Source organism: Paroedura picta, chromosome 3 (genome assembly GCF_049243985.1).
Source record: "Paroedura picta isolate Pp20150507F chromosome 3, Ppicta_v3.0, whole genome shotgun sequence".
NCBI lineage: Eukaryota > Metazoa > Chordata > Lepidosauria > Squamata > Gekkonidae > Paroedura > Paroedura picta.
The window spans coordinates 14,132,947-14,272,831 of NC_135371.1; the positions used below are offsets into that span (position 1 = coordinate 14,132,947).

Sequence of the window (139,885 nt, forward strand, 5' to 3'; positions counted from 1 at the left end):
AATGTACTACAACTTTCTATGCTGACAAAAAGACATAGCAGTTAAATTGAACAATGTAAAACACAAAGACATTTTGAACATGTAAATAAAACAGGAAAGTGGTTGGTGTATAACAGGGGTGGCCAAACTATCTCTCCAGATGTCCATGAACTACAATTCCCATGAGCCCCTGCAAGCACTATGACACAGTTTGGCCATTCCTGGTATACACATTTTTAAAAGAGAGAGAAATGATACTGAATATTCGAGAAGTTAATTAAACAATTACTGATAATGAAGCTGTTCAAAAAGTCTTTCATAGATACTATTCCAATTTGTATAAAGGACATGAAGTATCATATTCCAAAATGGCTACTCCACACTTTTTATTTTATGCTAAGGCAAGTTACCAAAGACAGTCCAAAGTAGCTGGGAAGCAGAGTCAGAAGCCAAGATGAAACCAGGAACAAACTCAAGCCAAGCTGAAGTCAGGAGCCAGGAACTAAGTCAAGACAAGTCAAGGTCAGGAACCAGAAATGAAGTCAAGAGCCAAAGTCAGAAACCAGGAATCAGCCAAGCCGGGCTTTGCCATAGTGAACTGGAACACCAAAAATCTATGCAGACAGACAGGGAACACAAACATTGCACCCACGCCAAGGCTGGATGGAGTAGCCTTCAGTTGGAGGGCTTGCCGTTGAGCCTAGTCCTCCTCTGACGAAGGAGCTTCAGCTGGGTCCCATCAGGACTGACAGCGGGATGACAGCCGAACTTATCTTTTGACTGCTGTCATATTTGCATGCTGTTGCGGCTGCCCTGGTGAGTCCTCTGGGCGAGATGGGACCTTTCCTCCAAATCTCGAGAGGTCATGGCATTAGGGCAGTTGAGAACCTCTGATCTAGAAAATCTTCAATGGCTGGATCTACAGACAGCATTGGGGGGGAGGGTGCTTGGCCCGGACAGTGAACCTGGGTCACCTATGGCAGCGGTCCCCAACCTTTTTATCACCAGGGATAAACCTTTTTATCACCAGCAGCAGCTGCTTAGTGCCATACCAAGGGGGAGCCCCAGCCATGCCGGCCGCCAGAGAGCACCAAAGGTGAGCCAGCGGCAGAGTGGCAGGGCAGCCTCCAAGGCAGCAGCCGGGGAGGAGGACGAGGAGGAGCCACGGCCCAGTACCGACTGATCCATGGTCCGGTGCCGGTCTCCGGACCAGGGCTTGGGGACAGCTGAGCTATGGGCTCTGAAGTGCCCTTTGGTGGCTCACCAGGAGGTATAGCAAGTTGCAGGCATAACACAAGGTATACTTTACCTAACTTTCACTATTACAGAGATATTCATGTTTCTTCTTTATATTGAGTTTCCTGTAGCCAGAATGAAGATGTTTTTCAGTCAATTTTACTTTGTTTTATTTTATACTATGAGCTTATTTTATCCTATTATATTTTTACCCTGCTTGGCTGTACTTGCCTCTTATTGTTTTATGCCAATAAAGGTTTATTATTATCATTATTGCTGTTGTTGTTTCCTGTAGACATAAGATGTCAGACTTTTGCTTTTTAAGCTGCTTAAAGATTTTGGTGTTTTTTGAAGGAGAATTTAATCCATTGATATTTATATTGAAACTGTTTTAGGTTTATCCATTTTTACCCAATGTTGATGCCTCAACCAGTTCTTCTTCTGAACTCTTAGGTGGGCTTTGCTTTATGTTGCTAGTTTTGTGTTGCTTGAAGATTCTCCTCCCGTTCCTCTATGTGAGTTTTCATCCTGCAGCTCTTCAATCAATGATTTAGTCCGTTCCTCTATTTTCATTACTACCATTACATTTTTTTCCTTTTCATAGGATCATAGAGTTGGAAGGGGGCTCCAGGATCCTCTAGTCCAACCCCCCACTCAATGCAGGAACTCATAACTATCTGCCCACCCACAGTGACCCCATTTTCATGACCAAGTGATCCCCCCATCAAAGATCTCCAGAATCCAGCCTGCCCCGGAGGAAATTCCCTATCATCCCACAGTGGATCAGCAATTTCCTGGGTATGTGTAACAGTATACAAGGAAGGACCACAAGAGACCGATTATGCATGAGGTGGGTATTCCGGGGTGGCAGCAGCAGGGATAATCCCTGATTATGCATTGTGCTGCTGTCCTCCCAGCCATGGCCCAGCACAGCACCCCAGATAGCCCGCAGTATGTGAATGTGGGAACTCCCACATTCCCTGCGATACAGCGGGTGCCAACTGCAGCCCTCTGGCACCAGCCCCATACATAATTGGACTCCCAACCTATGGTGTCCCTACAGGGACACCACACGCCCCTGTCACCTCCACGGAGTTGTGGAGCTGGATGGGGCATTTCCCCACACCCACCTTGGCAGGAGAGCGGCGTGCCACTCCCCCACCATTGTGCAGTGGGGGCCCCCTGCCCCCCACTCCCCCGTCCCACAGTGCACCAGGTTATTCCAGCCCCGATGTTGTGCCCGGTACTTCGGAGCAGTCTACATACACTGGGGGAGTCCCTCCCCCGTGCATACACGGGAAGTGGCAGGGCATTCCACCCCACCGCAAGGACCTGGCAGCATCCCAGTGTGGCTGCCGCCGTGCATAATCGGTCAAGAGACAAACACTGGTACATCCCTTCTGGCCCTCCCACTCGCTCATAAATGTATTTTTGGTAAAAGTACTCCTATTTCAATAAACATGAGAAGGGAGAGAAAACTGAAATAAATACCAGTGGTCATTTAAATGAAAGGGCAGGTCTTGCAATTAATGTGGTAGAGATTGGCATCAGGAAGACATTTCTTAAGAAGCTTACCGGGTGACCTTCATCACACACCGTACAAGGCTATTGTGAAGACGCAATGAGGTGCGCTGTTCTGAGATTCTTGGAGGAAGTGTGCTATAGAAACATCCTGATTGGTTGACTGGAACGGTAGCAACTTCGTGTAAAGATGAACCAATGCAACCAGCTGAGTCAATTGTTGGGGAAAATTCTATTTCTTTGCACAATAATTAATTGTAATGGGAGGACAAGGAAGAATAGGAGAGCAGATGTTTCCATGATTTACCTTCCTCTTTTGTACGGCTATAAAAGCATCTGGAGAGCACCGCTTTTCAAAGAACTCACCACTGCCAACCTCCACCACCCAGCATCCTGAGGGTGAAGACACATGGGTATCTTCTGTAAGTATCATTGTTCCAAAGAAAATACCATTTGGATTGCTGATTATTTTTCACCTTAAACACATATTTCCAGTACTCTATTTCACAGATTGCTGCATTCTAATTTTGTTGTTTTTCATATTTGCTTTCTGTTTGTTGTTTGTTGTTGCAAATGACCACTAAAATGTTCCCATTTTAGAATGGAAGCCATAGGACTAGATCTATATTTCTGTGCTCTGTCATATGTGCTATTTAAAGTGTCGTTGTTGCTGTTGTCGTTTCCAGGGAAGTGACTCTCAGCTAGGATTTAATTCCAGAGAGGCAGTCATGTTAGTCTGTGTCAGGAAAAAATGCTGCAGGATTCTTGGAGCGCCTAAAAAGACTAACAAAATGTATTTCAGCATAAGCTTTGATAAGCTTGTAGCCCACTTCATCAGATACCTGTTTTGTAGCCTCAAAGGTCTCTAAAATACAGGAAAGGAAAGGCGAGATGCAACTATTTGAAATTCAGAGGGTGTCGGGGAAAGCTGAATCCCCAAGTATCATTCCCCAGCAGAAACCATTCCCAAGAAGCCTGATTTGTAATATTTATACTTTGGCTAAACGAGTTCACCCTTGAAGAGGTCCAAGTCTTTGCTCAGCTCTGGAAGGAGGGGGAAGGAAACTGCTGAATTAAAAGTCGGCACTGGAAGTCCTTTGATTTTCTCTTTCATTGGTAAAGGGCATCAATGGATGTCAGTTTTATTTGTTATTCTCATCAATTATTGGAAGCCAATTTTAATCAATGGGATGGAGAATCACTCATATTGATTGAGGTCATTTGTCATGGGGGCATTAACTGGTAATGATAAAGACACTATTAAAATTCTTCTGAAACTGAGGGATAGCACTGGATTCTGAAATGGTCGAATTCCCTTTAATAGGAAGATGGTTGTTTTTTAAACAAGCATAAATATTTTATTGATGGACAGTCCTAGTCTCGACATAATTCTCTTAATCTGAGCATCTTCATTCCACTTTTATTAGCATTCCCTGCTGTAGGTGTTGTTGGATTTAGCGGCATGAAGAAGGGGTAAAACTGGTTTAACGTCTTAAAATAAATCAGCATAATCTAAGATGTAAGCGGGAATCTTGTGGCACTCCGAAGATTTACAAGTTTGTATTCCAGCATAATATTTTGTGGGCCAGAGCCCTACTTTGACAGATGTACATAGTAGAAAAAGCTTTAAACAGCCGTGTTAAAGGGACACGAAATAAAGGAAGCACAAGGCGTGGTGCAATTATGTACATTCCAAATGCAAACAAGAATAGGATAACTGGTGATTCTGCAATTGTTCTTCCTTTGTAAAGGTAAAGGTATCCCCTGTGCAAGCACCGAGTCATGTCTGACCCTTGGGGTGACGCCCTCTAGTGTTTTCATGGCAGACTCAATACGGGGTGGTTTGCCAGTGCCTTCCCCAGTCATTACCGTTTCCCCCCCAGCAAGCTGGGTACTCATTTTACCGACCTCGGAAGGATGGAAGGCTGAGTCAACCTTGAGCCGGCTGCTGGGATTGAACTCCCAGCCTCATGGGCAGAGCTTTCAGACTGCATGTCTGCTGCCTTACCAGTCTGCGCCAATAGAGGCTCCTTGCTTTTTATGCTTCTTAAATTCTGCAGCCACCTCTGATCAGAGCAGCATCCTCTAATCTGGAGAGCAGGGTTTAATTCCCCACTCCTCCACCCGCAGCCAGCTGGGTGACCTTGGGCTACTCACAGTCCTGTTAGAGCTGTTCTCACCGAGCTAATGAGCTCTCTCAGCTCCACCTAAAGGGTGTCTGTTGTGGGAAGAGGAAGGGAAGGTGAATGTAAGCTTCGCTGAGACTCCGGGTACCAAAACGCAGGTTATAAAAACCAACTCTTCTTCAATATCTAAGAAGCTCCAGATCATGTAAAATTCTCACCAATTATATGAAATTAGCATTTACCTGAGTGCCATTCAAGCCACAATCAACTTTCATTGGCCTAGCAAGGGGCTTTCAAGGCAAGTGAGAACCAGAGGTAGTTCACCATTTCCGAGTCTTCCTTGGTGATCTCTCATCCAAGTAACCACCCCGGTTAGCCTCTGAGATCTGACAAGCTTGGGCTTCTAAGCCATCTTCCTTCCCTGTATCAAATTACTTACTTCCATGCTGGAAGTCTCAGCCTCTGAAGTTCTTTTGTTGGAGAAAGGTGAATGATAGAGACGGGAACATTCGCTCACCAGTTTCTGAATATCGCCACTTTTAACGCCAGCAGGGATTTTAAAAACAACATGAGGACCAAAGTAGTGGGACTAGGACCCCTACCATTTTAAAACAGCTAACTGCTCCTAATAATAACTGAAGAAACTTCAGGAAAGCAGATGAATCTACTACCTACGACCCGTTCTGATTGTCCAAGTGATTGATGAAAGCAAGAAATAAATATTTCAAACTCATTTGGTTGGGAACCATGTAATATATAGCCTTCAGTTTTCCTGTGGGTATGGCTTTTGTTACTTGGAAACTTGTGTCTTATGGGATATCTGCACATGTCCCCCTTTTCTGCCCTTACATGGGCTTCCAAAGCAGCTAACAAATCAAAACATATGTAATAAAATCACATTTGATAATAATTACAGACAACTACAAGATTACTTTTTAACAACCACTATGCAATAGAGACTCATATGATATTGCAATGTGGTCTGATTCTAGCAAAGGAATGACCAATTGCTGCAAGATTGTTCCTTTCCAGGAAGGGTGCAGCTGAAGATGCATCCCAGGCTGGTAAGGCATGTTCTTGGCCACCAGCCACACCCAAGCATCAAGGAACTAAAGAACAGAGTGGGGGAAACATGTCAACTGGTAATGATTTATGATGATGTTAAAGGTTCAGTCCCACGTTACAACAACTTGATCAAGCAACTTGCTTAAGGCCTTTGTCATGATTTCATCATCTTTAGTCAGTTCTCATGACATCTGCGTCTGTAAATGCCCAGTGAGCTTTGCAATCCAGATCTTTCCCGAAGAGAAGCTGCTGTACTTAAATTGGGGGCCTTTTCGCACGGGGATCTTTGTTGCAAATTGTTTGCGGAATGAAAAATCGCCATTTAAAATAGTGGAATTCGTCGTTATGCATACCTGCCTTTGTAGTGGAATCAGTTGCGTTTTTTAGTGTTTCCCACAGGCTTCCGGTCTCGGCAGAAATCGCTAGAAAGGAAGCGCTATTGCCAAGCTCGTCCCGCCCCTGGCCGTCAAGCAGCCAATGGGCAGCCGTTAGCATGCTCCCAAACAGCCCCTTTCCCTTTAAGAAAGGTTTTTTTTTAAAAAAAAAAACAGACCCATAGCAACGAATCTAGGTAGATTCGTTGCAACGGAGAGACCCATCCAGCTGCCTAATGTGAGCTGTCGTTTGATTGTATGATCGTTGGCACGCTGCCTCGAGTGATAAAAAAAAATCCCCCCCCCTCTCACGGGCCCGATTTTCGGCTGAATTAATGTGTAAAAAATAAAGGGACTTTATTTCAGCAAACGGGCTTTTATGTGGTTTGTGCTTAGTGACTAAAGGTGAAGGACTGAAGCCAGGGAAGCCTCTAAACAGAAAGAGGCTCGCTGGTGCGTTTATCCCCGCTCGCTCGGAGAAAAAAAAATGGCGATCACTTCGCCGGAAGTTTGGAGGACAGGCTCAGGAGGAGGGACTTTGAAGAACCCGCAACAATGGTAACGCACAGGTCTTTAGCGCTATTGTTGCAGATTGGTTGCAGGAGTGTATCGCTATCCGGAGGATGAATCCACTTTTCTGGATTCCCCTGAAAGCGCTACAACGAAGCGCTTTTTGCGGGTCGGTTTCAGGATTGTTGCAGATTGTCTACGACGTCGTGGGTTATGGCAAATTAGTAGCGTTTCCAATTAGCAACCATTGTGCTATTTTGAAGCCGTGCGAAATGGCCCTGGGTCTGCATCCCTTAGATGGGTAGCATGAGGGATCAATACACACAATGCAGTTTGGAGGTCAAGGACAACCACCTGCTGGTCTTCTGTAGACATCTTGAAGATGCTGTCTCACTGTTATGAGGCCGGCGTTTGCACTGGTCGCCACTACGGCTCTGCAGTGCTTGCTTACACATCCATTCATTGCTGTTGAAGAATTTCCTGTTGTTGAACGCTGATTTGCTCTGATCAGCCTTGACTGTTACAGAAGAGTCAAAACAGGGGCAATGCCCAGCCCACTCCTTCTGATGCCAGAGTATAGTGACATCTAAGTCCATATGTAGAGCCTCTTGTGGCGCAGAGTGGTAAAGCAGCAGACATGCTGTTGGAAGCTGTCTGCCCATGAGGCTGGGAGTTCGATCCCAGCAGCCGGCTCAAGGTTGACTCAGCCTTCCATCCTTCCGAGGTCGGTAAAATGAGTACCCAGCTTGCTGGGGGGTAAACGGTAATGACTGGGGAAGGCACTGGCAAACCACTCCATATTGAGTCTGCCATGAAAACGCTGGAGGGCATCACCCCAAGGGTCAGACATGACTCGGTGCTTGCACAGGAGATACCTTTACCTTTAAATCCGCCTAGTGCCCTATGACCCCCGCAGGGCTCTGCGCTCTGCGAGTGAGAATCTTCTGGTCGTTCCTGGCCCTAGGGAAGCACGCCTAGCCTCGACCAGGGCCAGGGCCTTTTCGGTCCTGGCCCCCACCTGGTGGAATGAGCTCCCGGGTGAGCTGCGGGCCCTGTGGGACCCTTTAACGTTCCGCAGGGCCTGCAAGACGGAGCTCTTCCGCCAGGTCTATGGTTGAGGCTGGGGCTGCCGGGGTACATCGACTGCTCTCCCCCGGGCTTCTTGAACATCGTTGATCTCCTTCTCCTCCACCCCCCCTTCTTTAGGAATGGGGGTAGGAAGGGGATCTTATTATTGTGCTGCCATGTTGTGACATTTTAAAGTCTTTTAATGGGTGTTTTAATGGGTTTTTTAAGACATTGTAACCCGCCGCGAGCCATTTGGGAGTGGCGGGAAATAAATCGAAATCGAATCGAAATCGAATATACAAGACCGCAAATTCTTGTAGGCCGTTTTTACACAAAAACCTACTGTGACCCGGGAGAGCAGGAGCCCGTCAGCCAGAACTGGTGGAGAGCCATCTGCTAACATCAGTCCTGCGCTGCTTTTCCTAGATAGGCAATAGTGTTGCCAACTTCCAGGGATGCAGAAGGTCCTTGGTTCAATTCCCAACATCTCCAGTTAAAAGGATCAATTAGTAAAGGATGTGAAAGACCTCTGACCCTGGAGAACCTCTTCCAGAAAGACCTCTGACCTCTGGAGAACCTCTTCCAGTCTCAGTAGGCAGCGCCATCCTTGATGGACCAGTGATCTGATCAGTATAAGGCAGCTCCATGCATTTACATGGTTCGTGTGTTTATATTGTACACTGCTGAGTTCCCTCTTCTCTCGAAACCTCCCCAAGCCCTCTCCATGCTCCACCCACCAAATCTTCAACCCAGAACTGCCAGCCTGGCAGACAAATGGTTATGGGGAGAGTAGGAGGAATAGGAGCCAAGGCTGCTCCCCCCCCCCACAACTGCTTCCTCTTTTCTGGGAGGGGAAAGTCAAGGTAGGAGGGCAAGAGGAACAAGATTGGCCACTGCTTACCCCCCTTAACTCTCTTACATGCAGTTAACAATAAATGCTGTGTTTGGTTTTAGCCATAAAGTTGATTTATTGGAAGATGGACATGTTGCCAATGCCCATGAATATGATTAATCCCATTTTTAAAAGCTATGCTAATGGTCATCCCACAGCAAATCCTATCATTTATATATTTCACCAGGAGGTTTTGCTGTTTGTTTGTTAGTTTTTAATGCAGAACTAAGCATGGATAGCAAGGAATCCTCAGGAAGTGGGCAAAGAGGAAAAACAGAACTACAACATATTTCTTTGTGTTTTAATTATTGTATTTATTTATTTGGCACAGGGGTCTCCTCACTGTGGTTCTTAGCCACACTCCTAAGTTGCAGTGGCCAAGAAAGCCCACTGGCAAAATGCTTCACAGATCCAGATTATGAAGAGTTCTTAGAGGTAGCCAAGAATGGACTGGAGAAACCAGCACACCCAAAGCATGTGCTGGTCGTGGGTGCAGGGATGGCGGGACTGAGTGCAGCCCATGTACTTGCAGAGGCGGGACATAAGGTAACACCCTGACTCAACGTTTGGCCACTTTTCTGCAGGAAAAATAACAACAGCCAGAGGAATTATGGCATGCTACTTGGGCATCCTAAATTCATGCTGTCATGAGTTGATCAAGCCAGGAAAAAATGAAGAGGGCAGGATCAACAGAGTTAACAGTCCCTGTTGCTGAACAAGCAACTTGAAAAGATGGCGGGAAATCCATGAATGAACCTCTGAGCCATTTCTAATGGGAAATATTTGTTCATTTGCTTTATTTATACCCCATCGGATACTACTCTTTAAGCTTTTGTACTCTGCTTCAGTAAGGAGACTGAAGCAGATAAATATGATATATATTTGTAAATAATATTTCCTAGAGTAGTTACAATAGCAACCTCTACAGCTAGTTTGCAAGCCAGGCTTCATGCCCATACATCAGGAGACAGAAGAAGTTAGTTCTTATAAGTTGCTTTTCTCTACCAGGAGTCTCAAAGCGGCTTACAATTGCCTTCCCTTTCCTCTCCCCACAACAGACACCCTGTGAGGTGGGTGAGGCTGAGAGAGCCCTGAGATTACTGCTCGGTTAGAACAACTTTGTCAGTGCTGTGGCGAGCCCAGAGTCACCCATCTGGCTGCATGTGGGGGAGCGGAGAATCAAACCCAGCTCACCAGATTGAAAGTTGGCACTCCTAACCACTACACCAAGCTGGCAAATAAGGCTGAGCCTAATGGAGGCTGCTTTCCTCCTGAAAAGCACATAGAGTTTCTCTTCCTGAAGAAGCGGGAAGTGGCCCGGAGCCCAGCCTAGATAAAGAGGACATCTGCTCAGGGGTTTTCCAATGCAACCTCACCAGTGACCACTGGATGTCACTAGAGAGCCCACAAGTACAGAGTAGCAACTTAACAAAAGCCCTTTACCCAATTACTTGCTGATTGCAATTCCAACAAGATGTGCCAGAAGTGAGAGCTGTCAAGGAAGTAAATGCTTTCTTCTTTTGCTTTAGGTAACAGTTCTTGAAGCCAGCGGGCGCGTGGGAGGACGAGCGGAGACCTACAGAAATGAGGAAGAAGGCTGGTATGCAAATCTGGGACCCATGCGTTTTCTCAAGGAGCAGAGGTAAGTCATGAGGTAACCACGCACCTTATCTGATCAACTGCCAATCATAAGCCCTCCTTTGCTCCTCTTCTACGGCTCTTTCTTTTTATTGCTTGCCAAGTTTCTGCAGAAGAGACCTATTCTCTTGGTAGGGACTGGGACTATGCACTAGGATGGGGCCCAATATTACAAGTAACCTCCAGACTACAAAGAGCAATTCCCTTGGAGAACATGGCGGCTATGGAAGGTGGACTCTATGATGTCATACCTGCGAAGACCTTCCCCTTCCCAAATCCCACTCTAGGATCCAATTTATCTCTAGTTGTTATGTCCTTCACATACTTGCAAAGCAATTAGCACTTTCCCTCAGCCGAGCCCTGTACTTTCTCCTGCTGCCGGCCAGACTGACTGAGGGGGTAGGGCTCTTGCAGCTAGTATCAGGTGAGCAACTTTACAAACTGCTCATACTCTGTGACCTTTTCCTTCCTACGCCCTAAATGCTACACTTTAATAGAAATAAAATGCTAAAATAAAAATGACATGGGTTACATATGACCTCCAAAAGAAGGACTAAAATGGCATGTGCCAAGGAGAAACACACCAAAAGTAATTACTAGCCATGCTGCTTGTTTTTATTTAGATGATTACGCCCACTTTTCTCCCAAGTGCCTTAAAATATCTTTCCCCACTCAATTTTTTCCCTCAAAACAACAAACCTGTAAAGTAGACTAGGTTACAAGGCAGAATAGCCAAATCTAATTCCTGAAAATTTAAGGGTAAAGCCTGGGAAGGGTACTGAGTCTGGATGTGATTTTACCACCCTTCAAACTTGCTAATCCCTCCAGGAGAACTGATATCCATAGTTTGAGGAAACGAGTAGCGACTCACAAAAGCTCCTACCCTGCCAGAAATGTTTAGTCTTTATGGTGCTACTAGAATCATAGAATCATAGAATAATAGAGCTGGAAGGAACCTCATGGGTCATCTAGTCCAACCCCCTGCACTATGCAGGACACTCACGTCCCAATCGCTCATCTACTGTAACCTGCCACCCCCTTGAGCCTTCACAGAATCAGCCTCTCGGTCAGATGGCTCTCCAGCCTCTGTTTAAAACTTTCCAAAGATGGAGAACCCACCACCTCCCGAGGAAGCCTGTTCCACTGAGAAACCACTCTAGACTCTCGCTGTTTTCTACTGCCACAAACAGATTAACAGAGCTACTGTCTTGATGTATCTCTGTAGTTTGAACAGTTTTCTTCCCAGAAGAAATCTAGCCCTACCTAGAGGTTGACAAGCCTATGAGTGACTAGCAACTAAAACTATTAGCCTGGTGAAACATTTTAAAACCAGGCCAGGCAATCGAAACCTGTTTGATTCATTTATTCCAAGTCTTCCTGTGTTCTTCACAGAGTAGATTCACCTATTCCCAATCTATGCACTGCACAAAATAGTCATACCAATCAGCCTGTCAAACAGTACTTACCACCCAGGTATGCTTAGCAATTAGATTTTCTTCCCTTCTTACAGCTTCGTATCACTCTACTCTTTTGCCATTGGTCCATGGTTTCCTCCTTTCTCCTCTCAGGATTATCCATGAATATATAAAGAAATTTGGCCTGCAGCTGTCTGAATTCATTCAGTCTGACCCAAATACATGGTATTTGGTAAACAATATCAGAAAGAGAGCCTGGGAAGTCAGAAAGAAGCCCAGCATCTTAGGATATCAGCTGAGGCCTGAAGAAGAAAACAAGGCTGCTGGGGAGATATTCCGTGATGCTGTCAAAAAGGTCTGGATCTCTTTTTTCATTTTATTAAAAAGAACTACCAGTAATAGTTAAATAATAGACCTTTCTTACAAATATTAATGTGTATACCATATCCATAACATTATGAATCCCTAGGAGTTTAGAACATTACATCAAAGTATATATAGCCATTGTATTCATAGTAGAGAATATAGCAATGTAGAATTGTTTGCCGGAAATAATCTCAAAACAAGCCCTTAAATATATTATTAAAGACATTCGGATCTCCTTTGCTATTATGTTCATGAGAAAGAGAGAGAAAGAAAACGTAAAACTCATTTCAGACCTCCAAAGGAGAATCCATTTCTTCACAATAACAAAGACTGTAAATCCAGCTCCGTCAAGCCAACCTGGTGAAGATGTGCTCCATCATTCATGGTCACCTCTGCATGCCACCCTTGCTCCAAGGCACTCAGCCTAGCATGGAAACTTCCCACAGGCAAAACTGGTTCATTTTCACTGAACCCATGGTCCCTTCTCTCCAAGATCTAGGAAGTAATTCTTACAGGGAGAATGTTGCAACTTTATCTGCATCTGTGAAATGCTAGTAGCTATGTTGTTCTTCAGAAACCCAAAGCTTACAGATGTCTGGCAGGCCACCATGTGTGGATGTGTTCAGCTTCACATGTGAGGGCCAGAGATATCACCTTTGTCCGATACTGTAGAAACTGATCTGTTGGTTAGTTCCCTAGACTAACTGCAATCGAAAAATCAAGGATTGGGTTCTGGGGGAAAGGGAAGTGTTAGATCCATGTTATTGAGGTAACTTTATTTTCAATTCTGCCTTTGCTCATACTCTTTCACTCCTTACATTACCTTTTCTTGTGAGTCTGACCTTCTGTTGATGTTCCTCCCAGGTTATAGAAGAGGTGCAAAGAACAAACTGCAGCCACTTGATTAAAAAATATGATTCCTATTCAACCAAGGTAAAGGAATTTCCCCTAAAGCAACAGTTCTAATTTTTGAAGTGTAAAGAACTAGCCAGGGAGCATGTGGCAGCTGTGGAGAATACTTATGCATTCCTTCTCCAGTCATGTCCAAAATAGTCTATTCGTTATTCTGTTCTGGAACAGGAAAAGTGGGAGGTTTGATTGGATAAGTCAACAGCTTTTGAACACTTTGATATAGGCATATGCTTCTCACTTTGAGAATAAGACTAGAGTTCAAAATAATAAACTTATGTCCAGGGAGAAGGTTCCACCACATATTCTGGGGAGAGAGCATGGCTCAATGCCATGGGTTCAGGAATACATTTGAATTTGAAAGTGCATCATAAAAACACTGCATTGTGAAACACAAAGTAACAAAAAACCCAGGAGGGTTGAAATTTGAATTCCACTAATATGTGTGGTTTGATATAAAAGGTGGGGGTGTTTACTGTGACTGGCAATACAACCTTTAAACTTGGCAATATAAAGGCACAGGAACTCCAGTTACAGAACCTCTGTTGGGAATGGCCTTTCTCCATCTGAGACCCTCAAGAACAGGGGTAGTCAAACTGCGGCCCTCCAGCTGTCCATGGACTACAATTCCCAGAAGCCCCTGCCAGCATTCGCTGGCAGGGGCTCCTGGGAATTGTAGTCCATGGACATCTGGAGGGCCGCAGTTTGACTACCCCTGCTCAAGAACCACAGCCAATCAGAATACACAGTCCTGATGCTGATGGTCCTTTGAGCCTGTGACCATAGAATCATAGAATCATAGAGTTGGAAGGGGCCACACAGGCCATCTAGTCCAACCCCCTGCTCAACGCAGGATCAGCCCAAAGCATCCTAAAGCATCCAAGAAAAGTGTGCATCCAACCTTTGCTTGAAGACTGCCAGTGAAGGGGAGCTCACCACCTCCTTAGGCAGCCTATTCCACTGCTGAACTACTGAACTACTCTGACTGTGTATGCACATGTTTCTGTGTGAATGTGTAGTCTACACCCACTTCTGACTAGGTCCATGTAAGGAAGAGCAGGGCATCCATAAACAAGACAGAGATTTCTGCATACTTAGGGTTCTCTCCATATATACAGAAAAATATTACTTTGGAAATGTACTAATGTGGGGTGGGAAGAATAGCTTCATGGTTTGAGTAACAGCCTTTTCCCCCTTGGCATTCCCTTGACAGCCCTCCTTTCCTCCCCACTGTTTTATCTCTTGTTTTTATCTTTTGTACTTACGTTTAGCTCTGATTTTAACTGGTTCTCATTATGTATTAGTGTGTTCGTTTCAGCGGCTTTTAAGATGAGATTTTATGTGTATATTTTAATTTGTCAGCCACCTCGGCAATCCCATAAGGACATTCATTATTGTTAATAATAATAATGTTAAAAGCAAATTTTATTTTTATAATCATTTTGAAAACCATTGAGAGCCAGTTAGAGGAAAGCAATGGAAAGGATATCGGGAACTTGGAGCTTCTGGAACTATAAAAAGGGAGATTTTGGTAGGTGGGGAATTTCCAGTTAGCTCCCATCTCCTACAGTTCCCTCTTAGGCTCCTTGTTGTTACATATTAAATTTGGGGCTTTCCTGGAAAACGCAGTGTAATTTAATATCTGCAGTTCTGCGTACACGATGATACTGCTGAATTCAACTTCATGTGAAAAATGGCTCTGCATTTTTTCCCTTAACAGCAATATTTAATCGAGGTGGCAAACATGAGCCGTGGGGCTGTCCAGCTTATTGGGGACTTGTTAAACCATGATGGTGGTTATTACCAGGCCTTCATTGAGAGTTTGAAAGGGGAAATCTTCTCTTTCTCAAAGGGGTAAGCTGATACACTTTGTTGGGAAACTTGGAAGGGTTATTCCTAGCTTACAGAAAACCTAGTCATTTGGACACTGGACAGTGTTGCAATTATATGACATATGTAAAAAAACACTTATGACTGGGGAAGGCACTGGCAAACCACCCTGTATTGAGTCTGCCATGAAAACGCTAGAGGGCGTCACCCCAAGGGTCAGACATGACTCGGTGCTTGCACAGGGGATACCTTTACCTTAAAAAAAAACTTAACGGAGCCAATACAAATCAATTCACAAATCAATTCACAAATCAATAAGATATATTTACCATAGAGATTAATTTGCATTTTTTTAGGCCACCCTTTCTACACTCCAAAATGTTACCCACAATTCCTTGAACTTCTGGTTCCAAATTGAAAGTTTTCACATGTCAAGGGTTATCATGATATAACCAAGAACAAACAGCAACACCATACCAGAAATATGCAGTGGGGGAAAACAGATATTTAGAAGAAGAGAAACTGAGGTTGTATTTTTGTCGGGGACCCGCTTGCTAACTGAAAAAACAGGGTGCCCTTTTGAAGAAAACGTCACGCCAGGCCTGGTGAACGATACAACAGGAACAAGCTTTATTTCAGCAACGTGGAGTCCGCTGGTATGGAGTAAGAGCTTCCACTGAACTCCAGGTGGAAGCTCCCTTTTATACAAAACCCACCTCCTTAGGCTGTATTGCCCCACCCAGTACTTGCGGAGGGAACATGCTGATACAATCATGACTCATGCACATATGCGAGGTTTTCCGGGGTTCCTGATGGCCCATTTTCCTGGAACAAAGGGCCATCTCCGGGCCCTTGTCAAAAGGTGGAGGGGGACATTGAGGTTCTTTAGCGGCCATTGCCACCTCAACGATCGGGTGGGGCGCCCAGCTGCCGGCTTGCCTATGATCACCATGCCCTACCTCCGTGATCGCGGGCGCCTCTGATGGCGGGGTTCGGTCCGGTTCCCAAGCCACCAAGGACCGAACCACGACATTCTGCCCCCCCAAAGGTCCATTCTCCAACCCCCCGGGACGGCCAGGATACCGCTTGTGGAAACGTTCAGTGAGTCGGGGCGCAAGGACGTCCGCTGCCCAGACCCATTCCCGGTCCCCCAAAGCGAAGTCCTTCCATTCCACGAGGTACTGCAACTTCCCCCTGTGGAGTCTAGAGTCCAGGATATCCGCCACCTCGTGGTGCTCCCCCCCCGGCAGGACCTCGGGCGCTGGCGGGGAAACCACGGGGTGCCAAACGTCACCGTCCGGAGTTTTTTTTAGAAGGCTCACGTGAAAGACGGGATGGATGTGCCGGAGGTTCTTGGGGAGCTTGAGCTTGACCGAAACTTCGTTGATCGGGGCCAAGACCTCGAAAGGCCCCAAAAACCGAGGGCCTAGCTTCTTGCTGGGCAAATTCAACCGTAGGTTCCGGGTGGAAAGGTAAACTCGATCCCCCGGTCGGATCTCTTCAGCTGGTCGTCTCTTCCGGTCGGCGTCCTCTTTCTGCGCTGCCTTGACTTTGTGGAGCTGCTCCTGCAGCGACTTCCAGCAGCTCCCGGCACGCTTCCCCCACTCGCGAAGGTCGGCCGATTCCCGGGCGGGGACCTCTCCAAGCTCCGGGAAGTGTCTCAGGTCTGTCCCGTAGACGACGGCAAAAGGCGACATCTCCGTGCTGCTGTGGTCTGCGTTGTTGTACGCGAACTCGGCCAGGGGGAGCAGGGGCACCCAGGTGTCTTGATGATAGGAACCGAAACACCGCAAGTACTGCTCCAGTACTTGATTAACCCGCTCGGTCTGCCCGTCCGTCTGGGGGTGGTAAGCGGAGCTCAGCCCTTGCTCGATGTCTAACAGGCGCAGGAAAGCTTGCCAAAACCGGGACACGAATTGTGAGCCCCGATCGGAAATCACCTTGTCCGGCAGCCCGTGCAGTCGGAACACGTGATCCAGGAACATCCGAGCCAACTGTGAAGCACTGGGGACACTGGCGCAAGGAATGAAATGGGCCTGTTTGGAAAATAGATCTACCACCACCCAGATCACCGTTTTCCCCTTGCTGGGAGGCAAGTCTGTTATAAAGTCCATGGAGATCACTGACCACGGCCGGGTCGGGACCTCGAGCGGGTGCAGCAGACCTTTCGGCTTGCCAACCCCCGGCTTGCAGGTCAGGCAGACAGGACAACCACTGACGTAAGCTTTTGTGTCCCGCCGCAGACTGGGCCACCAAAACCGCCGCCGGGCCAACTTCCAGGATTTTACGAAACCGAAGTGCCCGGCGGTCTTAGCATCGTGGCAGAGGCTGAGGGCTTCCCGTCGTAGCCCTTCCGGGACGTAGACAGCCTCCCCCCTCCGCCAGAGACCGGAGTCCAAAATCAAAGAGTCCCGGAGCTCAGCCAGCTCCTCGTCTGTCCCGTAGGCTGCCACTAGGCGGTCTCGGAGCGGGGCGGTCGCCGGGTCGGGCTCCCATTCCTCCCTGGCCCGACGCCTAGTGACGACCCCCCGTCCCAGCTGCTCCTCACCAAACACGGACCTGGTGCAGGGAGCGTACCCCTCCCCATAATGCGGCAGACGGGAGAGGGCGTCCGCGAGGAAATTCTCTTTGCCGGGGATGTGACCAAGCTTGAAATTGTACCGCGAAAAGAACTCCGCCCACCTCATCTGCTTGGCGTTCAGGGATCGCGGTTGCCGGAGCGCCTCCAGATTCTTGTGATCTGTCCAGACCTCGAACGGCTCCTCTGTTTCCTCCAGCCAATGCCGCCATTCGGTGAGGGCGAACTTAATCGCAAACGCCTCCTTCTCCCAGGTAGACCAGTTCCGCTCCGTTTCGGCGAATTTTCGTGAGAGGTAGGCCGCCGGCCTCAGCTGTCCCGCCTTGTCTCGCTGCAGGAGAACCGCCCCGGCTGCTGCGTCGCTGGCGTCGACTTGTACCACCATCGGCTGGGTTGGGTCGACGTGCAGTAGTGTGGGCTCAGACGCGAAAGCTTGCTTGAGGGCCAGGAACGCTGCCTCCGATTTCTCATTCCAGCCGAGCGCTGCGCTGGGCCGCGTGGCGCGAGGACCTCTCCCCTTGGTACCTAGCAAGTCCGTGAGGGGAGCCACTACGGAGGAGTATCTGGGGATGAAGCCTCTAAAAAAGTTAGCAAACCCCAGGAAGCTTTGTAGCTGTTTCCGGGTGCGGGGCCTTTCCCAGGCCAGCACCGCCTGCACCTTCTCGGGGTCCATAGCTATGCCCTGGGCTGAGATGCGGTAGCCCAAATAGTCCAGGGAGGGACGGTGGAATTCGCACTTAGCCAGCTTCACGTATAGGTGGTTTGCCAGCAGGCGCTTTAACACCTCCCTCACCAGGGTCACGTGCTCTTGGGGATCTTGGCTGTAGATCAGGACGTCATCCAAATAAACAACCACCCCCTGAAACAGAAGGTCCTGCAACACCTCATTAATTAGACTCATGAAAACCCCAGGTGCCCCGCTTAAACCGAACGGCATCACTTTAAATTCGAATTGTCCCAATTGACAGTTAAACGCTGTTTTCCACTCATCCCCCTCCCGGATGCGTACCCGGTAGTACGCCTCCCTTAGGTCCAGCTTAGTGAACAGAGTCCCTTTGCCCAGCCGGGCCAGCAAATCCGGGATCAGCGGGAGGGGGTAAGCGTTCCCCGCTGCGATGGCGTTGAGGCCCCGGTAGTCCTGGCACAGCCATCGGGACCCATCCTTTTTCCGGACGAACAAGACTGGAGCTCCCATGGGACTGGAAGCGGGCCGGATGAAACCTCGGGCCAGATTTTTACCCAAAAACTCCCGGAGGTCCTTGAGCTCACCCTCACTCATCTTGTAGATGCGCCCTTTGGGTAGTACCGCCCCCTCTGGGATGTTGATAGCGCAGTCCGTGCGGCGGTGTGGGGGTAGCTCGTCCGCTTCCCGCTCGCTGAAAACGGCTGCGAGGTCTCGGTACTCTGGCGGGACCTCGGGCTCTGGTATCTCCTGCTGCGCCGCCGCCGCTCCCCTGGGACGCGCCGCCGTCCTCTTGTGGCTGGAATTCTCGTGGGGGACCCGATGCCGTGCACCCACCGTCAAGTCGAACTTCAGGGTCCCCGCCCGCCAGTCCACCACGGGGTTGTGTTCCTTCAGCCAATCCAGGCCCAACACCGCCCGATATCCCGCTACGGGGACCTGGATCAGCCACCGCAGCTCTTGGTGGTCCCCTATGTGGATGGCGATAGGACCCACCTCCTCCCCGAAAGGTCCCCCCTGAATCGGGCTGCCGTCCATCTGGACGAAAACCAGGGGAACCTTCCGAATGCGCTTCGGTAGCCCCAAAGCCCGGGCTATCTGGGGGTGGACCATGCTGTGGTCGCATCCAGAGTCCAAAAGAGCCTCCCCCACCCAACTTAGTCCGTTCTCCGGGTTCCGGAGCTCTAAAATTACCACGTTCGGAGGTCGCGCCTCATGCTGTAGGGGTTTTCCCTCGCACCGCGGGACCTGCTGCCCGGCGCCGTCTACAGCAGGTCCTGGCCGTTTCCCGTCGCCTGGGCGCTTCCCGGTTCGTTGCGGAGGTCCTCCGCCCGGCGTGCCTGCTGGGGGCGTGTCGCACCTCCCCCCTGGGAGAGCCCGCGGTCCTCCCCCCCTTGCCGTTGGCACGCTGCTGCGAAATGTCCTGACCCCCCGCATTTCAGGCACAGACCTTCCCGGCGTCTCCTTTCCCGCTCGGGGTTCGGGGGTCGTTTGGGGCGAGAGTTGTCGGGGCCCGGTCTCGGCGCCTCGGCTGACCCGCCTTTGGCCTCCCGGGGGGGTGCGGCGGCCCAACCCAGGCTGGCTTCCAGCTTGGCGACCACAAAACACCACCCCTCCAGTGTAGACAGATCTTCTTCCGTCCCCTTGATCACGGCCCATTCCCTGAGCTTCGGGTTAAGGCCCTCCCGGAAGTACTCGATTTGGGTCTCCTCGTTCCAGGAGAACACCTTGCCTGCTTCCCTCCGGAAAATGTCTATATAGTCCATAACCCCCCTAGTACCCTGTCGAAGTCCCTTGATCCGACTCTTTGCCTTGTCCTCAGCCTGGGGGTCCTGGAATCGTCGGCGGAGCGCGACCACGAAGTCCTGCAGGTCCCGAGTTGCCGGGTCGCCGCGCTCGGCCAACCCTAGGTACCACTGACCCGCCTTGCCCTGGAGACACGAGGCCACCCCCCAGACCAAGTCCTCGGAGTCCTCATACCGGTCTCCATACCTCCGGGCATGCGTCAGCGCGTGGAGGAGGAACTGCGGGAGGTCGTCCGGCGTCCCGTCGAAACGCGCCTTAAGCTCTGGGGGGGAACGTTTTGGAGAGTAGTCCGACCCCCTCCGGATCCGGGATTCTCGGCGTCCGCCGTCTCGTCCTGCTCCGCTCCACCGGCTACCAACTTGCCCAACGACGCCGTGCCGCTCCCTGCCTTGCACGTCGCTCCTGCGTTGGTCCGGCTCTCGCCGCCCCGTCGGCTCACCCGCTCCCCCGAGATCCTCTGCTGTCTCGCCTCTCCGCTGGCCGTCTCGCCTACTCGGGACTGAAAACTGCTCCGGGTCGGGGTCCGGGGCCCGCTCACCAGTGCCGGGCTCGTCCTCGTCGCTGGAGACGTCCTCACTCGACGCGATCCCCTCCGCCGTTGTATTACCAGTCCCTCCGGGCCCGGCCCGAGCTTGCTCACGGGCTTCAGCTGCCTGCAAGCGCCTGGCCAAGTCCGCCATGGCCCGCCGCAGGTCCTCTAGGGATTCCTCAGGTCCTACCGGGCGAAGCGCCTGCCTCAGCTGGGTGTCCCAGGTTGGGGCCAACCCCCCAGACCTCGGCGCGCTCCCCGCCGTGCTTGGGAACCCCATGGCCCGGCGCCTTCCCTTGGCCGCCGCTGCCGAGGGTCTCGGGGTCCCGGACAGCTGCTCCTGGCCCCCCGATTTTCGGAGGAAATCTCCCGGGGGCATTAAACTCATGTTCCCGGGGTTCGTGGGGGTCGAGACCGCCCCGTTGCTTGAAAACGCCATCTCTGGATCCGTCCCGATAAGCGCTCGGATGCGATGCCGACCCTGGAGTTCGGTGGGAAGCTCTTACGATGTCAGGGACCCGCTTGCTAACTGAAAAAACAGGGTGCCCTTTTGAAGAAAACGTCACGCCAGGCCTGGTGAACGATACAACAGGAACAAGCTTTATTTCAGCAACGTGGAGTCCGCTGGTATGGAGTAAGAGCTTCCACTGAACTCCAGGTGGAAGCTCCCTTTTATACAAAACCCACCTCCTTAGGCTGTATTGCCCCACCCAGTACTTGCGGAGGGAACATGCTGATACAATCATGACTCATGCACATATGCGAGGTTTTCCGGGGTTCCTGATGGCCCATTTTCCTGGAACAAAGGGCCATCTCCGGGCCCTTGTCAAAAGGTGGAGGGGGACATTGAGGTTCTTTAGCGGCCATTGCCACCTCAACGATCGGGTGGGGCGCCCAGCTGCCGGCTTGCCTATGATCACCATGCCCTACCTCCGTGATCGCGGGCGCCTCTGATGGCGGGGTTCGGTCCGGTTCCCAAGCCACCAAGGACCGAACCACGACAATTTTCCATAAAGTCCATAAGAAAGTGATTGTTCTACCTGGGACAGACTTGGTTGAACTAGAGGGCTGCCTGCTCTCCCACAGCAGAGGCCGGCTATTCCAATAACAGTTCCTTCTCTCAAGGCCGTGAAGAGGTCTTGATTATACTAGTGGGGGGGAATATTGTGAAGAGCCCCTCTTTCTCTTTATTTCCAACTTGTTTATTCGAGTTTGCTTTTGTCTTGCAGCTACGATGAAATAGCAGGAGGCATTGATCTACTGCCAAGAGCCATTCACAAAACCATTTCAGAAGGGGTAATCCTGAATGCCAGAGTGGTCAGGATAGAACAAAGGAACGGGGCTGTGACTGCTGTCTATAAAGTGCTGAACCAGACCTTGTCCAATGTCACGGCCGACTACGCCATTCTCACCCCTACAACAAGGGCCACCCGGCGCATCCACTTTGATCCTCCCCTCTCAGCTAATAAATGGGATGCCTTGCGGGCCGTCAGCTACAGGAGCGCCACTAAGGTCTTCCTTGGTTGCTCCAGGAAGTTCTGGGAAGCTGATGGCATTCGCGGTGGGATGTCACTCACCGATCGTCCATCCCGAATAATCAACTACATGGCTCGTAATTTCTCCAGTGGCTACGGGGTCCTCTTGGCCTCCTACCCCCACAGCGCTGAATCGGATTTTTTCTTGGCCCTCAGCAATGAAGAAATGCTTGACATCATCATGGATGACCTGTCAGTCATCCATCAGCTGCCCAAAGAAGAGCTACGAAAGACCTGTAAATCCTCCGTGATTAAAAAATGGAGCCTGGATCCATATTCCATGTCTGGCTACACTCGGTTCACTCCCTATCAGTATAAAGAGTATATTCAACCCCTTCAGGAGCCAGACGGTAGACTCTATTTTGCTGGGGAGCACACCTCTGTGCTCCATGGTTGGATCGACAGTGCGATGGTGACAGGAATGAGAGCAGCAAGAGCTATCAATTCCTTGTGTGGGAAGAAGCACTCCTGGATCTTCAGGCCAACTAAGAAAAATTAACTTCTACAACAGACCTGTAATAGAATTGTTGTCGTTGTTGTTTTTAGGTGCGAAGTCATGTCCGACCCATCACGACCCCATGGACAATGATCCTCCACGCCTTCCTGTCCTCTCCCATTCCCTGGAGTCTATTTAAGTTAGCACCTACTGCTTCAGTGGCTCCATCCAGCCACCTCATTCTCTGTCGTCCCCTTCTTCTTTTGCCCTCGATCGCTCCCAGCATTAGTGCTCTTCTCCAGGGAGTCCTTCCTTCTCATGCGGTGGCCAAAGTATTGGAGTTTCCTGTAAGAGAATAAATACCTGATAAAGAACTTCAACCCAGGATCAATCAAAATTCCCTATGGCATTTGTAGATGGCAAAGAAACTCAACGTGATCCAAAGCAAGTACCCTACTTTGATCCTACTTTACAACAGGGGGGTGGGGGGGATGCAGTTCCACTTTGAAATAATACACACAAAGAACACTCCCGTATTTCTGTAACACAGCAATAAAGTGGTCTTTGTAAAAGTTCATGTGCACATATCAATTTTTTCTCTATCTGATGTGGAAGGGTCATCATAAGCGCGATGCCCCAATCCGTGAGTGAGCAAGCTGGGAAAGGTCAGTAAAGTGCAAGTTGACCATACGAATGCAAGCACAAACCTTTCCTTGCTGACGTTTTCAGTTAATTGTGAGAGTATTGCTATTACTAACATTCTTCTCTAACAAATGGAAAGTCAGAGTTGGAACGTGCATGCGTCCAAGATATCCTGCTCACCAGAGAAGCCTAAAAGGGGCTTAAGGATATATCTTTTACTCCTCACTCATAATACACGAGACATAGGGTTGGAGCCTATCATAGTGTCTTGTGATTGCCCTTATCACATTAGTCACTACCCCATGAAGATATTGTCCACATGGCCTTGGTCCCATAAAAGTCTCAGCACTGCCTTTGGCTACCATAACCCCACCACTTCCCTCTTTCACCATTAGGATGCAACCCATGATGTACTCCTATAAGGGCACCCAGTGATCCCGCTCATGGAACGCAAAAGCGCTATTGAACCCTGACTGCCTATATACTGCACTTACTTTGTTTTTTCCGTTGTGGATCCTGCTGAATTCAGATCGATTTGAACTTGGGTCTTTCTCTATCCCCCCAATTGAAGCAGAAAAGTGTTCTGCACTAGATTGGGGAAGCTCAGTACGGGGAGGGGAGCCAAGCGTAGCAGGGGACTCTTTCTTTTCTTGAACAGGGGAAGGGGGAGAGGATTGGAGACAGCAGAGGAGAGAGAAATAACAAGAGGCAAATCTCTGCTGAGAGAAGTTAGGGCTTCTGGAGCGCAGTCACTGGAGCGTAGTCACCTTGCAACCGGGAACCAGGAAGTCTTTAAACTGATGCCCTGGCCAATCAGGGAAGACTGCTTTGCTACAAGGCCCATGGAAGGGAGTTTATTCACACAAAGCAGAAACCTGCACACAAAATTGATGGCAATTTTTCAAATAACAAGGCTTATTATCCACTTCTGGATATTGCGGGGGAAATGTAGGGTCACTCTGGATCAATCATGTATGTTGCAGAGGGGTAATTTAAAGCGTCCCAAATCAAAATAGCAATCAAATTCAGTGATTACGGGAGGGATTCACTCAAACTGGGATTGGGTAAAAAGCCCTGTGCAGACTACGCCCTGGAATGTTACTTTAGCAGCATCTCCATTCTGCTGATCATGAGCTCCTGTCCATTCTCAGTCATTTTCCAAAGTTGTCCCACATAACTTCCCTGAGCCCATTAGGGAGACACCCATGCCTCCATGTGGGCTTGAAGTTCTCACACACTGGAATAGAAAAAAAAGCAGGCATTTTCTCTTAGCCTGGTGTTTCCCCTTCAACAGCCAGTAACCATACCCCCTCTCCCCCAGCCCGATGGCCCTGATCTGAATCAATATTGGGTGTCTACTAATAGGTCCTATGGAGACATGCACTCCACATTGGACTACATTCCGATATCCCACACTCATTCTAGGAAATTTCTCTGTCAGTACAAAGACAGGAAACAAGAACAGTTAATTGCTGACAAACACACCTGTCCTGTTGATGACTCTCACAAACACCTGGAATTTAAGGCTTGGTTATGCAAATATTTCCAGTTAGCATGGAATAATCAAAGGGCTGCCCTCACTCCCTGGAAAGAATGAGGCATCCAGAAGGGGACAGAGACTTGGCTGGGGAGTGCCAACTGCTAGGTGGTATTTTCTTCCTGGGAAAGACAGAAACAGAAAGACTGACCTACAGAGGGGAGGACAAGCAGAGGAGTTCAATTTCCCAGGCTCAAGGGGAATGGGGTCCATGTAGGTTAGGCCTCTTTGCAAGATCCCTCTTGGCTGAATCCATCTTGAGGGCCTCCATTTTCCAGCAGAGATAACTAATAAAGGGGCAGGCAGCCCAGACAAAGGCTCAAGATAAGTGACAACTGATAGAAAGCTGTAACATAAACGATAAGGAGGCTACCTTAGAATAACAACACTCAGGGTATGTTTCGAGAGAATGGACACATGTTTTGGTGTATGCACCTCCACAACTTCGCCCCATTTGAACGCATTACTAAAATGGCACTAGGAAAAGGATGCAGTTGATTGAAAGACTGCTAGATTCGTGGGAGCATGAACGTTTGTTAAGTTGTCCCTGCAAAAGTCAGCTGCAGCACAAGCAGCCAATGTGGACCCTGGGCAGTGGTTCAATGTGCAATACTGCCACCTTTAGGCCAGTAGTAATGCTTCCTCTAGCAGCAGCACTACCACAATCCCTCCCCACCAGTTGCCTATTCCTTCTCCTCTCCCCCACAGAGCAGAGGAGAGAAACCCTGTGAGGGAGGTGAGGCTGAGAGAGCCCGGAGATTACTGAAGAAGAAGAAGAGTTGGTTCTTATATGCCACTTTTCTCTAACAGAAGGAGTCTCAAAGCAGCTTACAATCACCTTCCCGTCCTCTCCCCACAACAGACACCCTGTGAGGGAGGTGAGGCTGAGAGAGCCCTGAGATTACTGAAGATGAGTTGGTTCTTATGTGCCCAAGGTCACCCAGCTGGCTGCATGTGGAGGAGGAGCGGGGAATCAAACCCAGCTTGACAGATTAGAAGTCAGCACTCCTGACCACTACACCAAGCTGGCTCTTAAGCATCTTTTACAGTGATATTATTGAGCCAATGGCAGTTCACATGTGAACCTTTCTCACAAGGACTATTGGAGCAGCCCAAGGACTCAGAGAAGGCCTGACCAATGCATTTCTAGTCCATCAGATGTTTCAATAGCCCTGTAGATCCAAGATCACCCTCCATTGGGGAAAAGACATCACCACAATCTTCCAGCTGCCCACTAACAGCTTCCTGTTGTTTTGACGACATATATCTTTTTTTTCCTGACTCCAGGGCTGTCGAGAGGGAGTCGTAGTTCTATTGCAGCAGTTAGGCAAAGAAGTAGGAAAAGAAAGAGATTAGCAAGAAGAGGAAAACCCCTGAAAATAGCATGCAGTCTGTCTAAAAGTGGGTAAACAAAGAGACATCCACAAACAAGAGGAAGGAGACAGGAAACTGACCAATCAGTTTTGAGTATTGTGCTGTGTATAGGGAGATAACTGCATAGTCCTTCACTTTCAGAAATGGCTTCAATAACTGGGATTGAAGGGGATTTAAAAACTGAGGTAGAAGGATTTGGAAAGAGGCTATGGCACAGGTGCTTAACTCTTTCTGCCTGTACCATCTCCCAATAACTGATGCTCCTGGTAAAGAAAAAGGGTAGGTATTGGTAGCCATCCTTTTTCCTACCAGGACGAATAAAGGATATTTCACAATGTTTGTTTTGTCCTTAAATATAGTTTCACCAGGAAAAGTCCTTGGGAGAGTCCAACCAAACATTTATCTTAAGAAGTGACAGAATGACAGCGAGATACACCCAGTATTGAATCAGCCAGAACATACACTAATAACATACACTAATAAAAAATGGGTTATCTGAACCGTGACAAGCCATTCATCTGCTTTAGGTTATTGTCTCATCCCATCCAAAGGAATCTACGCAAAGTATTATTATTATTATTATTATTATTATTATTATTATTATTATTATTAAACTTTTATACCACCGTTCCCTTAAGCTCACGGCAGTTTACAAGATAAAAATTACCATAATTAAAACCATTAAAACCAATCCACACTATCAATGTTATCAATGCTGGCAACAGGCAAGCACTAACTAACCCCACTAACCCCTCCCCCAAACCGCCCCACATTAGCCGAGGGACCTCAGGTTGCTAATATGGGAGTGAGGCAATCAGATCATTCAGATGAATCCAGGGAGCCCAGATCTAATGTCGGGACCACCCGCCCTGGCCTCAACCATATGCCTGGCGGAAGAGCTCTGTCTTGCAGGCCCTGCGGAAAGCTGTTAACTCCGACAGGGCCCTTAGCTCTTCCGGGAGCTCATTCCATCAGGTTGGAGCCAGGGCCGAAAAAGCCCTGGCCCAGGTCGAGGCCAGGTGAACATCCCGAGGGCCCGGAACCACCAGTAGGTTTGTACCCGCAGAGCGAAGGGCCCTGCGGGGGGCATAAGCAACCAAGTTGTCCCGTAGGTAGGCAGAACCCAGACCGCATGTAGCCTTAAAGGTTAAAACCAAAACCTTGAACTTGATCCAGAAACAAATTGGCAACCAGTGCAGATGTTGGAGTACCGGCTGAATGTGGGCCCTCCAAGATGTTCTAGTGAGGACCCTAGCAGCCGCATTCTGTACCAATTGTAACTTCCGGGTCAAAGACAAGGGCAGGCCCGCGTAGACCGAGTTACAGTAGTCTAGCCTGGAGGTGACCGTGGCTAAGTGATCTGAGGACAGGTAGGGCACCCAATGTGGAGGAGTAAAGAATCAAACCTGGTACTCCAGATTAGAGCATGCCGCTCTTAAGCACTACGTCACGCTGCTTCTTCTTTTCAGTCTACCCGGTTGGTACAATTTTTATTAAAATCTAGATTCTGCACAGTAAGGTGTGAACATTTCCTGCCTTGCTCTCAGATTCCGTATAACCCAGGCAACATTAGGGGAAGGCCTTGGCTGCTATGCCCTTTTGGTTGGCCCTCCAGCTGGTTCACTGCTATGTAAGACAGGATGCTGGCCAAGATGGACCATTAATATAACCCAGCAGAGCTCTTCTTATGTTTTTATAAAGTTCCATGCAGAAAATTAATACCCCCCACCTCGCAAATGGTACACCTTTAAACCATCCGTTCAGTTCTTGGAATTACAGTCACCAGCTTTCATTCACCTGCTGCTGTCCTATGCCCCAGACCTTCGCGGTTGAAAATGCCAAGATGAGAAAATGTCTCCTGCTGTTCCCAGCATATTTCTGTTGCACCTCACCTCTGAGGAACTCAAGATAGCATAAGAGATTCTTTCTCCACGCCCACCCCTCAGTTCTAGCAGTCCTGCAAGGGAACATAAAGGGAGAGTTAGTTCTTGAGTCAGCAAGCGGTATTGCGACATTTGAATTCTGAGCACATCAATTACAGTTGCCAACTCTGGGTTGAGAAATACATGGAGTTTGTGAGGGGTGGAGCCGATGGAAGGCAGAATTTGGGAAGGGCGGGGATCTCAGCAGGATAGAATGTCATAGAATCAGCCATCTTCTCCATGACAACTGATCTATGTCACCTGGAGATCTCTTGCGGAAGTTCTCCAGGTACTGGAGACCGGTAGGGCTGAAGACCAGCAGTCCTACCCATCAACCCTTCTCACCAGTCTAACCACTACACATTCTCACCACACCCAGTACACAGTCCACACCATTATACAACCCTAGCTGGCAGCCTTGTTTGGTATTACATATAACTGGAGAGGGATAAAATCTTTATCTACATACAGCTAGGTGTTGTGGTTAAGAGTGGCAACTTCTAAAGAAGAAGAGATATTACTGAAGAAGAAGAGTTGGTTCTCATATTCCACTTTTCTCTACCTGAAGGAGTCTCAAAGTGGCTTGCATTCGCCTTCCCTTTCCTGTCCCCACAACAGGTCACCCAGCTGGCTGCATGTTGGGGAGGAGCAGGGAATCAAACCCGACTCACCAGATTAGAAGTCCTCACTCCTAACCACTACACAAGCTGGGTTTCATTTCCCACTCCTCCACATGCAGCAAGCTGGGTGACCCTGGACCAGACACAGTCCTGATAGAGCTATTCTGACCAAGCAGTAATATCAGAGCTCTTTCAGCCCCACCTCCCTTACAAGGTGTCTGTTGTGGGGAGAGGTAGAGAAGGTGATTGCAAGCCACTCTGAGACTCCTTCTGGTAGAGAAAAGCAGCATATAAAAAACAACTCTTCTTCTTATCGGCATTCTCTGAAATAATGGCCTAAAGTTTCTAGGAAAGGGTATAATCCTCCCCCATTAATTGTTAATTGGTCCCACTAGTTAATATAAAGGCATGAAAAACAAAGTCTTTAAAATGCTTGGAGATATGATCTCAAGAGAAGCTTCTCAAGAAATTAATGGGCTACGGGATTCTCTTAGGGCAGATGCTATTCTGCAAGCACACTAATTATCCCCAAAAGCAGTGGGTTCAACCTCCAAGCTTTACTGTATGCTTTTCCCAGTTCCTGGAAGCATCTTACACAATAATGTGCACTTCCTTACAATTTGCCTGTACAGGAAAACACATGAAACAGATTCAGACAGGCGCTGACACAAATGGCTTCCAGCCTGGCCATGGAATGGAAACTGAAGTCGCTCTGATGGATGACTTTGGGAGGAAGCTAGGTCAAGGCGGATCAGCACTGCTCATGATGTTAGATCTCATGGCAACGTTCAGTGTTGTAGACCAGGGGTAGTCAACCTGTGGTCCTCCAGATGTCCGTGGACTACAATTCCCATGAGCCCCTGCCAGTGTTTGCTGACAGGGGCTCATGGGGATTGTAGTCCATGAACATCTGGAGGACCACAGGTTGACTACCCCTGTTGTAGACCATGAGCTTTTAAGCTCATCACCACATTGATGCTGGGATACAGGGGACAGCACTACAGTATCCTTTCTCCAGGGTTGAGGACAGAGGTTTGTGGTTAGAGAGGACCAATCCCATTGCTGGAGGTTCTAATGTGGAGTTCCAGAGGGGGACGGGCCTTACCCTGACATTATTTAACAACCTTGTGGGCCCTCTTGGCCAGCTGGTCCAAGGGCTTGGGCATCACCAATAGGTAGACAACACCTAGCTCTACCTCCTGATGAATAGCTGGCCAAAATCCATCCAAAAACAACTTGCCAAATGTTTGGAAGCTGTGGTTGAGAGGTTAAAGCAGATTCATCTGAAGATGAACAAAAAAATTATCTTGCAAAAACTGGGGGTGAGGGCAAGCAAGATTCCATTTCTGTTCCATTTCTTGACAAATACATCAGGGGTGAATCTGCACTGGGCTTTTTATCCCCAATGACCCCGAATTAAATAAAGTCATCTACACATTATTCGATTTCCATTTTGATATTTAGTACTTTCAGTGATTAATCCGTGGTGATACTAGCTTTCCCCTGTGATATCCAGGAGTGGATATAACTCATTACATTTGAGGAAACCACTCTGAGAGCCCCAGTATTAGGTGTAGACATTCTTTGTTTTGCCAGATTAACTTCCTCCCCCATGCCTCCAATGCTGACATAGTGAAGCAATCTGTCACTGATTGGTCAGGGTGTCAGTTCAAAGACTGCCTGGTTCCTAGTTGCCATTCCCTAGCAAGACTTATTTTTGCCCTCTTTTTGGGATCTGTTTTAAAGTGACTGCGCTCCAAAAGCCCACACTTCTCTGAGCAGAGATTTGCCTCTTGGATTTACTTTTCCCTCCTCATTCTCTATGAGGCTACTGCCTCCCCTCCCCACTCCTGCAGGGAAAGATAAAGCAGCCCTCCTCTGGCTTGCTCTGGCTATAAATTCAGGAGTCAAAAGGCAGGAAATAAATCACTCTCCAGCCTTGTCCTTTAATGCAGACTGGAGCTTCACCCAATTGCCCCCCCCACACACACACACACACAATCAAGCAGGAAGGAGACTGAAAATTGGGACAATGCAAATGCAGAAGGGTAATGTGTTTAAAATCAGGAAAAAGGAAGGCTGTAGATATCTGTTTCAAATCAACCAGAATTCGGCAAGATTTACAGTGGAAAAAAATATGAGTGCAGACTAGCCCCAGGACTACCAACCAATCAATGCTCTGGACTGTACACAAATCACATGTCTCATCCAGAACAATGTTCATATTGCTCATAAGGGATAAAATAGGAATTACCTTTCAATCACTGAGTAATGTCTCTGCCCTTCTCAAGTGTACAGTTATTTAAGCACAAAAATAAGCAACCTCTTATCCTCCACCTGCTTTTCTCTGCTCCTTCTCCCAAGATCTTAAGGTAAACAAGTGACAGGGAGGAGCCGTAACTCAGCAGTACATTATGTGCTTTGCGTATAGATGGTCCAGGTAGAAGGTCGGACTCAGTATCTGTAAAAGTGTAGCAGCACATAGACTCTGCAGGAACCAGAGAGCAGCTTTTACTTAGACAATACTGAGCCAGACGGACTTCTGATACAACTCTGTAGAAATTAAGAATGTTCCACAAACATCTTCTAGGAAAACCCTGAGATATTAATTTATTCATAGAATCATAGAGTTGGAAGGGATCTCTTGGGTCATCTAGTCCAACCCCCTGCACTATGCAGGACACTCACACCCCTATCGCTCATCCAATGTAACCTGCTACCTCCTTGAACCTTCACAGAATCTGCCTCTCCATCAGATGGCTATCCAGCCTTTGTTTTAAAATTCAAAAGAAAGACACAAGGCAAAAAAAAACCCCAGTAAGGTCCCATTTTATTATATTCCTAAGAATTAGCAGATGTTTTTCTCCCAAAGTTTTTCGAGCGATGCAAGATTTTTTTGCAACTCAAATCCTCTCGTAGTTCACAGTAGATAGAAAGCTATGGGTTTTTGTGTGTTGCAAGAAGAAGTTATTCCTTTTGAAGTGAGGCATTTCTCAGCATCCTTAGGAGCAGCGTCAGGATTGCACTGTTGTGAGTTCTCTCTCTTTTTTCTTCTTCAGGCTGGCTCATCTCCCCCACCCCTCATTTCCCCTCTATAGATCTTACAGGTGCCAACCCCAAGGAGAATGGAGGGGACGTGGGTCTAATGGCGGCGACGGCCTGTCACTTTGCGGATGGTGCGGACCAACTCCACGGCATCCTTCTTGCGCATCACCCGCTTTAGGGCGTTCTGCAGTTCCTTGGAGCCGACGGTGTTACTGCGCTTGAATTTCTTGCTACGCTGGGCCTGCTCGGAAAGGTTGTTGTAGAACCTTCGGATGAAGGAGATCATCTTCCCCTTGGCCTTGGTTGATATGGGCACCTTGTCCCGGTTCAGCCGACGCAGGACTTTAGATACGAGCTCATCAAATGGACGCTTCAGATTAGGCTTTGGGGTCTGTTTCCCTTGTTTCAGCTGTGGCTTTTTTAGCTTCGGCAGGAGTTTCCTAGATTGAGTCTTCTTGCCTGAAGTTTGCTTCCTTCGCTTTGGAAGCTGGGTCTTTCTCTTTGTTCTCTGAGCACTAGCCATTGTCCATAAATGTCTCGAAGACCGTTCAGCTCTCTTTGCCACCTGAAAACACCACAGTTGTTCTGAGCAATATCATATAGTCACCGAGGGTCAGGTGAGGTATCAGCTCTTCACCCGGATGGTGGTCTCACTGCATCGAGGGCCCCCAGCTGTGATGCAAGATGGGTATCCAATCAGATTCTGACAGCTCACAATGCTCATCTCTCCTCTTTCCCTCTCTCCCGTTGGCTAACAAAGGAGACTGTGACACATCTGTCACTCATTGGTTTGGGAGTAGGCTCAAGCCCACATTTGCTCTGAAGTAGTCTTATTTTGGTGCTCAATAACTGATTATTACCGAGCAGAAGTTTTCTGATCAAAGGCTTTGGTCCACAGCTAGACTTGATTCCACTCATACCTTATAGACTAACAAGATTTTCAAATAAGTTTTCCCGTGTCACATGAACATTTGTATCCCGAAAAGATTGTTGGTCTCTAAGGTGCTACTGAACCCAATTCTAGCTATTCTACTGCAGATCAACATGACTTTCCTCTGAAATGATTCTAGTTTACTTTACTCCATTGGCATCCTTTGAATGTCTTTAGACAGTCTACTCCATTTATCTGCCATTTTTCTCAAAGGATTTTTTGTTGATTGGAGTGTGAGACTAGGAAAACCAAGAGTCAAGTTTCCATTCTGCCACGAAACCTTGCTGGGTAAACTCACCCTCCATAATTCTGCTTCAGCCTTGCCTACCTCACAGGGTTATTGTTGGGAGAACAAAATGGAAGAAGAGACTGTGGCTGTGCCCAGGCCTTAAATGGAGTAGGAGGAGAACAAAGGCTGTTAATGCAGCCATGTTAAAACTGTTAATGCAGCTATTATTAGACCGCTAGTGGGCTCCTTCCATATTTTCCCATGCCAGCATGTATCAATGACCTCCTTATCTGTTGAGACTTTTGGATTAGACTTAACCCCTAAGTTCCTCCAGAAAAAAGCTGCAGAGCATTTGCATTTATTGGCTACCTTTTGTGGATTAGACACAGATCCAGACTCACCGCACTTTGAGGTTTAAAAGTAATAATATTTACTAGAAAGATTATACTTGAATATATACCCCATTCATCTGCTTCAGTCTCCTTACTGAAGCAGTGCAACAAAGATCTAGGAAACAGTTACAAAGAATACTGATTCAGGAACTCTGGATTCACCTGTGACTTCCCGAGTGCCTCTCATGAGGGCCCAAATAGCTACCCCAGATTCCAAAGAGAATCATTATGCGTTGCTACTTGTACATGGTCTGAAGCAGTGGTCCCCAACCGTTTTATCACCGGAGACCGTTCAATGCTTGACAATTTTACTGAGGCCCGGAGGGGTAGTCTTTTGCCGAGGGAGGCCACCGCTGCCTGAGCCCTGCTCCACTTGCTTTCCCGCCAGTGCCCCTGACTTCCCACTGCCCACTGGGGGGCGCTGCCAGCAGCAGCTGCGCAGTGCCATACCAAGGGGGGGCCCCAGCCATGGTGGCCGCTGGAGAGCACCAAAGGTGAGCTGGCGGCATAGTGGCAGGGCAGCCCCCAACGCAGCAGCTGGGGAGGAGGACGAGGAGGAGCCGCAGCCCGGTATCAACTGATCCACAGACTGGTACCGGTCTCCGGCCTGGGAGGTAGGGACCACTGTCTGAGGAACCAAAAAGTGCCTGTTGTTACAGTTACATCCTTAACTGGTTACCACCCCATACATCCCTTAAAATTAGGTTCTTCCTTTTACATGGATCCACACAGGGCTACAGTGTAACTTTTACTAATTGGATAAATGCATGTGAGCATTCGTAAGCTTGCCATTTTAAAAAGGAAATCATAAAACCACTCCCTCCCAACACACATATGAATAGGAAAACCAAGACCAAAAAGTAAATGGTTCCCTCCTGTGGTTTCTCTTCAGAAATGCAGGAATGGCTTAAAAAAGATAATGAATGCTCCAAATAAGAAGACTGGTTAACACTCTACACACTGCAGCTTCAGTTGAAAGGTGGCTGGTCAGGACAGTACAGGTGTGTATGAGGACAACCCTCTGAGACAGGCAGGAAGAGTCAACACAGGCTTGAAGGAGAAGACAGCAAGATGTACCACTTATGGATAAATATATAATTGTGCATAGTGCATCATCGTTAGGGACTTAGAGTGTAGACAGAACAGCACAAAGAGGCACTTATGAGTTTAATGCACACGCACCCTGAATTTATGCACACACACTCCAAAAATTTAACTGTCTGAGAAATGCAGGGCAAAACATGGAATATACACAGAAATAACACATCTTTTGGAAACAGTTACGAGCCTCACCCCCTTTCCATCCTGCAACATGCAAGCCCGAGCCAGCTGCACCACACAGAGTGACATTCTGTACACACAGTTGAGGAGCGCCATCAGGGATAGAGCACCTCTGGAGTCACATTGAGGCATTTCAGTCAACCAGCCAGCCAGCAGAGTGGCGCAGCGGAAGCGTGCTGGGCCCATAACCCAGAGGTCGATGGATCGAAACCATCCTCTGCTAGCAGCTGGGTTTTTTGCTTTGCTGTCCTTGCTATTTTTCCTCCCCGCCTTCCCATCCTAGGCTTTCCTTAAGGCACACAGGCAGTTTAGACCACCCAATAGCTGAGTGATAGACAGCTGGGGGATATAAATTGAATAATAAATAAAAGAGAGTAGTTATAGGAAACTTGAAGGCAGTGGGTAAAGACTGATGGGCTAAGGCAAGGAAGCCTCCGTTTGAAGACCTAAGCAAGGCAGTTAATGATAGGTATAGGATTCATCTGTGTCTGTGCTGACTCAGCTTCAGTGAGGGCAAACTCTCCTGGCTCATTGCCAACACAACATGAGAACACTGCATGATCACCTCCTGATGTTTAACCTTCAAACATAAGGCAATAGGGACTTATGGCTAACATGCTTACTATGAAAATCTAACCTTCAAACATTAGACAATAGGGTCTTGTGGTTGACAATGTATCATTGACGATGTATCATCATACAGCTGCACAAAGAAGCATCCTTGTGTAACTATGAGCATGCACAGTGGTAAATGTTATGTTTCAATAAAACTGGCCTCCCAAAGAGATCGGAAGGAGGAATCGGAGTTGGCTGGACCAACCCTTTGTATGTGTGTATCATTTCAACAGATTGGCTATTTTGGAGGCCATTAATTCATAGGGTCACCCTAAGTCAGAAGTGACTTGAAAGCATTTAACACACACACACATACAATGAGTTCCAATCAGAATACAAAAGAGCTAATATAAAGTAATACAAAGGGGAAGGGGAGAGAATGGGAGAAATGCCAACTCATCCAGGACCAGTTTACCCATGTAGCACTTATAGCACATGCTACGGACCACGCACTTCCAGGGGTCCTGCACGGTGCCTTCCTCCCATGGATCAGAGTCATAGCTTCTCTCCTCCCCCCTTTTCCTTCTTTAAGGACACTTGGAGTGACACCCCTTTCCACTATGAGTGGGAGTCCCTCTACCCCCAGTCTGGCTGCTCAGGCCACAATTGCATTCTGCTAGGGCCCCGCAAATCCTTAAACCACTCCTGGGACCATCGTCACTGTATGGACCACTGGTGTGCTGGAAGGGGACAGGGAGGACACATTTATGGAACCTTTAAAGGCTAGTTATATTTCAAAATCTTTCATCAAATTATAAATATTAAAACCAAAGCACAATCTTGATGCATTTGGCTTCCTATACGGGGCAAACATCCATAGCCCGTGGTCCTCCAAATCCTGGTAAGCTAGGCAGACTTGGCTTATAGAAGAAATTATACTACTAACATGAGCCATCTCCGAGGTCCTAATTGGCAACCAAAAGAGACACATAACCTGTGTAAGAATTTCTACATTTTGTTGTTCAATGCTTTGGTCAGGCATGTTGTCATTTTAACAAAAACATGGTATGATATGTGTTGAAGCAGGCTAATAGCCGACATATAGAAAGACCCTGCAAGAAATGGAAAGCAGTTTTTAATTAGAAGCTAGATGGACCACTGAAACACCTGTGTATGAGTTCAGAATGTTCCATAAGCATCCTCTATAGCATGGGTAGTCAACCTGTGGTCCTCCAAATATCCATGGACTACAATGGGAATTATAGCCCATGAACATCTGGAGGACCACAGGTGGACTACCCCTGCTCTAGAGCAGTGGTTCTCAACCTGGGGGTTGGGAGCTTTTTGGGGATTGAATGACCTTTTCACAGGGCAAGCAGCTTGGACGGGGTAGATAAAGATAGAGCATTTGTCTGTCTGGAGCAGCGGAAAAGAGCAAGATCGGCATGGTGGGACAAGAGGCAGAACTGAACTGAGAAACTCCAGGAAAAAAACAATTTATATACAATCATGAACAATGGATCTTGGTCAGTTTTGACCAAGAACCCTTGGTCAGTTTGTGAAAGAACCCTTGCATAATGTTATGGTTGGGGGTCACCACAACATGAGGAACTGTATTAAAGGGTCGCGGCATTAGGGAGGTTGGGAACCACTGTTCTAGAGAAACACTGAGATATTAATGTATTCAAAAAGAAAGGAAGCCACAACAAAGCAAAAAAAAAATCCAGTAAGATCCCATTTTATTATATTCCTAAGAATTAGCAGATGTTTTTCTCCCAATGTTTTTCCATTGATGCAAAATGCGTCGGCAAGTAACGTTCCTTCCTGGTTCACCACAGATGGAAAGTGGAGGGTTACATGAAAAATGCATTCCTTTTCAAGTGGGACATTTCTCAGCATCCTTAGGGGCAGCATTTAGGATTGTACTTCTGCAGGAAATTGTGGCTTCTCTCTCTCTCTCTCTCTCTTCAGGCTGGCTCATTCCCCCCCCCCATTTCCCCTCTACAGATCTTACATGTGCCAACCCCAAGGAGAATGGAGGGGACGTTGGTCTAATGGCGACGACGGCCTGTCACTTTGCGGATGGTGCGGATCAGCTCTGTGGCCTCATTCTTGCGCATCACTCGTTTTAGGGCGTTCTGCAGTTCCTTGGAGCCAACGGTGCTACTGCGCTTGAATTTCTTGCTGCGTTTGGCCTGCTCAGACAGGTTGTTGTAGAACCTTCGGATGAAGGAGATTATCTTCCCTTTGGCCTTCGTTGATATGGAGACTTTGTCCCGGTTCAGCTGACGGAGGACTTTAGATACGAATTCATTGTAGGAACGCTTCAGATTTGACTTTGGGGGCTCGGGGTGCTTCCTTTGTTTTAGTTGTGGCTTCTTCGGCTTCGGAAGCAGCTTTCTACGCTGAGTCTTCTTGCTTGCAGTCTGCTTCCTCCTCTTTGGAAGCTGGGTCTTTCTCTTAACTTTGTGGGCACCAGCCATTGTCCTAAATCTCTTGAAGTCCGTTCAGCCCTCTTTGCCACCTGAAAACACCGCAGCTGGTCTGAGCAATATATAGCAGCTGAGGGTCAGATGAGGGATCAGCTCTTCACCTGACTGATGGTCTGGCTGTATCAAGAGCCCCAACTGTGAGGCAAGATGGGTATCCAATCAGACTCTGACAGCTCACAATGCTCATCTCTCCTCTTTCCCTCTCACCTGTTTGCTAACAAAGGAAGCTGTGACACATCTGTCCCTCATTGGTTTGGGAGTAGGTTCAAGTCCACATGTGGACTGATGTCATTTTATTTTGGTGCTCAATAGCTGATTATTATCAAGCAGCTGTTTTCTGATCATAAAAGGCCCTGGTTAACAGATTCCAGTCACACTGTACAGACTAGCAAGATTTCCAAATAAACTTTTGCGTGTCAAAGTTCCCTTTGTCCGGGTTCTGACGGTTGAACGCTTATACGTCAAAAACCCTTGTTGGTCTGAATTGTTACTGAACCCAGTTCTAGCTTTTCCACTGCAGACTGGTATGTCGTTAGGCTATCTGCTCAACAAAACCAACATCTTTTTCATACTGGTTAGAATGTCAGACTGGGAAACCAAGGGTCAGATTTCCACTGGCATGGAAACTTGCTGGGTGACCCACCATCATTCTGTCTCGGCCTTGCCTACCTCACAGGGTTACTGTTGGTAGGATACAATGCAGAAAGAGATAACAAAATTATAACACCTGTCAGTGTGCATAGACTTAAATGGAGCAGGATTCGGTGAGCTGTTAATTCAGTCACTGCTAGACATCTAGTGAACTCCCCCCATATTCTCCCATTCCTGTACTATGCCTTGAGAAGATAAGATCCAAGGGGCCTCCACGTTCATCTAGAAAGACTCAGAATGCTGTGTGTGAATGTGCCCAACGGTGGTTTTCAAAACTCACGTGAATGTTGTTCAGTTTGTAAATTGTGTTTTTCTTGGTTAGATTTGAATTTTCTACACTACATCTGAAGAAGTGGGCTTTATGCGGATTATTTTGGTCAAGTGGATATAAATACAGATTTTCGTCACTTGCCCTACCTATGGCTGGCAGGTCCACTCAAGCAGCCAGCAGAGGATGGGCAAGAACGTACCAAGGGCAGGAAGGATCCAGAGGGAAGGAGCCTGAAAAAAAGCAGCATTTCTGCATCACCTGGAAATGATGTGAGGACGTAGGTTTTGTTGTGGAGGGAGACGTTAGCTTCTTACCAGAGAGTTTTGCCCAAAAACTAGAACCCCCCCCCCGCATGTGACCAAGATCCCTACTGCATTACTGCGTATAAAAATGTCGCTTTTCCAGGCTTCTTTCCCATGGACCAGGAACTCCCAACCAGGAGTCTGCAGACCCCCAGAGGTCCGCCAGTACTCCAGAGGGGGTCTGTGGCCTTTCCCTGCTGCCTTAATGGACTTGGCCACAAGCTAGGGAACTGGCTGCCTCTGCCCAGGGGGCTCAGTGGGTAGGCCATGGGCGTAAAAATCAGGATTGTGGCATGGTATGTGTGGTCCAGGTTGTCTTCTCAGCACCTGCCCTTCTTTCTGACCTACAAGATGCAGAGCCACCATAGAAGTCAAGGTGGGGGGAGGGAGTGAAAGGAGGACGAAGGGTACTGGTGGTTATTATGTCACTTCCAGGGGCACGGCAGAGAGGCGTGGCCAGCTGACATCACTTCTGGGGGTCCTCAAAGTCTGAAAATTAATTTCAGGGGCTCCTCCATGGCCAAAAGGTTGAAAGAGGCTGCTCTGGTCCCTCTCCAATCCTGGTCTTTCCAGATTGTGGGGTTTTGTTTTGTTTTGTTGAGGTTTCTTGCCTGTTTATTTGGGGGGGCTTCTCCTTAAGCAGAGGGAGAGCTGCCAAACCAGGGGACCCCAGGCCCAATGTGATCATAGCAACCTGAACTGTACTAGCCTTTTCAGTTCCTAGAAAATGTACACAGCATGTGGTATACCATGAGCCTTTACAAAGGCCATTGGAGGACTACAGATTTAGGTGGTCTTCTAAAGATACCCATAAGAAATGCATGCAAATTCAAGCTTTTTAAAAATTCCATACCTATAGATTTTTTTTAACTGTTAAAAAAACCCACAAAAATAAGAAAAATACGGCCAAAAAAGTAAATGGCTCCCTCCTGTGGTTTCCCTTCAGAAAGGCAAGAACAGCTAAGAAGAAAAGAAAACTCCAAGGACGACAATCGGTTAACGCTCTACACACTGCGGCTTCAGTACAGGTGTGTATATGAGGACAAGCCTCTATGAGACAGGGAGGAAGAGTCAGTATAAGAGTAAAGGGGAAGACAGCAAGATGTACCCGTTATGGATAAACAAATATATAATTGTGCACAGTATATCACCCAGTGACAGAACAGCAAAAAGAGTTTAATGGGAAATCATTTATGCACACCCTCTGTTACCAATGCAACTATACCTCTGAATTGTAATCAGTGCTACCAGACCCTGGATTATAACCAGTGACAACCAGACCTACCTGGTACCCCCACACACACACAATTCAACATGCAGATCTCAGAAGAAACGTCTTACCTTTGGGATCCCCTTCCTGTCCACCCAACCTAATGCCAGCTTGCCAAGAGCCTTATTGCTCTCTATAGTCACCCAGATCAAGCCAGGTCCCAAATTTCCCAGATCATTTCATTTGATCCTGGACATCCTGGATCAATCAATCTTTTGGGCCTACATCAAAAGGAAGCATCTTTTTGTCCCCTTTTGTACCCTTTTGTCCCAAGCCCACTTTTGCCTAAGTGACCTTTACCACGTATCTGGCTAAGGAAAGGGTATAAAAAAACCTTCCTTGAAGTCCCCAGGGTGCTCACTCCCCTCTGGCGACTCCCGACTTGGATGCTGGTTTCATTTGTGTTGCTGACCCCCTCCCTCAGCACACCCAAACTTCTCCATCTGAGCAAGATAGGTAATCGTATGAACCTTGCTGCCCTCTTCCCCATAACTTAGCCATTTCCTATCTTATTGCTTAGTCTTATTCTGTAAATAAAGCTACAATATCTTATCTATATTTAAACAGTATCTGTTGTCTCCCATGGATTCCTGAAGGGATTAATTTACCTTGTAAAACTGTGCAAACAGATTTCGTTAATTATCCTCTTTTGCATAGCTAATTTCCCCAATTTTTGATCAAAACATTAAGGCAGTGGTCCCCAACCTGCCGCGAAGGCCAGGGCGCCGGGGCCGCGGTTCCCTCTCCCCGCCCCCCCCCCGCAGTAAAAAATTTCCCAGGCCGCAAGCTTGCGGCCCGGGAAGCTTCTTACTGCGGGAGGGGGGGAGGGAATCAGGCCCGCGTCGTGCATGCGCACATGCGCGCTGCGCAGCCAAAATTGCGCGTGCGCAGCACTTTCGTGCATGCGCACATGCGTGAAAGTGCCACGCATGCATGATTTCAGCCGCGCATGCGCGCTGCACGGGGGTGGCTATCGCCCTGCCGGTCCCCAGCCGAAAAAAGGTTGGGGACCACTGCATTAAGAGATAACTAAGCATTTCACTTAACAACACATGCACCCCAAAAATTTCACTGTTTGGAAGATGCAGGGCAAAACATGAAATATACGCAGAAAAAACACATCTTTTGGAAACATTTACAGACTTCATGCCTTTCCATCCTGCAACATCCCAGCTCTAACCGGCTGCACCACACAGAATAACATTCTGCACACACAGCTGAGGAGCACCACCAGGGACAGACCACCTCAGGAGCCACATTGAGGCATTTCAGTCAGCCAGCCAGCCTGCCAACAAGCAGAGTGGCGCAGCGGAAGCGTGCTGGGCCCATAACCCAGAGGTCGATGGATCGAAACCATCCTCTGCTAAGCAGCTGTGTTTTTGCTTTCCTAGCCGTGGAATTTTTCCTCCCTGCCTTTCCAACACGGTCTGTTAAAGTGGCAGCCTGGCATGATGCCTCTACACCACTGGGATAAGTGCTGGGGGTTTCTTCCCCTGAGATGCTTCCTTCCTGAAAATGGCATCAGGAATTACCAAGGACTATTTTCTGCATACTGAGGGAGCCCCAACACTAAGCCCATTTAAATCCCGCTGATTTTTAATGGAAGATTTTAACCCCCAAAATATTATAGCTGCATCCTGTTTTCCTGTCAGTGCACTTGTGGGAGTTTTCAGCATAAAACAATGACTTCCAATAATGATGTGAAAGGGGAGGAAGGAGATTGAAGAGGGGAAAAGGCCAGCTCAGGTACCATCTCATTCTATTGACTGGTGGAGTGACTTTTCCTTTGATCACTGGGGAAGCAGAAATATTATTTGGCAATTCATGAAAAGAGGAGGAAATGAATGGGGTGTAGGGGCATCAACCAAGGTTGCTGTTCTCACAGCTTGGGTTCATGTTCCGACTGCTGCATCTCTGCCTCCTTTTTGGCAACCACTGCAACCTCAGGAGGGGGGCTGAGAGCCACATCTGCCTTCCCAGGTTGTGGCAAAAGGGACCGACGAGGGTGGGATTCGAACCCACGCGTGCAGAGCACAATGGATTAGCAGTCCATCGCCTTAACCACTCGGCCACCTCGTCAAAGGGATAGCCGGTCCACAGACGTCCCTGGGTGGGCTCGAACCACCATCCTTCCGGTTAACAGCCGGACGCGCTGACCGATTGCGCCACAGAGACTTGCTTGCTCCAGTTGAGCTATGTTATATGTTCAGCTGGCTGAACAGCAGCTAGAGGACAAAGGGCAAAGACGGAAGCACAGGGTGCCGAAGGGGCAGTCTAACCCAAACTAAGTCATTTGACGTCCTGCTGATTTGTAACAGGAGATAGTTCAGTGTATTTTTAACTTGGTTCTATTCAGATTTAAACATTTCTGTATGCTGATTTTTTGGCCGTGTACTCGAGGCAGATTTCCATGCACAGTAATGAGGGAGACTACGACCAGGATGCTAGGGGTGTGCACACACAAAAAAGTCACACTCAGGTAGATTCAGTGAAAAAAAAAGAACTACCAACCATGATTCTTACCCTTTATGTGGAACATCTACATCAGGGGTGAGAATCATTGTCCCCTGCCCACTCCCCCCTCTCAGAGAAACACACCAAGACTCCCTCCTCCCACCCACTCCCCATTACGTTTCCTTCCTTACCTTTAGGCCTCCTGGGCACCACAGCTGGGTCAGCCTCCACGGGCAGCACCTCCACAGCTGGCCTGACCTCTGCGGGTGTCTCTGTGGCTTGGCTGGCCTGCACCACTACAGATGCCCCGGTCTCCTCAGCTGGGGCCCACACTGACACCCATTTGCCGCTGCTGCCTCCGCCAGTCTTCCAAGGCTGCTCCTGCTTTCTGGAGGGCTGGAATGGCCTTGGAAGTCTGGTGGTAGCGGCATCAGAGCAACGAGCCCCTCTCATTGCTCTGGTATCGCTGCCACTGCTGACGGTCTTCCGAGGCCACGCCTGCTCTCCAGAGGGTGAGAGCAGCTTCAGAAGACTGGCGCCAGTACGAGAGCAATGAGCAGGCCTCTGTGCTGGGCCTCGCTGCTTTGGTGCCACTGCCACGGGCAGTGCACGATTGGTTCACTCCCTAAGGTGGGGCAAGGGAATGTGGGAGAAAGCAAAGAGCACTCCGATGGCCAGCAGCAGGGCCATGGGGAGTTGTTGTGAGCCCTGGTCCTTTTAGTGAGGATTCCTCGGAGGAAAAACCTTGCCAGGAGCTCCGAGCTTCACCCAAGCCTCAGCTGGATGAAAATTTAGCCCAGCCAGATGTTCAACAGGCAGAGAGCTCTGACCAAGAGAAAAAGAATCTATCCAGTGGCTTAAGTCTCTTATATTATTTATTCACTTCGACTCTGCCAGAGTCGAAGTGAATAAATAATATAAGAGACTTAAGCCACTGGATAGATTCTTTTTCTCTTTGTCACTAATTTGGAATCGTCCATTTTTCGTGTAACAGAGAGCTCTGACCAGCAGGAGATAATGAAGCTGCAACAAAGCGATTTTGGCGCAAGTGTTGCAGGAGTGTTGCAGATTGCTCACGACGTCATGCGAAACGCAGTTTTAGTGGCAAAAATAAAATGTAAGACTAGTGCTATATTAAAGTTGTGCGGAATGGCCCCCTATATTAACTTGAGGCTAAGAATTTGGATTTTGGACACAACCTGTGACTTACTCCTTCTGCTGGACTGGCTCACTGGACTGAGTTAAGGCTTTCATTGCATTTTCTCTGTCCCTTGGCATTCTGTTTTTGATATACTGATTATCTCTGCCTCCCTTGCAGCTTGTTTGTGCTTGTTTCCAGCAGAGGGCTGAGACTAACACAGGAGGCAAAGGAAGCAGCTGGCTGCCCTCCCTTACCTGAGGGAGATGGAGAGTGAGGCTGAAAATGAAGCAACTTACCAGATGCAGGACCTTTCAGAGAGACTGGTACCTCTTCCACCTAACATGCAGCACAAAGAGGAAGAAGACAGAAGCCCCACAATTAGCCCTCATTGGAAGAGTGCTCTCTCCCTATTGGCAGCACACCCCCAGGAAGGGTCAATCAGGTAGGGAGTGCATTGTCTACATGCAATTTGAACTAATTGGCCCTCATTGGCAGATTGCAATTTGAACTGATTGGCCCTTACTGACAGAGTGCAATTTGAACTGATTGGCTTTCATTGGCAGAATGTTCTCTTCCTATTGGCTACCCACTCCCAAGGGAGGACCAATCAGGTAGTGATTGACTTGTCTGCATGCAATTTGAACTGACTGGCCCTGTTGGCAGATTGCAATTTGAACTGATGGCCCTCATTGGCACAGTGGCATCTCCCTATTGGCAGCACACCCCCAGGAATGGCCAATCAGGTAGGGAGCGAGTTGGCTGCAGGAACTTCAACTTTATAATGTTTAGTGATAGTGATGATAGTGATTATTTGTTGTAATTATTTATTACACACCCCATCAAGGTTCACCCAGTGGCGAGCTTACAAGCATTAGAACATCTGAGCAGTTAAAAATATAAATTAATACAGTCAAAAACATAAGAATCATAGAATCAGAGTTGGAAGGGACCTCATGGGTCATCAACCCCTGCACTATGCAGGACACTCACCTCCCTGCCACTCATCCCAGGAAGGCCCAGGAACTGTTACTAGTGACCTGCCAGACAAGCCAAAAAGCCTTCACTCGTGGGCAAAAGACCACAGAAGAGAGAAGAGATGAATCTCCCAGGGGAGTGAGTTCCAAACTTTTGGTGCCAAACCAAGAAGGCCCTTTCTCAAATCACTACCCATCTGGGTTCAGATGGTGAGTGCAACTAAACTAGGGTCTCAGACGATGACTGGAGGATCTGGGAATGTTCATACGGGACAAGGTGGTTCTTAAAAGTACGTTGGTCCCTGGCCATGGTCAAGACCAGCATCTTAAGCTATGCCCAAAAGCAAACTGAAAGCCAGTGAGGGTAGAAAAAGACAGGAGCAATATGGAGCCTCCAGTCAACAATGCAGCCACAGCAATCTGTCCCAGCTGTAGCCTCTAGTGAGTCTTTAAGGTCACACAGCAGGCATTACAGTAACTGAATCTGTATATTACCAGAGTATTCCTTACGTTCCGAAGCTCTTAATAAATATGCCAAAACTGTGTGGCCATAAGAAAGAGGGTGAACCAGCTGGGTCCATTTAAACCCGTCTTTAAAATATTCCGATTTGCTAAAAGAGGAAATAGTCACCAATCACAGAAAAGGAGGAGGTCTCAATTTTCCTTTCAGTTCTCCCACTAGAGGGCTCTGGTGGTGGCGGGAAGAGAAGGAGATTGCTCCCGTCTCTTTTTGCCCCTCTCTCCCCGTCTTCTATACTCCAGCCCAGGGTTGATCTTCCGGGGTTATCAGACTCTATTCTTTTCGCTTCATCGAGATCCCGGCGGTTTCTGCACGCCAAGGTGCTTTCTGCATCCACAGTAGAATCTCGCAAGTCAGGTCAAGTGGGGGCAATAAGGAGAACTCTTTCACCGTGGAGTTCCTCTGTGCGTGCGGACCAGAGTGAGAACTAGCCGCCTCCGCCGCGGCTGGTTCTTCCACCTGTCGGTAATTAACCGCAATTAACCCTTTAACTGCCGGCGGCCTGCCAAAAGAGAACGAAGAAGGAGCTTTGCGAATTACTGCCTTGCCTACCCCCTCCCGTTTGTGTGTGTGTGTGTGTGTGTGAGTGAGAGAGAGAGAGAGTCTTCTTCGTGCCAAATTACAGAGGGACTTGGAGCAGAACACCCTTCCCCCGCAACAGGCAAAGCCCCGCCTCCCTTGATTTGTATTAAGTGAATAAGAGGTGCAGATTTAAACCTCTTTGGGCAAGAGCGATTTGTACACACACACACACACACACACCCCAGTCCTTAGCACCACGCTTTTCAAGAGCTTGGGGAGTCACGCAGGGGTGGCCAGACTCATGTCCATAGACTACAATTCCCATGAGCCACAGTTTGGCCTCCCCTGAACTACAGAATGAATCTAAAGGGGGGAGCTCTCCTGTCCAACTCCTGTACCAGCCATTTGTCAGCCCCCTGCTGTTCAATTTGAAAATTACAAGTCGTGTGTAGAAGAAAGCAAGGTGGGGAGCCTTCTGAAACCTCCTTTGTTGCCTTTCTCACCTCAATAGGCTGCTGATGAATCCTCTTTGCTGAGGGCCTCTCGGAGGCAGAAGAGACTTGATGCTTGGGATCCATGGAGCCACACAGGACCTGGCCTGTGGAGTAAGGCTGTATTCCCTTTCTAGCAGCTTCTCACCTCCATGAAGTCCCCGAGCAATACCCCGCCCCTCAAGACAACAACCGGCCAACTCTCCTTCTGTGGTGAAGGCAGCTATTGGGAGCCAGATCCAGTCCCAGGACACAGCCAGGCCACAGAGCTTCCGTGCCAGGACCATTGCATCAGGAGAAACTCCCCGGGAGACACTCTCCCTGCTGAGCAGGGCAGCTAGACAGTGGCTATGTCCCCACAATCAGCAAGGAGCAGATTGTGGACCTGGTCGTCCTGGAGCAGTTCCTGTTTGTGCTTCCAACAGACATGCAGGCCTGGGTGAGAGGCAAAGAGCCAGGTGGCAGCAAGGAGGCAGCTCACCTGGCTGAGGCCTACTTGCAGGGGCAAGAACTTGCTAGGCCACCTCAGGTAAAGAGTGCAGGATGGAGGAAAAGCGGTTGTCAATTTTTGAGATTTCAAGAACTGCAGCCATAGATTGGAGTGGCTCCTTTTTCACAGAATCACAGAATCCTAGAGTTGGAAGGGGCCACACAGGCCATCTAGTCCAACCCCCTGCTCAACGCAGGATCAGCCCAAAGCATCCTAAAGCATCCAAGAGAAGTGTGTATCCAACCTTTGCTTGAAGACTGCCAGTGAGGGGGAGCTCACCACCTCCTGAGGCAGCCTATTCCACTGCTGAACTAAGTGGAATTTTTGTTTCGGTATGTTCTTGGACTGACATGCAGATGCGGATATTTAGCAGGAAATGATTCTAGAGGTGAGCTGAAAAGGTGAACCAAGGGAAGGGGTTCAGTCTGAAATACGTTTGCCAGCTCTGGGTTGGGAAATACCTGGAGAATTTGTGGGTGGAGCTGGGGGTGGGTGAGAAATGGGGCAGGAAAAGACTTCGGCGGTCTAATGCTGTGGAGTCCACCCTCCCAAGCAGCCATTTTCTGCAGGGGAGCTGTAAGGTTTAGCTGCCAGACAGTCGTCTGATCTCCTGGCTGCCCTGCACACATCAAAACAATGAGGGCACGGGTAGTCAACCTGTGGTCCTCCAGATGTCCATGGACTACCTTTCCCATGAGTCCCTGCCAGCATTTGCTCCATAGAGGTAAGCATTTGCTGGCAGGGGCTCATGGGAATGGTAGTCCATGGACATCTGGAGGACCACAGGTTGACTACCCCTGAGCTAGGGAACTAGACACGTCATGCCTGAGGTTCTCATTGGATTGCCTTTTTGGCTCTTACAGCTGCCGATTACCTTGGAAGACGTGACTGTCTCTTTCACGGAGAAAGAGTGGGCACTTCTAGAAGCCAGAGAGAAGGATCTTTACTGGGAAATCATGCAGCACAATTATGACAACGTGGCCTCTCTGGGTAAGGATTCCTCTTTTAAAAAAATTTGGCGATTGCTCTGTTGTTGTTTTTTTTAATTGCTCTGTTTAAAAAACAACAACACCCGTTAATGTTCATCAGAAGCTATATGCACTTGAAGCCCCCTGTAGGGAAGGCTTTCTGGAAGAGTTTCTCTAATTGGGTGGGAGTGAATTAATTTTTGATATATTTTTTTTTAATCGGGTGACGTGACTGTGTACAGTCATGTCAACCAACCTCTTCCCCCAAAATGGCCAATGATGGGCCTGGGGGGGTTGGGAAGGGGAGGAGCCCCAGCCATACAAATCCTTGCCTACCAAGGCTCATTATAGGCGGTAGTGACTGGAGTCCAGAGAGGTCAGCACTCTAACATAACTGTGGGGGTAGGTGATGGAGGAGCATAGGCCTGCTCCGGGCCTGTTTCTGGCATTGGGGTGGCGACTGCAAATTATGCAGTCGAGTTTCCTGCATTTGGGGAAATCGCAGGGGTCAGCACACCTGGAGTGCAATGGATGAGCCTCACCCTGGGAAAACCACGTTCTTGACCATGGTGTCTCCCCTGGGGGTGGAAACAGTGAACTGGCATAGGACAGTTCCGGCCCTTTTTCTGCAGGCTCCCTTTGGTGAAGAAGAGCAAACTGGTTGTCGGCCCAGAGTGTTCACAAATCACCTGAAAATATTTCTGTGCTGTCACTTCCTGTGCTCTCGGAAGCACTTGGTAATATCATAAGGTGACCAGATTTCAACACTGGTAAAGCGGGACACCATTGACCGGGGGGGGGGGGGGTCTTGATTTAAAATTTGGTCTGTATGGAGCAACAAAAAGTTTCATAGAACGCATAGGATGCAAAAATAGTATTGTAATATATATTTACATAAGGAAGCCCGAGCATCAAAGAATTGAGGCTTTTGAACTCTGGTGCTGGAGAAGACTCATGTGAGTCCCTTGGACTGCAAGGCGAACAAACCGGTCAGTCCTAGAGGAGATCAGCCCTGCCTGCTCCTTAGAAAGCCAGATCCTGAAGATGAAACTCAAATACTTTGGCCACCTCATGAAAAAGATCTGGAAAACAGATTAGTGAGGGTCAGTTGGTGTTAGACCTGATATCAGATCCTATTGGTCAGAAATTATTCCTGTTCGTTACCTGCAGATGCTGCTCTCTTTGTTCCCTGTTCTTTCATTCTGAGATCATGTGTTCTCCCTTTATCCCTGCAGAGAACAGCCCAAGGAAAGCAGAGAACAATCCGGTTAAAAAGAATCCAGAGAATAGCTCCAAGCCCAAAACCCCTGAGCGAGTCGAGAGACAAAGCACATCATGTAGCCTGTCAAAAGGGCTCCCCAGGAAAGCAGAAGCCAGGGACGGTCAGCAGATGACAGGGACTCTTGAGGAGAACTTCCCGCCTCAGCAAGAGGAGATGCTCTTTGACACAGGGGAGTTTTTCAAGGAGCCATTCCAGGCAGTGGCTGCTCTGAACAGTGGCCTGCAGGAGGCCTGGCACATCTGCACCGAATGCGGGAGAAGCTGGCGCACCTTCGCCGCTCTGACAAAGCATCTCCGGGCCCACGAGGAGAATAAATGCTACAAGTGCCCCGTCCGCAAAAAGAGGTTCAACCGGAGCTCTAAGCTCATCACTCACCAGAGGATCCACACAGGCCTGAAACCGTTCCAGTGTGCCGATTGCGAGGAAAGCTTCAAGAACAAGTCGACCCTCGCGAAGCACCACTCCGGGGAGAAGCCGTATGTGTGCCTCGACTGCGGCAGAGGCTTCACCCAAAGCTCCAGCCTGATAAAGCACCAGAGGATTCACACAGGGGTGAAGCCGTACGTGTGCCTCGACTGCAACCAAAGCTTCACCCAGAGTTCCCATTTCATCAACCATCAGAGGATCCACACGGGTGAGAGACCCTCCAAGTGCCCTGACTGCAGGAAGGATTTCAGCCTGCGCTGCAGCCTCACCGTCCATCACAGGATCCACACGGGAGAGAAGCCGTTCGAGTGTCCCGTCTGCGGGAAAAGCTTCGGCAGCAGGTCGACTCTTATCAGCCACAGGCGGATCCACGCGAGAAACAAACCTTTGGGAATGTGTTGACTGGGGGAGGACTTGAACTCAGAACTCCAGTCTGGTCGCACTCCAGAGAAGCAGTGCCCGGGGACCAACCCCATAAATGTTCTCACTGTGCCGAATGCTCCACTCAGTGCTCAAGGGTCGTCATCCGCCAAAGGACACCCGTGGGAGAGAGACCAGATCAGCGTTCCAACTAGGAGAAATGCTGCAGTATAAAATCACATATCTTTGGCCACAAGAACAGGCCCGGGGAGGGGGATCCTTTTTCAGGGCTCCATCTGCAACTGAGATTTCAGCACAAATTCCTGCCTTAAGCTGGATCAAAGATCTTCTTTAAGCAGAAATGGTGATCAACTTCATTCAGCTTTGGAAATCAATCAATCTATGACATCACAAGCGGGAGACGAACCCTTTGTTAGTGCCTGTCCATCAATTCTGAGTGAAATAAATCTGTGTAAGAACCCAGTGTGGAATTTCCCAGAGATCAGAGGTCTTGACCCCTTTATTGCCTTTTCGGATCCTTCCCGCGCAGGAAGCCATCCTGAACGGACAGTCTTGCACTTCATCTTCCAGATCACAGCTAATTCTTTTCACTGGTAGAGAATCTTAATTGATGGGTTAGACCAGGGGCAGTCAACCTGTGGTCCTCCAGATGTTCATGGACTACAATTCCCACGAGCCCCTGCCAGCAAACACTGGCAGGGGCTCATGGGAATTGTAGCCCATGAACATCTGGAGGACCACAGGTTGACTATCCCTGCTCTATGGCATTGTACCCTGCTCAGGTCCCTCCCCAAATCCTGCCCTCCCCAGGCTCCAACACCACCACCACCACTACCCTCAATATTTCCCCAGCCAGAGCTGGCAACCCATCACCCAGGCTGCTTGGCCCGGTCTTCCTTCTGCATCCCACCCACTTCCAGTAAATGCTGGCAGGGGCTCATGGGAATTGTAGTCCATGGACATCTGGGGGACCACAGGTTTGACTACCCCTGGGTTAGACGATACAAGAGGAAGTAACTCCTTAAGGCAGTGGTTCTCAAGCTGGGGGTCGGGACCCCTTTGGGGGTTGAATGACCTTTTCATAGGGGTCGTGGCAGGGCAAGCAGCTTGGCTGGGGGGGGCGCCATCCACACAACAGCCTTGCAAGGTAGATCAAGATAGAAGTTCATCTGTCTGGAGTAGTGGAAAAGAGTGAGATTGGCATGGTGGGACAAGAGGCAGAACTGAACTGAGAAACAATTTATATACAATCATGAACAATGGATCTTCACGCCATTGGTCAGTTTCGGTTTAATTTCTGTGAAAGAACACGCCTAATTTTATGGTTGGGGTCACCACAACACAAGGAACTGTATTAAAAGGTCACAGCATTAGGAAGGTTGAGAACCACTGGCTTAAGGAGTTACGTCCCCATCTTTCTTACTTGCTGTCCAAGATGCAGCAGTATTCAGGCCTGAACAAAGAGTGGTTTACGGGGATATTAGAGTGCCCTGTTCCTTGCTGATTTCCCAGCCCCCCAAACTGTAGGCTATTTGGACTGCCCTGAATATCAAAGGCGAATGATGCTGTCATCTGATCTAGCTACCGGATTCGATTCCTTAAATTTCTCCCACCCCATTTAGAACAGGGCTATGTGTTCTAAATAAGAGCAAATAGTATCTATTTCCACCCAGCTTGACAGGTTCCCCTCCCCAGCCTATATTCTGGAAAGGAGGACCCGAAGGTCGAAATTTTGGGAAACGACTTCAAGCTTTGGAGTCGGATTGCGGCCGCGCTGCAGAGAAGAAGAGGCGACCACCAGAGGGCTCCGGCTACCGCTTAAGGGATCCCTTCCCCTCTGGAGCGCTCCTCTTCCCACCCAGGATATCGGGAGGCGGCGCTTCCTGGGTCACCCGCGGTGTGCGGCTGGATCCCGCAGCGACAAGCTCAGCAGCCGCGGCCGCCCTCCCGCCGGCGCCTCTGCCCGATAGAGCACTGGGCGGATGGGGACGGACCAGAGTGAGAACTGCGTCTGGGTGCGCTCAGCCGCTCGGGACAGGCGGGGGCGCTGCAGCCTTTAACCCTTCCGGCGCCAGCGACTCCTGCAGGTAATTCAGGAAAGAGCCGAGCCGGGGCTGCCAGGCGAAGGGCTCAGGCGCGCGTGTTTCACAGCACGCAAGCCAGAGATCAGGAGCGCCTTAAAGACGAGTCGCTGCGCCCTTCTTCAGGCTTCTTCCCAGCAGTGACTCAGGAGAGCGCCTGCCTTGCCCCAAATGGTGTTAGTCTTGTAAGGTGCCGCTGGGCTCTTGCTCTGTTGTGCTGCCCTGGCTAGAATTTGGATGGGAGACCATGCAGAGCCAGGCATGGCTGACCACCTCTGATGTCTCTTGCCTTGAAGACCCTACAGAGTCACCATATGTCTCCTGTGACTTGATGGAAACAAAAATTACACTGATTGAATGCACAAGATGTTTGTGGGGGAGGGATTATAGCCCTAATGTTGGTGAGGAACCCAACCGGTGCAGCTGCTGTGTATTAAGGAGCCAGAATAAAGGACAGCCTGGGGGGAAATGTGCACAGGTGTTTTATTTTCCCTCCATCACTCTCCTCTCAAACTAAGTACCTGATAGATTCATCCACTCCGTAAAATAGCCATTGGTTGGGAAGGCTTCAGCCCTCTACCTGGTGTCTGGCCAATAGTTCTGTCACTTGTTTTTCCAGAGAACGGCAGCTGCTGCTGGTGGCGGCAATGGAACAATATGTGCTCCTGGACCCACGGCAGAGGGCCTTGTACCGGGATGTCATGCAAGAGAGCTATGAGACGCTGATGGCACTGGGTAGGGACCCCTTTTCTTTCTGGGATTAGAAGGCCCAAGAATCCCAAGGTGAACTTGCCTCCCCAAAAAGGTTTTGGAAGGGAAAACCCCTGAGAACTTCGCATTTCCCATTCCCAAGTGAGAGATGAATTTTTGGCCAGGGTTTTTATCCCACCCTTCCCTCTCAAGAGTTGTCCATGGTTCTCTTGTTCTCCGTTTTGCCCCTGCAACAACCCCAGCTAAGAATCAGTGACCGGGCGTAGGTTTTCCCTGCAGGCTTCATGTTGGAGGTGGATTGGATCCTGGATCTCCCCGCTCCTCCCAACACTAGAAGGATGTGCTTAAAGCCTGCCTTTTAGTGTAATTATTGCTGAAGGCCCAGAAGATAAGAACTCCTGAATTCATATGGCAACAAATGGGATTTTTTTGCTGATTGTGTGAGTCTGCAGTCTCTCCAGGGATCACTTCCCAGACCAAAGCTCTTGAGGCATAAGCAGGACTGCGGGGGACTTGGGTCAGTCCCATGACATCTAGTTAAATCTCTCTTCTTTTTTGTATGGCAACACATGGACATCTCTACAGGTAGCTGTTGCTTTTTTCCCCCTCTCCAGGCCTACGTCCGCTCTAGCATCCCCATAGGAAGGACCTGGGACTTACCTAGAGGAGACATGGCAGAACCAGAGCTGGGGCTTCTCCGTTTTCTCAGAAAATACAGACTTTTCTGAGAAAATACCTATATGTATTGTGATAATGGGACCTGGAGGGAGAAATTACCTTCCCACACACATTTGAGCTCAGGCTCTGATCCAAATCGTAACCCGAGCAGCTGTGTTTTTGAGAAAACTGAAGTTGTCAGAGACATAATCTTGGATCTGTTAGAATATGCAAGAACTGCAGTGCACGATTAAGCAGAATATAAAAAGTGTCCTGCAGGGGGCATCAGAGAAGATGTGAATTTAGCATAATTAGATCAGGAACTTCCAGATATTTTTCAAACTATCTTCTCCAGTGTCCTGATTGGCTCCAGGGGAGACTTCCTGCTTCTTTCAGAATACTTCCTCCCAGCTTGCCTCCAAAACAGCAGTTGAACAAGCAGAATGACAACAGATAGCTAGAGAGTAAGACGGTCGTACGTAGTTGTTTCTTTTCACAATAAAACATTTTTTATTCTTTAAGCACTTTGGTGCTGTGCTCCTTTGCATATTCAAACTCTGCCCAAAGGTTTTCCATGTCTTGTATAGTGAAGCCCTCAGGTTGCCTGGACAGCAGAAGACCTTTCTGGGTCCGACACTCCAGAGAGCTGCAGTCCATAAGGGTTGACCAAGCTGGTCTCGAAAGACTAGGGCTGTATCATAGTATGAGACAGCTTCAGGCATTTATTAGAAAAACCACTGGATCAGGGAACACTGTTTACAGAAGGCTTTGGAGCCTTCATTGCTTTTTGCAAACGGATGGTTGCAGATGGGTCGCTTGAGCTTCAGCATCTAAATAAAGCTGTTCTTGCTCTTCTCCATTTGTTTCACGGAGAGAAGAATTTCCACTGTCCAAGCCTGACCTGCTCTCCCAACTGGATCGAGGCAACGAAGCAACTCTGGACTTGCAGGAGCCAGGAGCCGTCCCACCAGGTGAGTCGTGCATGGGTTTAATCCGTTTGTCTGCATATTGCCACTAGAATAATGCCCAGGTTCTGCCACTAGGAAACCCAGCTGGTGCATCCAGAATAAACCCTGCATGTGAATTTTTCATCAGCATGTTAACATTCCCCCTCCCCCCCACCCCAAAAATAGGATAAATGTCTTTGTTTTTGCATGGCACAATTCCATGCACGCAAATTCTGATTTTTTGAATTCTGCAATGCTTGCTGTGGAATTTGCAACTATTACACATATTCACTTACAATAGGGCTTGGTTTCAGACCAGGTTCTCATAAATGAGGTTGTAAGCCTATTTCTGGACTTGCCGACCCATTGTGTGTGAGCGTACCGTTTCAGATTGGAGGTGGGAGCTCACACAACTGGATGTTCCTCTGTGGTTCACCGGAAGAGCATCTGCTTTGCACGCAGATGGTCCCAGGTTCAATCCCCGGCATCTCCAGGGAAGAGGAATGGGTAGCAAGTGATGCAAAAGACCCTTAACTGAGACCCTGGAGAGCCACTGCCAGTCTGGGTAGGCAGTACTGACTGAGATGGACCAAGGGTCTGACTCAGTGGAAGACAAATTCATGGGTGTGATTGCTGGTCCAACTAGGTCTGCACTGTCTGTCCTCTCCAAAATAAGGCCCAGGTCCTTCACATCCCCCATGACCGGATTCCTTTAACTAAAGACACCAGGAATTGAAAGGGAGACAGTGTGCATGCAAATCACTGAGCCCCAAAACCTTTTGGCAAACCTCATTCAAACTCACACAGAGTGTCAAGAGCATAGATGCACTGATGCCCAATTCTCTTTTGTCCCCGTGGGCCTTATGAGGGAGGAGATGCTGTTGTGAGACTCCTCTGCTGGGCTGTCTCTAAAGAGCTCAGACTCTCAGAATGATGGGAAATATTCTTTTCTTACCCGAGAACTGGGGATTCCCGTAAACCGGGGAATGTTCTCCAGTCTCGGCCTATTCCATTTGTTTCATGCCTGTTGCTTCTTCCTGTTTCTACAGCTGTCCGTAAGAACATAGGAGAGAATCGTCCTGTGCAGAAAGATCCCAAAGCGACTGAACCCCCAGGGGAAGCCTCCAAGGACCCTGAAGCTGGACAGCTGACCACCGGGGACCGGTCCGAGGACTCCTCCCTCCCCACACCTCCCTCTCCTCCGCCCCCTCCAAACCCCAACGTTTGCCAGGAGTGCGGCAAAGCCTTCAGCCACAAATCGGCTTTGGCGAAACACCAGAAGATCCACACCGGAGAGAAGCCCCACGAGTGCGAGGAGTGTGGGAAGAGCTTCATCCAGCGGTCGGACCTGACCATCCACCAGCGGACTCACACCGGGGAGAGGCCGTACCGGTGCCCCGACTGCGGGAAAAGCTTCAGCGTCAGCTCCACTCTGCTGACCCACCAGCGGACCCACGCCCCGGGAGGCGAGAAGCCGAACCACTGCCCCGAGTGCGGGAAATGCTTCAACGACCCGGCGGTGCTGGAGCGGCACCACAAAAGCCACGCCGGAGAGAAACCCCACGAGTGCCGGGACTGCGGGAAACGTTTTGCCTGGAGCTCCCACCTGGAGCGGCACCGGCGAATCCACACGGGCGAAAAGCCTTACCGGTGCTCCGAATGCGGGCGGGCCTTTGCGTGGAGCTCCCACTTGGACCGGCACATGCGCACCCACGCCGCGTCGGTGCTGCCGGAGGAGGCGCCGCCCGCCAAGTGCGCAGACTGCGGCAGGCGGGCCAACCACCTTACGCACCCGCACCGCTTCAAGCACAAGGGCACCCAGACGCCTTTGGAGCAGGAGGGTGGGGAGGGGGCCGAGGAGAAAGCGCCGGCGGAGGAGAGGCCCCATCGTTGCGCGCTGTGTGGGAAGCGCTTCAGCCAGAGCTGCAACCTGCTCAAGCACCAGCGAGTCCACACTGGGGAGAAGCCTTACCAGTGCTCGGAATGTGGGCGGCGGTTTAGCTGGTGCTCCGCCCTCCTCAAGCACCGGCGCACCCACAGCAAGGACACGCCCTCCGCCCGGCCAGAGCGCCCCCAGGGTTTCGGGGACCCTGCCTCCCTGGCCAAACACCAGCTCGGCCACACCGGCAGGGAGTCTCACCGAAGTCCTGACTGTGATAAAAGCTTGGGGTGGAGCTCCCACCTGGAGGGACACCAACGGAGCTCCGCGGGAGAAAAGCCCTATGAATGTGGGGACTGCAGCCAGGGGTTCGCCGTGGGGTCCCTCTTGGAGAGGCACCGGCAGTCCCCCGTCGGGGATGGCCCGGAGGGATGTGGGGAGCACCGCAAAATCTTTTCCTTAGGGGCCACACTGGCCACCCCTCAGGGCCCCCGTGAGGCTGAAGCCGAGCCTCACCCATGTCCCGAATGCGGGAGAGGGTTCAGTGCCGCCGCCGTCCTGGAACGCCACCGCCGGCTGCATCGTGGCGAGAAGCCCTATCAGTGCCGTGTCTGCGGCAAAGGCTTTGCCTGGAGCTCCCACTTCGAGCGCCACCAGCTCTCCCACACTGGAGAGAAGCCCTTCCCCTGCGCCTACTGCGGGAAGCGTTTTGGGCGCAGCTCCCACCGCAACCGGCACGAGCGCTCCCACGCCGCCCTCAGAGGCCAAGACCAGCCCCAGAACAACCTGGAGGATGCTTTGCCAATTGCGGCGGTGGCCAACTGGTGGGAGGGGGGAGGAGACGGGAGACCCTCCCTAGAGCAGCAGGAAGCCTGGGCTGTCGCTCTGGACCCAGAGGTCCCTTTCCAGTGGATGGGCAAGACTCCTGGAGACCCATGGAGAACAATGGGGGGAAGTGACCTTGGGCAAGGGGCGGAGGATTTGACGCTCCCTGCGGAAAGCTGGGCTCGGTCTCCTCCTCCCGTTTCCCCTCCCAGCCTCCCTTGACTCGGGCTTGTGCAAATTGTGTTCCTTTGTTGAGCTGCCTTTTCAGAAAGGCTTGTCTTCTTCATCACCCCTGTGGGATTAGCTAGCCAACCCATCTTGGGGCAAGAATGAAGGGTGAGTTCCTGGTTTCTTGGGTTTCTGGGGACCAAACAGTACTCCACACTGGGAGATAAAGAAGGAAGAGGCTCCCTGCGTAATGCTGTACTCCCCACACCTCCTTTTAAAACAAACATCACCCCCCTGCGACCATGAAGTGGGTTGTTAGTGATGCCCACTGCACAGAAGAACAGACACTGGCCAGCTGGGGAAATTCTGGCAGGACAAAACCTAAATGGAATTCGCTCGGACCTGAATGGGTAGATGCCTGTGCTATTCAAACAATACATTAAAAATCATATGAACATTTATTGTGTGCAGCTTTAAAAAAAAATTAAGGTTAAAAACATAACACCAATCCTCTAGGCCAGCAGTCTGCAACCTTTCGGCAGCCGCAGACCGCTGTGATGGGGTGGTCCCCGCCCCCCCTCTCCCTGCCCCTCCAGGCCGTGAGCAAATCAGCCGCCAAAGCGGCCGATTAGCTTGCAGCATGGCAAGCTTCTCTTCCCCCCCCCCCCATCCCGAAGCAAGAAGCTTGCTGGGCCGCAAGCTAATTGGCCGCTTTGGCGGCCAATTTGCTCGCGGCCTGGCAAGCTTCTCGCTGCGGGGGGGCGGGAAGAGGGAGCCGCGGCCTGGAAGTTGGGAACCACTGCTATAGGCCACTAGTGAAAAATTATCATATGCACCATACAATTTTAGGCCTTACTTCTGATGTGTTTTGACCCACACTGGGCCTTCAGAAGTCTAATTTATGACACATTATTTGATCAAATGCAAACTATACAAAGCAGCCAGTAAAATAAACAACATATAAGGACTTATTTTTTAGAATGACAAAATCAATTGAAATGGATCACGTGGAAAATGCCCATTTATCAGATAACAGTCCCCTTCTTTCGGGCTGCCAAAACATTCTAATGTGTGCCCATGAAGTGGGTGCAGGTACAAAAGCAGGTGAGGTACATGTGCTAATTCCATGGGCACACATCAGAATCCAACCTTTCAGGTCCTAGTTAATTCCAGTTAGTTTTGTTTTCTGTTCCACGTAATGCTCCTCCCTTCCTTGATCTTTGTTCAAGACTTTGGATTCCCTGGACATTCAGCGGCATTTTGAGGACCAGAAAGGTGCTTTTTTTTTTTTTTTTTGACGCATCATTGAAGTCAGTTTATTCAGTGTGGGTTTTCTGTGGCTTCCCATGGCCTTTCCATGCCAAGTTAACCAGAGGCAGATGCCACCTTTGGCCCTGAAATGCCCTTCTAAGAATCTCTTCACCACCTGGATCTAAAATCAGGACATACGTATGCGGGTATTTTGTTGTTGTTTGCTTTCAGTTGTCAAATGTCAGCAAGTGCTGTGCTTGCAAATATTTTGCTTGGGTGGATAATAACAAGTCCTGCATGTCTCTAGAACTGGGCTTTCTACGAAAGAATACAGTGAGAAGAACAACTCCAAATTTCTAGCCCTCTGGGTTGCAGGGAAACACTTGGAAATGCAGGATGAACAGAGGGAGGGCTCTCTGGGTGGGGGTGGGGAAGCCGTCATTCTACTCATTATAATCAAGTCTGTGTTCATTTCTCTGCATCTGCAGAATTTGACACCCCAAGTAACTCGGTTCTCATTAAGAAGAGACAAGTAGAAATGCAGCCCTCACCATGAAGAGTTAACGCTGATATGGGCACTGCAGGTAAAAACTGAAGAAAGTTTCCAAAGATCCTGGTGTTATAGTTAATGGCTGTGAAATAATACTCAGAAGAGGGATTAAATGCCTGTTTTGCATGCAGATTGCCCCTACCTTGCCCTTTGTGTAGACAAAACTGCACAAGATAAGCCAATTGTCAGAGGCATATGCATTCACATGCGTAACAAAGAACTATCCCTCTGCATTGTTACAGAATACAGCTCCTCTTGGTCCAGAAGCTTTTAGCTCTTCTTTTAATGGTAGTTTCTTTTTTAAGCCCCAACCCTGATTATAACTTCTCACTGACCCATACTTCCTTAGTGTTTAATCCCACCTTTTCTTCAGTCTGCGCTCTCCATGCCTTTTCCTCATTTAGGCAACCCTCCTGGCCAAAATGCATTGAAATCCTGGACCTCGGAAGCCAAGTAAAGCTGAATGCATGTTCACATGATGCATTTACATGTGTTTGCTTGGCTCAAAGGGGCACTGGCTGCAGGAGGCTTAAGGATATATTTGGAAGGACCAGTTTTCAGAATTGTGACATTCGTTCTCCCCAGGGGAGACTCATAGAGTCTTTTATGGGTTCTGCTGTCATCCCTTTTATGCTCACTATGAGCTTGTAAGAGAGGCTGTGCGGAGCGGGTCACCTAGTGCAGGGGTAGTCAACCTGTGGTCCTCCAGATGTTCATGGATGCTGGCAGGGGCTCATGGGAATTGTAGTCTATGAACATCTGGAGGACCACAGATTGACTACCCCTGACCTAGTGTGCTTCCAGAGCAGAGTGGAGGCCCTGGGTCCCCCAGTCCCTAGTCCAGGGGTGGCCAAACTGTGGCTCTTCAGACCCCTGTGGACTACAGTTCCCATGAGCCCCTGCCAGCTGGTATTTGTAGTCCACAGCCATCTGAAGGGCCACCATTTAGCCACCCCTGTTTTAGTCCAACACTGTATCCACTGCACCACACTGGATCCAGCAAGGTCTCCTTCTGGTTAGGAGGACCACTTAGTTGTGCCTTCCTTTCTTGCTCATTCAGCTCAGCACCCACTACTGCCTGCCCTCTTTGCCTGCAGCAGCTCCCCGCCTTGAGGAATGATCTACTAGGGCCTGTGGTGCTCCAGATGTTCATGGACTACAATTCCCATGAGCCCCTGCCAGCGTTTGCTGGCAGGGGCTCATGGGAATTGTAGTCCATGAACATCTGGAGGACCACAGGTTGACTACCCCTGTACTAGAGCAGTGGTTCTCAACCTGGGGGGTCGAACGACCCTTTCGCAGGGCAAGCAGCTTGGCCGGGGGGGGGGAGGTGCCATTTACACAACAGCCTTGCAGGGTAGATCAAGATAGAGCGTTCGTCTGTCTGGAGCAGTGGAAAAGAGCGAGATCGGCATGGTGGGACAAGAGGCAGAGCTGAACTGAGAAACCCCAGAAAAAAGCCAATTTGTATGCAATCCTGAACAATGGATCTTCACGCCATTGGTCAGTTTCGGTTTAATTTCTGTGAAAGAACACTTGTATACTTTTATGGCTGGGGGTCACCACAACAGGAGGGACTGTATTAAAGGGTCACAGCATTAGGGAGGTTGAGAACCACTGGACTAGAGAGATGAGGGGGACACCCCGTTCAGAAACGTACAGGAGGCACTGTCAGTTCTTTTATTTACAAGGGCTTCGGGTGGAATTTAAGCTGCAGGCATTTTCTATCATAGAGACAAATGTTTTGGTATGAGTTTAATTTTTTTTATCTATTAAGTCATCTTGAGCCCTATAAGGAAAGGCAGGGTATAGCTAGAATCAAGGGCATGGCCCACTTCGATCAGAAAGCATAACTAATGCCACACAGCCCTTCTGCAGTCAAAACCAAATCAACGGTACCAGATGGGAGCTGGACTAGCCCCTGCCCGAATTCCAACTTTCTCTTTTCTATAAACCACACAAGGTTCAACAGGCTTACAAGCCAAACTCAGCTTTATGAGTTTTAAGGTCGATTCTCCCATTCCTGACATGAACTCCCAAACCACATGTGGCTGCACAACCAGTGTTATTTTTTCTCACACAAAACAGCCATGAAGGGTATATGCATGAGCGTCACACACAGTTACATAATGCGGCAAAAAGTAGCTGCTGGCTTTGTGTTGTAGGTCAGGGGTAGTCAACCTGTGGTCCACCAGATGTTCATGGACTACAATTCCCATGACCCCCTGCCAGCAAGCGCTGGCAGGGGCTCATGGGAATTGTAGTCCATGAACATCTGGAGGACCACAGGTTGACTTACCCCTGTTGTAGGTCACAAAACTGATATAAGGAAGGCTAAAGCTTCCTCTCCCCACCCCCAGGGCTGTAGTCCTAAACCTACACTTTGGAATCAAGCTCCCCATAAAGGTAAAGGTATCCCCTGTGCAAGCACCGAGTCATGTCTGACCCTTGGGCTGACGCCCTCTAGCGTTTTCATGGCAGACTCAATATGGGGTGGTTTGCCAGTGCCTTCCCCAGTCATTACCGTTTACCCCCCAGCAGCAAGCTGGGTACTCATTTTACCGACCTCGGAAGGATGGAAGGCTGAGTCAACCTTGAGCCGGCTGCTGGGATTGAACTTCCAGCCTCATGGGCAAAGCTTTCAGACAGCTGCCTTACCACTCTGCGCCACAAGAGGCTCTTACAAGCTCCCCATACCCTGGGCCAAATTACACGTCCCAATACTGATCTATTTCCATAGCCAGCAAATAAACCAGATGCACACACAATACAGGCCGTTTGTTTTTAACTTTAATACTCCTAACCAACAACAAAAGGAATCGGAGCAGAGAAACATCTTTTTCTATATGACATTTCGAAGGAGGGCGGGGGGGGACAGAAAAGAATAGACGGGGAGGGGAAACGGGTCAGGGCGACAATAACAATACTTGCTTGGGAGAAAAAAGGAAGAACAAAACACATTGTCTGCAAAACAGGTACTCCAAAAAAGCAGTAAAGTAAAAAATACACCTCTGGCAGAGAGGGGAAGGGGCAGGGTGTGAAGTACACAGGCAGAGACAGTAACAGGAGCAATGCCAGGGGGTGCCGGAGACCCAGCCCCCCCCCCCCAACAGGCAGCCATTGAATGACTTGCTGGGATGAGAGGGGGCGTGGCAGATCTGAACCCTGCAGGTGCAGCATCAGAATCTTTAGGACAGCAGCTGCAGGCCGAGGAGGGGTTCCTTCCCACAGCCCAGGGGCCTGCGTTGCCTCTGTGGACCTCTCCGAGGGATTGCCTCTTCCAGCCCGTCACCCTGGAAGCAAGATTCTGAGGTAGGTGTCAGGAGAGGGTGCAACGGGGGGCGAGGGGGAGAGGTGGCAGCCAGACCAGCCAGGTCAAGGATCCTCGGTGTCAAAAGAGCCTTCCCCCAACCCCCATCCCAAACTTACAGGGGATGCTTCTTTGCTGGTCCTCCAAGTTAGGCTCCTGTCTCTCACCCCCAAGAACCCAGGAGCAGCCATGGTCAGTAGGTACACCACTCACCTGCCCTCCCCCAGCAGCATCTGCCACCAACCCGCAGGGTGGAGTGAAGTTGCCAGCCAGCCAGCCCATCCCATCCCCTCTCCCAGTCTTGCAGCCAGTCCCAGGAGCCTCCTGCGGCCGTTCCCCCCCTCAAATGAAAGACTTCCGCTGCCTTTAGTCGCACTGCTGGTGTGCCTCTCTAGAGGTTAGACTCACGGTCTGCTTCTTTAACCTCCCAATTCCAATCGCACATTTTTCCCCTCCTTCCAAAAAGAAAAGAAAAAGCATAATAAAGGCTCCATTGCTGAGCCAGGCAAAGTCTTGGGGGGGGGGGGGGCAGGGGGACAACTTCCTTTCCTTGGTTTTCTTTAAAGCCACAACCAAGAAGTTTCCCAGATGCCTGAACACCTGGAAAGATGCTGCTTCTGCTTAGAAATCAGATTAGAAATTATATATTTCTTTTTATACACAAGTTAGTGCAGGGCTGGTTTCTCAAGACCTGCCCCCACACACCCCCTCCCAAAGAGGAACCAGGAGCATAATGCAGGGGTGGGCAAACCGTGGCCCTCCAGATGTCCATGGACTACAATTCCCATGAGCCCCTGCCAGCAAGCGCTGGCAGGGGCTCATGGGAATCATAGTCCATGGACATCTGGAGGGCCACGGTTTGCCCACCCCTGGCATAATGTATTCTTCATGCTTCATTCCTGACTTGCCACCCAATGTGCCACCCAACCTGCCCAAGGTGGCACAGACTGGCTGCTTCAACCCTCCTTTGACACCCTCTGCCCCGGTGGCTTCCTTCACACCACTGACTCCCATTTCCTTGGCAATTGGATCTCCCCCTTACACATCTCCATGCCTTCTTCGACCAAACGAAAAATGGAAAACCCCAATCGAGGGGTGAGAGCACCAAACACATCACTGAGCTTGAAAAGTGAGCTCACATTCCTTCTTCCCAGTCTATACAGCGGAGGCTCGGATGGCCGGAATTGTCTCTATCCCCTCAGCTTCTCCAGGTCTGGAGAAGTGGGCTCGGAAGGTATCCTTCCCCCAAATCACCTTGCAAGCCGAAACCGAGCAGCTGGGACTCCCACAACCACAAAGACGAGGGAAAACTCCCCCCGGCCATCCACGAGTTGCGAGATGAAGCACAAAGTCTGGCTGACTTTTGCCGCAGCTTAGGTACCACGGCTTCGTGTGGGACTTGCTGCGACACAATTCAACAATGGAAATTTCCCAGGACCGCCAGTGCTCAGATTCCTTGAGCCGAACAAGTCAATAAAGCTTTTTCCTCCACATTCAAGAGGCGCGCACACAGCTTCGTCCCCCCACCCACCCCTAAGCCATCCAATAAAGTTCGAGCCCACCTGTAGGGCGTTTAAGGTCTGGAGGTCAGTCCTCGGCATTTGTTAAAGCTTTGTTTTCCAGGGTCCAAAATTATAAAGAAGTTGGTCTGATCCAGGCAAGTTCTCCGATGCGTAATACAGGGACGATCAGTAAAGCTTTCCCCCAAAAAACTGGGGTCCGTATATGTACAGTGTCAAAGGAAAGAAACAAAAAAAAAGAGTAAGACATCCACATGGATTCTCTAAACACTAAATCAGACTCTGTTTCCCAATGCACACGGTCATTTTCACCTACACAGCTCTCCCGAGTCTGGTGCCACCACACCTAACCCTCTGGGCATCTGCAGAATCTCCTCGTCTGACCAGCTTGTTTCCTCGAAGGAATCCTCAAGCCGTTGTGCCGTTGGAAGAGGGGGGGGGTAAACACGGGAGCTCCCCATAACCAGAACATACAAAAAGAAACTTGGGTGTGGTTTCCAGATGGTTTAGTACGTGAACAATCCAATTCCCTGGGCCAGGCTGGAGGTCTCCTAGGGGGACTCCTTGACGTGGCACCTTTGATGCTTCAAGAGGTTGGCCCGCCGGGTGAAGCCCTTCCCGCAGCTAGAGCACCGGTAGGGCTTGCCCCCCATGTGGGTCCGCTGGTGGATGAGGAGTTCCAGGGTGGTGCCTAAGCTGCGGCCGCACTCGCTGCACTTGTAGGGCCTCTTGCCCAGGTGGCTGCGCTGATGTTTGAAGAGCTGGGAGGTCTGGCTGAAGTGCTCGGGGCAGTCGGGGCATTTGTAGGGCTTCTCGCCCGTGTGGATCCTCTGGTGCCTCTCCAGGTGAGAGCTCCACGCAAAGCGCTTCCCGCAGTACTGGCACTTGTGGTTCTTCTCCATGGCGTGGCCCCGCTGGTGGGCCAGGAAGGCCGAGCTGTCCCCGAAGCGCTTGTCGCAGTCCCCGCACTTGTAGGGCCGGGCGTGCGAGTGAGTCTTGTTGTGCTGGAGGAGGTGAACTTTCTGGGCAAACTTCTCCCCGCAGGTGGGGCAAGGGAAGGGGCGCTCCCCGGTGTGCACCCGCCGGTGGCGCTCCAGGTGGGAGGCCCACACGAACCCTTTCCCGCACTCTTCGCAGAGGTGCGTGCGCTCCCGGCGGTGCCCCCGCTGGTGCCGCATCAGCGTCTGCCTGCTGCGGAAGACCTTCCCGCAGTCCTCGCAGCCCAGGTGGGTTTTCTTGTGCTCCTCCAGTTCCGAGATCTGAGCGTAGCTCCTCCAGCACGCCGGGCAGTTGTACGGCCGCTCGCCCATGTGGTTGCGCCGGTGCTTGGCCAGGTGGGCGCTCTGACTGTACGTCTCCCCGCACTCGGGGCACTTGAAGGGCCGCTCCCCGGTGTGCACCCGGCGGTGCCGCTCGAGGTGGGAGGCCCAGATGAAGCACTTCCCGCAGTCGACGCATTTGTGGGGCTTCTCCGCCGTGTGGCCCTTGCGGTGGTTCTCCAAGGCCGAGCTCTGGGCGAACCGCTTCCCGCAGTCCTGGCACTTGAAGGGCTTCTCGATCAGCTGGGAGCAGCGGTGCTGCAGGAGGTGGAAGTTCTGGCTGTAGGCCTCCCCGCAGTTGAGGCATTTGAAGGGCTTCTCCCCCGTGTGCATTCTCCGGTGGCGCTCCAGGTGGGAGCTCCAGATGAAGCTCTTGCCACAGTCCGTGCACTGGAAAGGCTTTTCCCGCGCGGCGTTGGCCTCGCTCTTCTGCCGGCCCCTACTGGTGGTGGTGGTCAGGGTCTTGGTGCAGTCGGAACACCGGCTCTCGAGGCTTTTCTTCAGCGCGTGGCCCCGCTGGGTGGCTTTGTCCTGCTTCTTCACCACAGCAGGCATCTTCTGCTGCTTCGGACTGGCCCGGTGGGCCAACGGCCGGACGCGCCTGGGGGTGCTCTGAGACGTCCCCGGTCGCAACTCCTCGGGGCCTTCGTCCTCCTCTTCGTCTTCCTCTTCTTCCTCCTCTTCGTCATTATTGCTGCTGTTCAGCAATTTGTCTGCAGCTGAGAAAGAGGGGGAGGAGAGAAAAAAGTTTACCAGCTAGAAAAAGGGACAAAGACACACACCCCAAATCTCTAAAATGCCCTGGCTTTGAACTTTTGATTGCCAAACCTGCATGGCAGGGGCTGTTTTGCTCTCGGGGGAGAGGGGGCAGTGTCAAGGGATTGAGAACAATAATAATTAATAAATATACCATAAGAAAATTAACAGGATGGTTAAAAGAGGGTAAAGGTAAAGGTAAAGGTATCCCCTGTGCAAGCACCGAGTCATGTCTGACCCTTGCGGTGACGCCCCCCAGCGTTTTCTTGGCAGACTCAATACGGGGTGGTTTGCCAGTGCCTTCCCCAGTCATTACCGTTTACCCCCCAGCAAGCTGGGTACTCATTTTACCAACCTCGGAAGGATGGAAGGCTGAGTCAACCTTGAGCCGGCTGCTGGGATTGAACTCCCAGCCTCATGGGCAGAGCTTTCAGACTGCTGCCTTACCACTCTGCGCCACAAGAGGCTAAAAGAGGGTAGAAAGAGCCAATTTAAGGCAAAGCGCCCAAGAAGATCTATGTTGGGGGCCCCTGCCAAGTAACTGAGAACCCCATTTTGACTCGACTCCAACTTTATGTTATAAAGGACTTTAACATAATGGTTTGACAAGCTTTCTTTACTGGCATGCCTTCGACCAATCTTGCTTTTCATTCTTTTGCTTCGTCAGACCAAGTTTGTGTTTGAACCCCCCAGATTGTACCTGGAAATATCCCACTGTTATAATTGATGATCTCCAGATGACCAAGATCAGATTGCCCCTGGAGAAAATGGCCACTTTGGAGGGTATCCTCCTCAGGTCCCCCCCTCCCCAAACCTCTCCCTAGGCTCTGTCCCAAAAATCTCAAGGTATTTCCCAACCCAGATCTGGCAACCCTAGAGCCAGCTTGATGTAGTGGTTAAGAGCAGCAGTTTCTAATTTGGATTCGAGTCCCCACTCCTCCCCATGCAGCCAGCTGGGTGACATTGTCCTGTTAGAGCTGTTCTCAGAGAGCAGTTCTGTCAGAGCTCTCTCAGCCTCACCTATCTTCATAGGGTGTCTGTTGCAGGAGATGAAGGGAAGGCAATTGAAGGCAATCTTTGAGACTTCTTCGGGGAGTGAAAAGCAGAGGGCAAAAACCAACACTTCTTCTAGTGGGAACAGCCCCTGGGTTAGATCAGTTTTCTCAAAAGGGCTGGACAGACTAATGCAGGATTGGTCTACCACAAAATGTGACAGCAGATGCCTCTCACTGTTAAATGCTCAGGAAGCATTCTGGGAATGAAGGCCGGTGTTAGCTGTCTTGCTCATGCACTTCCCAGGAGCACATGACTGGCCCATTATCAGAAACAGGATTCTGGAAGAAATGGATGACTGGTTTGCTCCAGTATTGCTCCTCTTACATTCCTTTGCAGATCAGCCCCACCCCTTATAAACACACACCTCTAAAATTGCTGATGGGCAAATTTACATATCCAAAAGTTCAGATTTGTTAATCTGGAGGCTAAACTCTCTTTGGGCACAAGGTTCAAATCCAAAACAAAGGAGAAGGAGATCTCACAGCTCTGGGAGGGGACAGGCTACGTGGGAGGGGAGCCCCCATTAGAGTGGGGATGTGGCTCTCTGGGAAAATATGAGCTGGTTGCCTATGGGACACGGTAATATTCACCACAGAGGAAATCTCTAGTGCATTACTCAGGTCTGAAAGGAGCGCCACTGAAACCGGAATATCTCCAAAAACGTGGTATGAAGCCAAGGTCCCCATTTTTACATGATCATTGTGCAAGACAATGAAATAGACATTAAAATATTTATTTAGAAGACAACTTAATTGTACTTCATTTGGATAGTCACACTGGGGTCTACTTCCAGCTTCCATGGGAGAGCAGACAGCTCCCCCTCCCCCAAAGGTTCTTGGCTCAAGAGCCCGACTTGAGCTCTTGAAGAGCCACTGCTGGTCAGAACAGACAACGCCAAGCTAGAAAGTCTACCAAGGAGCAAGAGAGATGCCCATCTTCAATCCCTGTCAATATATTTTTTAAATTTACTTCATTTATACACCTCCTTTCGCCCCAAAGCAGTTACACCATTCTCCTTTCCTCTAGTTCATTCTGACAACAACCTTGAGAGGTAGGATTGGCTGAGAGTGGGCAACTGACCCCAAATCACCCAGGAAGCTTCTAAGGCAGAGTAAACCTGAATTTATCCGGCTCTAACACCAAAACCCTTTGCCTGACCCATTCTTTAACAGCAAGGTCCCCCACCACAAAACAGAGAAGAAATAGACATCTGATTGAGAAACTGGAAGGCAGACTGGGACTAGAGCCTGCTAGGGTAGAAGAAGAAGAGTTGGTTCTTATATGACAGTTTTCTCTACAAGAAGGAGTCTCAAAGCAGCTTACAGTCGCCTTCCCTTTCCTCTCCCCACAACAGACACCCTGTGAGGGAGGTGAGGCTGAGAGAGCCTTGATATTACTGAAGAAGAAGAGTTGGTTCTCATATGCCGCTTTTCTCTACAAGAAGGAGTCTCAAAGCGGCTTACAGTCGCCTTCCCTTTCCTCTCTCCACAACAGGGTAAGGGAAAGAAATGCAATGGAAGGGAATGCAGAGGTTAAAAGGCCTCAGTGGGGCAAACAGGGAGAAATGAGGTGGTAGATGAAGCAATGGGGGGGGGGGAGCATCATTTGGAAACTATAGGAAAGGGACTAGAGCAAGGGCTGGATAAAGAAAGCCCGTGTTTCCATTATCCCTCAAAGCGCGCCCTCTTCCCAGCCTCTGTTTTCACACTGACCTGTGGTGCAGAAGACGGTGCAGAAGGCACAAATCCACACCTCTTCCTCTCCCTCTGCCGCCGCCATCCCCAGGGGTCTGCTCTGCCTTCCCCCACTGTCTGCTACTCCTCAGGGAGAAAGGGTGGGAGAGATAAGGCCTTTTGTCATGGGGCCGGTGGGTGGGGCTTCGAAAGAGTATCCCCTGAGGCACGAGGGAAGGAGCCACTTGGCCTCTTTACAGGGAAGGAAATCCAAAGCAGCCAAGTTTAATAAAAGGGAATATCTCAAAACACCAAAAACAGAACCCTGGAAAGCACAGACCATCTGTTCCTACCGCCCCCAAGGAGACCTTCTGTGGAAGCCCCTTTCTGTGGTGGAGTGGTTAAGAGCAGTGGCCTCTAATCTGGAGAACCAGTTTGAATCCCCAACTCTTTCTCCACATGTATGACCTTGAGCTAGTCACAGTTCTCTCAGAGCTCACTCACCACCCCCACCCCCAACCTCACAGACTGTCTGTTGTGGGGAGAGGAAGAGAAGGTGATTGTTCGCTACTCCCTCAGGTAGTAAAAAGTCGGGTACAAAAAAACAACTCCTCTTCCCTTCAGCCCAGCGGTCTCCTTGGGACTATGTGGGAAATAAGAACGTCCTGAAAAGGCAACAGCCCAAGAAGTGGGGAGAAGTTTAGAGGTTTGTTGTTCTATTTTGGTTCCAATTGAAAATGTTTTTAGCGTATTGTAAGCTGCTTGGAACTACGAGGAAAGGCAGGATACAAATGTTTTAATAAAATATAGAACTCTCAGCCTTCTTTCCTTAAGAGTTCCTCACACACAAAGAAAAATCAAATTCCCCTTTGGAAGAAAATGGGCATAAGCTTCCATATAAGCTAAAGGTATCAAAGTGTGCATGTACACAAAAGCTGATACCCAGAATAAAACTTCAGGGGCTCCGATTTTTGTTAAATAGCAATGGAGTGAGCGGTGGACAAGGAGGACCCCTGGATTTAATCTTGCCCATGCCACAAGCTGGCTACATGACCTCAGGCCACGCAACACATGTAATACGGGACTAGTACTAGCCTACCTGACAGGGCTGTTGTAATGTGCTGGCACACCTTGCACAGGGAAATCACAACATAAATACCAAGGGTTATAACTGCCAGGTAACGCAAAGGTTTGTGACAAGATTTAATGGCCTTCATTATTGCATGAGAATCTACCTGTTGGCTAATGAGAAAAATACACTGGGCTTATTCCAAACAAAACAAAGCAGCAATCTTGAAAGGGCTACCAGGACGGAGGAAAAACCCTCAAGAATGAGCAGCAGGAGGAATTCACACACAGCTCAAAGCACACGGACAGTGGCCAGGGGAAGCAGGAAGGGGGCTTTCATCTATTTATTCCCCAGCTTGCTGCCCAATAAGGGACCCAGAGAGGCTGACATCATTCTCCTCTCCTCCAGCTTATCCTCAACCTGGAGAGGTAAAGTTAAACTGAGAGGATATGTCTGTGGTTGCCCAGCAAACTTCCCTGGCAGAGCCTGGCAGGGTTTCGAGCCTGGGTTTCATAGATTAATATCCAGTACTCTGACCTTCCACTGAAAAAGGTCTGAAACCTGCCTATCTAAGGGACCGCCTATCTGAATATGACCCCCAGAGAATGCTCTGGTTGGCCTCGGCCTGCCAGTCAGTAGTCCCCAGCCCCAAATACGTGCAACTGGCCTCGACCAAGATCTGGGCCTTTTTGGCCCCAACTCCCACCTGGTAGAATGAGCTCCCGGATAATGTATTGTATTAACTAGATTTAAAGCCCGCTGTACCTAGCAATACAAGATAAAAATATAAATCCTTATCCATGGTGCCTCTTAATATTTTGGAAACTCCCCGGGGGGTGGAGTGTGTCCAGCCCCCAGAAAGTGTCCAGACTCGAATCCGACCCTCCTCCACATTCTTATGTTTCATGCTGAGGCACAGAGTGGCACTTTCCCAATGCCATTTAATGAACAGTGTCCCCACCCCGCCACTGGGAGCACAGTATCTGAGGGGAAGCACTTCTGCCTATTGGAATGATCTCACTCCGTATTAATCCGGAGGGTGGAAGACGAGTGAGGTATCTAGTCCTCAAGACATTTTGCTCGAGCCTAGGACGTGGGTCTGTGGCCGAACACCATCTTCGCATGCAGAAAGCCATAGATTTTTGACAATCCAGCATCTCCATTTAGAGGTTCCCAGATAAGAAGAGTTAGGAATAGATCAGGAGGAGTCAGGAAAGATCTTCATCTGCCTCAAATACTACAGGACTGCTGACAATTACAGTATCTAGTTTATTTAGCAAACATTATGCTGCTTCTCCAAGGAACTTGCCTAAGGCAGCTTACAAAAGAAAACACAATATAAAAAAGTATCTAGACTGCGTTTGACCTCTCTGGACCCAGGACGTGCCTTTTCTCATGACATACCTCTACACCAGGCAGCAGCAGGGGAACCAATCAGCTAAAAGTTAGGGACAGAGTCCCAGGACAGGAAGAACAGCAGCCAGGTATATAGCCTGGCTGGTGCCAAGGACTGCAGACAGCTGACCAGCAGGGACAGGAAACATACTGTAGTGAATAATCGGCTGACACAGACAGGTTGACACACACACACACACACACACAAACCCTTGCAAAAGCTACTGCTGGCATTACAAATGGGATACTTCCCTCAGTCACGCAGAATTCCTTTCCTACACTTACTGCAACAGAACCTCCTTTTCCCTCCAGATGATCGACTTTCTGTCTATGACAAAGCACATCCATGGACCACTGAGAAGGTCAAGTGGACACGCACTGAATCAGAGTATTGGTCTGTCAAAGTTTATCCTGTCTTCTCACGCTGACAGAAGCTCTTAACTTAAGAGTCTTAAGCTTCTACCGCACACACCTCTTGATACTTTAAATTGGAGATGCTGGGGATTGAACCTGGAACCTTCCGCATGCAAAGCAGAGGCTCTTCTACTGAGCCAGGGGTGAACCAAGCCACTCTCAGCAGAGGAAAGAGGAAGCAAAGTCAGACTGGGGCACGGGGGGGGGGGAATAATCTAAACCGGCCTGCAGTAACATAATCCTCTCCCACCACTTGAGGGACCCTGCCATCCTGAGCAGGGGCTATGCTGCCTTCACTCTTCATGTGTGCACTTTAGCAGCAGGTCCTTACAAAAAGCAGCAGACATACACACACACAGGCAAATGTATAGGTCCTTGCAACCCAGAAGTTGCAAAGTAGTGGGGGTTCCAAGACCCACCTGAAGTTCAGACTCCTGAACAGAAAACCCACAGGAGCACACAAGACTGAGGTAGCTGGAACAATTCAGGTGCTTCTGCCTCAAGATAAGCTTATGCAGATGAAATGCGCATATGTGGATTTGCCTGATCTGCTCAACTGGTTTTGCAGCTGCTTGGATTGCAGCTCTTTAGAATATGTAGCCTGCGGAGGAATGTTGCATAAAACTCCTTATAAGTGTGGGACAGGTTCTTCAAATTGGTCAATACCAGAAAATTCCAAATTGGTCAATACTGGAAAATTCCAGAGAGAGGCTGCTTCCACACACAGACTATCATCTGTGAAATCCTTGCTGTTGCTGCAAATGCAGGGCATTCATGGACCATTTACATGATACATTTACATGATACATTTCCCAAGATTTTTCTTGCCTTGGATCCCCATCCCCCACACATACCACTTTAAATAAGAAAAACAGGAGCTGCCAACTTACTATAACACTACCATGATTGATTCTCAGCTTTCTTTTTTTTAAATTAAGTCTTTAGCCCTTTTAGTTGTACAGTTATAACGGCAAATGTGCAGCTTGCCCTTTCCCCCTTAACTCCACTATAATAATGAGCGGGAGGGGAGAGATGGGGGAGCCAGCATTTCATAATCATAGAATGTCACATAATGCTTTAGCAGTGCATAAATTATCAATTTTTGTTTTGACAAGCCTGGAAAAAGCCCCTCAGCAGCACAGGGCAACATTACAACCACAGCAGCAGGATCTGCAAAAATGCACACCTTCCCATCCACATGGCATCCAAAAGCACTTTGACTACTATTAAACAAGTACCAAACCAGTTCTGGGAAAGATCATAACAAAGCAAGGGAGAAAACAGGATGAATTTAGAGGACAATGACATGCTGATGCCAAAAGCAGCACTACTGTTGTTGTTGTTTTGTGAAGTCGTGTCCGACTCATCGCGACCCCATGGACAACGATCCTCCAGGCCTTCCTGTCCTCTACCATTCCCCAGAGTCCATTTAAGCTTGCACCGACTGCTTCAGTGACTCCATCCAGCCACCTCATTCTCTGTCGTCCCCTTCTTCTTTTGCCCTCGATCGCTCCCAGCATGAGGCTCTTCTCCAGGGAGTCCTTCCTTCTCATGAGGTGGCCAAAGTATCTGAGTTTAATCTTCAGGATCTGGCCTTCTAAGGAGCAGTCAGGGCTGATCTCCTCTAGGACTGACTGGTTTGTTCGCCTTGCAGTCCACAGGACTCGCAGCCAAAGTGGAGAAAAACCATGGGTGTGAAAGAAACCAGGGTAGCTAAGCATCCAAGGGGCTTTAAAATGCTTCTCCAAATCTCCACCTTGGTAATGCCTAAAGGGATTTCCAAATACACACCCACAGGGCCACTCCCCTTTCCACCCCCTCCGGGCCCATCATTGGGGAAACAGCAGGAAAGTGGAAATGCATCCTTACCAAGAGACATCAGCGTCTCGTAGCTCTCCTGCATGACATCTCGATACAAGGCCCTCTGACGTGGGTCCAGATACACCCATGGCTCCATGGCGAAACAGGTCTTCTCAGAGGCCCACTAGCACCTAGGAGACAGCAAAGGAATCACACTCAATATATGGAACATCCAAAGGGTAAAAATATATATATATATATATATATATATATATACACACACACACACACACACACAACTCGTAGCTAAGAGATGGGGCCACAAGGACTACATGGGAGGGAGGCTGGCTTTGAAACTCTTATTGAGAAATTACAGATTCCTATTCAGAATTCCGACCTGGATAGCCCATCCATTCTCAGAAACTAAGCAGAGGTTCACCCTGATCAGTATTTGGAGGGGAGACCACTGAGGAATATCAGGGTTGCTATGCTGTGGTGAGCAATGGCAAAGCACCCCTGTACGTCTCTTGCCTTGAAAGCCCTACTGCTGCAAAAGGATTTAAAAAGCCAGGTTTCTATCCATGAGGAACCCTGCCACAACTTTCTAGGCCTCCTGGCTGCAAGATGAATATCAACATGAGATGAACCCCCCCCCCAATCCACACCTCCCATATTCTTGGTGTTCCCGTCCCCCCACGTTGCCCAAAATTTCTGTTCCATATGACATCCAAAACTCTTCCTCCAAATAAACCACCAGCAAAACTCTTCACGAATTCATACAGTTTGTCCCAACAGTCTGGAAACACCATTTTGCAACCTCTGCAATGGACCAGAAGTTTAAATCGGTACCCTGTTCTCATAAAAGTGGTTCCACACGCAAAATTCACAAGGGTGTGCATAAGAGTGTGTCTTCTAACTGCTTCACACAATCTCCAAATAGTTAGGAGGTGCCTGGGTAGCTGCAAAACAAGTAGAGTATTCCTACAAAAGTGTGAAAATGGGACATCACTTAGATTTGAAAGGCTGAACTACAAGCAAAGCCGGGACAATCTATCTCAAGACGTCAAGAGACCTCTTTTTGAAAAAGCGGCCAAAGTCCAAATGCAGGTCAACACACAACAAAAAGGGAGGAATCGTCTTCCCATTGCACTGAAACGGCCACATAAAGTTACAGTCCGCCTCTCGGGGCAAACACAGATGCCACAGAACACTTACAGGTTCCCCCAAATGTGGTACACAGGAGCCTCACAAAGGTTTGTGGAAAATAGGTAACATACACATGCACATCCTACAACAAATGGGGAGAAGGGAGGGTAGCAGCATTCACCTCTTTTGTAACAAAAGACACTGGGGGGCTCCAGATGTAACATTCCTAGTCTCTTCTGCTTTGATACTAACAGCAGCAGCCACCATTTTTAGAAAAATCCTTAGCCAGGAGCCTCCTCCAGCAATGGTAAATCAAGGAACACCCCTAAACTTTTCACGGAATCAACAAGGGATAGATTCACCCCCACCCCCATCCAAAGCAGGCAGGACTGTCCTCTCTAGAATGTTAGTTCTATCAATACCAGCATCACTCCCATCCTGAGATCACTTCCCGCTTTGCTAAGTACATCCAGCACTCCAGCAGGGAGCAAAGGAAATTAAAAGTGCAACAGAATGATGTCGACAGGAACTCTCCCACTTTCTCAGCACAAGGAAACTAGGCTTGGCAGGGCTAAAGCAAGGAAGCAGACACCAAAAATGCCTCTTCATAAATGCTGAGGGCACCTTCTGAGACATCCTCACACTCTGGGGCCAATTTTAATCTGCAGGGCACTAGCCAAGCAAAAGGACTCTGAGGCCAAGCTCTGGAGATTTCTCCTCTCAAGAAGACATTGGTGGATTAGAGGGATCATCATGATGTGTTCATTAAGGAGTGTGTGCCACCCAAAACACAACCCACTGACGGACTTTAGGACCATGGGGTTCTTAAGGCAAGAGCTGAGCATAGGTGGTTTTTGCCACTGCTTCCCTCTGCAGAGGAAACCTGGATTCCCTTGGTGGTCTCCCATCCCAGTCTTAACCACAACCTACCCTGCTTAGCTTCCATGCTCTGACGAGAGTGATCATGTGCCCAATATAGGAAACTAAATAGAAATATTTTTGCAAGCAGCTTAAAGCCATTACTACTACTGACAGGCTGGCATTTCCTTGCATCTACACTGCAGCATTCAATATTTACATGCTGGAATGATATAGGGAAACACTGGCCGTTTTGTATGAAGACTGCCAACAGGGGACAACCAACAGTTCATATCTTTCTTAAACCCTGTGCATCTTTTAAAGCTGTAGTCTCAGGCCCAGACTCTCCAGAAATGTTGGCAGACACTACAGGCAAAGCATTCGCCTTTTTACTGCAAAGACTAGAACCTTGTTTAAAAAATTTCGAGGAAAGGACTGCAAGCAAAGTGATTCCAGATACTGGAAGGTGCTTCTCACCATGCCCTGGCCACAGACACAGGGAATACAGGCCTGCTCTAGTTTCTCTGGGGGGAGAGAAGCACCGCTGCATGAGACCAATGGCCTATCTAGTCCAGCAGCCTGTTTGCAGCCCTGGCTAGACAGAGGCCACGGGGAAGCCTGCTGCCTGCCCCCCAGCATCAGACTAAAGGGTGCCACAAAAAGACGTTGCATGGTTTGTATGAAGGTTGCGGAGCACAAGCCAAGAGCAGCAGCAGTTTCTGCCACTGGCCACAGCCCAAGGGATGTCCCTGTGAGGGGTGTGCCTTTATTAAGGTGACCAGATTGTCCCACTTTTGGAGGGACATCTGGGAGTACTTATGTTGAAATTTAAAAATATATATTACAATACTATTTTTGCGTTCTATGCGGTCTATGAAACTTTTTGTTGCTCCATCTAGACCAAATTTTTAATCAACAACCCCCCCTCCCCCCTGGTCAATGGTGTCCAGCTTTACCAATGTTAAAATCTGGTCACCTTAGCCTTTATGGCTTGGCTTTTCCCTGGCCTCTGAGATCCCATATTTCTTTGGGACTTCTTGGCCACTTTTAATCCTGTGCACACTTGCTTTAGAATAACTCCTGATGAACAAAGCAAGACTTATTCCTGAGTAAATATGCACAGGATCCGATTACATCGCCTGTGTTTATCTGTGGAGACAGCCCAGTGGGATAAACAATATTCCTGAAGGTTCTTGCCAGACTTAGGCATTTAAAGAAATAATGGGGAGGGGTGTAAGAGGGTATAGGTGCAAAAGACTGTTGTCCAGAGTCTAAAATGGCCTGACAGGACCCACTGTGAGCTCCACAGCCAAGCAGGGCTTTGTGCCTGAAATTCCTCGAGTCCAAACGCAGGGCTTAATTGAACCGGACTGGCCTCAGCAACTATTTCACTGCTGTGTGTCATGGGCAGATTCCCAGCTTCAATGGCTTAATCCACGGGTAGTCAAACTGCGGCCCTCCAGATGTCCATGGACTACAATTCCCATGAGCCCCTGCCAGCATTTGCTCATGGGAATTGTAGTCCATGGACATCTGGAGGGCTGCAGTTTGACTACCCTCCCTCCCTCCAAAAACAAAAAAAACCAAATTTGTGAACTACTATCACACCACTTCTCATCTAAGTGATGCAACAGGAGAGCTATGCAACTCCTTTAAAAACAGAGAAGGGTTAAGCAGGCAAACATCTATCTCACACTGCCCAACGAAGGAGGTTTATTTGTGGGATAACACTGTCAATTCGGAACTGCAGTCCCGTCCACCGGCAGCCAAGCAATGAGTCGCCAGACTGGCTCTCCACCAGGGCAATCCAAGACGCCACGCAGGGCGCCATAATCAGAAGAGGGCACGGACAGAGGAGGCAGCATAAAGCAGGTTTATAATAATAATTCCAAATTTTTATTTGTTTTAATTATTATTAAGCACCTATAATCGCTTCTCTGTCCCACACCCCTGCTCCCGGGGCACAAGATGAATCCTAGGGGCACTCCAAGAGCTGGACAGGTCATCTCCTTCCCAGACACCGGTGGAATGGCAGGTGGAAACCAGTCAGTCCTGGAGGAGATCAGCCCTGACTGCTCTTTAGAAGGCCAGTTCCTGAAGATGAAACTCAAATATTTTGACCACCTCATGAGAAGGAAGGACTCCCTGGAGAAGAGCCTAATGCTGGGAGCGATCGAGGGCAAAAGAAGGGGACGACAGAGAATGAGGCGGCTGGATGGAGTCACTGAAGCAGTAGGTGCAAACTTAAATGGACTCCGGGGAATGGTAGAGGATAGGAAGGCCTGGAGGATCATTGTCCCTGGGGTCACGATGAGTCGGACCCGACTTCGCACATAACAACAACAACCCAACCCCGGATGGCCATCTTCCATCTTGGCACAACACATCTGGCTTGCCAACTCCAGCAGCATTTAAGGCAGGGGGGGGGACCCATATGCCCCAAATGCTCACTTTTTGGAAGGCAAGCAGCAGAAGCCCACCGGAGCAAGAGGGCAAGCAGCCCCATGGCTCAGGCCAAGCCCCCCGCAGTCAAGGTGGGCCAGCTCCTGCCTCCGACCAAGTAGGAGCCGCTCTGCAATGAAGGGGCGGCCCCCAAAAGTTGATTACCTGGAGACGCGACGGGCACCTTAACCTGACCCACCTATAGAGACTGGCTGGAGTCGCTATGGCACGAGCAATTCGCTTTAACAAAAAAGGGGAGGGGGGGAAGCTTCCTGGCCGCCCCCTCCCTTTTCTCGCCCCTTCCCCCCGCCCCCCTATTGAGGCTTAATCGCCCACTTCCCCCTCCCCCCCAAGCCACCCTATTGAGGCTTAATCGCCCTCTTCCCCCGAGGCCCCCCTCCTGCCGCCAGGCGCCCCACACACCCCCGTCCCATTCACAGCCACACAAAAAGCGGCAGGGACCGGGGAGGGGGGAGGTAGGGGTGTCCCAGGCCGATGCACGCCCCAGCCCTCCGGGCCTCGCCGCAGCTGCCGCCCCCCGCCGCCCTCCTCCAGCCTCGCCCTGGACCACCTGCAGGCCATCCGGCCGCCCGGGGGCTTGCGCAAGTTTTCGCCCAGGGGCTCTTCGCTGCTGCGGGCAGCGGCGGCGGCAGCAACAGCGGCGGCCACTTAAGCTTAATCCGGATGTGCAGCGGCGGCGGCGGCTGACTCAGGAAACTCCGCCTCGCTGATGGGGCCGCCGAGCGGCGGCCGGGAAAGAAGCCGCCTCCCCGGCTTCGGCAGGAAGAGGAGCCCTCTAGCGGGCAGGGCCTCGCCCAGGCGCCCTTATGAAGGCAGCGGCCGGGCAGAGGGAGCGGGTCGCCGTTAACCCCTGGCAGGCAGCAGAATGAGGGCGGGAGAGCCGCAGGCAGCCTCTGGGGCTCCGTCGGTCAAACGCGCCTGGACTCCCCTCCCCGGCTGCCCTGCGGATACTCCAGGCTTCACGAACAGAACATCCTTTGCAGGGGTCAGAAGACCCTCCAGGACCCTCCTGCTTCAAGCGCTGGAGGGTCCGAAGACGGCCTCCCAAAATGTAGAGCAAGCCCCCTTAATTATGGAGTCCGCTTGGCTGAACCCAGGCCTTGCTTAGAAGTGTTAAAAAACGATAAATGTATTGAATTTCTATCCTGCCCTCCCAGAATTGGCTCAGTGGATGGCTTGCAGGAGGTCCAAGGTTTGATTTCCCGGCATCTCCAGGTAAAGGATCTGGCAGTCGATCAGGTCCAGTGGGCCGTACTGCCTCCCAAAATGTAGAGTACGCCCTCGTAATTATGGAGGCTGCTTGGCTGAACCCAGACCTTACTTAGAAGTGATACAAAACAAATGTATTGAATTTCTATGCTGCCCTCCCAGAATTGGCTCAGTGGCTGGCTTGCAGGAGGTCCAAGGTTTCATTCCCGGCATCTCCAGGTAATGGATCTGGCAGTTGATCGAGTCCAGAGGGCCTTAAAAGGTAAAGGTATCCCCTGTGCAAGCACCGAGTCATGTCTGACCCTTGGGGTGACGCCCTCTAGCGTTTTCATGGCAGACTCAATACGGGGTGGTTTGCCAGTGCCTTCCCCAGTCATGACCGTTTACCCCCCAGCAAGCTGGGTACTCATTTTACCGACCTCGGAAGGATGGAAGGCTGAGTCAACCTTGAGCCGGCTGCTGGGATCGAACTCCCAACCTCATGAGCAAAGCTTTCAGGCGGCTGCCTTACCACTCTGCGCCACAAGATGCTCCTCCAGAGGGCCTTACTGCCTCCCAAAACATAGAGTAAGCCCCCGTAATTATGGAGGCTGCATGGCTGAGCCCAGGCCTTGCTCAGGAGTAAAAAAATAATTAAAATGGTGCAGGATGGTGGCAGATGTATATTTGCTCTCTGGATGAATTCACAGCACTTTCTGTGTTACTTAAAATGTACTATGGGAGGGGCCATGGCTAAGGTGACCAGATTTTAACATTGGTAAAGCAGGACACCATTGATTGGGGGGGGGGGGGTCTTGATTAAAAAATTGGTCTATATGGAGCAACAAAAATTTTCATAGAACACACAGAATGCAAAAATAGTATTGTAATATATATATTTTTTAATTTCAACATAAGTACAATTTGCCAGGTGCCCCCAGATGTCCCTCCAAAAGTGGGACAATCTGGTCACCGTAGCCATGGCTCAGTGGTAGAGCTTCTGCTTGGCATGCAGGAGAGCTGAGGTTTGATTCCTGGCATCTCCAGCTAAAGGGTCTGGCAGTAGGTGATGCGAAAAGACCCCTGCCTGGAGAGTAGTTGCAAGTCTAAAACCATCATAATGACCTTTGCTATCTCTTGTAGTTAAGCAAACAAATTGAGCAGAGGGGGAACCATCTAGGTCTGCTGCGGTGCCTTTAACAGAGACTGGACCTGCAGAAATTAGCAGGTGAAGCTTTGCATGGTAGGAGTTAAACATAATCACCTGCCAATTGCTACATATCAATCTATTCTATTAAAGACAGAGCTACAGTACTTCAAACTTGTACTTAGCAGTACTTGCTAAGCCTAACTTGTTATCTTTAAGATGCCATAGCGTGAACTTTACAAAGTTCTGTAACATGTACTGTTTTATTCTCATTCCAGTTTTAACGAAGATGACAGTTCCCTGGGCCACGGGGGTGGAAAAGGCCATGTTTCCATCAAACCCAGTTTGCTGCATTCCAGTTCCTTCTTCCTGCCCCCTCCAGGAAGAAGCCCCTTATCATGTCGCCCGCTGACACATTGGCAATACAAGAGTTTCAAGGTTTGTGTGACTCACTACCGCTAGGGAATTTCACAGGCAGGACAATTTGAGATTTGGTCCATGGAAATATTAAGGTCTTCATTCCCATGGAAACAGCAAGAGGAGTGTTTTGAATGCTGGAAAGTGTCATCAAGTCATAGTGGACTTATGGCCACCCTGTAGGGTTTTCGAGGCAAGAGACATTCAGAGGTGCCCTTGCCTATTCTGATGGGGCAACCCTGGGCTTTCTTGGCAGTCCTCCCATCCAACTTCTAGCCAGGGCCAACCTTGCTTAGCCTTCAAGACTGGATGAGCCTGAGCCATGTAGGTCATGTCAAGAGCAATTTTAGCCAACAATAAGGAGCAGCATGTCTCCTGGGCTGAGTTCTCCGTGGATGGCAGATGACCCCTTCAAGTGGTACAAAACTGGGAGAGTGAACAGAAGGTACAGGAGTCACATGCTTCCAGTTCTTCCATAGCAGTTTCAGATCTTATATTTATGTGTTTTGATATCAGTACACCCCTTTTTCTCCCCTCTTGGGACCCCAAGGAGCTTCCAGTACTGTTCTCACGTTTCTCAGTTCTTACCCTCACTGCAAGGATCTTAGCCTGAGAGAATGGCTGAGCAAGATTACCGGGCAATCCTGTGTTAAAGGGGAAAGACAAACACACACACACAGTCTATATGCAGACTTCTTTTGTACCTCACTTTTCTCCTTACCTCCATGGGGGTTCAAAAGGGGTTGTCAGGAACCCTAAGCACATGACACAAATTCATCTCTTCTTGAGTGGACAATAGGATTGTCAACAATCAAGAGAAAATATATGTATATCTTGCCCCTTTAATAGAGGCTTAATGCCTGGAAATGGGCAGCTGAGGCTTTTCAATGCATGTAGATAATTATCACCAGCTAAACAACATGACTTTAAGCATCTGTTAAAGGGACAGGGCTTTTTTTCCCTCCAAGTCGTTGGCCAATCTTAAAGTGGTTCACCCCACACCCAAGCCTAAATCTATTACCCATCAACATAATTGGATACTTGGAAGTTTCAATATGAAAGGAAAAGGAGAAAAAATATTCTCTACCTACTTTTTCTTGCACATCTTTATCTGATTACCTTTTAATTGTTTCACCCCTCCGATTCAAAAAAAGGGAAGGTGCTCCAATCTTTTAACCAAAGAAATCAGAGCTAGAAGGGATCTCAAGGGTCATCAAACCCATGCACAATGCAGGAAATTCACAGCAACCCCCCCCCCCCAGTGATCCCTGTTTGTGTCCAGAGGAAGGGGAAAAAAACCCTTCCAGGATCCCTGGACCAATCTGGCTAGAGAAAGTTCCTTCATGACCCAAATATGGCAATTTGCATTTCCCTGGGCATGCAAGAAAGGGCCGGAAGAATTGAGCCCTGGCTACTTATCCCTTCCTGCCCTTCCTCTCACTCTCTGCCTAAATTCACAGTGAATCATCGTATTGGGTTCTCTGCACCTTTTCTACATCTTAAAGAAAATGCATCTCAAGAGGGATTTCAACCACAGCTCCTTATGGGTGCCAAAACACCCAGCAAAAGGGAGATCGTGACCTGAATATGGTGTTTAAACTTTAAGAGCACTCAGCCATCCTCTCATTTGAATAACTCCTTCATCATCCCAGTCTCTTGATCTTTTTGGTTGCCCTGGCCTGTACCTTTTCTAGCTGTACATATTTTTTTTTAAACAGGATGGCCAAAAGCCAGCCTCAGTTAATGGGAATAAACAGAGTGTCTCTGAGCCTTTGCAGAACGCCTTCCTGCTAATTAATTGCAGTACAACTAGACACTGCTGGGATTATGGGGTGGGGCATTCTGTCAGAGGGCATAGCCTAAAGGTAGGATTGAAGACTGGCATTCCTCTTTTTTTTAAAAAATGAATTTCTAGGAATGGAAATTCTGAAAGGTATTTAAAATCTGGGGCACAGTGTTGAAAAGCAAATGAACAAAACCTCCAGGCAATGTTATGAAGAAAATGTGAGGATTGCAACACAGCTAAGAAGAAGAATTGGTTCTTATATGCTGCTTTTCTCTACCTGAAGGAGTCTCAAAGTGGCTTACATTCACCTTCCCTTTCCTCTCCCCACAACAGACACCCTGTGAGGGAGGTGAGGCTGAGAGAGCCCTGAGATTACTGCTCAGTCAGAACAGCTTTCTCAGTGCTGTGGCAAAGGAGGCCCATGACAACTTACATTACCATGTATTTGTTAATTGTAACAGTGTCCTCAGGGTCATTATTGGGGGGGGGGGACACACAGTGGGACTGGGTGACCTTTCCCAGGTAACAAAATGCACCTGTGCGTGACTGCCCGTTCAAAAATGAAAGACACCTGTTTGCTTTTTTCCTCCGCCTTCTCCCATCTCCCCCTTAGTTAGTTAGGGACAACTAAAATGTGCTGAGGCTGCGATGCTACCATGCCGAGTTCTTTGGGGCGTGGGTCTTGTTTCCCTCCCCCCGATCTCTTGTAGCCCGATCTGCTTTTCTGCCGGCACAGGAAGGGCCCGGAGGAGCAGCGAGAGAGACAGAGAGGAGAGGCGGGGAGGGAAGCAGGAAGTGGGGATCCGCCAGAGGCGACAGCGCGGCGATCGCGAGACTCCAGACCCGGGAGTTTTTGGCAAGGGGAGCCTCTTTGTGCGCTTGCAGCCGGGACTGGGCAGCACGGCCGGATCTTTGCCACGGGGGAGGGAGGGGATCTCTCTCATGCCCGACCGCAGGGGAGACAGTGCGTCTCCCGCTCATTAGACACGGCCCCAGCCCGGGAGGTTGGCAGCGATCAGCTTCCCTCTGAGCAGCGAAGGTCTCCAGGTAATAGTGGCGCCGGGTCGAGAGGGGTCTTTGCCCCCCAAGGGCCAGGCGAGAGTAGCTGACAAGACCGAGGCTTTTTGGCTGCGCCGCTTTGGAGACGTCGACTCTACGGAGTAACCCGCCTTTCTAACCAGGGCTACTTCGTGTTACGGTACGACTACCGGGTCGTGTTTTGCAACCGCAAGAGTGCCTTTGTATCGGAAGATGGCACACGTGGGCCGGTGTGCAAGCAGGGAGGAGACGCCTGCATGGCAGATGCCCGTCTGGGCACCGGTTTTTAGACGGATGCCCAAATGGAAAGGCGACTGGTGAAGTGTGGGGTCCTTTAGTTTTGTTGTCTGAATCGTTTCCCCTTTCTGCCCAGTTGGTCTCCAAGCCAATACTTATGTTTGTGGACTAGTATCGAAGAGTGAAATGTGCCCACTTCGTCTGTCCAACAAAGCAATCGATGAAAAAGATAGGATTTTTGAAATGGCATTGCATGGTCAATATTAGATAGAGACAGGAAAAGCCAATTCTCCTTCACAGGTAAATCTGCTTGTCCTAAAACAGTTTTAGGGATGGTCCAGTAACAATCTTCCAAGGATTTGGAGACCTGGATTACAAGATGCGTTGAGGTTTTATACCCCACTTTTCTCTATCTTAAGGAATCCCAAAGCAGTTTCCTCTCTCCGTAACAAGCACCTTGTGAGGTAGGTGGGGCTGAGAGTTCTGAAAGAACTGTGACTGCCCCAAGGTCACCCAGCAGGCTCCAGGTGAAGGAGGAGAGAGGAATCAAACATCTCCAAATTCTCTTAACCATTACATCACACTGGCTCTCTATGCTACACCAGACTAGATTTGACTGCTACTGCCTTGTACTAATTCATATAATTGATCAATTGATTGTCTAGTCCGATTTGCAGAGGCTCTCCAGGGTCTCTCACCAAGAAAAGTCTCCCATTTAACTGAAAATGTCAGGGATTAAAGCCAGGAGTTTTTGCCTGCAGAGCAGATGCTGTTCGACTACACACCCAAACCCAAGAAGGACACAAACCCAATCCTGGACTCATTTGTTTATTTCCTCACAATTATATCCTGCCCTTCCCCAAAGGAGTTTACACTGATGAGGTGTTCTCATTTGTTTCCCTTATATCAAACCAGTGAAAAAGGTTGGCCTGAGAGAGAATGACTGGTCCAAGTTCACCCACCCAATGGCAGAGACAAAGATTAGAACCCAGATCTCTCCAGTCCAAGTCCAGCACTCTAACCCCTACCCCACAGGGTTGCTGTTGTTGTGGGGCTAAAACAGAGGTGGGGGAGAGTGATGTCAGTCTCCCCACTGCAGGGAAAAAGAGGAGTAAAAATAATTTTCGAATCAAGAAATGTTCTCAGGAAGGAAACCTGTCCAGTATTACTACTGTAAAGAAAAGTAATACAGTAGACTGCATTTGAAACCCGTATCCCTGTTCTTTATTTCTTTCTGATGATAGAGGCTGCCTCGGATCGGTACACCAAGCCCCTGCATCCTGCTGAGAGCAAAGGAATGGCAACAGCAGAGTTGGCTCAGGTAAGTAGAAGGTCTTCCAAATATAATTTGGGGGCTGCCTTCTGGGAGGGGGGGGTCTTATTTGCTATTGCAGGTGGAAAGAGGGACTGTTAGAAGAACTGAGTAGGATTCTGACAGGATCTCTGGGTTCCGATTTGGCAACTTTATCTGCAGTTCATCCATAGTGCTCAGGCAGACACTGTATCAGTGACCACGTGTGTTCCATCCCCAGACCTTTGCAGAAGAAGGGAACAATGCAAACATGAAAAGTCAATATATACAGGAAAAGGGTGTTTGTTTACAGCAGCATTAACTGGGATCAGAGGAACATAATAAGATGTGTCTTTTCCAGCTCTGGGACCAGATTGTGAATGGCATCAATCCACAACTATTCATTCATTCATTCATTCATTCATTCATTCATTCATTCATTCATTCATTCATTCATTCATTCATTCATTCATTCATTCACTCACTCCTGCTTTTCAGCCACACTATAACTTGGAATATAGCACACAGAAATTGAAAGACAATGAAAATGACAGTAAAAATTAAATTAGTTGCGTTCCTTGTAGAGAAAGGTGCCTGGCTGGTTCATGTCTTCCGAGGGCTTCACTAACTATCTTGAGGGGTAGTCTGATAAATGTCTTGGGGCTTAGGCAGGCTATATGTATGGCCCAAGGAGGGAAAGTGGCATGGCAGAGTCCAATCTAGTCAGATAGCAGAAGGCAAGCAGGATTGGTAGTTGGATGGGAGTCCACTAAGGAAGACTGCAGAGGAAGACAACAGTAAACCAGCTCTCCTTCTCACTTGCCTTGAAAGCCCCTTGCTGGAGCCGTCAGAAGTTGCTTGTGACATGAAAGAACATACCTACATACCTATGGTCCGGTTAGAGATAGGGTATGAGTGGCAGGATTCAACTTCCTAAAAACCTGAGCTTTCATCTTCAAGATCAAGTATCTCATCCTTATTGCTGTGAATGTATTCTCAAAAGGGTGTGGCTGATTCCGAGAATCATAGAGTTGGAAAGGGTCACATAGGCCATCTAGTCCAACCCTCTGCGAAGAAGTGGCTGAATAAAACTTCCAGGATTTGGGGCAGAGGCTCTTTGCACCTCTCCTCGACTAGTGTGTTTGGCCTGCTCCATTTCTGCTGTAGGCCAATTTACCTCTCGTTGGGCAACCTGGAGTGCCCCAGTTCCCTGCAGCTCACTGGACTGATGCTGAATTTAATACAGGTACCCAATTGGTATAGCTTGCTGCACCCCAGTACTCCTGAGATCAGGCGATCGGCCAGCCTCCAGCTTTCTCAGCAGCTGGAATTACAGGATCTTGCTGTTGTGCCTAGCAAAACTGGAATAAAATGATGAAGAATAGTTGCATAAATTATACTACCCAAGAGGAAATTGTGCTCTGGGGGTCTGGTGCTTCTAGGTGACCTGCATGGGTTCATTTTAGCACAGAGTACATGTGTCCTGGGGCACAGGTGTTGCTCTGTACCTGCATCAACCTGGGGGGATTGTTGCCACAGCTGTTGACACCAAATTGGGACCATTGCTGTTTCAGGAGCTGGATGCATCTGAGGAGGACAACGAAGAAAAGGAGAAGACACTGGGTTTGTCTGATCCTGGGGAAGCATCCCTCACAAGCAATGGTGAAGAGGATTGTTCATCATCCCTAGGTAAAGATTCCATATATCTCTGAGGCTCTGCCTAGCCCCTGGACAGCTGCAATGGGATCGGACAATGATATACAGAATTGCTTGGCAAATGCTTCTTCTAGGGCAAGCTTTCTCAGCCAGGGATTCATAAAACCCTGACGTTTCTTGACAGCCTTAGAAGGGTTTCCTGAATGGGTGGGAGTGAATTAATGTGTTGTTGATCCTCCAGGCCTTCCTGTCCTCTACAATTCCCCGGAGTCCATTTAAGTTTGCACCGACTGCTTCAGGGACTCCATCCAGCCACCTCATTCTCCGTCGTCCCCTTCTTCTTTTGCCCTCGATCGCTCCCAGCATTAGGCTCTTCTCCAGGGAGTCCTTCCTTCTCATGAGGTGGCCAAAGTATTTCAGTTTCATCTTCAGGATCTGGCCTTCTAAGGAGCAGTCAGGGCTGATCTCCTCTGGGACTGACCGGTTTGTTCGCCTTGCAGTCCAAGGGACTTGCAAGCATCTTCTCCAGAACCGGGCATGGAATTAATGTGTTATATGTTTTTTAAAAATATTTTATCAGGTGATATGACCAGTGTAGCGCTGTGGGTTGGGGTCCTGCACCCCTGAAGCAAAACACCCAGGAATCCTGCATCAGAATGTCAGCTTAGGATGCTGGTGCAGCTTCATCATGCAAAACTGTACAAGTGCTCAGTGGGAGGAGAGATGCAAAGTGGTGACAGAGTGGCAAGGCCTCAGAGCCTCTCGGTGGAAAAATGAATGCTCCCAAAAAGATGCACATCAGGGTCAAAGCATAAGCACTGTAGGAACTTGTAGCCCAGCATGGCACAAGACCAAGCAGCTTATGCCGATACAGATGTGTCCACTGCAAGGTCCGTGCAGGATCAGGGCTTTCAGGGTGCATTTTGGCCCTTTGGTTGTGAAAAGAGCCTCTCAGGACACGGGGAAAATCTGTGGAAGCCTCACCCACGTGTGGGTTTCTTTGCAGGGAGTGAGAATGAAGAGGAGAACCCTGTGGGAATGGAGATTCAGCTGCTTCTGTCAGGACGCTGCAGAAGGAACGTCTCTCCGCAAGTTAAGAAAGAGGAAGCTCATAAGAAGAAGGGGAAAAGCTATTTTGGAGAAAGATGGACTAGCCCTTGGACGTGCTCAGGGCTCCGTGACCCACCAGGGACCCAGTCCCTCTAACAAGGAGCATGGGAAAATCCTTTCAGCCAGGCCTTCCAACCTCTTTACCCAGCAGAGACTTCACAGGCCCCAGGAGCTCCACCGGTGTGCTGACTGCGGCAGAGGTTTTGGTGTCTTTTCAAACCTCATCCGCCACCCGAGGGCCAACGTTGGGGAAAAGCCCCACGAGTGTCCCGATTGCGGGAAAGGGTTTGGACACAGCTCGGCCCTCGTCACTCACGGGCGTATCCACACAGGGGGAAAGCCGTACGCCTGCAACGAGTGCGGGAGGCGCTTCAACGTGGTGTCTAACCTCCTGCGGCATGAGAGGAGCCACACGGGGGAGAAGCCGTACCAATGCCCCGACTGTGGGCGCGGCTGCAGCCAGAGGGCTCACCTGGTCACCCACCTGCGCCTCCACACCGGGGAAAGGCCTTACCGGTGCCCGGAATGTGGGGAAAGCTTTAACGTCAGCTCCGACCTGATCAAGCACCGGAGAATCCACACGGGCAAGAAGCTCTACATCTGCCCCGAGTGTGGCAAAAGCTTCGCCATCAGCTCCAAGTAGATTGCCCACCAGAGCGTCCACACGGCGGAGAAGCCACTCAGTTGTACGGCCTGCGGGAAGGACGTTCCCGGAAGGACCCGCCGCCTCTCCAGGCACCGGCCGAGCCCCTTCCGCCGGGAGAAACGCTTCAAGTGCCTGGACTGCGGAAAGAGCTTCACCACCAGCTCCTACCTCATCACCCACCAGCGGACTCACACCGGGGAGGCCCCCTACATCTGTGGGGACTGCGGGAAAAACTTCACGGTCCTCTCCAACCTGGCCAGGCACCAGAGGATCCACACAGGGGAGAAGCCCTACCAGTTCCCGGACTGCGGAAGGAGCTACAGCCAGCGGGCCCACCTGACAACGCACCTGAGAGTCCACACCGGGGAGAAGCCCGACGTCTGCTCCGACTGCGGGAAGAACTTCAACGTCAACTCGTCCCTCACCAAGCACCGTAGGATTCACACCGGCGAGAAGCCCTACATGTGCCCTGACTGTGGGAAAACGTTCAGCCAAAGCTCTAATGTCATCACTCACCAGAAGCTCCACCATGGAGGGAGCCTCCTCAGAGGCCCCATTAGGGTCCTTCAGGTTCAATAGTTCTTCACATATCACTGTTGCCCATTGGATAATCTGGCTGCCTTCCACAAACATAATGAGAGGTTGTCTTCCTTGGCCTTGCTCCAGTTTCCTGCCTCCTGTTGAATTGTGGGTAGGGATTTCCCTCTTCATTGGCAGCAGTTCAGGTCACCTGCTGCCATTAAAGGCTCAGGTCGGGGAAGGGGGAAGATGCAATGGTCCCGATTCAGTGTCCAAACCTCCAAACAGGCTGGAATCCCTCATTTGGGAGCAGCTGCAGCCAGCTTCCTTGTTTCACATCACAACTGCACATTTTCTGGTAAGGACTTGAAGGAGGAGCTGGTCTCATGGCTTAAGTGCCACTCAGTGCTTAACAGCCACTCAGGGTGGCTCTCCCACCCCTGAGTGCCTTCTCCTCCTCCAACCGGCTTGACTGTCTGTCCAGCGGCCAGCCAATCACCTTCCATCCCCCTCCCCTGACCACCCCCTCCTCCTTCCACTTCCCTCTGAGGCTTGGAGGCTGCAGATCCCTGCCAGTAAGTTCCCTAACAACTGCCTGCAGCCTTCGCAGGTCCTGGAGGGAGAAGGGGAGAGGGAGGTCATCCGCAGAGTTCTTCCACCACCACCACCACTCCCAGTCTAGTGCCCGTTGTATTCCTGAATGCAACAAGCTTGGCCCCTAGTTTTAATCAGATGTTCTGCTCAGGATGTGAACTGCTCCACTTAGTAGGGAAGAAAAATTAGACGGACCATTGAAGGAAAGCCTTCCTGTCTGTCCATGATGTCCTGTTAACTACACGACAGTGTCAGTCAGGAGAGGAATCTCCTTTTGTGGAGGGAATGAAAGATCTGGGAGCCAAACTCCAAATCCACTGAGACGTTTTGGCTTAGGAGAAACCCTCATGCCTCCAGGAGAAGCCAGTAGCCCTTCTGTCTAATGAAGAAGCACTTCCAGGACAAAGAACCATGGCACTTTTAAGTTATTTTGAGGACACCTCATTGACCTTCCTGGGATTTTAAGATAGCAGCCACTGGTCCTGAACAATTCTTTTGGGACGAGTGGTGGAGAGATCAGCCCCTGGGATAAGAATGACTTCTAGAAGTTGCTGCTGCTCTCCGAAACGGGAGAGAATAAAGACGTTTTGGTGCTGTGACTGCAGGGTAGAGCATTTGCTTGGCTTGCAGAAGGCCCTAGGGTCAAACCCTGGAATTTCCATCTAAAAGGATCAGGTAGTATGTGATGTGAAAGAGCTTTGCTTGAGAGCCACTGCCAATCAGATGAAGCAGTCCTTAGAGACCCAGGGTCTGACCCAGTATACAAAGTAGCTTCATGAGGAACACCGTGGATTTCATACCAGGCACGTTCAGTGCCTGACCTATGATAATAAAAGGGTGATTTTGTTAGTCTCATTGTGTTTTTTCTCCATTAGTTTAGCTGTGGTGCGCATGGGATTCTTGCAAACAACTCCATTCTGAAGTTTTTGAATCTCTGTAGATTTTATGCAGTGATTGGGTTTGCCGTGTATTTCTTGCAGCCAGCCTACAGAGTTGACCAAACATTACAGGAAATGCTCTGGGAATCTCTTTGCGAAAGGGGTCTGTGGAGACTGACCCTGCCTTGCTGTGGTTACTTAGCCAAGCTGATATTTGGCTGAGCCGCTGTGTCAGAATAGCAAATTCCGCTCGGCAAAGTGTTCGGGCTTAACGCAGAGTGAATTAAAATCCTGCAACTGGAGAGCGTGGCGCACCGCCTTCAAAACGCCAGTTCTGCCCTTGGTGGTTTAAGCAGTAAGGTTGATGCAGACATGCCTTTGTGGACTGAACAACTCCTTGGGGCAGCACAGAACATTAAGTGGCACAGAGAACGCATGGGTCAAAATATTTAGCTGGAGATCAGGAAGGAAAAGGAGGCCGTCATTATGAACATCCAGAAGTTCTGTTTTGGCACACTGGGAAGTTAAACAGGCCCAGGAGCAAGCCAAATGGAGCACTGAGTGGCGTTCCATGCCAGTGCTGCAGACATTGCTCAGCACAGCGGCACCTACATTGTGTGGGGGCAAACTCGTGTCCTGCTCCCCAAAGTGGGACGAGGTACAGGAGGAAACCGTGAGCTAGCCGACTCACCAGTCATTGCCATAAAATTGTTCAAGCCAAGTGGTTGCCAAATTACTGGCCAACCTTGGCTTTGCCGGCGCCTGGCTGCTGGCATCCCTCAGGAGTCTGGCATCAATTTTCCCTACAGGTTACCTGGTGTGAACAAAGTGGAGGGGATCAGTGTAGCATGAAGATTAAATCTTCAGCTTAGTCTCCGGAAGACCCACGTTCAACTCTCCCCTCTGCCATGAACTCACCAGTTTATGTCTCCTTCCCAGGCAAGGATCAAAATGTAAAAATCAGTAGCAAAGGTACAAGGCTAGAAGCCACAAACTGTTTTGAAAACCATACCGTCAGCGTGTTGTCATCATGTCACCGTGATGACCCTCCACATCATTTTAGGCAGTGAATTTCCATAGCTCATTAATCTGCGGGTGTGCAAAGAAATGCACTAAATTCGGCGATCCCAATTTAGCAAGACGTCAGCTTTAACTATAGATTCAAATGGGTTGGTCTGAAGCAGCGGGCACGAGTTGGAGCCCAGGGGCACCTTGAAGACCAGCAACGTTTTAAAACAAAATTAAATAACATGTTGGTCTAAAGGTGCCCCTGGAGTCAACCTCTGTTTTGCAAGATGCGGCATCCAGCATGACACCCTCTCAGCCTCCCCTCCGGGCTCAAGACCACATCTCCCCCTGCCCCGCCAAAGCTGGGTTAAATCAACAAAGCAGGTTTTTTCCCCTTGAAATTAAATATTTTAGTTTTATTTCAATGCTTGTGCTTTGGAAGATTTCGCAGGCATTACAAAACGCACTTCTGTCTCTCGTGAAGCGGTTGTATAGCAGTTGTGTATCCAGGTTACTATAACAGTTCCTGTGTTACACTGAAAAGCTTGACTTAACTTGCATATCTGCTGTTGTATAATTCAGGTTTTGCTAATTCTGGACAAAGGGGTGAAGCCCTGCTGTGAACCACAAGAATTCCTGTTCAGTTAACATTATCTGTCCACCTTCCTGAGGTTCTAAGGAAGAATTCTGTACCAAATCCACTGTCTTCTGTATTCCTATAAAACAGTGGTCCCCAACCTTTTTATCACCGGGGACCAGTCAACGCTTGACAATTTTACTGAGGCCGGGGGGGGGGTAGTCTTTTGCTGAGGGACATTGCCGCTGCCTGAGCCCCTGCTCCACTTGCTTTCCCGTTGGTGCCCCTGACTTCCTGCTGCCCTCTGGGGGGCGCTGCCAGCAGCAGCTGCACAGTGTCATGCCAAGGGGGAGCCGCAGCCCGGTATCGACTGATCCACAGACCGGGACCAGTCTCCGGACCAGGGGTTGGGGACCACTGCTATAAAACACTCAAGAGCCATAGCCTTCTCTTCACTACCTCCCACTCCATGTTTAGCATGGTTCTCCAATGAACAGGCCAGTTTCTGTTGAGTAGCAAGCCAGAGGGGTAAGTGTATTTTCCCCCCACAAGAGTCCGATGAGGGACCTGTCGGCACACTACAAAGTTATGTTACCAGTCTGTTTCCAGATCAAGTTCAAGGTTTTGGTCTTGACCTTTAAGGCTATATGCATTCTGGGTCCTGTTTACCAGCAGGGCCGCTTGGTTGCTTAAGCAGGGCTCTTCGCTCTGCAGGTACAAACTTATTGGTAGTCCTGGGCCCTCGGGATGCTCGCCTGGCCTCGACCCAGGCCAGGGCCTTTTCGGTCCTGGCCCCAACCTGGTGGAATGAGCTCCAGGAAGAGCTCAGGGCCCTACCAGACCTGTCAACTTTCTGCAGGGCTTGCAAGACAGAGCCCTTCCGCCAGGCATATAGTTGAGGCCAGAGCATGGCCCCATTAGTCAATCTGGGATCCCCCACTCTCATTAGTAGGACAGCAAGAATGTTGGCCCTGGCTGACTGGAGGGGTGAGTTGTTTAGTGGTTTTTCTTTGGCCTGGTTTAGTGGTTTTTCTTATATTGTTCAATAATTAAGGATAATTATGGGGGTTTTACTGTGTTTTATACTTTTACTATGTAAACCGCCATGAGCCAAATTGGGAACGGCAGTATACAAATTCAATTAATAAATAAATAAAATAAAAAATCCAGACTTCTCTCCTAAGCACTCGTTTTATCTCATTTTCTACCTGGTACGCTGAAGGTAGTTTTGCATGACTGAAGAATCAACAAATGAGGGCTTGTAATATTTTGGTGCTATAAATGGGCTTTAAAAAGATATAAAAAACTTAAGTTCAAGTAGGTAATGCAGGTTGTTGTGTTATTGTTGTGAAAAGATGCCCTAAAGACATACAGCTGACTTCTCTTCAAAAAATGCCCTCCCCCTCCCCAAAACAACAACTCAGACTTTAAATCTTGATTCTTCAGGGATTAATTTATTTCTGAATTCAATCTCCTTTGATGGCATCTGTATTTTGTGTCAGGAAATGCTTTTCCTGAAAGTCACAGCTTGAAGCCAGAGTGAATGGCCACAATGCCTGAACTCAGATTTCGATATTCCACCTTCAGGAAACCCACATCTTCCATCAGCTCCTTCAGTTCCTCCTGAGTTAGAAAACACCTGATGCTTTCTACAAGATACTGGTAGGATTTCCAGTCACCAGCAATGACCTCACCCAGCACAGGGATAACTTGGAAGCTATACAGATCATAGAGACTGGAAACCAGGGAATTGCCGACGTGACTAAATTCCAAACACAAAATCCGCCCTCCTGGTTTCAAGACACGATAGGCCTCCTGTAATGCCTGATCAATATGAGTCACATTCCGAATACCAAAGGCAATTGTGTAAACGTCAAAACTGTCATTGTCGAAGGGCAGTTCTTCCGCATTCCCAAGCACCCAGGACAGTCCTTCCGAATAGCCAAGGCGCTGTGATTTCTGCTTTCCAACTTTCAGCATCTCGTTGTTAATGTCGCAGACCACCACATGGGAGCCCCCCGGGGAGTTATGCTCCTCTCCCTGGTAAAGTTTGCTAATTTCCTGCCACGATAAATTCTGATGTGTCCTCAGCTTCTGTCGGGCCTGATGCTCCCGCTGGGAACGGACATAATGGATAAACCGAAAGGCGATGTCACCTGTCCCTCCAGCGACATCAAACAACTGGGTGCCTGGCCACGGATTCATTTGGTGCAAGAAGGTGTCTTTCCAGATCCGATGGATACCCAGACTCATCGAATCGTTCATGATATCATACTTCTTAGCCACGTTTTCAAAGACCTGGTGAACTTTCTCCCCTTTCTCCTTCTCTGACACCGACTGGAACCCAAAGTGAGCCTTGGCGTCGGCTGCTGCGTGGCCCCCTCCACTGCACGCCGCCGCCCCCACCCAAGCAGCCGCCGCAGAAGCCGGCAAGAAACTGCTACCCTGGAGGCGGTCATCTTGATCCATGCCGCGCCAATCAACGAAGCCTAGATGGGAACCCAAAAGGGTGGAGGAAATTGTCAGGCCGCCTTCCTGTCCGGCCCTCCTCCCGTCCCCCCACGCCTCTCTTCCGGCGATCAATGACAATTTGGGAAGGAGCCGCGTGCAGTCTCGCCTACGGAGGCTGGAGGCTGCAAAGGGAGGAGGGAAAGGGGACTTCGGGCTCCTGGCGATGGTGGCCAGATCCTGACCAGGCACCACAGAATCCACACAGGAGAGAAACCGCACACGTGCTTAGACTGCGGGAAGAATTTCAGTCGGGGATCGCACCTTATCGAGCATGAGAGGACCCATACAGGAGAAAAACCATTTGCATGCTCCACCCGCGGGAAAAGCTTCAATGATCTGTCCCTCCTCAAAGAGCACGCAAGGATCCACACCGGGGAGAAGCCATACAAATGCTCGGGACTGCGGGAAAAGCTTCAATCGGAGGGAGAGCTTTGTCATTCACGAGCGGACGCACTCAGGGGAGAAGCCATAGGAGTGCCTAGACTGTGGGAGAAAATTCAGCCAGCAATCAAACATTACTACCCATGAGAAAACTCACATGGGAGAGGGGAAATATAAATGTTCAGAGTGTGGGAAAAGCTTCTGCAATTCCACCGGCCTCCTCAGACACCGGGAAATCCATACAGAGGGAAATCCATATTAAAACAGTCATATGTGCAGGAACAAGGACACAATGTGGTCTGTACAGTACTGGCAGGTAATTCGCATGGCAGGTGTCAGGTCACATGACTGGGGCACTCCCATGGTAACAAGTAAAGCAACCTTGCATCTGGAGAATAGCATTTCAGGGGGAAATGTTTTGGCCTAGCGATAGGGTTGTGAGTGTCCTGCATAGTGAAAAGGTTGTGAGTGTCCTGCTTAGTGCAGAGGGTTGGACTAGATGACCCAGGCGGTCCCTTGGGCAGAGGAGCACCCCGTGGTCTTCCTGCCCATTTGAACCCAAATGTATTAAAAGGGAAATCCCTGTAAGTAGCCGGAGGTTAAATGGTAAGAATGAAAACAGTAGTAAAACTACTCACAATGGAATGGTAAGGAAAATGTCAATATGAGCATTAGTAGTTTTTTGTTTTTTTTAACAAAAGCTTTCCAGGCTATAAAAGCACCTTGATCCAGCCCCACTGATCTTGTGCCCCCAGGATGTTCCAATGTCAGCTAAGGAAGACAAAGATCAGCACACATCACCCATGCTGTAGTGTGAGAGCTGAGGCAGATCTCTTGATGCTGTTTTATATGGGACCAGACCCTTCCAAATTATTATCTTGTGCCCCCAGGATGTTCCAATGTCAGCTAAGGAAGACAAAGATCAGCACACATCACCCATGCTGTAGTGTGAGAGCTGAGGCAGATCTCTTGATGCTGTTTTATATGGGACCAGACCCTTCCAAATTATTATCTTGTGCCCCCAGGATGTTCCAATGTCAGCTAAGGAAGACAAAGATCAGCACACATCACCCATGCTGTAGTGTGAGAGCTGAGGCAGATCTCTTGATGCTGTTTTATATGGGACCAGACCCTTCCAAATTAACTCCCATCATACCAATCACCAAAACATCTGGTGCAGGTGCTGAATATGGTGTGGTCTGTCTCTGTGCTCTCTGCCTCCCTAACTATGCACTAGAAAGATTCAAATGGGTAGCCATGATCTTGTTAACATTCCTCTTCACCATCAGTATAAGACTTGGGCTGTGCCCCTTTGTACACTTACTATTTTTACACTTTTGCTATTCAGCGGGACTTCGACCTGGCTCAAGTGCAAGAGATTGAGAGGGCACTAGATGCCATTTCTCCAATATTATTATCCTACTGTTTATCCATGCACATCTTGTTTTTCTCTCCATCAGCCGTCCCCCCTCCCCCCAAAATACCAACAGTTTACAATTTCCTCCTCCTTTCCTGCATTTTATCCTCACAACAGCAGTCCCCTGAGCTCAGTTAGGCTGAGAGAATAAGTGCCTGGCCCAAGATCACTCAGCCAGCTTCCATGGCATGAGTGGTGATTCGAACCCACCACTCCTACCCAGATGTTCCAAAAGTGTGTGTGGGGGGGGGGGACACACACCAGAATAAACTATAATGATAGATTAGAAGGGGGAAAATAGCACTCAAACATCCTTTCCTGGAGGCCATGAAGACTCTCTTCCAGCAGAGGGCGCTGTTAGTTTATCTGGCTGCCTAGAGTAGCGATCCCCAACCTGTGGGCCGCAGACCACATGTGGTCCTTCGACTTTGGAGGTGGGCCCCAAAGGACGCCTTCTCCCCCCCCCCCGGCCCTTTACTTCATCCCCCCCCCCAGCCCTTTACAACACACTTCATTATTGTGGCATGTCTGTATCTTATTTTGACGGGATGTTTAAACATTACCATAGCGATCAGAGAGTGCTAGGGCAGTGGTTGAGAGTAGAGGAGTAAACTACCCCCCCCCCACTGGGCCTCTGTAAAAGGCGCTGAGTGGTCCCCGGTGATAAAAAGGTGAAAGACCTTTGCTTAAGATCCTGATGTAGACCACTGGCCTAGAGGATTTCGCTTTTCCCAACCAGCAGAACTGATGCTCTTCCTGGGTTGTCCAAAGGGTGCGTTTTCTAGACCAAGCCACAAAGTAAGGATAAGGATGTTATGTTGGGCGAAGATTCTGAGGGGCGGACCCTAGTGGGAACTGCCCTTTACTAGCCCCCTCCTTGTATGGAAGCAGCCTTTACACACATCAATAAATGTTTTCAAAAAGCATTCACTGGAAAATGCAGGACCAGCCTGAAGCATCTAGGATAAGTATCTGTCCAGTTGCTGCTTGAAGACCACTAGTGAGGGGGAGCTCCCCACCTCCTTTAGCAGCCCATTCCACTGCTGAACGACTCTGTGTAAGCAGTTTTTTCCTGATATCAAGCTGATGCCGTTCTACAAACACTTTAACCCACTACTGCGGGTCCTGTCTTCTGCTGCCAACAGGAAGTGCTCTCTGCCCTCCTCCCAGTCAGGGAGTGATTAGGACATGGGTCAGGGCCTTTTGACTTGTGGCACACATTTTTAGGTCAGCTTGCTTTTAAAATGCAGCTGAGATAGTTTCCACTCCAGGTCAGATTCAGATGGGTAGCCGTGTTGGTCTGAAGTAGCACAACAAAATCAGAGTCCAGTGGCACCTTTAAGACCAACAAAGATTTATTCAAGGCATGAGCTTTCAAGTGCAAGCACTCTTAGTCTGACTAAGAGTGCTTGCACTTGAAAGCTCACACCCTGAATAAATCTTTGTTGGTCTTAAAGGTGCCACTGGACTCTGGTTTTGTTGTCTTGAGGTCAGTAGAGGATTGACACATTTTGAACAAGGGATGATCGGTACAAGGGCAGCCATGGAGGACTTGGTGAGGGGTCCACAAGAATGTCAATAAAAATGGGTGTCCCTGGATTGCTAATATTTGAGATATACTTGGGTACATGAGGGGGGAAAGAAAAACCTGTTTTAAAGTCAGCCTGCACATTGAGAGGTGGAGAATATGGCCCAGTCCTCTCTGGGTTGTAACACCAGACTTTTTGGCCGCATCTGGCATGTTTGGATGTGTTTCCATGCATGGAAAAATGCACACAAAAATGGCACAATGGGGAGAAGGCTGAGCAAGAGTAAGCAAAGAATGCTAGGTATGCGACAGTGCATATACAGCTCGCATTCTGCCATGAGAGCCTCCAGCAGTGACCTCTGGCATCTGGCTCTTCAGGTTTGCATGCGAATGCCACAATCCAGCTGGGGCCCATAAACAGTCAAGCTAGCTCTTGTCACCATGCTACACAACCGTCTTCTTGGGCACTATTTCCACTCCCACAGACAGGGCTGCACACTTGGAATATAAGTGGTTCTAAAAGAACTTGTCGTGAGGATTATTCTGGATTGAGCATTTTATTTATTTTTACATTTCTGTCCTGCCCTCCTCCAGAGCGTCTTACAAAAATTTCAAATATACAACATTAATAAATAGGTTTTAAAGTTCATCATTAAAATCAAACCCGCCTATTCTACCTTAAGGCTGCTGCCTCTTCATGGGAGGTAGATGTCTGCAGAACAGGGGGCATATAAATTCTTAGAGAACTTGTTTGGGGTAGACTGTCCAATACAATTGTTGGAAGCTCAGACGCCACTACAGAGGCTGTTGACGGAACATGGCCCTCGTGGCTTAGCTGCTCCTCCACTTTTGGGTAAACAGCGACTCAGTCCACACAAACACAACAAACAGCATCAGATACTTCTAGAACAGGGCTCCCCAACCTTTAGGAGCCAGTGAGCACCTTTGGAATTCTGACGCAGGGCGATTGGTACAACCACAAAATGGCTGCCAGAAACATGGCTGCTGCAGGGGGGTGTAGCCAGTCTCCCAGTGAAGATCCTTGTGCTGTGGTGCCAGCAGCCGCCAAGGCAACATTTCTAAAACTCTGCATATCAGATCTCCAAAGGGCAATCAGGAGGCTGACAGGGCAGAAGTCCTACCTAGCCTTCCCACTTTTTAACACACTTAACAAGCGTGGGGAAAGGTGTCAGACGACTTCATGGTGCCCAGGGACACCACGTTGGGGACTCCTAAATAAACTACTGGTTTTACTTTTGTTGGGGGGGGGGGGAGAGAGAAAGGGAAGGTGATCCTAAGCGCTTGGAGGTTCCTTCGGGTAATGAAATGAAAAGCGGGGAATAAAAACCAACTCTTCTTCCGTATATGCATTGACTGGACAATGAGAATTATTTGACGCAGACCCAAAAAAACAATCAAGCGAAGGAGATCTGGGGTGTTGACTGTCCATCCAGGTTTGTATTCTCTGCGACTGTGATGATTTGATGCACACCCAAAGAGCGATCAAGCACGGACTCCTCATCTATCGTAACTTGTGAGTAGGACTAGGGTGAATGTGCACGACGCGCGAAGCGGCAGAAAGCGAAGCGAGCTCCTCCGCAGAGGCGATCCCAGGCTGTGAATCCGGCGTGCCGCTCTCCGGGGATCAGCCTCCCCAAATGACTACGCAAGCCACTCCAATCCTGGGCAGTGTTGCCGGCCGGCTCGCAATGGCAACCGCACAGGAAGAGGTGGGATCTACTCGAGAGAGAGTGGGTGGGCGTGCGTGGCTCGGCCAGAGGAGCAGATCCGGGGCGGAGAAGAAGACGCAGAACAAAAGAAGCGGAGGGTGCGCGCCGCTCCCAGGCTTGTCGCTCGCGTTTCGTTTAACGAAGGGATCCGTGCTCCGCGGCTTTCTGCGCCGGAACTGCCGCCGAAGACGTTTGCGGTCTCTCGTGCTCCGCCCTGCGATCTGGGCCTGGGAAGCCGCTGACGACGATCCCGGGGACGCGAGGGGTGGGCGTTGATTCCCGCGGGCGCTCGGAGCCCGACCCAAGTGGGAACTGCCGCAGCCTGGAAGCGCCGTCGAAGCGCTGCAGTCATTGCCGAGCGAGCCCCCGGGCACTCCAGGTAATATTGTCGGGACGATTTGGGGTGGGGCAGGGCGGGACCTGAGGACCCTGGTATTTTGGGCCCATCCGCCCCCGCCCCTCCCAAAAATTCCACCAAGAAGGGGTATTGAAGGTCTTACGACACGGGGATGATCCTGCCTCTTCAGAATTGCATCCCAACGTTGCATAACTAGAGGCGTTTCTTTTATCGAGTCATCCAAATGCATCTCCCAGATATTACGGGGCTGACTTCCCAAGCTCCATGGCTTCTTAAACATCCTTTAAATTTCAAAAAAGAAAATTCGATTTAGAAAGAGGCAATTCGAATGGGAGGATTAAGCACGGTGGAAATGTTAAGTGGGTTCCCTGAAAAATCTTTATATTTATTTATTTATTTATTTATTTATTTATCATACTTATATACCACCCTTCCCAGAGGCTCAGGGCAGTTTACATCATAACAGAGAACAATACATAAAACAGTCTGTAAAACATGTATAATATGTATCAGGATTCCTGTCTGAGGGTATCTTGGAGGATATTCTTGGATATAAGGAGAAAATTGGTGCTTTTCCCGTTAAAGGGGAATGTTTTGGGAGAGATGGGTAGCTGTGTTAATCTGTGGGAGGAAAATAATGCAACCAGCATCATTCTGTCAGAAGGTTTATCCAATGAAGTGAGCACTTAACACCAGAGTGTTTATTCGAGAATAATTGTTGGTCTTTAAAGAGCCACCAGACTGCTGTATCCATTAGGAAAACATCTAACCGTTTCTCGTAACAATAGTGCAAATAAGCCATTCTTATTTATATTAGCAGCCTCTGCCAACCGATCGCCTGAGGCATCTCTGTGAAATCCAACTCACTGGCTGTGAACCAGAATGCTCCAAATTCAAATGCAATTTTGCATGCGAGTATAACTGGGTGGCTGTAGGAAGTTTACTAACTCTTCCACTCTCTGCAATATGTGTGTGTTTGTGTAGGGGGGAGTAAGGTGACCAGATTGTCCCACTTTTGGAGGGACATCTGGGGGCACCTGGCAAATTGTACTTGCGTTGAAATTTTAAAAATATGCATAACAATACTATTTTTGCGTTTTATGAATGTTTTTTGTTACTCCATATAGGCCAAATTTTAATCAAGAACCCCCCCCCCCCCGGTCAATAGTGTCCCGCTTTACCAATGTTAAAATCTGGTCACCTTAGGATAAGAACAATGCCCTACTGTAATATAACATTATTCAGACAGATGATGGAGATAGTGTGTGCAGGGGTCTGAATAATCCAAAGTGCAGTGTTTTTATTATTGTCGCATGGTGTGATGTTGTTGACCTGCTAAACCAGGGGTCCCTGGCTTTTTTGAACCTGCGGGCAACACTTGAATCCTAACCCAGGAGGGTGGGTACAACCACAAAATGCTCGTGTGGAAGGCGGAGCCAGCTGCACACGCACACGCACACAGAGGATGCCAAAATACAAAGGATAAGAGGAGTAAAATTTTAAAATACACTGGGAAACAGGAGTCAGAGAAAGAATAGGACACAGTAGGGGCAGCCTTGGCTGAAATAAATGTTCTTTTAATCCGCACAGCCAATCAGATCTCAAGTAGGCAATTAGAAGGCCTTCTGGGCAGGAACCCCACCCACCTTCTAAAAACACTTGGTGGGAACCAGGAAAGGTGTTGCGGAGTGCCGTGGGCATTGGGGACCCCTCTGCTAGAATGTTGCCATTCTCATTTATATTAGTACTTGGAGCAGCAAATGGGAGAGACTCGGATCTTCCACAAAGCTCATTGGGTGACTTTCAGGTGATTACCCTTCTCAGCCAAACCTACCTCGCAGGGTGGTGGTTCTGAGGTTAAAATGGGGGAAGGGGAGAAGTGCCAAGTATGCAGTTGTGCGTTCCTACAAAACTAATCCAAAAAAACAAAACAGATAGCTATGTCCCATAGCTAGCATATCTATGTTGTTCATTGGAGTCATTTTACAAATCTTGGGTCTATGTCAGGATTGAGGCACTACCTCTTTATGAAAGAGAAGGTCCAAAAGTGGGTGTGTAGCTCCAGGGTAGAGCACATGAACTGTGTACAGACAGCCTCCGGTTCCATACCTGCATTCTCCAGCTTGAATAGCAAATACTGCGTTTCAGATTTTCTGCAGGCCAGAGTAGGGGTGGGTGGAATTACGTGCTTTCTCCTGCAATGCCTGTTCACTGTCTGCAGCTCTGCTGAATTGAGGGGGAGGAAGCCTGTACTGCTTTTCTGAGAAGGGCTAAGAAGCCTCACTCCCTGATCAATACAAGACATACTTAGCACCCTTTTGGTTTCTGCTAGTTTGCATCTAATAAAGATAGACCGAATACTGGCTAAGAGTCTGACCTGATCTGAGAAGGTCTTTGTTTACGGCTTCCCTTGGCTGTGTCCGCCTTCGAGCGAATTTTTATTTGTCTCTTCCATCTGCACTCTGCAAACTGTCATATTTGCCTACCTTGCAAGGTTGTAATATAGATTACTGATACTTGAAATGTTAAGCAATCAAAAGGTGTCCAATTCTGTTTTGGCACTGTAGCTTTGCCTGGGAGAATGTAAACCACAGAGAAGACCTGAGCCTTGAGCCTCTGTTTGAGTGAAGGGATCTCCTGGATTAACTAGACTATTTCCTGGTTATTTTTCCAAAAAACTCCTCAAAACCTTATTCTATTAGGTCATTGTCACAATCCCTGTTCTCTAGTGAAACCAAGGTTGCTTCCACACTGAGACTTTGCTCCTGGCTGGCATTCAAACTGAAGCAGGGTTTTACTTTACTTTGTTTCGCATCCCCAGGATGTTCCAGTCTTTTGCTGCAATTTTTGCAAACCTGCTTAGATACAGCCTTTTGGGAAAGACTGGATGCTCTGTTGGTGTTAAGAATGTCTCAGCCTTTGCTGCTGCAGTATCATCACCATGGGGAAGCAATATAAGCAGGTGCAAGCGGAATAAATGACACTTGTTGTTCCCCTGTTTATCTCCAATTCCCTCCTGGTATTTGTTGTCTTCCCCTGTGCCAGACAATATATTGCAAACTCCTTAGGGCAAGGGCGGTCCTTTTTTATCCTGCATACATATAGCCTGGTGAGCCCAGTCTTATCAGGTCCTGGTAGCTAAGCAGGGTCAGCCTTGGTCAAAATTTGGATGGGGGACATCCAAGGAATATCAGGCTTGCTACACAGAGGCAGGCCATGGCAAGTGACCTGTTAACATCCCTTGCCCAGAAGAAGAGTTGGTTCTTATATGCCGCTTTTCTCTACCCAAAGGAGTCTCAAAGGGGCTTACAGTTGCCTTCCCTTTCCTCTCCCCACAACAGACACCTGTGAGGTGGGTGAGGCTGAGAGAGCCCTGAGATTACTGAAGAAGAAGAGTTGGTTCTTATATGCCACTTTTCTCTACCCAAAGGAGTCTCAAAGGGGCTTACAGTTGCCTTCCCTTTCCTCTCCCCACAACAGACACCTGTGAGGTGGGTGAGGCTGAGAGAGCCCTCAGATTACTGAAGAAGAAGAGTTGGTTATATGCAACTTTTCTCTACCTGAAGGAATCTCAAAGCGGCTTCCCTTTCCTCTCCCCACAACAGACAGCCTGTGAGGTAGTTGAGGCTGAGAGACCTCTGATATTACTGAAGAAGAACACTTGGTTCTTATATGCTGTTTTTCTCTACCCGAAGGAGTCTCAAAGTGGTTTCCCTTTCCTCTCCCCCCAACAGGCACCCTGTGAGGGAGCTGAGGCTGAGAGACCCCTGATATTACTGCTCGGTCAGAACAGCTTTATCAGTGCCTTGAGGAGCCCAAGGTCACCCAGTTGGCTGCACATGGAGGAGCAGGGAATCAAACCCAGCTCTCCAGATTAGAAATCCACACTCCTAACCACTACACCAAGCTGGCTGTCCTACAGGATTGCTCTAAATTGGATGGCGCAGGATAAATGGTGGTGATGTGGACATTTTGTCCTCAGTTGCACACCCGTTTTCCCCACTGTTTTGCACAAAATGTCTCACTTGATGACTGTCTCTCTGCCTCTCCAGGTCAGAGATGGTGAAAGAGGAAGAGATCCTGATAAAAGAGGAGCCAATCTCCCAGGATGAAGAGGAGGAAGATATAGTGCAAGTGGTGCAGATTCTTTCAGACGACTGTCCTGAAGAAGCTGAAGAGCCCCTGCCAGAAGAATATAATATAAATGTTTTCCAGATTCAGGGAGACGAAGTGCCCTTTGACAGTGAACCTCCTCCTGACATCCAACAAGTTTACATCCCAAAGAAGAGGCGATGCAGGCCCGTGGCCCGTGCGGGAACAGCCGTGGCATCCAGCCAAGCCACCATCCAGAATAAAGCCCCAAAGGTGGGGAGAATCTACAAGTGCCCAGATTGCGGGAAAGTTTTCAAACGGTGCTCACCTCTCATCAGACACCGGAGAACCCACACGGGGGAGAAACCTTACATGTGCCGGGAGTGCTTGAAACGCTTCAGCGACAGCTCGGCCCTTGTTAAGCACCAAAGAATCCACGCAGGGGAGAAACCTTATACGTGCCCCGAGTGTGGGAAGAGCTTTTCCCAGAGCTCAACCCTGATTGCGCATCAGAGAATACACACTGGGGAGAAACCTTACAAATGCCCTGACTGTGGGAAGAGCTTCAGCGTGAGCTCCAACCTGGTGGCTCATCAGAGAATCCACACCGGGGAGAAACCTTTTGGCTGCCCTGTCTGCTTGAAGGGCTTTCTGGTCAGCTCTCATCTTATTAGGCACTTGAGAATCCACACGGCGGAGAAGCCCTACATTTGCCGAGAATGCGGGGAATGCTTCACTCAGAGCTCCCACCTTGTTGTACATAAGAGAATCCACACTGGGGAAAAACCTTACTTGTGTTCGGAGTGTGGGAAGAACTACCGCGGCATCTCTGACTTGATCCAGCATCAGAGAATCCATACAGGAGAGAAGCCCTACAAATGCCCCGAGTGTGGGAAATGCTTCAGCCAGAGCTCGTGTCTGAAGAAGCACCAGAGAATCCACACAGGGGAGAAGCCGTACGTGTGCCTCGAGTGTGGGAAGAGGTTCAATCGGAATTCACATTTAACTCGGCATCAGAAAACCCACATGGGGTAGTTCCAAAGAATAATTCTCTCTCCGGGCTGGAAGCTCGTCTCCAAAATTCCACCCGCGACGAGAGCGTAAACCTGTTTTCTCAAATAGTTAGCCTATCCCTCCTCGTCCAAAGACTCCCACCGCCTCACACCTAGACTGAGATCGGAGATGCTGCCATATCGTTTTAAAATATCCTTTGGCTCTGGTTAACCTCTGGATTTCCTGCTTTCCATTCTTGTAACTGGATCCGAAAGCCTTCCCTTGGATTATCTGTGTTTTGGGTGGGAGGGGTTGTCTTCAGAGATGCCAGCTCCTGAGTTTTCCTATAAGCTAGAGATGTTGAGATCTCCTGGGCGGCCTTTGATGAAGCCGTGTGGTTTCTGATTGGTTATTCTTGATCTCCTAGAAAGTGGAGGAGAAAAGACAATGAGACCTTGGCTTAACATCATTTAGAACAATCTCCTCTGTTGTGATGCAAACATTTTCCTTCTTTTCTTTTGCGGGAGGGGGAGGAACAAATCTCTACCCTTCCCCTATTGGATCTACTCTGTGTATCTGGACTGCCATTCTTTACAGCTGGTGGGAGTCCGCATGACAAAAGAAATTACAACACCCAAGTCTCCATGAACATCCTCCATACTGCAAAACGGGCCGTTACTGTTATATTCATTTGCCTGCTGTTCTGGCAGATGGTGACAGAGCTTGGACTGCTGCAGAGTCTGCAATATGCGTGCAGCGGTACGTTCTGCCTCTGGGCATAAAGCCATGATGTCTTTGACCTGTGCGTATTCTTAAATGCCTCAGTCCCAGCACTCAATCTGTTATAGTGTCTCCTGGTGCCCAAAGAAACGGGAAAGTTCCCGTTAATGGCCTTTTAGCTTGCATGGTGGTCTTGCAGTAATGCCACCAGAGGTCGGAAATTTCAAATGTATGTTTCTTTCTAATTTCCCCCCCCTTTTTCAGGGGGGACTTTTGATCATGGTGTGGGGCAAGGTTTTGTGCGATCTCAAGAGACTTCAGCACTAAAAGACGGAGCTACTGTAAAGTCCCGGCTCGAATGTCACCACTGCTGCAAACGCATGAAGTAGCCTTACGCAAGGCGCACCCCTCCAGCCTCCACTCTTGATCTGCAATAGGGAGAAGGGGTAACCCCTCTGACCTATCTTTCAAGGTTGCTGTCAGGATTACAGCAGAACAATGTACACGAAGCACTCTGGACAGTCTGGAAGTATTACATAAATGCTCGTTGTCATTGCTATTTTCACTTGGATTGAGTATTGGATGATTTGCATGGGAAGGTGGGCTCCATTGATGATTCCGCACACACTTTCTTGTTCATCTGTATCTGGGTTGCCAGCTTTTAAACAGGTCCCTCTACTATCCGTTTTATGTAGTGCCGAGTGATCTTATTGACCTCCATGTCACAAAAAGCTTGGCTGCCCATTTCCACACATTACGCCTCCACTGAAAGGGCAGAATGTTTCTCTCCTGGCCAGCTAGCAACCCTAACCTCTGTTAGTTTCTAAGCTTAAGCAGTAGAGCCCCGTGTAGGATAGTGATTAGGAGACGAAGGTTGCAATCCTAAGGTTGCAATCCTAAGGTTGCAATCCTAAGGACACACTTCTGGGTTGAAGAATATGGGTCTTCCTTTGGACTGCTCCCTGCTGCAATCAGGAAGTTTCTGGCTGAAGACTTATGTCTGCTTATGTCAGATAAGCTCAGATAAATCTACCTTTTTTTTTTTGCAGGCTAGGGACTGGAATGTACATCTACCTTACAGGGCTTGTTTGAAATATAGCAACATGAATATGTATGTGAAGCACTTTGAACACACTAAAGCATAATATAAATATGCCAGTGGTTGTTATTGACTCTCCCTCTCCAAGATGTAAGAGATCTAAGGTGGGGAGGGGGGATGGCAGGAGGAGTGTCAGGAGAGGGGCTCCAGAGCCAAGATATCTCTGAGTAGCAGCAGAAGAGGGGCCCATTGCCTGGAGAACCCTGCCCGCCCCCCCCCCCCCCGCCCCGGAAGGGATTCACATGTGGAAATATTGCTTCCATCTCTGGTTTGCATCAAAATGCTCCAATACAGTAGAGCTGCCTGCTGAATTTTCTTTCCTGCAGAGGACCCCAGTAAATGCCACTGGCTGCATAAGGAAGCAGAGTAGTTTGTTGTGTGTGCCCCCCCTCCCCGGTTTGTTTTGAACACCCCCAAAAGACAATGTGTTTGAAAATGTGCTCAGAGCCCTGTGCTTAGAGTTCCAGTTTTAAGTATAATAAATGCAGTGCTTTGGGGGAAAACAGACACTATGGCTTATCTTGTTTCATTCTTTGGAGATGTTGTACAAAACGTTCTACAGTATACAAGTGCAAGGGGGGGGGAGTCTAGTGTTTCAAATGGATAATGCAAATGTGGACTATAATAATAGATGACAGTGACAATAAAAAAAAAAGATGCAAAGAACTCAAATGTTGATAAAGGGACTATGAAGGCTTATCATCAGGGTGATGCAGTCATGATTACAATGTTAGACTAAGCCTGAAAAGGTCTAGATCCCTCCTCTGTGTAAAAATCATTAGCTGATCTTGGGGCTGTTATTGTCTCAACCTAACATACCTCGCAGGGTTGTTGTGAGGATAAAATGGTGGAGGGGAGAACCAGACGTATTGCCCTGAATTCCTTGGAAGAAGGGCAGGATAAAAATAATCTAATATATAAAGATTTGAGGGAACTGCATCTGGCCTGCCTTTAGAAAATGAAAGACAGAGGAATGTTTTTGCAAATATCCATCACAGAAATTTTCCCCTCTTCAAGCTCTCTGCAGCCCTGACCTTCTCTGTCTCTATTTTCGTATCTTGAAATATCTTTGCTTGTAATCCCCTAAATCTGTGGGCTCAGCATCCTGTATTGCCAAGAGCCAGTGGTTCTTTTCCTAAGGGAAATGGGAGGCAATGGGAAGATGCACATGGTGAAGGGAAATTGATTTTATTAAGTAGCTTAAGTAGTCTGCAGAAGAAAATCTCCACAGAAGAATTTTAAAAATGCTTAGATCCTACTGGCAATCAGGAAACCCTGGGGGATGACAACAGTCAAACCACAGCTGGCCAGATGCACAGCATTTGTCTGCAGTTTCAGTCTGTGATGAGGTTCAGTTCCAGAAATTAAGAGTGATTAATTTGTTTCAAAAGTGGGTTTAAACTTGGTTGGAAGATTTTCTTCTTCATTCCAGGTGCATGAAGCAAGTTGGACAGAGAGCGAAGAGGCTGACTATATTCAATGAGAAAACACTCTTTGTACATGTTCAGAGGCGCTTTTATCAGCGGGGACCAGATTTGCAGCTAAAAACATTCTGAGTGCTGCAGATCCCTGCTTCAAAACAAACACCTTGAAGGTTCCCCGGGCCATTTGCAGATTCAGAGCCTACAGGCACCTTTATAATTCTGGCTCAGAGTGGTGGGTGGAGAAACAAAGTGGCTGCTGCAGGGGATCTTTAGGCAAATATATAAACCATTCTGGAACTAATCTGGGCTTCAGAAGGATTTGTGGATCCACATTTGATGAATCCCCACTTTCCCATGGAAACTCCCAGCCTAACCTACTTCACAAGTCTGGTTGTGAGAATAAGTGGAAGAGAGACCTCTGTAAGGTGTTTTAGGTTCCCAGCTGCGAGAAAGGAGAGGTACAAATGAAATAAATTAACCTTCCCAGAAATTTCACCTACAGGGGACCTCCTATCTGTGCTCTCCTCTCCCTGTTAGTTGCATGGCCTTAACGGCTCCAGAGACCAAGGGTGCCAATTTGACTTTTCCCAAGCTTGAGTCTTCTCAGCGGCAGCAAAACAGCATATGAGAGGCCAAGGAAATTAGTTTGCTGTGAAATGTAAAGAAAAACCTTCCCCTTCAACCAGCCTTCTGGTCCATCATTTCAGCCGTTGACTTGGTAAGTGGTTCGCTTTGCCTAAAATTTAATCAAGCTTCGCTAGGATCGGAGGAAGAACTTAGCCCCCTTGCATGTCGCCACCTCTTTGGCAGAGACCACAGTTTGCCCTGAGACGATAAACCTAGAGCCATAAAAAGCCAAGACTGGAGGGTCCATGCCTTTTTGAGCCTGCAGGCACCTTTAGAATGCTGACTCAGAACAGGAAATGCAGAAACAAAATGGCTGCCACAGAAATGGCTGCTGCAGGTTACCTATTGCTGTGATCATGGCAACTGATGCCAAAGCTATGTTTTACAAAATCTGAACAGCCAATCATGTCTCCATCTCAGTGTGGTTAGAAGCACGGACTTCTTCTAATCTGGCAAGCCTGGTTTGATTCCCTGCTCCTCCTCCACATGCAGCCAGCTGGGTGACCTTGGGCTCACCACATCACTGACAGAGCTGTTCTGACTAAGTAATAATATAAGGGCCCTGACCTCCCTTACAGGGTGTCTGTTGTGGGGAGAGGAAAGGGAAGGCAACTGTAAGCCTCTTTGAGACTCCTTTCGGTAGAGAAAAGCTGCATATAAGAACCAACTCTTCTTTAGTAATATCAGGGCTCTCTCAGACTCACCCACCTCACAGGGCGTCTTTTGTGGGGAAATGAAAGGGAAGGCGAATGTAAGCCGCTTTGAGACTCCTGGTAGAGAAAAGCAGCACATAAGAACCAACTAAGAGCCTCTTGTGGTGCAGAATGGTAAGGCAGCCGTCTGAAAGCTCTGCCCATGAGGCTGGGAGTTCGATCCCAGCAGACGGCTCAAGGTTGACTCAGCCTTCCATCTTTCTGAGGTCGGTAAAATGAGTACCCAGCTTGCTGGGGGGTAAACGGTAATGACTGGGGAAGGGAATGGCAAAGCCACCCTGTATTAAGTCTGCCAAGAAAACGCTAGAGGGCATCACCCCAAGGGTCAGACATGACTCGGTTCTTGCACAGGGGATACCTTTACCTTTAAGAACCAACTATTTTTCTTCAATGGGGAATTAGTCTTGTGGGACAAAAGTCTCATGCATTTTTTTCTACCCACTTGACCATTGCTCTTGAGGAGTGGTCCCCCACAGTCTGGAAGCCTTGTTTGTATATATCACACCCAGTTCCTCATCTGAGAGCTTAATGATGTCCGGAACTCACCTATAGAATAGTAGCAAAATGGGGGGCAGGGGATGCGTAATATTATAGTGTGTAAGTGCAATAAAAATGGCAAAGACTAGACTGGGGGTTATTGGGAAAGGCAACTGAAAACAAATCTGCCAGTATAATGTCCCTGTATAAATCTATGGCTCAGCTTCATTTGGGATGTCATGTCCTGTTATGGTCACTGCAGCTCTAAAAAGGTATTATAGCATGGGGAAAGTGCAGAAAAAGGCAATTAACCTTATTAGGATGAGACCCCTTCCCTATGAAGAAAGGTTAAAGAAGTAAGAGCTCCTTAGTTTGGTGAAATGATGACTAACAGGTGACAGGACAGAGACGTACAAGATTATATATTGGGATTGAGAAGGTAGAGAAAACAGTACTTTTCTCCCTTTATTACAATATTACAATGCAAGAACTTCTGGGCACTTGATGAAATTAATGAGCAGCAGGCTTAGAATAAAGGATCAAAGGAAATACTTCACCCAAAAAGTAATTAATACTTGGACTTCACTGCCGCAGAAAGTCGTGTTGACTGTTAGATCTGTGGGTTAGGGATCGTGGAGGCACTGGAATAATTCAGCTCTTTATTGTGAGTTCAGCTCATTATACAACTGTACTGAAAATCACAGAACAAGCCCCCCCCCCCTATATACAGGACAGAACAAATGAATTTCCTGTGGTTGCAGGTGATTGGCTATAAGTTAATTTAGACTAATTGGATCCCTAGTGGATCCTGCCACAAGCCATCCAAATACCTATGGAGAGGCCAGCCAGGTGCAAGCTAAGCATTGACATGGAATTACGATCCTACCTCAGACCTCAAGCTCAGGTCCTCAGCACATCTGCATAGACACCTGACTACAAGCAGACAGTTTCAATTGGTTATTGGATGCACGTTTGGGGCAGAAGTCCATCAGTGGCTATTGGCAACAAGGTATAGAGGGGACACTCTGAGGCAGTGATACTCTGTGCTCAGGGGCAACCAAGGGAGGGCTTCTAGAGTTCTGGCCCCAATGGTGGACCTCCTGAGGGCCCCTGGGTTTTGGCCCCTGTGAGACACAGGATGTTGGACTGATCCAGCATGGCATCTCTTATGTTTTTATAAGTGCTTATATGAATCACATATTATGCAAGACTCCTGCTGTTACAGTCCCATCTGGAATAATCCTGCTCCAACACGACCTAGTGCTCTTGGTTGGATTCTGCCAAACATGATCCAGATGACCTCTCATGGCTCCCTGCAGTTTTACATTTGCTCCAGAATCCTGCCGTCTGGAACCAGGCTGAAGTTGGTTGTTCCGCCTTCCCTAGTGTCAGATCAGGGATCCGAATTCCAGAGATGTCGGGGGTTGAATATGAGACCCCTACGACGCCCCCCCACTACTGTGGCAGGTCCTATTTCTATATAGCAGCAAAAGCTTTCTGGGCCACCCCCATCACCCTTTAACCATCAATAAACCTCTGGGGTTCCACTATATCCGAAGAAGCCTGCATACACCCGAAAGCTTATGCGTTGAATAAATTCAACTTGTCTGGCCTTAAAGAATCTCCCATCATATCGGGGCCGATGATTGGGAAATCGCCGCGGATCCCTCTTCCTCGCTCCGTCCAGAAGAGGAGCAGCCTGGCTTGTTTTGGAGACTGACCTCCCATCGGCGCGACGACTGCGAGGGACCCGAGAAGAAGCCGCCGCCGCCGCTGCCGGGGCTGGCTTGGGGCGTCTGCCGCAGATGGGCGAGAGGAGCGGCGCGGGAGGGTTTTGCAGCAGTGAGATTGCAGCAGGCTGGTCTGGACGGCGGAGCAGCTGCGCGCAGCAGAGCGAGCGGGCCGGACGGCTGCGGAAGACTGCAGCGCGGTGGGGCAGCTCTGCAACAGCGTCGTCTGGAGAGTGAGTGGTGGGGCGGGGAAGGGCAGGGCCTCCCGTCTCGTCCCCCCAAGCCAGCCAGCCAGCCACGCAGACTTGGGCGGTCTGAGGGGCTCGGTGCCTTTAGAAGCTTTCCCTTTGCAGCCTGAGCTTGGGGAAAGAAGCTGGCCCGGAGGGGAAGGGGCGCGTTGTGCTAAAAACCTGGTGGCTTGAGGGCGTGGCGCCTCCATCAGGTAAGATGGGAGGGGGGGCAGGGGGCCATCCTGAGGCAGTGTGGCGGAGAGGGCAGTGTCTTGGCTTGCGGGGTGACCTTGATGCAAGCCCGTTCCTCCTCACAGGATTGTTTTAACATGCAGGAAGGGAAAGCGTTGCCCCCAGCCCATTAGAGGAGGGGGTGTAAAGAGGGCGGGGCTGCCGCTTGGACACTGCATTTCACCAGGGAGATGTGCTTACCTTGCATGAGAAGACAATCTGAACACCGGGGCGCGCGCGTGTGTGTGTGTGCGCACCTTTTTTGCAAGCTTCTCGTGAGGACTGATGAAGTGCGCCCTTGGTGGTGCGTGCTGTGCACCTAAGGTGACCAGATTTTAACATTAGTAAAACGGGACACCATTGACTGGGGGGGGGGGGGGTTCTTGATTAAAAATTGGGTCTATAAAGGTAAAGGCAAGCACCGGGTCATGTCTGACCCTTGGGGTGACGCCTTCTAGTGTTTTCATGGCAGACTCAATACGGGGTGGTTTGCCAGTGACTTCACCATTCATTACCATTTACCCCCCAGCAAGCTGGGTACTCATTTTACCGACCTCGGAAGGATGGAAGGCTGAGTCAACCTTGAGCCGGCTGCTGGGATCAAACTCCCAGCCTCATGGGCAGAGGTTCAGACTGCATGTCTGCTGCCTTACCACTCTGCACCACAACAGGCTCTTAATTTGGTCTATATGGAGCAACAAAAATGTTCATAGAATGCATAGAACACAAAAATAGTATTGTAATATCTATTTTTAAATTTCAGCATAAGTACAATTTGCCAGGTGCCCCCAGATGTCCCTCCAAAAGTGGGTCAATCTGGTCACTTTATATGCACCCTCTCTGTGGATTTTGGCACCAGCGCAGCTAGTGTGGTGGATGATACTGCAGTGTAGAAAATGAAGGGAACTGGAGCACACGGGTCATGTTTAGCTCCAGACCATCCCGCTGCTATTTGCAATGGAAGCAAAGGTGTGCCAGGAAGGTGGGGGCAGCACAGGGGTGGGTGGGTGGGAAATATCCCTGTCATGACAAAGATCAAGTTAATTCATGACATTTTATTCCCCCGTTGATTTTCATGAGGGGGAATGTTGTGCAACAGAGAAAACTGACGGGGGAAGGGAGTTGATGTCTTTGAAATGTGGTGTTGGAGGAGAGGTTACAAATACTGTGGACCGCCAAGAAGATAAATAAGTGGGTTCTAGCTAAACCAAGCTAAAATGACTTAGCTGCATCCTTTGGTCACATCCTGAGAAGATGAGTGACAGGAAAAGACAACGATGCTAGGAAAAGCGGAAGACTCAACAAAAGAGGGACTGACCCAGGGAAGCCATGGCTTTCAGTCTACAAGATCAGAACAAGGCTTTAATGATAGGACATTCTGGAGGACATTCTTTGTTGTTGTTAGGTGCAAAGTCGTGTCCCCATCACGACCCCACGGACAATGATCCTCCAGGCCTTCCTGTCCTCTACCATTCCCCGGAGTCCATTTAAGTTAGCACCGGCTGCTCCAGTGACTCCATCCAGCCACCTCATTCTCTGTCGTCCCCTTCTTCTTTTGCCCTCAATCGCTCCCAGCATTAGGCTCTTCTCCAGGGAGTCCTTCCTTCTCATGATGTGGGACATTCTTAGGGTGGTCATAAGTCAACGGTGACTGGACAGCACTTAACACACACACATTACGAAACAACAGGGAGTTAAGAACTTCATGGATTTATTTATTGGATTTATTTATTTACTCTTTAAGTATTTGAAAGGTTGTCACTTGGAGGAGGGCAGGATGCTGTTTCCGTTGGCTGCAGAGGAAAGGACGCACAGTATTGGTTTTAAACTACAACGATACAGGCTAGATATCGGGAAAAAATTTTTCACAGAGTAGTTCAGCAGTGGAATAGGTTGCCTAAGGAGGTGGTGAGCTCCCCCTCACTGGCAGTCTTAAAGCAAAGGCTGGATACACACTTCTCTTGGATGCTTTAGGATGCTTAGGGCTGATCCTGCGTTGAGCAGGGGGTTGGACTAGATGGCCTGTATGGCCCCTTTCTATGATTCTATGATTGGGTGGGGGGTAGAATATTGGGTTAGGATTTTGGAGATCCAGGTTCAAATCCTGAATTTGGCACTGATTGCCTCTGGGCATACCTCCCCAGCCTAACCTACCTCTCATCCTTGCTGTGAGGATAAAATGGAGGACAGGAGAAGCATATAAATCACTTTGGGCCCCCTTAGGAAGAAAGGTGGGAGTATGATATTTGTTTCAAATCTAATTTTTCCCCCAGACCATCCCCAAAGGGCGATGACCACTCTGGCTGCTGCTTCCTCGGTTGTTGCTGCAGCCCCTTCCGCTAAAAGTGGAACTGCTCATTCAGACTGCTGCTAAATATTGCAAATGGGCCAGGCATCAGAAAATAAAGCCAGGGACCTCAAAATTGGCCACCAGCTTCAGGGTGATTGTGGGGGTTGCACTGCCAAATTGAAGGAAAACTGACCATCCTGGCCCAGATTAGCTCATGATCATCTCTCTGCTATTTGCCGTGGAAGTAACGGTTTACTGCTCCCTAGAAGCCAGGAAGCTGGAAGCAGCACAGACAGGGAGGCTGAAGCCCATCCCTCCGTTTACAAAACAAACTTTCCGACTATTTTCCAACTACTTTAGGCATTTATTCTAATTAGGACTGTCTAAATGAGGTTCCTATTGATTTGGCATTTTCATGAGTCAAAATTTCCATGAAAATAAACTGTTCCTTATGTTCATTGTTGTGGCGTGTCTGTATCTTATTTTGAAGAGATGTTTAAACATTACCATGGCGATCAGAGAGCCTTAGGGCAGTGGTTGAGAGTAAGATACAAACAAGCCACAAAAATGAACATAAGGAACATATTATTTTCATGGAAATTTTGACTCATGACAATGCCAAATCAATGGGAACTTCATTTAGACAGTCCTCATTAGAATAAAACCCTAAAGTAGCGATCCCCAACCTGTGGGCTGCGGACCACACGTGGTCCTTCGACTAATTGGAGGTGGGCCGCGAAGGATGCCTTCTCCCCCCCCCACCCCGGCCCTTTACTTCACCCCCCCCCCGGCCCTTTACAACACACTTCGGGTGTCATTGTCTCCCATCACTCCCAGATGGGACTATCTCGTTGCAGAGAAACAAGCTCAGGGTTCCCATTGATTTGTCATTGTCATGAATTAAAATTTCCATGAAAATAAAATATTCCTTATTGTTGTGGCGTGTCTGTATCTTATTTTGAAGGGATGTTTAAACATTACCATAGCGACCAGAGTCAGAGAGCGTTAGGGCAGTGGTTGAGAGTAGAGGAGTAAACTACCCTCCCCCCCCCACCGGGCCTCAATAAAATTGTCAAGCGTTGAGTGGTCCCCAGTGATAAAAAGGTTGGTGACCACTGCCCTAAAGGAAGCAGCAGAGAAAGCTCTCTAGAGGAAACAACTGTACTGAAGATATTTATAAAGAAAGAATGAAAATATATGCCCCAACATCAATTTTGTGGTTATGTGCAGAACATCCAGCCACTACAGAACATTATGAATGCAGCAAGCTAAGAGGTTGAGGATCAGTGTGTGTATGCGTGCTGATTCACTTACGGTCCTGTAAAGGTTGCTAGCTAGGGAAAGGAGCTGGACCTAAAGATGTCTTCCAGTGAGTCGAGGTATCCATTTCCCATGGAAAGATTTGACGTACTTCTCCTGGATCCCACCCAATTATAATACAGGCTGTAATAGTGCTGTTTAAACAGATCCAGGAGGTGAAAAATGTGAAAAAGAGTCAAGGCCAAGGCTTGAGCCTCCGGGGAGGGCGGTATAAAAGTATGATAAATAAATAAATAAATAAATATTAGAATGCTAAAGCTAGAAATAATAGAATGTACTAGCCGTGCCCTTTTAAATATCTATAAAGATCAAATCTTCCCTTGCTCAGTTAGGGAAAGCATGTTTTTTAGGCCCTAATTAATCAAGAAGTTAGAATGAGCTTGTCAGCAGTATTTCTGCTTTGCTAGGGGGGGAATTGCAAGAAATACAGTTTCGGTGAGACAAGCAAATTAGTAGGATTCTCGAAAAATTTTAAGGGAGATATAGTGGACAGCATTCTCTGATTGGTTCTCATTTAGTGATTCTCATTTTGTGCAGTATTGAATTTTAAATCAATAATTCGATAAGGTTTACTTTTCTGTAGTGAAGTAATTTTTTGCCTGTATAATATGGTACGTTTTGCTTTGTGCAAGTATCAGCTATTTGAACTGACACAGAAATAGATGTTTTCGTTGATCATGATAAACCAAGTAAAGATCAAAGTTTCTTTAAGAAGTAATTTGCTGTTATTTTCATGGAAATTTTGACTCATGACAATGACAAATCAATGGGAACCCTGAGCTTGTTTCTCTGCAACGAGATAGTCCCATCTGGGAGTGATGGGAGACAATGACACCCGAAGTGTGTTGTAAAGGGACGGGGGGGGGGGATGAAGTAAAGGGCCGGGGGGGGGGGAGAAGGCATCCTTCGCGGCCCACCTCCAATTAGTCGATGGACCACATGTGGTCCGGAGCCCACAGGTTGGGGATTGCTATTGTATAGGACATCCTGCAAGCTCATGTGGAGTGGTCCTTATCCTTTGCAGGAAGAGACATCATGATACAGGGATCCCAACCTATAAAACTGGTTAACCATTCAGCAAAAAACTAGTAAATGAAAAAGTCCACTTGGCAATGGAAGAATAATTGAAATACCTTATAGTGGACATAAAGGCAGCTTGCTAACTCATCTTCTGTTTGGAAACCCCATGTATAATGTGCAGTAATCACATTGGGGGGCAGGTGTTAAATGTATATTGGTAAGGGGAAAACTGTAAATTCAAGATTAAGCCAGGTGAGACTACCTGGCTCAGGTGGCTGATTTAGGGTTGCCATAGAAGAGAAGACATGGGAGCACCAATGGGATTCCCACGCAAAAACCCAAGTAACTTGGGGGGTCTAGTCTCTGCATGATTATCAGTATGTATTTACTTCATTGATTCCCTGCCTGTCACCCAAGGTGATTTACCCTGTTCTCCTCTCCTCCATTTTATCTTCACAATGACCCTGTGAGATGAGTTAAGCAAAGAGGGTATGACTGGCCCAGGTTTACCCAGTGAGCTTCCATGTCAAAACAGGGATTCAAACCTGAACTTCCCAGATTCCTGTTCTGCACTCTGACCACCATGTCATGAATACGACAGAACAAAAGCTTAGACCAAATCTAAAGTGTTTACACTGTAAAATGTTGTTTAAAAATCACTTATATTGTATTAGAACCTGCTTGGTGTAATGGTTTAAGTATTCGGCATGACTGCTTTCCCTCCAGTCCTGTTTACTTAAAACAGCAGTTGAGCACATACTATTTCGTCAAGGGGTAATGAAAGCAACACCCATATGCTTTCCTTCCATTTAAGAGCTTACATACAAGCTTCTCTAGTATGTTTTTGCCCTTAATTTCCCTTTATTTTATTCCCCTGTTCCCCTCATCTTTTAACACATTGCCCAACTATTCAATCATTCCATCCCTGGCCTGTACTAGCTCAGATATTCACTTGCTACAACAGAGAATGGATAAACAGAAAGAAATTCCAAGCTGGCGATGGCAAAAAGCTTTATTCAGAACGCGTTCCTAGGTATAAAACCTCGTTTTCGTATTTTACTTCCTCAGTAAACTTATTTCTGAATTGGTTTATTTTTTCACAGGGATACAAACAAGGTCTTCAACCCACTATCTAATTCTTATATTTTATATACCTTATATTTTATATTTTAAGTCATATAATTTGGGTCTATTAGTATCAAAGGTCCATAAAGGTAACTATCTTATAAATGACCCTGCTATTCTGTTGCAATGGCCGCATGGGCCCTGGTTTAATGTGTGTTTCTGTTTCCAGATTCAGAAGAGGACATGGACAAAACTAAGTGTATTCTCTTCACAGTCTTCATTGCTATAGTCGTGTTCTGCCATTCTGGTAGGTGTCTTAAAATAGTACGTGTCAACTCAATTGCTGAATCTCCTAACCCTTACAGATGCTAATTGCTTCCAGCTAGATTTGAGTCTACTTTAGAGAACAATACGATTTTTCAGGGTGCAAGCTTTTGAAAGTCAAAGATCTCTTCTGCTTATGCCTGAAAATCTTGTTGGTTTCTAAGGTCCTACTGGACTCGAACCTTGCTCTTCTACTATAGACCAAAGCAGTTATCTTTTGAAATGAATTTCTTCTGTTATCCCATTTTATCCTGCATTAGGCTCATTGTGTATTCTGCTTTGCTCCTGTTGATTAGTACTATTTCACACTCACTCTGCATGAATGAATTATTCCTTCAGCTGTTTTTTTTTAATACTGGCTTCTTTGTAATATCCCCCTCCCCCTTTGGAATTTAAACAGCTTACAGCAGGGGTAATCAACCTGTGGTCCTCCAGATGTTCATGGACTACAATTCCCATGAGCCCCTGCCAGCTGGCAGGGGATCATGGGAATTGTAGTCCATGAACATCTGGAGGACCACAGGTTGACTACCCCTGGCTTACAGTCTACTTATAAGTATGGGCTGGTAATTTCCATTCTATATTGCTGTTTTTAAAAAGAAAAATGAATTCTAGGCATAATCTTGAAGTGCCCTAAAAAGACAGCATTACGTTCAAACTCTTGTGTTAGGAATTGATCAATGGCACCATGGCACACTGTGTTGGATGCTGTTCCCTCTTGCCTTAATTTTACATTTGGGTTTGAGGGTGGGGCTATAATAGGAAAAAGAAGAAGAAGAAGAAGAGTTGGTTCTTATATGCCGCTTTTCCCTTCTTGAAGGAGGCTCAAAGCGGCTTACAGTCGGCTTTCCATTCCTCTCCCCACAACAGACACCCTGTGGGGTAGGTGAGGCTGAGAGAGCCCTGATATCACTGCTCGGTCAGAACAGTTTTATCAATGCCGTGGCGAGCCCAAGGTCACCCAGCTGGTTGCACGTGGGGGAGCGCAGAATCGAACCCGGCATGCCAGATTAGAAGTCTGCACTTCTAACCACTACACCAAACTGGAGGGATCATCCCCTCAAAGTAGCCACAAGAGAAATGCAGGATTTACAGTCTGAGACTGAGATTTAGGAGATCCAGGTTCAAATCCCCACTCTGCCATGAAAGTTCACTGGGTGACAGTGGGCCAGTGACACACCCTCCAAGTATAACCTAAAGATAAAATAGAGAACAGGAGGATGCTACAAGCTGCTGTGGATCGCCATCAGGAAGAAAGGCAAAATATGAATGACATAAATAAAATGAACTCACTTGGTGACTTTAAGGAAGCCCTTCTTTGACTGAGCCCTCCCCACCTGCAGCAAGAGGTTCACTGAAGCATTTTGAAAATATGATTGATTGGTTAATTGATATATATATAGAGAGAGAGAACGCATTTTGGACATGTAGGCATTTAACACAACTTCTTCTTATTTCTTAGGCGATGCACTCCGATGCTACACCTGTGAACAAAGTCCTGTAGTGTGCAGGACCAATGTTACTTGTGCCCATGAAGATGACGTTTGCTTGCAAATCAGGTTTTGTATGTATATTATGCAAAATTATTATTTATATTTATGCCCTGTTCCCTGACCCAGATAGACCAAGCTAGCTGGACCTCACCTGATCTCAGAAGCTAAGCAGGGTCGGCCCCCGTTAGTCTGTGGATGGAACACCATCAAGAAATACTTGGGCTGTTGAGCAGAGGAAAGCAATGGCAATCCACCTCTGAATGAAATAGCCCATTCAATTGCCTTGAAAACCCCACTTGGCAGCGAAGAAAAGCAAAACCCTCATGGATTCAAGCAGTTCACAACACTACAAACACTCAAGATACATCAAAACCTTTTGAAGAGCAAAGCAATCTTGTTCAACTGATCCCATTGATGTTAAAGTATCTTTGTGGTATTGCAAATAAGAATGAATGGGTGATTTCTTTAAAAGCCTGTGATAGGAGAGGAAAACTCTCATCAAAATTTCACATGAGTAAGTACGCTCTCCCTGGCCTGTTCAAACCTGGAAAGCATTGACTATGTTTTGGAGGCAGCTTCCCAATATCACGACTCCTGTCCTTGCCTTTTAGATTTTGCTCCATGACATGGGAATATCCATGCTCGGTGAACTTAATGTTGTTTTGCTGCTGGGAACTGCTTTAGGAATCAGGTAAATGGTAGGGTGGGATTAGTCATGTGAATTGCGTACTAGGTGACTCATTGTTCTGCCTGTGGTCATTGGAAAGTGTTATCAAGTAACAGCTGACCTCTGGTGGCCCAGCGAGATTTGCAAGACAAGAGGCGGTTTGCCATTAGCTGTCACTGGCTAGCAACCCGCAACTTTCTTGATGATTTCCCATTCAAATACTAACCAGGGCTAAGATCTGCTCAGCTTCTGAGATCTGGCAGCATGAGACCAGGGTAAACTATCCAGACCAAGGCAATTGGGGTGTAGGTTTGGGAAATCTCCTCCCATTTTAATGCCTACAGAATGCACAATTATTGTACCATTATTCATAAGTGCTGTTTTCAGTTTTTAATTTGGGGTGTGTGATTTCTCTCTCTCTCTCTCTCAGTGCATTTGAGGACATACAGCTGCTGGAAGTCATCGCGATGCACCCGAAAAATAGTTGCCGATGAATTCAATGCTGACAGCTTTCGATTCCTTTGCTGCTACAAGGATTTCTGCAACGGGAGCCCGAGCTCCCAGGTAGTCAGTGCTGCTGCCTTCGGTATTTCTGCAGTGACTGTGCTTTGGATGCTGTACCAGTAACATGGGGATGAAAATGTCACTTCGCTCGGTACATCTCTTTTGATTCCCCCCCCCCCTTGTGCCTGGATATGTTTGCAGCTGTGGCAGCTTGGAAAAGCGGCACGTGGTTTTAACAAGAAAAGAGACGTGTAAGAAAGTGTCCCATTTTCATAACTTACAAAATAAGGTGGGAAGAAGTTTTGACACTGTCCCTAATTCATCTACATCCTAAAGCCATAGTAACGGAATCATTGTGCTACTTGTAGAATTCTAGCCCCTGAACACAAACCGTCACACAAGCCGTTACACAAGCAAGTAGGTATTACTTGAACATTTACTCTGTGAGGTTTGATACGCTGGAGTTTCTGTTGGAAAGAAAGGCAGGGTATAAATGAAGCAAATGAATATATTCCACATCCCCTCTTAAACCAACAAGTATTCCTTTTAAGTAAGTGTACTTATAACCTCTTGTGAGCCTCTTGTGGCGCAGAGTGTTAAGGCGGCAGACATGCAGTCTGAGAGCTCTGCCCATGAGGCTGGGAGTTCAATCCCAGCAGCCGGCTCAAGGTTGACTCAGCCTTCCATCCTTCCAAGGTCGGTAAAATGAGTGCCCAGCTTGCTGGGGGGTAAACGGTAATGACTGGGGAAGGCACTGGCAAACCACCCCATATTGAGTCTGCCAAGAAATGGTAGAGGGCGTCACCCCAAGGGTCAGACATGACCCAGTGCTTGCACAGGGGATACCTTTACCATTACTTATAACCTAGTTAGTTTTGTCTTCTCTTATAATTAAGGTAGAGCTTGGCGTAAAAGCTTCATCCACAAAGCAAGTCTACGTGACCACAGTCAGAACTGTTAGAAGCATGATGTATTTTGTTGACTATTAAGCCATTAGGATTCTTGAGTAGACAGTAGGATTTCCAATATGGCAGTCTGTGTACTACGGAAGGTATATATGATGGCCTATAGTTAAGATTTGGTGATTCCATAGACAATCAAATAGACCAGTGGTCCCCAACCCGCAGCCCGTGGCCCGGTGCCGGGCCACGAAGGCCTTGGCGCCGGGCCGCAGCTCCCTCTCCCCGCCCCCCCTGCAGTAAAAAACTTCCTAGGCCACAAGCTTGCGGCCCGGGAAGCTTCTTACTGCGGGAGGGGGGGGAGAGGGAATCAGGGCCGCGCATGCGCACATGCGGCATGCGCAGCCGGAATCGCGCATGTGCGGCACTTTCACTCATACACGATTTTGGCCGTGCATGGTGCGTGTGCGCATGCCCGGCCGCGCATGCACAATGCGCGGGCGCGCATTCGCGGCATGCACGGTCGGGCAGTTGCCCTGCCGGTCCCCAGCCTCCAAAGGGTTGGGGACCACTGAAATAGACAATTTTTTGCCGCTTTTACTACATGTAGAGCTATCACTCTCTTCTGCTACTGCAGCGATTTCACAGGTATATTATACGACTATCTTTGCACTGAATGTATATTGGCTTCTACTGGAACAACCAGTTACGCTTGCTTGCATTTGTACTCACAGAATGTGTATCCATAGAGGGCAGTGCTCGGAAAGCTTACAACCAGAATAATTTTTCAGGATCATGCTTCTCTTAAACTGAAATTCACACTGGCCACGTCTCCAGTGCTTTTCGGTTTTTTCTCCGGCTATTTTTGTGAATGTATGAAAACAAAGGCACAGATGGCAACTTTATGAATCAATTGCTGGTCACACAGACAGTGTGAAGGTTCTCGTAAGCACCGGGTCACTTAAGCTGCAGGAAGGTTCCCTCCCTGGGATCAAGAACACTCACTGCTTTCTAATGTTTGGCATCACAGGGATATAAGCCCTGTGTTCATAAGCCAGAGTATTGTGGGGAGGAGTTGTGTGTGCGCCTTCTCCCTCCCTCTCTAAACATTGGTTTGAACTTGCATAGTGTGTGTTGGAGAGGCTACAGCCTCAAACCAACTTCCCTGTTCTTTGTGAGCTTTTCACTGAAGACTGAAGATTGTTCTGGTTTCCACACACAGGAGGTAGAATCATAGAGTAGGAAGGGACATCCTGGGTCGTCTAGTCCAACCCCCTGCACCATGCAGGACACGCACAACCCTATCGCTGACGCTGTAACCTGCCACCCCCTTGAATCTTCACAGAATCAGCCTCTCCCGTCAGATGGCTATCCAGCCTCTGTTTAAACATTTCCAAAGATGGAGAACCCACCACCTCCCGAGGAAGCCTGTTCCACTGAGGAACCGCTCTAACTGTCAGGAACTTCTTCCGGATGTTTAGACGGAATTTCTTTTGGATTAATTTCATCCCATTGGATCTGGTCCGTCCCTCCAGGGCAAGAGGTGGTCCGATCCTGTCAGCCATTCTGGTTTTCACCTTGGTTAGGACACCCGAAATGGGGAAGGGACAACAGTGGCTACAGAACTAGGAATTTCCACCACATGAGACAGTTAAGCCATGGGTCAGTCATGCCTCTGGTCAGATGGCAGAGATGCCACTTTTGCGAGCATAACAGAGAAAGGGTTGGGGTCTTGGATGGGACTGCACACCAAGGTGGATGAACAATCCCTCCATGGTGCAAGCCCCTGCATCCATCCCATGACAAGCAGATGCTCCTAGCTCCGTAGACCCTGGCCCTGGGATGCTCCCAACAAGCGGCAATGGCAATTACCGTCATAGTTGAGATGCTGGAGAACCATCTGAAAGGGCAACATGCATATTGTTCATGGTGCCTGTCTCTCGTGATGTGTGCAACCACTGTTGCCCAGTTGCCGTTGTTTACCATCTAAACCCCTCATTTGCATATCCAAATATTCTCCAGGATAGCTGGGATCTGGATGGCCTTAGCATGGCTCTATAGGGCTGTGCCCTCTGAAATCGATCATATCTACTCTGCAGTGCTTTGAGCTATTGTTTAGACCGCACTATGGTGGCAGAACCTTTATACCAGGGGTAATCAAACTGCGGCCCTCCAGATGTCCATGGACCACAATTCCCAGAAGCCCCTGCCAGCATTCGCTGGCAGGGGCTTCTGGGAATTGTGGTCCATGGACATCTGGAGGGCCGCAGTTTGACTACCCCTGCTTTATACTAATGGCTTGGCTCCAACAAGGGGTCCAGCACTCGTTGTTGGGCCAACAGGGCCAGCCAACTCCCACAGGGCTGCTCCAAAATTGACCACGCTTGGCATTTACCCCACAATACCCTGTTGTCCATTAGTGTTTGTGTGTGTGATTGGAGGGCGCAACTGGAGCAGGGAAGTGTGCTGATTGGGTGGACTCAGACAGTATCCTGCTTGAGGTTCCGTGGGCATGGCTGCAGCTGTGTGTGGGGTGGGGGAGTGAATTTGAAGTTACTGTGGTTGTTAGTGGGCCACAATACCATATTTATCTATTTATCTATCTACTTACTTACTTACTTATTTACTTACGCCAGTGCACCTTTGTGCCTGCTTAGGGGGCTACTTTGGAAACCACCTAACTACCGCCAGGCCCATGGAATGCCTACATTGGGGTCGGGGGATTGTACTGTTGTCCTACAGCGTATGCTGGCAGTGCTCTCTCACCAGTGGGACTTAGCAGCAGAGCACTGCCCATGCCCTGCACCAGCGTAAACTGCCCTTGTGCGTAGAGGTCAGTCAGGTCCCTATTCCGATTCCTCTCCCCGCCCCCCTCAGGATTGCTTTGTTAAATCCCTTATTCCAAAAAAAGATTTATAGTTGGGCATTGCCACCAGATATGAATGAATGAACCCATATGCCTTGTATACGTCTAGCATATATTTGATATAGATGCTATTTTCTTTAAGCGGGCTGGTGTTGAATGCCATCAGTACATGAGTTTAAAAACATTTTATCGTATTGCTACATTAACTGAAACATTTATTATGCTTTTATGGAGATTATTCCACTGATTATCAGAGAAATGTATTAGCAAGTCTTCCCCCCACTTCTCTTTATATATGGCTACTTTTTGTTCTGCCTCTGAGTTTGCGGTATATCGTTGCTACTGGGCAACTGTGTCTCCAGGTGTAACAGAAAAGCCGCAAAAGTGTTTAAAAGATCTAAATAAATTTATTTGAACTTGCTTACTCCGTAGGTAATACCTGATTTTCAAATACTAGGGGGAAAAGTGAAGCAACAGCCTTATGTCTATGTTGAATTATTTGAAATAAACTTTTTCACTGTGCTCCTTTTGTTAAAGTAAATTCACATTGAGGATGATCTGAAAATTATTTGATTGCCCATGAGAGAAGAGAGTTTACGGTACTTTTTTTAAAAACCACAAAGCAGTGAAATAAAACACTAATGCAAGTTAAGCTGGTTGTTTTGGATGTGTGAAATACCAATTAATAAGCAAGACTCTACTATAAAGGCAACAAAGGAGCACTGCAAATGAAAACATTAGCCTAATTGCCTCCATTCTGTATTTAAAGTACTTTCCTAAGCAAAGTATACCCTTCTAAGCCCATTGACTTCAAGAGACTTAAAAGGATCTGCCTCTGCTTGGGACAGCACTGGAAAGTCACAAATGTTGCTTAGGCTGCCCCAATGATTGTCTATACGAGTATTCCCCAACCCCCGGGCCATGGCCCAGTACTTCTACTTAAAAATCAGTGTTGTCACATCATATATACGTATAATAACAGTTAAAATGCACTTAAAGCAGGCAAGTTCTAAAGAGGAATTAAATCCATGCGGGACTCACAACTTCGAAGATCAACCCTGCCTCTTTCTGCAACAATTTTTTTCCTACATTGATTTGATTGAACTTATGTTGTTCTACAGTCTCCATAATAAAAATATTTGATATCCTCCATGAGTACACAAATTGTATTTCCTGATTATTGCCATGTCCAGTTCTGTTTGTTTTTGTTTATTTCATGAGCAGACACAGCCATGAGTCACACAATGTTAGGAGATCCCTGCCAAACCAAGCATTCTGATCTCATGGAAGCTCTTCTTTCCAGATGTGCATTCTCTGCAGACTAGAGATGTCGCTAGGCGAGACCTGGGGATCCACTGGAATTATAGCTCATCTCCAAAATACAGAAATCAGTTTCTGTGAAAATGTGTGCTTTGAGGAGAGCATCCTACTCTTTTTGTATCCTACGTTTTACTACCCGGAGGAGTTTCAATCGTCTACTCTTCCTCTCCTCCTGACAGACACCCTGTGGGGCTGAGAGAGCTCTGAGAGAAGTGTAACTAGCCCAAGGTCACCCAACTGGCTGCATGTGGAGGAGTGGGGAATCAAACCAGGTTCTTCAGATTAGAGGCTGCCACTCTTAACCACTACACCAAGCTGGAGGGTAGACTCCATGGCATTGTACTCTGCTGAGGTTCCTGTCCTCCCCAGCCTTTACTTTCAAATCTCCGTGACTTTTCCAACCTGAAGATGATCCCCACACTACAGAGAGTAGTTCCCCTGGAGATGAACTTTTAAATTTAAAATGGCAGCCTGTCATGCCATTGTGCAGTTCAGTACAGCTAACCTTGTTATGTACTAGTTTTGCTTTTCACAGCATCGTAAAACATGCCCATCAAGTTGAGCGGAAAGTAAACAAAGAGCAAAATACTTCCTGATTTTATGACAATGATAATGAGTTTAAAGAGGTCTGTGTGCAAAAAAACTATGGGGATCCATGCCTTGAATACAAGCTTAATTGAAGTCCAGGAGCACTTTACAGAACAACAAAATATTTGGGGCATAAACTTTTGAGAGTCAAAACTCCCCTCATCTCTCGGATAGCTTTGATTCTTGAAAGCTTATTTCCTGAAAATCTTGTTGGTCGGTCTCTTAACCCTGGACTCAGATCTAGCTGTTCTACTGTAGACCAACACAGCTACCCTTTGAAACTTGAATACAAGATTTTGAATACAAACTCAAAAAGAGATTTCAATTTTTAAAAATTCAAAATTCAGGGAGTTGAAGTTTTTGGACCGTGTGCCCCCCCTCCCCACCTTGCAAAGACTATTGATAAACAAATTTAGGCTCCTGTGGCACCTTTAAGACCAACAAAGTTTTAATCAAGATATGAGCTTTCCTGTGCATCCACACTTCCTCAGATACAATGTCTTGTAATGGAAGTAATCTGTTCAAACTTACAAAATGTGAGAGTAAATGTACATACAACATAATGAAAATGGATGACAAATTCCAGAAATAATTGGGGGGGGGACAACAATTTGGATTTGTTTGCATTCATGAGATTGAATTGCCTACCTTGAATAAAAGTTAATATCTTGGGTAAAACTTTGGTCTTACAGGTGCTACTGGGCTCTAAATTTGTTCTGCTGCTTCAGACCGACAGGGCTACATTGATGAGAGTGACAGCAAACATCAAGTGTCTTTTCTTTTCATACCCAGGACTGAAATGGCAAGGAATAATTAACATGGCACAGTTCAGGGCCCAGGTGCCCAAGCAGACCAAGGGGGTCTCATGGTTTCTTCTGACTTTAATCACGCCAGTCTCAGTCCACCTCCGCCCTGCTTTGAGTGGTTGTCTTCTCCATTCACAAGAGCCTCTTGTGGCGCAGGGTGGTAAGGCAGCTGACATGCTTTCTGAAGCTCTGACCATGAGGTTGGGAGTTTGATCCCAGCAGCCGGCTAGAGGGCGTCACCCCAAGACATGACTCGGTGCTTGCAGGGGGGATACCTTCACCTTTACCTCCTCCCTTCCAAGGGTTCCTTGTAGACCCCCTAAAGCAGTGAGACCTATGGAGGCTTCTTCTTGAAGCCCACCAATCACTACAGAAAGACTGGTCTTTTAAAACTTTCTGTGGGATCTCTCTTCCCCCCTGGTGGAGTCTGGGTTATATTTGCATCCCTTCAGCCTCCTGGCCGCAGATCATAATCATGATTGTTGTCCTGCAGTTGGTATAACTCTGAGGAAGGGGGTGGGTGGAGTTCCGTGTCCCCCAAAGTGTCGATCCGCGTTTTACTTAACGTTGCCAACCTCCAGGTGGGGCCTGGATACCTCCTGCAATTGCAACTGCCCACCGAGCTGCAGCTTATCAGTCCCCCTGCAGAAAACGGCCGCTTTGGCCTCGGCGGCATTAGGTCGCGCTGAGGCGGGCGCCCTTCCCCAAACCCCACCCGGGAACTCGGAAATTCCCCATCGCAGAGATGGCAGCCCGCCTTTCCGTGAATGTAGGCAGGCAGCCTGTTGGCGCAAGGGCCAGAAACGTGTCTGCGCCCTCGTCTAGGGCCGCCCCAGCCCCGCATCCATGTCCCAGAGCGCAGCAGCGCGCCCCCGCCCGGGCCCAGCAGAGCCGCCAGCGAGGCAAGGCAAGGCAAGGCAGGAAACCCGCGGCGTTGCAGGCAGCTGCAAGCCGCTACTGTGGAGGAGGAGGAGGAGGAGGAGCCGAGGGGGGCTCCGACCGCCTGGGACCCGCCCTCCGAGCCAGGCCGTCACTGCCGGGCGGCTGCCCTTCCTTCGCGGCTCCCGGGAGACCCTTGGCTGCAGCTGGCCTTCCGCCAGGCCCCTCCAGAGCCGCGACGCTGTCGGTGGGCGGCCAGGGGCGCGTCCCCCCGGGGCTGAATGCTGCCTGGAGGCGAAGCAGCTGGGGAGGCCCCGTCCCCGTCGCGGCTCTGCGGAGGAAGCCGGTCGAGCTGACCCGCTTAGCTTAAAGGGGAGTGGCTCAGACAGGCCCACGGCCCAGGCCCCCCAAGGTGGCGTCTCCTTTGGGCCCGGAGGTCCTGCTGCCTTTCCAGCCCCCCGGCCATCCTCGGGGCCCATGCTCCCTCAGCCTCTCATCCCGGCGGCGGCAAAAGGAGGCGCAGGGATGGGGGGCAGTTCCGTGCGGCGGGCCACCGTCTCCGCCAGGACCCGCTTGCGGGGCAGCGGTGGCACCGTGCTGCTGCCTTCCATGCTGATGTTTGGCGTGATCGTGGCCTCCAGCGGCCTGCTGCTCATGATCGAGAAGGGCATCCTGGCCGAGGTGAAGCCCCCTCCGCTCCATCCCTCCCGCGGAGAGCTGTCCTGGAGGGACGCGGGCAGTGCCAGAGCCGCCGCGGTGCCGGAGGACGTCGGGTACCAGGTGCTGCAGGAGATCCGAAACAGGACAATCCGTACCGTGTGCGGTCAGAAGAACATGCCCCACAGTATCCTGGACCTCTCCGCGGGGCAGAGGAGGACCTTGCTCAAACACATCCTGGTTAGTGACAAACACCGTTTCTTGTATTGCTACGTCCCCAAAGCTGCCTGCTCCAACTGGAAGCGGGTGCTCAAGGTTTTAGACGGCGTGCTGGAGAACGTGGACGTGAAGCTGAAGATGGACCACAAGAGGGACTTGGTTTTCCTAAGCGACATGAAACCCGAGGAGATCCGATACCGGCTGAAGCATTATTTCAAGTTCCTCTTCGTCCGAGACCCGATGGAGAGACTTTTATCGGCGTACAGAAACAAATTTGGGGAGATCAAAGAGTACCAGTTGAAATACGGAGTGGAAATAGTCAAAAGATACAGGAAAAACCCTGGGAAAACGACTGGAGATGACGTCACTTTCTCGGAATTTCTCCGCTACCTCTTAGACGAAGAGGTGGAGAGAATGAACGAACACTGGATGCCCATCTACAGCTTGTGCCAGCCCTGCGCGGTGCGGTACGATTTCATCGGTTCCTATGAAAGACTCAATGAAGATGCCAATTATGTTCTGGAACGGGTTCAGGCACCCTCCTTTCTACGCTTCCCGGAAAGGCAATCCTGGTACAAACCGGTGACTCCTCAGACTTTGCATTACTACCTGTGTAACACTCCGAGGGGGCTTGTCAAAGAGCTGTTGCCAAAATACATTTTGGATTTCTCGTTGTTTGCTTACCCTCTTCCAAACGTGACCAGTGAATTTTGCAGGCAGTGATTGTCTGCTGGCACACACTACCAAGCCAACTCAGTGTCCTATGCAATTTTGTATTTTTGGTATTTTTACTAACATTTTTCCTGATCAAATTGTTTGCTATGTAGATCTAACCTTTATATACTATGTATATAGGCCGCTGACTTGAGCACAATATTTTTCTTTGAATGTGGGGAGTGATTTTTGTATATTTTAGGAACAAACCAATTTTGGGGGGTAGATTTACCACAGTATCAACTGCAGGACAGTTACATTTTGGGAAGTAAGTTGTAATAACAATGGAAGATTTCTAGAGAGAGCTCCACTTACCCCAGCCTTGTGTTTCTATACCTAGCTGGTGAGATTTTATAACAAAAGGGCAGCAATTTGATACAGTGTTATTATTTTCATTCCAGTATTAAAGCATAGTAAAACATGGATTTCATTTTTGTATTGCTCCTTGAAGAGCAATAGCATAATCCTATGCAAAGTTACTCCATACGAGCTCATTAGAATTGGTTAGCATAACCTCAAGTAAATCTCCATAAGAAGCTATCACATAAATCAAGGTTACTTGTGATATGCTGTGCCATAAAAATGTAACACTTTGATTCTAAACATTTGTGCTTCACCCACATGAGGCATCGCAGGTGTAACAGCATGGCCTATGCCACTGGATTGGCAAAAGTGCTGGCATGCCTTTATCAGAAGCACCAGAATTATTCTCTGCTGTTTAGGCCCCAAAATTACCGCAACAACTCTGCACATGATTATATAATCAGTATGTCTTAAGATTTCAGGTGAAATGTTATGCCCACTTACCTGAGACTTTGGCCATAAATACCATTGAATATGGTGGGTCTTAATTCTGATCCATGGTGACTACAGTAAACATCCACATTCAGAAGCAGTAAACCTTTGAATGCCAATATTAAGGGACCATGCCGGGGGAAGGTGGCCTCTATAATCTGGTTTTGTATTTTGGCCATCTAGGGTAACTGGTTGGTTGGTAGGATGCTGGACTCGATGGACCACTGGTCTGATGCATCAGGAGTCTTATGAGTAGAAACATGAGTAGAATAGGGATTGTAGTGCTAGTGTTTAAAGTGCAAAGCACTTGCACAGGAAAAACACAAACAAACTTTATTAATCAAGTTGACCTGTGAAACAAAACAGTTGGATAATCTGAAAATTTAGAGTATTTTTCCCAGTATTGTAACAGAAAGAGATCAGACAATAGGGGGTGAATGTCTTCAATGCAGCAGTTTGTCAGGGTATACATATGCAAGGAGATATACATATAACTTTATTAGGGCCTTTTAAAATGAACATCTTCTTGTTCTTATCTCAAATACCAAAACATTGCCTCTTGAGTAAACACTACCATGCAGTTAAAAAACTAGAGACTCCTAAACTCTCTGAGTTTCAGTTATCTTGTTTCTTGTTTTAAAAACCCTGAGTTTGGATTTATCAGCATGTTTATGGCATTCTCTTTGCTTTTTATTTAAGTATTATAAGATTTAAAACAAATATGAATGAAAGTGAGCATACAGGCTCACCAGTGTTTCTCTAGTGTTTGCATTTCAATAAAATTTCTATATGAAATTGCCTTGGGATTGTTTGAATTTGGAAGTGAAAAACAACACCTTTTAACCTGTTGTGAACCACCCAGAGTTGGTAACCCTGAAAGGGACGGTATATAAATCTAAAAACAAAAGAAGTTTAATACTTGAAACTGCAGAATTAAGATTCCACGGGAAGCTAAAGGCCTCAGTTCGGACAATTGTTCAGCTCCTGCTTGTAGCATAGAGGTGGAAGAGAGAGAGAGGCAAGCTACTATTCTCCCAGGCTCACAAAGGCTGGCTTTGACACGGCCTCCGTAATTCCTTCGATAAGCGGCAGCCCTTCCCATAGCTTTATTTGGGCCTGGCTGCTGTCCAGGCATGAGGTCCCAACAGCAGAGACTGAGGCAGGAATAAGAGAGATGCTCCACACCCATCAGTATGCAAGACCTGTTCCTAATTAGCGCATGCTCTGTGCGGCTTCTGCCCTCCCATCACTGTCTGTCCCGATTTCCTCCCTCGCTTTCCAGACTCTCTTTCCTGACAGCTCTCAGCGAAAGCGGCAAGGCGCACGCATAGCATGGATCACTTGTAGCTCTAGTGGTAAACATTTGCTCCCAGGGCAGCATTGTTTAATTGATTAGCTGCTTTTCTTCCAGCGTGACTTTGGTCTCAAGAGCAGCGTCCTGGGAGTCATAGTGCTCTTCATTCCAAGCTTCCTTGCTATTCCTTGGAGAGACACTACCAGCTGAGCCTTCGTATCCCCAGGGACCACCCAACATACCATTGGCCCACACAAAGAGGACCTCTCCAGATGCACCTTTACAGAAGACTTCCTCTGCCCCCCCCCCACAATGTAAGTAGTTTCCATCGCCTTAAAGCAAACTGAGGAATTATTCACTCTTTTTTCAGCATTTCTCCAGTGTAGAGAGCTGGCAATGCCTCCCCACATGCAGTGAAGTTGCCACATCTTCATTTGCACACTGCTTTCCTTAGCAAAAAACCCAAGTTTGTTTTGCTACTTCAGACCAACATGGCTAGACATGTGACTCTACGTTGCTTAGGTTGAGTTTGTGTCTGGGTCACTCAGATTGATTATGCACGTGGCTGGGCGCGGCAGGCCGCCACTGATTCCCAGTGGTGGGGCAGCATGCCCGGCTGCTTCATCTAGAGTCCAATGGCAACTTTAATACCCACTAAGTTTTATTCAAAGTACTAGGAAGAAAGCCCATTGCAACCAGGAATGCAATGAGCGCTAGGACCCAGGGGACACCGGCAGGCGCAGATTTCTCTCTTTCAGTAGGAGCCATAGGAGGTAATCAGGGCTCCTTTGTAGTAGGGAAGCAAGGGTCTTTGCAATTTGTCTCTGTTTGTCTCCCAGCAGGAGCCATAGCAGGTAATCAGGGGTCATTTGCAGTTTGGCAGGGCTCTCTGTGTCTCTATGTGTGTCTCTCAGGCGTCTGGGAGCAAAGTGGCTGGCGTCCAGGGAAGGAGGGCAGGAGCTGGAGAAGGAGAGAGCTGGCCGCACCCTGACTGGCCCTATTCCATCTCGGACAGCCAGAACACTCTCCATCCCCAGGGCTGTTTCACAAATATTAAGAGGAACAATGGATAAGGATGAGTTTGTACCTGAGGAAGTGTGCGTGAACACGAAAACTCAAGCTTTGAATAAAACGTTTTTGGTCAAAGGTGCCACTAGACTCTAAATTTGTTCTACTCGAAAGATCCAAATTACTCAAATGCAGCTTCAGTTGGGGCCAGCTTGGTTGTTTCTCCCTCAACAGCAGAGGAGAGTATCAATCTAACACCCTCTGGGTCATGCGGATAGCATGCTCCCCTCCCCCCACTTTGGCGGGCAGTGGGAAAACTTTGGCATGGCTTTTAAAGCACTTTCCCGCTCCGAGTCATGCCCAGCCTCCTGGGCATTCATCAAGGCCAAACATCTGTGCTCCAGCAGGCACTTGTCCATTGATCAGAATGTGCAGCTGTTAACTAAAGTCATTGTCCCACTTTCCAGACAGGGAGAGTTTTAGACCCACCACTTCAGTTGTGCTTAGTGATATGGTCAAAAACGCTTTCCCAGAGCAGTCAATCTGGCCTGCAGCAGGAGAGAGAAAGCCTAGTGCTTGACCAAGGAAACTGCTGATTTAGTTGCAGGCCCACACCAGAGAAGAAGAAAAAGGTTCAAGAGCAGCAGCAGCAGCAGAAACTCTTGAAGAGCACACAGGGGAAGAAGCAGCGCTGTACTTCCTTAACATTTGAACTTGTTTTCTTGGTGTTACTGTGCTCCTTTGCTTTGAGTTCCCTTTCTGAAACTGCCAGTGAGGGGGAGTTCACCACCTCCTTAGGCAGCCTATTCCACTGCTGAACTACTCTGACTGTGAATTTTTTCCCCTCATATCTAACCTATATCGTTGTACTTGTAGTTTAAACCCATTACTGCGCGTCCTCTCCTCTGCAGCCAACAGAAACAGCATCCTGCCCTCCCTCTAGGGTCTTTCTAGGTCTTCCTATCCCAAATGGAAGCAAATTAGACTAGCCTTGTGTCTTTCCAGTCTCTGCCCCTTAGGTATGATGAGCTCACTGAGGTGTTAGATGGTAAACTTTTTGTCAAGCTTCAGCCAGAGCTATTTACATATCTGAGCGCTGATGTACTTGGGCGTTGATAGCTCATCCTATAGCACCCTTCCTTCTTCCCAGGTGCTTGCTCGCAGTGAAGCCCTTGTAACACCATAAAAACAGTTACCGAAATATAAATGTGACTTATAGGGTGGAGAGTGTTTCTCCACATACTTCAGAGGGCAAATTTCTTGGAAAAGGCCTTGGAAAAATGACTTCAGGAGGCCAACAGTTGGAAAAAAGGAGGATTGCCCAGATCTTGGCAGGTCCCTGTCTGCTGAGGGAACATAGCCTTTGGGGGCTGTGTAGTGTGTTGTCCGGTATAGCAAAGCTGGACAGAGCTGGCCTGTTTACAGAACTGGGGGATTGTGAGCAGAGAATGAGGAGCGGTATCATATTTTTTAAGATCACTGACAGGAAAGAATGGCCATTCCCTCAGTCTCTGTGATTTGCCCATGGGTTGCTTTTAACAGCAGCTGCCTTTGACAACTTGCTGGTTGTTTTCTTCTCGCCATTCTGAGCCAAGGCAGGATGGAAAGAAATCAAGAACTGTGTCAGCCAATCAGCAGACAATTACTTTGATTTATCGACCTCTGCAAGACTGGCCTAGCGCACATCCACAGATATTCTCTGTTGCTGGTCAGCAACTGAAACACTTGGGCACAATTCCTGTGGCTTTTTTGTCTTCTACTTGTTGTCCAGCTTCCTGGAAGTCCCTCATCACTCAGTCAGAGCAAACAGGTCTCTGTGATACAATCAGTCAGTGCATCTGGCTGTTGACTGGAAGGATGGTGGTTCGAGCCCACCCAGGGACATTTGCGGACTTGCCATGCCATTGACGAGGTGGCTGAGTGGTTAAGGCTAATCCATTGTGCTCTTCATGCATGGGTTCAACCACACTTGTCATAGGCCGTGAAAACAGCCTTGCTCTCACTGACACATCCTGGAGGCAGTAGAGGGTGTGTGTGTGTGTGGGGAGAACTGCAGGCTCTGGTCTGTCATGGAAGGGAGAGCATGAGGCATCTTGAATGGCTACGTGGTGGTTGGTCCTGTGTGCTGCATCTGGATGGTGCTGGCTCACAATGGAAGGTCACAAGTTCTACCCTGTTGCAGGGAAGTTTGTTTTCTCTACATACATCCAAAGGCTTGCCCTGGATCTTCAAGGCAGAACCTGGGAAGTGGTGGAGATAAACAGGCCCTATTTAAACTCAGCAGAATCTGTCTATGCCCTTCTCCCTAAACACTAAACTACTATTCTTATTGCAGAAGTCCTGGGGCATATTCTTATTGGGCCATTTCCCCACTCTTTTGATGAACAGCCAAAATAGTACTTTCTGCATACCAGTCTGCATTATAATCGCACTCCTTACTATTGAAAAATGCCACGGGTACATTGACAGAAAAGTAGCAAACAACAATAAAATCAATTGGAATTGAAGACTTAAATATATGTCGAAACATCTCCCATTACAAATCAGTGGGACATAAAAGGGTTTCGTTTGAGATGGATTTTACCTTTGGCATCTTCTAATTATCCTGACTTGGCCTTGTTTCTCAGCTATGACCAGCCTCCTGAAACTTTGGCAAGGCCCAGCTGCATCATCGGAGCAAGCAGAACTCTGTGGCACAATTAGTTAGCACATTGTTGTGGTAGTTGTGATAGTGACCCACTCCCTTCAACACCTTGATTGCTATTTTTGCAGCTCTGGAATATCTTCCTCCCCCCCAAAAAAAAATACAGTGACAGAATTGTATAAAACATTGCAAATCAAATTGTACCATAAATCTATGCAGGAATAGTATAACATAGGTCGTTTTAAGTTCAGTCCCTTGCCACATACATAGTATTTTCCCCTATTATGGCTACACAATGAATTGACATTTTTCATCAAACGGTCCACTACAACAGGGGTAGTCAAGCTGTAGTCCTCCAGATGTTCATGGACTACAATTCCCATGAGCCCCTGCAAAAACTGGCAGGGGCTCATGGGAATTGTAGTCCATGGACATCTGGAGGACCACAGGTTGACGACTCCTGCACTACAACTTAAAGATACTCCAGCTCCCTTTAGACCCGAGTGTAATAAAATATAATTGAAAGGAAGACTAGATCCCTCCCCCTGAAGTTGTTAATTTCCATACAAGTTACAAAGATGTACAATAATCTTTAAGATTGTGTATAACCATTGTTAAGGGAGCTTATCTTGCATTCAGGGTTGTCTTCCTTTCGGGTAAACTTGGTAGGTTACTTTCACTCCCAAGAGCTGCAATTCTACCTGGACAGAAGGAGCACAGGCACCGTTAAGAAAGGTCCTTTTAATTTCCCCATGATCACTTCTGATGTACTGAAGCAGGTAGGGATCCAAATGCTTGCAAAGGCTTCCAAACATGGTGAAAACAAATGCCAATTTCTTCAGCGTCAAACGTCCTCGGTCTCTGAGCCTCGGCCGGAACCATACAGCCAACCCCGAGCCAACCCCAGAACACAAATCAAGCTGAGGGGCAGCATCAGGGGCTCATTTCTCTCTTGATCCCCTGCAGTGGCCACAGTCCTGCTATGACATTCGTCTGCACAGCTTTCCCAACCAGCTTGGCTTCAATAGCCTTAATCTCATTGCAGTGCTGCACAAGCTGGGCCTTGGTATTCTGGGAGGTCAACTCCAAATCCGAGATCCGATGCCAAGCGTCGTCATGAGCGCACCCAGAGGTGCTCCCCAGGGCATTCTGGATACCTGTCATTCTGCAGTCCAGCCTGGAGACTGCAGACTTAATTTTCTCTGTGTCAGCAGCCACCTGCTTCAGGACTGCTCCAGTACTGTTCCAATACTGCTCCAATACTTCCATTACCTGAGCCACAACAGACTCAGCAGCCATTCTGTCTAGAAGGGAAGAGGGGGGAGCTCTTTGCCAAGGTTTTGCCTCCCTGGCGTGTGAGGAGGAAGCCGCCCTCGAGCTGGTTCTGTGCTCCTCCATTGCTGTCTGCAGAGTTTTGTGGGGCTGGGCATTCATATTTACAGAACTGTGTTTCCTCGGGTCCGTTTGCAGCTCAGGAAACCTGCATCCCCGTTTTCTGGAGGCCCACCGGTTCCAATTCAGATGTTTATGTCGTTTTCCTCCCGGGGAGATCCTCCAGTGTGTCCCCAGGACAGATCTGACGGGCGTATTTCTCTCGCTACAAGGTTTTCTTTTTTTGTCAAACCTTCTGTGTTTTATCAAAACGGAGAGACTGCTGGGATTTCCACCAGAATTTGAGCAGGTGGGCTGTGTGGTGGAAGGTGAACTCTGAATGAACTGTCTTTTGTTACTGAGGTCTTCAGGCAGATCTTCTCCTTGGCTGCTTTTTTGACTACTATTGTGTTCTGAAGATTCCTCTGGATTGGGGCCAGTAGGCCAGGGCTCTGCTGTTGGCTGAGAAGGGAAGGGAAGCAGGTCTTCGGTCAGTTCTGGCAAACCATTCCCAGAAAGAACAGATTTTGCTTCTCTTCCTTCTTTCCCTGGGCTACTGATCTTCTCCGTGTCCACAATAATGGTCTTCTCACTGTTTAAGGCTGCAGTCCTGTTCACACCTTCCCCAGAGGAAGTCCTATTCAATTCACTGAGTGAGTCAATGTGCATGGGCTCAGGCTGAGAATCTTTCTCAGGGCTCTGGGGGATTTCTTTGTGTGATATAAGCAAGGATCCCTCTGGTAGAGCCACACATCCCAAGTCACTCTCTATGGGGATGTTCTGACCTTGGAGAAGTGTTAAAGATTCATCTTGGTCCCCACCGTCAACAGCCATGCAGAGGGTCTCCTGCCCTGGCCTACCGTCTTGATGGTCTTTTCTAAAAGGAATTAATTTATCTTCTACTCTAAGGTTCTTTTCTTGCAGCCTCTCCACATCCTTGTGGCCCTCCTTGATTACATTTTCTTCAGGATTCTGAGGGTTTTTCTTCCCTGAGGGCTCCTGTAACTCCCCAGATAATATTGTGGGTTCAGCATCTTCCTCTCTAGAGCTTTTCCTACTCGCAACAATTGAGGATTCATCCTCTTTGCTGCAACCACAACAAAGTACTGTCTCCAGGCCGAGTTCAGCATCTCTGGTTATTTCCTTCAAACCACTGATGAAAAGATTGACGTCTTCTTTCACTGCTGAACTGCTATTTGGCTGCTTTTCCTGATGGGCCTCCCTATTTGAATCTTGCTTGGTACCCCAGGTACTGTCCTTGTTGTTTTTTTTCACCAGCTCCACTATAGGTTCAGAAGGTTCCTGCCAGGGGTCCTTACCCCTCTGGCTGCTTGTTCCGCCACCTGCTGAAGCAAGGGGGAGGGAGAGTTAATTCTCCACGTAATGCAATAAAGTATTTCATTTACTGATAAGACCATGCAACACTATTTATTAATTGTAAACTAGGGACAAAGCTCGTTGCATTCAGGAATGCAACAGGCATTAGATTGGGGGGGGTGAGGTGGAAGAATTATGTAGATGGCCTCTCCCTCCCCCCAGGACCTGGAAAGGCTGCAGGCTGGAGGCCCCCGGCCAGGGAACTCACTAGCAGGGGCAGCTCTCATGCAGCAGGGATCTGCAGCCTACGAGCCTCAGAGGGAAGTGGAAGGAGGAGGGGTGGTCAGGGGTGGGGGGCGTAAGGCGACTGGCTGGCCGCTGGACAGACAGGCAAGCTGGTCGGAGGAGGCGGCACTCAGGGGTGGGACAGCTGCCCTGAGTGGGTGTTAAGTGCTGAGTGACACTTAAGCCATCAGACACGCTCCTCCTCCAATCCCTTACCAGAAATATATTATGTGGAACAGCTATGTCATCATTAAACGTCTTAGACAGATAGTCTAAGCTTGCGAGGTAGGCTAAACCAAGAGAATGCTAGGCCAAAGGCCAACCAATGACTTAGGGAGAGGGATTTATTTTTCATGGCATTCCAGGTGGTATGCAAAGGGATCCCTGGAAATTTTCCCTCCAGGTACAGACCACATGCAGCGTTACAGTCAGGGCAAGCATCTGTCTTTGTGCCACTCAGAAAATTTCACTGGTAGGGCACAGATTAGCACAGACACCCAGGGTTGCCAACTAACTGGGGAAAAATGTCCTGCCCATTTAGTAGAGGCTTCATGGGATGATATTTACCATATGATATTATTTACCTCTGCTCCAATTAAAAAAACCTCTTTGGCTGCCCATTTCTTCATATTAATCCTCATTATAGAAAGAGGATATCTTTTTTCCCCAGACCTGCTGGCTACCCTACAGCCACAGAGTATTACACCTCATTTTCAACAACCCATATCGTCTTCATCAAGGACTCTGTGAACAATAAATAACACTTTTGCATAATGACTGGGGAAGGCACTGGCAAACCACCCCGTATTGAGTCTGCCATGAAAACGCTAGAGGGCATCACCCCAAGGGTCAGACATGACTCGGTGCTTGCAAAGGGGATACCTTTACCTTTATACAGTACTCATATTTCATCCTCTTTGCATAATAGTATACACACTTAACAAGTTATAATACTCCAGGTGTCGTTTTGGCTCTGTTACACCTGTAATTAAACCCAGAAATGCTTTTAGCCATTGTCAGCTTCACTTTCTTGCCTCCTTTTCTGGTATTTGGCTGATGGGTTTCTCTTGGACTGGTGTTACCCTACAGCCACACCTGCCCATGCACCTGGAGTGGCCAGGTTGGTCAGCTCGCCTGCTGAAAGTGCTTGACAGGCCCTGAAAGATGGGGACAGTATCTTTTGTTCTGTTGGCACAGAACCCAAACCATATGGAGCGCACACAATTTGTTAATGCTTTAGAGCCCATAGCAGGATTTTCTAGGAACCAAAAGGGAGCCTTACTCAGCCAAGCCACGTTATCGTAATTCTGATGCATGATGTTCCAATAGAGTGCTTTTTCTCTCTGGTCCAGCAAAGCCCATTCCTCCTCAGAGAAACACACAGATACATCTTCGAAGATGACCAGGTCCTGGAACAACCAGAAGGAAGTTACATTAATCACATAATCTCATGCTCCTCCTTGATACAGACTTGGAGGTGGGATTGCTAAACAAATCCCAGATCAGTGAGGGATCACTTTCATAGCTGTGGGCAAATCCTTCGGCCTCAGTTTCCAGTCTGAATAATTAAGGCATCTTGCACAGTACCCCGAGGGAGGCAGATGGAAACAGTGGTGGTCCTTATCCTGACCAAAGGGGGGAAAAAAGGAAGGGTGATGCTATATGTAGTAGTAGTAGTAGT

At 48.6% G+C, this 139,885-nt stretch overlaps 8 protein-coding genes, 1 long non-coding RNA gene, 4 other non-coding genes and 2 pseudogenes across 16 annotated transcripts in view; 8 read left to right on the forward strand and 7 right to left on the reverse strand.

Annotated features, from left to right (window-relative positions):
- Positions 1 to 3,102: 3,102 nt before the first annotated feature.
- On the forward strand, positions 3,103 to 22,969 carry LOC143831636 (L-amino-acid oxidase-like). The gene is made up of 7 exons (XM_077324789.1): positions 3,103 to 3,158; positions 9,103 to 9,317; positions 10,301 to 10,413; positions 11,978 to 12,179; positions 13,055 to 13,123; positions 14,820 to 14,953; positions 21,754 to 22,969. Exons 1-7 carry the CDS (start codon positions 3,146 to 3,148, stop codon positions 22,556 to 22,558), a joined length of 1,551 nt encoding a protein of 516 aa, XP_077180904.1. The 5' UTR covers positions 3,103 to 3,145; the 3' UTR covers positions 22,559 to 22,969.
- Positions 22,970 to 31,400: 8,431 nt separating this feature from the next.
- Positions 31,401 to 43,937, reverse strand: LOC143831639 (uncharacterized). The gene is made up of 2 exons (XR_013228931.1): positions 43,901 to 43,937; positions 31,401 to 32,307 (listed from the first exon to the last, which is right to left on the reverse strand). It is a non-coding gene; the product is annotated as an uncharacterized LOC143831639 (long non-coding RNA).
- Positions 34,620 to 34,691, forward strand: TRNAM-CAU (transfer RNA methionine (anticodon CAU)). The gene has a single exon. It is a non-coding gene; the product is annotated as a tRNA-Met (tRNA).
- On the forward strand, positions 41,304 to 41,375 carry TRNAM-CAU (transfer RNA methionine (anticodon CAU)). The gene has a single exon. It is a non-coding gene; the product is annotated as a tRNA-Met (tRNA).
- Positions 42,007 to 42,088, reverse strand: TRNAS-GCU (transfer RNA serine (anticodon GCU)). Its single transcript has one exon. It is a non-coding gene; the product is annotated as a tRNA-Ser (tRNA).
- On the reverse strand, positions 42,111 to 42,184 carry TRNAN-GUU (transfer RNA asparagine (anticodon GUU)). The gene has a single exon. It is a non-coding gene; the product is annotated as a tRNA-Asn (tRNA).
- Positions 43,938 to 45,348: 1,411 nt separating the features above from the next.
- LOC143834505 (uncharacterized) lies at positions 45,349 to 59,503 on the forward strand. The gene is made up of 8 exons (XM_077331331.1): positions 45,349 to 45,563; positions 46,132 to 46,989; positions 47,465 to 47,591; positions 48,805 to 49,672; positions 51,332 to 51,745; positions 52,359 to 52,474; positions 53,986 to 54,078; positions 55,104 to 59,503. Exons 2-8 carry the CDS (start codon positions 46,978 to 46,980, stop codon positions 56,978 to 56,980), a joined length of 3,507 nt encoding a protein of 1,168 aa, XP_077187446.1. The 5' UTR covers positions 45,349 to 45,563; positions 46,132 to 46,977; the 3' UTR covers positions 56,981 to 59,503.
- On the reverse strand, positions 48,042 to 48,150 carry LOC143834569 (U1 spliceosomal RNA; annotated as a pseudogene).
- Positions 59,504 to 61,502: 1,999 nt separating the features above from the next.
- Positions 61,503 to 78,333, reverse strand: LOC143831622 (uncharacterized). Of its 2 annotated transcripts, XM_077324768.1 has the most exons (3): positions 78,057 to 78,333; positions 73,109 to 73,230; positions 61,503 to 65,595 (listed from the first exon to the last, which is right to left on the reverse strand). In XM_077324768.1, exons 2-3 carry the CDS (start codon positions 73,194 to 73,196, stop codon positions 64,109 to 64,111), a joined length of 1,575 nt encoding a protein of 524 aa, XP_077180883.1. In that variant the 5' UTR covers positions 73,197 to 73,230; positions 78,057 to 78,333; the 3' UTR covers positions 61,503 to 64,108. The 2 variants fall into 2 exon arrangements, with proteins under 2 accessions (XP_077180883.1, XP_077180884.1); XM_077324769.1 differs by lacking the exons at positions 73,109 to 73,230; positions 78,057 to 78,333 and adding an exon at positions 68,401 to 68,516.
- Positions 78,334 to 82,877: 4,544 nt separating this feature from the next.
- LOC143831631 (uncharacterized) lies at positions 82,878 to 89,984 on the forward strand. Its single transcript, XM_077324785.1, has 4 exons — positions 82,878 to 83,091; positions 84,564 to 84,640; positions 86,185 to 86,299; positions 86,847 to 89,984. The coding sequence occupies exon 4, from the start codon at positions 86,955 to 86,957 to the stop codon at positions 88,017 to 88,019; it is 1,065 nt and encodes a 354-aa protein (XP_077180900.1). The 5' UTR covers positions 82,878 to 83,091; positions 84,564 to 84,640; positions 86,185 to 86,299; positions 86,847 to 86,954; the 3' UTR covers positions 88,020 to 89,984.
- Positions 89,985 to 93,032: 3,048 nt separating this feature from the next.
- On the reverse strand, positions 93,033 to 94,106 carry LOC143831633 (2-methoxy-6-polyprenyl-1,4-benzoquinol methylase, mitochondrial pseudogene; annotated as a pseudogene).
- Positions 94,107 to 99,195: 5,089 nt separating this feature from the next.
- LOC143831630 (uncharacterized) lies at positions 99,196 to 106,934 on the forward strand. The gene is made up of 2 exons (XM_077324784.1): positions 99,196 to 99,544; positions 103,576 to 106,934. Exon 2 carries the CDS (start codon positions 103,583 to 103,585, stop codon positions 104,648 to 104,650), a length of 1,068 nt encoding a protein of 355 aa, XP_077180899.1. The 5' UTR covers positions 99,196 to 99,544; positions 103,576 to 103,582; the 3' UTR covers positions 104,651 to 106,934.
- A 4,373-nt stretch (positions 106,935 to 111,307) lies between these two features.
- On the forward strand, positions 111,308 to 123,618 carry LOC143831635 (CD59 glycoprotein-like). Its single transcript, XM_077324788.1, has 4 exons — positions 111,308 to 111,631; positions 117,784 to 117,861; positions 119,341 to 119,442; positions 120,469 to 123,618. The coding sequence occupies exons 2-4, from the start codon at positions 117,798 to 117,800 to the stop codon at positions 120,663 to 120,665; spliced, it is 363 nt and encodes a 120-aa protein (XP_077180903.1). The 5' UTR covers positions 111,308 to 111,631; positions 117,784 to 117,797; the 3' UTR covers positions 120,666 to 123,618.
- Positions 123,619 to 127,839: 4,221 nt separating this feature from the next.
- Positions 127,840 to 131,080, forward strand: CHST14 (carbohydrate sulfotransferase 14). Its single transcript, XM_077324767.1, has one exon. It carries the CDS (start codon positions 127,868 to 127,870, stop codon positions 129,497 to 129,499), a length of 1,632 nt encoding a protein of 543 aa, XP_077180882.1. The 5' UTR covers positions 127,840 to 127,867; the 3' UTR covers positions 129,500 to 131,080.
- Positions 131,081 to 135,405: 4,325 nt separating this feature from the next.
- Positions 135,406 to 139,885, reverse strand: part of LOC143831614 (uncharacterized) — an 8,192-nt gene continuing 3,712 nt past the window's right edge. The window contains exons 2-4 of one of the 3 annotated variants that reach the window (XR_013228929.1): positions 139,487 to 139,613; positions 135,704 to 137,948; positions 135,406 to 135,576 (exon numbers count right to left, since the gene is read on the reverse strand). Coding sequence is in view for 2 of the 3 variants with exons in the window: in XM_077324734.1 (XP_077180849.1) it covers positions 136,165 to 137,948; positions 139,487 to 139,613 (1,911 nt within the window). In the remaining variant the exon portion in view is untranslated. Of the gene's footprint in view, positions 137,949 to 139,486; positions 139,614 to 139,885 lie in introns of all 3 variants that reach the window. The other 2 variants (XM_077324734.1, XM_077324735.1) reach the window with 2 other exon arrangements.

Excerpts from the sequence above, each read along its gene's own strand:
- LOC143831636 (XM_077324789.1), top strand. Across the intron at positions 9,318-10,300 it reads TTGCAGAGGCGGGACATAAG|GTAACAGTTCTTGAAGCCAG; the intron begins GTAACACCCTGA and ends CTTTTGCTTTAG. Across the intron at positions 13,124-14,819 it reads ATGATTCCTATTCAACCAAG|CAATATTTAATCGAGGTGGC; the intron begins GTAAAGGAATTT and ends TTCCCTTAACAG.
- LOC143834505 (XM_077331331.1), top strand. Across the intron at positions 47,592-48,804 it reads TGACAACGTGGCCTCTCTGG|AGAACAGCCCAAGGAAAGCA; the intron begins GTAAGGATTCCT and ends TTATCCCTGCAG. Across the intron at positions 51,746-52,358 it reads GGCGCCAGCGACTCCTGCAG|AGAACGGCAGCTGCTGCTGG; the intron begins GTAATTCAGGAA and ends TTGTTTTTCCAG.
- LOC143831622 (XM_077324768.1), bottom strand. The coding sequence starts at position 73,196 with ATGGAGCCATGGGTGTATCTGGACCCACGTCAGAGGGCCTTGTATCGA. Across the intron at positions 65,596-73,108 it reads CGAGACGCTGATGTCTCTTG|CTGCAGACAAATTGCTGAAC; the intron begins GTAAGGATGCAT and ends CCTCTTTCTCAG.
- LOC143831631 (XM_077324785.1), top strand. The coding sequence starts at position 86,955 with ATGCAAAACTGTACAAGTGCTCAGTGGGAGGAGAGATGCAAAGTGGTG.
- LOC143831630 (XM_077324784.1), top strand. The coding sequence starts at position 103,583 with ATGGTGAAAGAGGAAGAGATCCTGATAAAAGAGGAGCCAATCTCCCAG.
- LOC143831635 (XM_077324788.1), top strand. The coding sequence starts at position 117,798 with ATGGACAAAACTAAGTGTATTCTCTTCACAGTCTTCATTGCTATAGTC. Across the intron at positions 117,862-119,340 it reads AGTCGTGTTCTGCCATTCTG|GCGATGCACTCCGATGCTAC; the intron begins GTAGGTGTCTTA and ends CTTATTTCTTAG. Across the intron at positions 119,443-120,468 it reads TTGCTTGCAAATCAGGTTTT|TGCATTTGAGGACATACAGC; the intron begins GTATGTATATTA and ends TCTCTCTCTCAG.
- CHST14 (XM_077324767.1), top strand. The coding sequence starts at position 127,868 with ATGTCCCAGAGCGCAGCAGCGCGCCCCCGCCCGGGCCCAGCAGAGCCG.